Consider the following 144,179-nt stretch of genomic DNA (forward strand, 5'->3'; position numbering starts at 1 on the left):
AAATATACCACTGGGTTAACCTGTTAAATATATAATAAATATAACACAGGGTTAACCTGCTAAATATATAATAAATATACCACTGGGTTAACTGCTAGATATATAATAAATATATAAATATATAAATATACCACTGGGTTAACCTGCTAAATATATAATAAATATACCACTGGGTTAACCTGTTAAATATATAATAAATATACCACTGGGTTAACCTGCTAGATATATAATAAATATACCACTGTGTTAAATATATAATCAATATACCACTGGGCTAAATATATAATAAATATACCACTGTTAAATATATAATAAATATACCACTGGGTTAACCTGCTAAATATATAATAAATATACCACTGGGTTAACCTGCTAAATATATAATAAATATACCACTGGGTTAACCTGCTAGATATATAATAAATATACCACTGTGTTAAATATATAATAAATATACCACTGGGTTAACCTGCTAAATATATAATAAATATACCACTGGGTTAAATATATAATAAATATACCACTGGGTTAACCTGCTAAATATATAATAAATATACCACTGGGTTAACCTGCTAAATATATAATAAATATACCACTGGGTTAAATATATAATAAATATACCACTGGGCTAAATATATAATAAATATACCACTGGGTTAACCTGCTAAATATATAATAAATATACCACTGGGTTAAATATATAATAAATATACCACTGGGTTAACCTGCTAAATATATAATAAATATACCACTGGGTTAACCTGCTAAATATATAATAAATATACCACTGGGTTAACCTGCTAGATATATAATAAATATACCACTGGGTTAACCTGCTAGATATATAATAAATATACCACTGGGTTAAATATATAATAAATATACCACTGGGTTAAATATATAATAAATATACCACTGGGTTAAATATATAATAAATATACCACTGGGTTAAATATATAATAAATATACCACTGGGTTAAAAATATATAATAAATATACCACTGGGTTAAATAAATAATAAATATACCACTGGGTTAAATATATAATAAATATACCACTGGGTTAAATATATAATAAATATACCACTGGGTTAAATATATAATAAATATACCACTGGGTTAACCTGCTTAATATATAATAAATACACCACTTGCTTAACCTGCTAAATATATAATAAACATACCACTGGGTTAAATATATAATAAATATACCACTGGGTTAACCTGCTAAATATATAATAAACATACCACTGGGTTAAATATATGATAAATATACCACTGGGTTAACCTGCTAAATATATAATAAACATACCACTGGGTTAAATATATGATAAATATACCACTGGGTTAATAGATATATAATAAATATACCACTGGGTTAACCTGCTAGATATATAATAAATATACCACTGTGTTAACCTGCTAAATATATAATAAATATACCACTGGGTTAACCTGCTAGATATATAATAAATATACCACTGGGTTAACCTGAGATATATAATAAATATACCACTGGGCTAAATATATAATAAACATACCACTGGGTTAAATATATAATAAATATACCACTGGGTTAACCTGCTAAATATATAATATAATATATAATAAATATACCACTGGGTTAACCTGCTAAATATATAATAAATATACCACTGGGTTAACCTGCTAGATATATAATAAATATACCACTGGGTTAACCTGCTAAATATATAATAAATATACCACTGGGTTAACCTGTTAAATATATAATAAATATACCACTGGGTTAACCTGCTAAATATATAATAAATATACCACTGGGTTAACCTGCTAAATATATAATAAATACACCACTGTTAACCTGCTAAATATATAATAAACATACCACTGGGTTAAATATATAATACATATACCACTGGGTTAACCTGCTAAATATATAATAAACATACCACTGGGTTAAATATATGATAAATATACCACTGGGTTAACCTGCTAAATATATAATAAACATACCACTGGGTTAAATATATGATAAATATACCACTGGGTTAACCTGCTAGATATACAATAAATATACCACTGGGTTAACCTGCAAGATATATAATAAATATACCACTGGGTTAACCTGCTAGATATATAATAAATATACCACTGGGTTAACCTGTTAAATATATAATAAATATACCACTGGGTTAACCTGCTAAATATATAATAAATATACCACTGGGTTAACCTGCTAAATATATAATAAATATACCACTGGGTTAACCTGCTAGATATATAATAAATATACCACTGGGTTAACCTGCTAGATATATAATAAATATACCACTGGGTTAACCTGTTAAATATATAATAAATATACACTGGGTTAACCTGCTAAATATATAATAAATATACCACTGGGTTAACCTGCTAGATATATAATAAATATACCACTGGGTTAACCTGTTAAATATATAATAAATATACCACTGGGTTAACCTGCTAGATATATAATAAATATACCACTGTGTTAAATATATAATCAATATACCACTGGGTTAACCTGCTAAATATATAATAAATATACCACTGGGTTAAATATATAATAAATATACCACTGGGTTAACCTGCTAAATATATAATAAATATACCACTGGGTTAACCTGCTAAATATATAATAAATATACCACTGGGTTAAATATATAATAAATATACCACTGGGTTAACTGCTAAATATATAATAAATATACCACTGGGTTAAATATATAATAAATATACCACTGGGTTAACCTGCTAAATATATAATAAATATACCACTGGGTTAACCTGCTAAATATATAATAAATATACCACTGGGTTAAATATATAATAAATATACCACTGGGTTAACCTGCTAGATATATAATAAATATACCACTGGGTTAACCTGCTAGATATATAATAAATATACCACTGGGTTAAATATATAATAAATATACCACTGGGTTAACCTGCTAAATATATAATAAATATACCACTGGGTTAACCTGCTAAATATATAATAAATATACCACTGGGTTAAATAAATATGTTAAAATATATAATAAATATACCACTGTTAACCTGCTAAATATATAATAAATATACCACTGGGTTAACCTGCTAAATATATAATAAATATACCACTGTTAAATATATAATAAATATTAACCTGCTAAATATATAATAAATATACCACTGGGTTAACCTGTTAAATATATAATAAATATACCACTGGGTTAACCTGCTAGATATATAATAAATATACCACTGTGTTAAATATATAATCAATATACCACTGGGTTAACCTGCTAAATATATAATAAATATACCACTGGGTTAAATATATAATAAATATACCACTGGGTTAACCTGCTAAATATATAATAAATATACCACTGGGTTAACCTGCTAATATATAATAAATATACCACTGTGTTAACCTGCTAAATATATAATAAATATACCACTGGGTTAAAATATATAATAAATATACCACTGGGTTAACCTGCTAATATATAATAAATATACCATATACCACTGGGTTAAATATATAATAAATATACCACTGGGTTAAATATATAATAAATATACCACTGGGTTAACCTGTTAAATATATAATAAATATACCACTGGGTTAAATATATAATAAATATACCACTGGGTTAACCTGCTAAATATATAATAAATATACCACTGGGTTAAATATATAATAAATATACCACTGGTTAACCTGCTAAATATATAAATATATAATAAATATACCACTGGGTTAACCTGCTAAATATATAATAAATATACCACTGGGTTAAATATATAATAAATATACCACTGCTAAATATATAATAAATATACCACTGGGTTAACCTGCTAAATATATAATAAATATACCACTGGGTTAAATATATAATAAATATACCACTGGGTTAACCTGCTAAATATATAATAAATATACCACTGGGTTAAAATATATAATAAATATACCACTGGGTTAACCTGCTAAATATATAATATACCACTGGTTAAATATATGATAAATATACCACTGGGTTAACCTGCTAAATATATAATAAATATACCACTGGTTAAATATATGATTAACACTGCTAGATATATAATAAATATACCACTGGGTTAAAATATATAATAAATATACCACTGCTAAATATATAATAAATATACCACTGGGTTAACCTGTTAAATATATAATAAATATACCACTGGGTTAACCTGCTAAATATATAATAAATATACCACTGGGTTAACCTGCTAAATATATAATAAATATACCACTTGCTTAACCTGCTAAATATATAATAAACATACCACTGGGTTAAATATATAATAAATATACCACTGGGTTAACCTGCTAAATATATAATAAATATACCACTGGGTTAAATATATGATAAATATATAAATAAATATATAATAAACATACCACTGGGTTAAATATATGATAAATATACCACTGGGTTAACCTGCTAGATATACAATAAATATACCACTGGGTTAACCTGCAAGATATATAATAAATATACCACTGGGTTAACCTGCTAGATATATAATAAATATACCACTGGGTTAACCTGTTAAATATATAATAAATATACCACTGGGTTAACCTGCTAAATATATAATAAATATACCACTGGGTTAATATATAATAAATATACCACTGGGTTAACCTGCTAGATATATAATAAATATACCACTGGGTTAACCTGCTAGATATATAATAAATATACCACTGGGTTAACCTGTTAAATATATAATAAATATAACACTGGGTTAACCTGCTAAATATATAATAAATATACCACTGGGTTAACCTAGATATATAATAAATATACCACTGTTAACCTGTTAAATATATAATAAATATACCACTGGGTTAACCTGCTAGATATATAATAAATATACCACTGGGTTAACCTGTTAAATATATAATAAATATACCACTGGGTTAACCTGCTAAATATATAATAAATATACCACTGGGTTAACCTGCTAAATATATAATAAATATACCACTGGGTTAAAATATATAATAAATATACCACTGGGTTAACCTGCTAAATATATAATAAATATACCACTGGGTTAACCTGTTAAATATATAATAAATATACCACTGGGTTAACCTGCTAAATATATAATAAATATACCACTGGGTTAACCTGCTAAATATATAATAAATATACCACTGGGTTAAATATATTAAATATACCACTGGGTTAACCTGCTAAATATATAATAAATATACCACTGCTAAATATATAATAAATATACCACTGGGTTAAATATATAATAAATATACCACTGGGTTTGCTAAATATATAATAAATATACCACTGGTTAACCTGCTAAATATATAATTAACACTGGTTAAATATATAATAAATATACCACTGGGTTAAATAAATATATAATAAATATACCACTGGGTTAACCTGCTAGATATATAATAAAATATATATATAATAAATATACCACTGGGTTAAATATATAATAAATATACCACTGGGTTAACCTGCTAAATATATAATAAATATACCACTGGGTTAACCTGCTAAATATATAATAAATATACCACTGGGTTAACCTGCTAATATATAATAAATATACCACTGTTGTTAAATATATAATAAATATACCACTGGGTTAACCTGCTAAATATATAATAAATATACCACTGGGTTAAATATATAATAAATATACCACTGGGTTAACCTGCTAAATATATAATAAATATACCACTGGTTAACCTGCTAAATATATAATAAATATACCACTGTGGCTAAATATATAATAAATATACCACTGGGTTAAAATATATAATAAATATACCACTGGGTTAAAATATATAATAAATATACCACTGGGTTAACCTGTTAAATATATAATAAATATACCACTGGGTTAAATATATAATAAATATACCACTGGGTTAAATATATAATAAATATACCACTGGGTTAAATATATAATAAATATACCACTGGGTTAAATATATAATAAATATACCACTGGGTTAACCTGTTAAATATATAATAAATATACCACTGGGTTAACCTGCTAGATATATAATAAATATACCACTGTGTTAACCTGCTAAATATATAATAAATATACCACTGTGATAAATATATAATCAATATACCACTGGGTTAACCTGCTAAATATATAATAAATATACCACTGGGTTAAATATATAATAAATATCCCACTGGGTTAACCTGCTAAATATATAATAAATATACCACTGGGGCTAAATATATAATAAATATACCACTGGGTTAAATATATAATAAATATACCACTGGGTTAACCTGCTAGATATATAATAAATATACCACTGGGTTAACCTGCTAAATATATAATAAATATACCACTGTGTTAAATATATAATAAATATACCACTGGGTTAACCTGCTAAATATATAATAAATATACCACTGGGTTAAATAATAAAATATACCACTGGGTTAACCTGCTAAATATATAATAAATATACCACTGGGTTAACCTGCTAAATATATAATAAATATACCACTGGGTTAAATATATAATAAATATACCACTGGGTTAACCTGCTAAATATATAATAAATATACCACTGGGTTAACCTGCTAAATATATAATAAATATACCACTGGGTTAACCTGCTAGATATATAATAAATATACCACTGGGTTAACCTGCTAGATATATAATAAATATACCACTGGGTTAAATATATAATAAATATACCACTGGGTTAAATATATAATAAATATACCACTGGGTTAAATATATAATAAATATACCACTGGGTTAAATATATAATAAATATACCACTGGATTAAATATATAATAAATATAAAACTGGGTAAAATATATAATAAATATACCACTGGGTTAAATAAATAATAAATATACCACTGGGTTAAATATATAATAAATATACCACTGGGTTAAATATATAATAAATATACCACTGGGTTAAATATATAATAAATATACCACTGGGTTAACCTGCTTAATATATAATAAATACACCACTTGCTTAACCTGCTAAATATATAATAAACATACCACTGGGTTAAATATATAATAAATATACCACTGGGTTAACCTGCTAAATATATAATAAACATACCACTGGGTTAAATATATAATAAATATACCACTGGGTTAACCTGCTAAATATATAATATACCATATATAATAAATATACCACTGGGTTAACCTGCTAGATATATAATAAATATACCACTGGGTTAACCTGCTAGATATATAATAAATATACCACTGTGTTAACCTGCTAAATATATAATAAATATACCACTGGGTTAACCTGCTAGATATATAATAAATATACCACTGGGTTAACCTGCTAAATATATAATAAATATACCACTGGGTTAACCTGTTAAATATATAATAAATATACCATAACCTGCTAAATATATAATAAATATACCACTGGGTTAACCTGCTAAATATATAATAAATATACCACTGTGTTAACCTGCTAAATATATAATAAATATACCACTGGGTTAACCTGCTAGATATATAATAAATATACCACTGGGTTAACCTGCTAGATATATAATAAATATACCACTGGGTTAACCTGTTAAATATATAATAAATATACCACTGGGTTAACTAAATATATAATAAATATACCACTGGGTTAACCTGCTAAATATATAATAAATATACCACTGGTTAACCTGTTAAATATATAATAAATATACCACTGGGTTAACCTGCTAGATATATAATAAATATATAATAAATATACCACTGGGTTAACCTGCTAGATATATAATAAATATACCACTGGGTTAAATATATAATAAATATACCACTGGGTTAACCTGCTAGATATATAATAAATATACCACTGTGTTAAATATATAATCAATATACCACTGGGTTAACCTGCTAAATATATAATAAATATACCACTGGGTTAAATATATAATAAATATACCACTGGGTTAACCTGCTAAATATATAATAAATATACCACTGGGTTAACCTGCTAAATATATAATAAATATACCACTGGGTTAAATATATAATAAATATACCACTGGGTTAACCTGCTAAATATATAATAAATATACCACTGCGTTAACCTGCTAAATATATAATAAATATACCACTGGGTTAAATATATAATAAATATACCACTGGGTTAACCTGCTAAATATATAATAAATATACCACTGGGTTAACCTGTTAAATATATAATAAATATACCACTGGGTTAACCTGCTAGATATATAATAAATATACCACTGTGTTAACCTGCTAGATATATAATAAATATACCACTGGGTTAAATATATAATAAATATACCACTGGGTTAAATATATAATAAATATACCACTGGGTTAAATATATAATAAATATACCACTGGGTTAAATATATAATAAATATACCACTGGATTAAATATATAATAAATATAAAACTGGGTAAAATATATAATAAATATACCACTGGGTTAAATAAATAATAAATATACCACTGGGTTAAATATATAATAAATATACCACTGGGTTAAATATATAATAAATATACCACTGGGTTAAATATATAATAAATATACCACTGGGTTAACCTGCTTAATATATAATAAATACACCACTTGCTTAACCTGCTAAATATATAATAAACATACCACTGGGTTAAATATATAATAAATATACCACTGGGTTAACCTGCTAAATATATAATAAACATACCACTGGGTTAAATATATGATAAATATACCACTGGGTTAACCTGCTAAATATAAATATACCACTGGGTTAAATATATGATAAATATACCACTGGGTTAACCTGCTAGATATACAATAAATATACCACTGGGTTAACCTGCTAGATATATAATAAATATACCACTGTGTTAACCTGCTAAATATATAATAAATATACCACTGGGTTAACCTCCTAGATATATAATAAATATACCACTGGGTTAACCTGCTAGATATATAATAAATATACCACTGGGTTAACCTGTTAAATATATAATAAATATACCACTGGGTTAACCTGCTAAATATATAATAAATATACCACTGGGTTAACCTGCTAAATATATAATAAATATACCACTGTGTTAACCTGCTAAATATATAATAAATATACCACTGGGTTAACCTGCTAAATATATAATAAATATACCACTGGGTTAACCTGCTAGATATATAATAAATATACCACTGGGTTAACCTGTTAAATATATAATAAATATACCACTGGGTTAACCTGCTAAATATATAATAAATATACCACTGGGTTAACCTGCTAGATATATAATAAATATACCACTGGGTTAACCTGTTAAATATATAATAAATATAACACTGGGTTAACCTGCTAAATATATAATAAATATACCACTGTGTTAACCTGCTAGATATATAATAAATATACCACTGTGTTAAATATATAATCAATATACCACTGGGTTAACCTGCTAAATATATAATAAATATACCACTGGGTTAAATATATAATAAATATACCACTGGGTTAACCTGCTAAATATATAATAAATATACCACTGGGTTAACCTGCTAAATATATAATAAATATACCACTGGGTTAAATATATAATAAATATACCACTGGGTTAACCTGCTAGATATATAATAAATATATAATAAATATACCACTGGGTTAACCTGCTACCAGTTAAATATATAATAAATATACCACTGGGGCTAAATATATAATAAATATACCACTGGGTTAAATATATAATAAATATACCACTGGGTTAACCTGCTAGATATATAATAAATATACCACTGTGTTAAATATATAATAAATATACCACTGGGTTAACCTGCTAAATATATAATAAATATACCACTGGGTTAAATATATAATAAATATACCACTGGGTTAACCTGCTAAATATATAATAAATATACCACTGGGTTAACCTGCTAAATATATAATAAATATACCACTGGGTTAAATATATAATAAATATACCACTGGGTTAACCTGCTAAATATATAATAAATATACCACTGGGTTAACCTGCTAAATATATAATAAATATATAATAAATATACCACTGGGTTAACCTGCTAAATATATAATAAATATACCACTGGGTTAACCTGCTAAATATATAATAAATATACCACTGGGTTAAATATATAATAAATATACCACTGGGTTAACCTGCTAAATATATAATAAATATACCACTGGGTTAACCTGCTAAATATATAATAAATATACCACTGGGTTAACCTGCTAGATATATAATAAATATACCACTGATATATAATTAACCATAAATATATAATAAATATACCACTGGGTTAAATATATAATAAATATACCACTGGGTTAAATATATAATAAATATACCACTGGGTTAAATATATAATAAATATACCACTGGATTAAATATATAATAAATATAAAACTGGGTAAAATATATAATAAATATACCACTGGGTTAAATAAATAATAAATATACCACTGGGTTAAATATATAATAAATATACCACTGGGTTAAATATATAATAAATATACCACTGGGTTAAATATATAATAAATATACCACTGGGTTAACCTGCTTAATATATAATAAATACACCACTTGCTTAACCTGCTAAATATATAATAAACATACCACTGGGTTAAATATATAATAAATATACCACTGGGTTAACCTGCTAAATATATAATAAACATACCACTGGGTTAAATATATGATAAATATACCACTGGGTTAACCTGCTAAATATATAATAAACATACCACTGGGTTAAATGTATGATAAATATACCACTGGGTTAACCTGCTAGATATACAATTAATATACCACTGGGTTACCATGCTAGATATATAATAAATATACCACTGTGTTAACCTGCTAAATATATAATAAATATACCACTGGGTTAACCTGCTAGATATATAATAAATATACCACTGGGTTAACCTGCTAGATATATAATAAATATACCACTGGGTTAACCTGTTAAATATATAATAAATATACCACTGGGTTAACCTGCTAAATATATAATAAATATACCACTGGGTTAACCTGCTAAATATATAATAAATATACCACTGTGTTAACCTGCTAAATATATAATAAATATACCACTGGGTTAACCTGCTAGATATATAATAAATATACCACTGGGTTAATCTGCTAGATATATAATAAATATACCACTGGGTTAACCTGTTAAATATATAATAAATATAACACAGGGTTAACCTGCTAAATATATAATAAATATATCACTGGGTTAACCTGCTAAATATATAATAAATATACCACTGGGTTAACCTGTTAAATATATAATAAATATACCACTGGGTTAACCTGCTAGATATATAATAAATATACCACTGTGTTAACCTGCTAGATATATAATAAATATACCACTGTGTTAAATATATAATCAATATACCACTGGGTTAACCTGCTAAATATATAATAAATATACCACTGGGTTAAATATATAATAAATATACCACTGGGTTAACCTGCTAAATATATAATAAATATACCACTGGGTTAACCTGCTAAATATATAATAAATATACCACTGGGTTAAATATATAATAAATATACCACTGGGTTAACCTGCTAGATATATAATAAATATACCACTGGGTTAACCTGCTAAATATATAATAAATATACCACTGGGTTAACCTGCTAAATATATAATAAATATACCACTGGGTTAATAAATATACCACTGCTAAATATATAATAAATATACCACTGGGTTAACCTGTTAAATATATAATAAATATACCACTGGGTTAACCTGCTAAATATATAATAAATATACCACTGTGTTAAATATATAATCAATATACCACTGGGTTAACCTGCTAAATATATAATAAATATACCACTGGGTTAAATATATAATAAATATACCACTGGGTTAACCTGCTAAATATATAATAAATATACCACTGGGTTAACCTGCTAAATATATAATAAATATACCACTGGGTTAAATATATAATAAATATACCACTGGGTTAACCTGCTAAATATATAATAAATATACCACTGGGTTAAATATATAATAAATATACCACTGGGTTAACCTGCTAGATATATAATAAATATACCACTGGGTTAACCTGTTAAATATATAATAAATATAACACTGGGTTAACCTGCTAAATATATAATAAATATACCACTGGGTTAACCTGCTAAATATATAATAAATATACCACTGGGTTAAATATATGGGTTAAATATATAATAAATATACCACTGGGTTAAATATATAATAAATATACCACTGGATTAAATATATAATAAATATAAAACTGGGTAAAATATATAATAAATATACCACTGGGTTAAATAAATAATAAATATACCACTGGGTTAAATATATAATAAATATACCACTGGGTTAAATATATAATAAATATACCACTGGGTTAAATATATAATAAATATACCACTGGGTTAACCTGCTTAATATATAATAAATACACCACTTGCTTAACCTGCTAAATATATAATAAACATACCACTGGGTTAAATATATAATAAATATACCACTGGGTTAACCTGCTAAATATATAATAAACATACCACTGGGTTAAATATATGATAAATATACCACTGGGTTAACCTGCTAAATATATAATAAACATACCACTGGGTTAAATATATGATAAATATACCACTGGGTTAACCTGCTAGATATACAATAAATATACCACTGGGTTAACCTGCTAGATATATAATAAATATACCACTGTGTTAACCTGCTAAATATATAATAAATATACCACTGGGTTAACCTGCTAGATATATAATAAATATACCACTGGGTTAACCTGCTAGATATATAATAAATATACCACTGGGTTAACCTGTTAAATATATAATAAATATACCACTGGGTTAACCTGCTAAATATATAATAAATATACCACTGGGTTAACCTGCTAAATATATAATAAATATACCACTGTGTTAACCTGCTAAATATATAATAAATATACCACTGGGTTAACCTGCTAGATATATAATAAATATACCACTGGGTTAATCTGCTAGATATATAATAAATATACCACTGGGTTAACCTGTTAAATATATAATAAATATAACACAGGGTTAACCTGCTAAATATATAATAAATATATCACTGGGTTAACCTGCTAAATATATAATAAATATACCACTGGGTTAACCTGTTAAATATATAATAAATATACCACTGGGTTAACCTGCTAGATATATAATAAATATACCACTGTGTTAACCTGCTAGATATATAATAAATATACCACTGTGTTAAATATATAATCAATATACCACTGGGTTAACCTGCTAAATATATAATAAATATACCACTGGGTTAAATATATAATAAATATACCACTGGGTTAACCTTAAATATATAATAAATATACCACTGGGTTAACCTGCTAAATATATAATAAATATACCACTGTTAAATATATAATAAATATACCACTGGGTTAACCTGCTAGATATATAATAAATATACCACTGGGTTAACCTGCTAGATATATAATAAATATACCACTGTGTTAACCTGCTAGATATATAATAAATATACCACTGTGGTTAACCTGCTAAATATATAATAAATATACCACTGGGTTAAATATATAATAAATATACCACTGGGTTAACCTGCTAAATATATAATAAATATACCACTGGTTAACCTGCTAAATATATAATAAATATACCACTGGGTTAAATATATAATAAATATACCACTGGGTTAACCTGCTAGATATATAATAAATATACCACTGGGTTAACCTGTTAAATATATAATAAATATACCACTGGGTTAACCTGCTAGATATATAATAAATATACCACTGTGTTAAATATATAATCAATATACCACTGGGTTAACCTGCTAAATATATAATAAATATACCACTGGGTTAACCTGCTAAATATATAATAAATATACCACTGGGTTAACCTGCTAAATATATAATAAATCTACCACTGTGTTAACCTGCTAAATATATAATAAATATACCACTGGGTTAAATATATAATAAATATACCACTGGGTTAACCTGCTAGATATATAATAAATATACCACTGGGTTAAATATATAATAAATATACCACTGGGTTAAATATATAATAAATATACCACTGGGTTAACCTGCTAAATATATAATAAATATACCACTGGGTTAACCTGCTAGATATATAATAAATATAACACTGGGTTAAATGTATAATAAATATACCACTGGGTTAAATATATAATAAATATACCACTGGGTTAAATATATAATAAATATACCACTGGGTTAAATATATAATAAATATACCACTGGGTTAAAATATATAATAAATACACCACTGCTTAACCTGCTAAATATATAATAAACATACCACTGGGTTAAATATATAATAAATATACCACTGGGTTAACCTGCTAAATATATAATAAACATACCACTGGGTTAAATATATGATAAATATACCACTGGGTTAACCTGCTAAATATATAATAAACATACCACTGGGTTAAAATATGATAAATATACCACTGGGTTAACCTATATACAATAAATATACCACTGGGTTAAATATATAATAAATATACCACTGGGTTAACCTGCTAGATATATAATAAATATACCACTGGGTTAACCTGTTAAATATATAATAAATATACCACTGGGTTAACCTGCTAAATATATAATAAATATACCACTGGGTTAACCTGCTAAATATATAATAAATACACCACTTGGTTAACCTGCTAAATATATAATAAACATACCACTGGGTTAAATATATAATAAATATACCACTGGGTTAACCTGCTAAATATATAATAAATATACCACTGGGTTAAATATATAATAAATATACCACTGGGTTAACCTGCTAAATATATAATAAATATACCACTGGGTTAAATATATGATAAATATACCACTGGGTTAACCTGCTAAATATATAATAAATATACCACTGGGTTAACCTGCTAAATATATAATAAATATACCACTGGGTTAACCTGTTAAATATATAATAAATATACCACTGGGTTAACCTGCTAATATATAATAAATATACCACTGTGTTAAATATATAATCAATATACCACTGGGTTAACCTGCTAAATATATAATAAATATACCACTGGGTTAAATATATAATAAATATACCACTGGGTTAACCTGCTAAATATATAATAAATATACCACTGGGTTAACCTGCTAAATATATAATAAATATACCACTGGGTTAAATATATAATAAATATACCACTGGGTTAACCTGCTAGATATATAATAAATATACCACTGGGTTAACCTGCTAGATATATAATAAATATACCACTGTGTTAACCTGCTAGATATATAATAAATATACCAATAAATATATAATCAATATACCACTGGGTTAACCTGCTAAATATATAATAAATATACCACTGGGTTAAATATATAATAAATATCCCACTGGGTTAACCTGCTAAATATATAATAAATATACCACTGGGTTAACCTGCTAAATATATAATAAATATACCACTGGGTTAAATATATAATAAATATACCACTGGGTTAACCTGCTAGATATATAATAAATATACCACTGGGTTAACCTGTTAAATATATAATAAATATAACACTGGGTTAACCTGCTAGATATATAATAAATATACCACTGTGTTAAATATATAATCAATATACCACTGGGTTAACCTGCTAAATATATAATAAATATACCACTGGGTTAAATATATAATTACCACTGGGTTAACCTGCTAAATATATAATAAATATACCACTGGGTTAACCTGCTAAATATATAATAAATATACCACTGGGTTAAATATATAATAAATATACCACTGGGTTAACCTGCTAAATATATAATAAATATACCACTGGGTTAAATATATAATAAATATACCACTGGGTTAAAATATATAATAAATATACCACTGGGTTAACCTGCTAAATATATAATAAATATACCACTGGGTTAACCTGCTAGATATATAATAAATATACCACTGGGTTAACCTGCTAGATATATAATAAATATACCACTGGGTTAAATATATAATAAATATACCACTGGGTTAAATATATAATAAATATACCACTGGGTTAAATATATAATAAATATACCACTGGGTTAAATATATAATAAATATACCACTGGGTTAAATATATAATAAATATACCACTGGGTTAACCTGCTTAATATATAATAAATACACCACTTGCTTAACCTGCTAAATATATAATAAACATACCACTGGGTTAAATATATAATACATATACCACTGGGTTAACCTGCTAAATATATAATAAACATACCACTGGGTTAAATATATGATAAATATACCACTGGGTTAACCTGCTAAATATATAATAAACATACCACTGGGTTAAATATATGATAAATATACCACTGGGTTAACCTGCTAGATATACAATAAATATACCACTGGGTTAACCTGCTAGATATATAATAAATATACCACTGGGTTAACCTGCTAGATATATAATAAATATACCACTGGGTTAACCTGTTAAATATATAATAAATATACCACTGGGTTAACCTGCTAAATATATAATAAATATACCACTGGGTTAACCTGCTAAATATATAATAAATACACCACTTGCTTAACCTGCTAAATATATAATAAACATACCACTGGGTTAAATATATAATACATATACCACTGGGTTAACCTGCTAAATATATAATAAACATACCACTGGGTTAAATATATGATAAATATACCACTGGGTTAACCTGCTAAATATATAATAAACTGGGTTAAATATATGATAAATATACCACTGGGTTAACCTGCTAGATATACAATAAATATACCACTGGGTTAACCTGCTAGATATATAATAAATATACCACTGGGTTAACCTGCTAGATATATAATAAATATACCACTGGGTTAACCTGTTAAATATATAATAAATATACCACTGGGTTAACCTGCTAAATATATAATAAATATACCACTGGGTTAACCTGCTAAATATATAATAAATATACCACTGGGTTAAATATATAATAAATATACCACTGGGTTAACCTGCTAGATATATAATAAATATACCACTGGGTTAACCTGTTAAATATATAATAAATATAACACTGGGTTAACCTGCTAAATATATAATAAATATACCACTGGGTTAACCTGCTAGATATATAATAAATATATAAATATACCACTGGGTTAACCTGTTAAATATATAATAAATATACCACTGGGTTAACCTGCTAGATATATAATAAATATACCACTGTGTTAAATATATAATCAATATACCACTGGTTAACCTGCTAAATATATAATAAATATACCACTGGGTTAAATATATAATAAATATACCACTGGGTTAACCTGCTAAATATATAATAAATATACCACTGCGTTAACCTGCTAAATATATAATAAATATACCACTGGGTTAAATATATAATAAATATACCACTGGGTTAACCTGCTAAATATATAATAAATATACCACTGGGTTAAATATATAATAAATATACCACTGGGTTAACCTGCTAAATATATAATAAATATACCACTGGGTTAACCTGCTAAATATATAATAAATATACCACTGGGTTAACCTGCTAAATATATAATAAATATACCACTGTGTTAACCTGCTAAATATATAATAAATATACCACTGGGTTAAATATATAATAAATATACCACTGTGTTAAATATATAATAAATATACCACTGGGTTAAATATATAATAAATATACCACTGGGTTAAATATATAATAAATATACCACTGGGTTAAATATATAATAAATATACCACTGGGTTAACCTGCTTAATATATAATAAATACACCACTGCTTAACCTGCTAAATATATAATAAACATACCACTGGGTTAAATATATAATAAATATACCACTGGGTTAACCTGCTAAATATATAATAAACATACCACTGGGTTAAATATATGATAAATATACCACTGGGTTAACCTGCTAAATATATAATAAACATACCACTGGGTTAAATATATGATAAATATACCACTGGGTTAACCTGCTAGATATACAATAAATATACCACTGGGTTAACCTGCTAGATATATAATAAATATACCACTGGGTTAACCTGCTAGATATATAATAAATATACCACTGGGTTAACCTGTTAAATATATAATAAATATACCACTGGGTTAACCTGCTAAATATATAATAAATATACCACTGGGTTAACCTGCTAAATATATAATAAATATACCACTTGCTTAACCTGCTAAATATATAATAAACATACCACTGGGTTAAATATATAATAATATACCACTGGGTTAACCTGCTAAATATATAATAAACATACCACTGGGTTAAATATATGATAAATATACCACTGGGTTAACCTGCTAAATATATAATAAACATACCACTGGGTTAAATATATGATAAATATACCACTGGGTTAACCTGCTAGATATACAATAAATATACCACTGGGTTAACCTGCAAGATATATAATAAATATACCACTGGGTTAACCTGCTAGATATATAATAAATATACCACTGGGTTAACCTGTTAAATATATAATAAATATACCACTGGGTTAACCTGCTAAATATATAATAAATATACCACTGGGTTAACCTGCTAAATATATAATAAATATACCACTGGGTTAACCTGCTAGATATATAATAAATATACCACTGGGTTAACCTGCTAGATATATAATAAATATACCACTGGGTTAACCTGTTAAATATATAATAAATATAACACTGGGTTAACCTGCTAAATATATAATAAATATACCACTGGGTTAACCTGCTAGATATATAATAAATATACCACTGGGTTAACCTGTTAAATATATAATAAATATACCACTGGGTTAACCTGCTAGATATATAATAAATATACCACTGTGTTAAATATATAATCAATATACCACTGGGTTAACCTGCTAAATATATAATAAATATACCACTGGTTTAAATATATAATAAATATACCACTGGGTTAACCTGCTAAATATATAATAAATATACCACTGGGTTAACCTGCTAAATATATAATAAATATACCACTGGGTTAAATATATAATAAATATACCACTGGGTTAACCTGCTAGATATATAATAAATATACCACTGGGTTAACCTGTTAAATATATAATAAATATAACACTGTGTTAACCTGCTAAATATATAATAAATATACCACTGGGTTAACCTGCTAAATATATAATAAATATACCACTGGGTTAACCTGCTGGATATATAATAAATATACCACTGTGTTAACCTGCTAGATATATAATAAATATACCACTGTGTTAACCTGCTAGATATATAATAAATATACCACTGTGTTAAATATATAATCAATATACCACTGGGTTAACCTGCTAAATATATAATAAATATACCACTGGGTTAAATATATAATAAATATACCACTGGGTTAACCTGCTAAATATATAATAAATATACCACTGCGTTAACCTGCTAAATATATAATAAATATACCACTGGGTTAAATATATAATAAATATACCACTGGGTTAACCTGCTAAATATATAATAAATATACCACTGGGTTAAATATATAATAAATATACCACTGGGTTAACCTGCTAAATATATAATAAATATACCACTGGGTTAACCTGCTAAATATATAATAAATATACCACTGGGTTAACCTGCTAGATATATAATAAATATACCACTGGGTTAACCTGCTAGATATATAATAAATATACCACTGGGTTAAATATATAATAAATATACCACTGGGTTAAATATATAATAAATATACCACTGGGTTAAATATATAATAAATATACCACTGGGTTAAATATATAATAAATATACCACTGGGTTAAATATATAATAAATATACCACTGGGTTAAATATATAATAAATATACCACTGGGTTAAATATATAATAAATATACCACTGGGTTAAATATATAATAAATATACCACTGGGTTAAATATATAATAAATATACCACTGGGTTAACCTGCTTAATACATAATAAATACACCACTTGCTTAACCTGCTAAATATATAATAAACATACCACTGGGTTAAATATATAATAAATATACCACTGGGTTAAATATATAATAAATATACCACTGTTAAATATATAATAAATATACCACTGGGTTAAATATATAATAAATATACCACTGGGTTAAATATATAATAAATATACCACTGGGTTAAATATATAATAAATATACCACTGGGTTAACCTGCTTAATACATAATAAATACACCACTTGCTTAATAAATATATAATAAACATACCACTGGGTTAAATATATAATAAATATACCACTGCGTTAAATATATAATAAATATACCACTGGGTTAACCTGCTAAATATATAATAAATATACCACTGGGTTAAAAATATAATAAATATACCACTGGGTTAACCTGCTAAATATATAATAAATATACCACTGGGTTAACCTGCTAGATATATAATAAATATACCACTGGGTTAACCTGCTAGATATATAATAAATATACCACTGGGTTAACCTGCTAAATATATAATAAATATACCACTGGGTTAAAATATATAATAAATATACCACTGGGTTAACCTGCTAAATATATAATAAATATACCACTGGGTTAAATATATAATAAATATACCACTGGGTTAACCTGCTAAATATATAATAAATATACCACTGGGTTAACCTGCTAAATATATAATAAATATACCACTGGGTTAACCTGCTAAATATATAATAAATATACCACTGGGTTAACCTGTTAAATATATAATAAATATACCACTGGGTTAACCTGCTAGATATATAATAAATATACCACTGTGTTAACCTGCTAGATATATAATAAATGTACCACTGTGTTAAATATATAATCAATATACCACTGGGTTAACCTGCTAAATATATAATAAATATACCACTGGGTTAAATATATAATAAATATACCACTGGGTTAACCTGCTTAATATATAATAAATATACCACTGGGTTAACCTGCTAAATATATAATAAATATACCACTGGGTTAAATATATAATAAATATACCACTGGGTTAACCTGCTAAATATATAATAAATATACCACTGGGTTAACCTGCTAAATATATAATAAATATACCACTGGGTTAAATATATAATAAATATACCACTGGGTTAACCTGCTAAATATATAATAAATATACCACTGGGTTAACCTGCTAGATATATAATAAATATACCACTGGGTTAACCTGCTAGATATATAATAAATATACCACTGGGTTAAATATATAATAAATATACCACTGGGTTAAATATATAATAAATATACCACTGGGTTAAATATATAATAAATATACCACTGGGTTAAATATATAATAAATATACCTCTGGGTTAAATATATAATAAATATACCACTGGGTTAAATGTATAATAAATATACCACTGGGTTAAATATATAATAAATATACCACTGGGTTAAATATATAATAAATATACCACTGGGTTAACCTGCTTAATATATAATAAATACACCACTGGCTTAACATGCTAAATATATAATAAACATACCACTGGGTTAAATATATAATAAATATACCACTGGGTTAACCTGCTAAATATATAATAAACATACCACTGGGTTAAATATATAAATATACCACTGGGTTAACCTCCTAAATATATAATAAATACACCACTGGGTTAACCTGCTAGATATATAATAAATATACCACTGGGTTAACCTGCTAGATATATAATAAATATACCACTGGGTTAACCTGCTAAATATATAATAAATATACCACTGGGTTAACCTGCTAGATATATAACAAATATACCACTGGGTTAACCTGCTAAATATATAATAAATATACCACTGGGTTAAATATATAATAAACATACCACTGGGTTAACCTGCTAGATATATAATAAATATACCACTGGGTTAACCTGCTAGATATATAATAAATATACCACTGGGTTAAATATATAATAAATATACCACTGGGTTAAATATATAATAAATATACCACTGGGTTAAATATATAATAAATATACCACTGGGTTAACCTGCTTAATTTATAATAAATACACCACTGGCTTAACCTGCTAAATATATAATAAACATACCACTGGGTTAAATATATAATAAATATACCACTGGGTTAACCTGCTAAATATATAATAAACATACCACTGGGTTAAATATATAATAAATATACCACTGGGTTAACCTGCTAAATATATAATAAATATACCACTGGGTTAACCTGCTAGATATATAATAAATATACCACTGGGTTAACCTGCTAGATATATAATAAATATACCACTGGGTTAACCTGCTAAATATATAATAAATATACCACTGGGTTAACCTGCTAGATATATAATAAATATACCACTGGGTTAACCTGCTAAATATATAATAAACATACCACTGGGTTAAATATATAATAAATATACCACTGGGTTAACCTGCTAAATATATAATAAATATACCACTGGGTTAACCTGCTAGATACATAATAAATATACCACTGGGCTAACCTGCTAAATATATAATAAATATACCACTGGGTTAACCTGCTAAATATATAATAAACATACCACTGGGTTAAATATATAATAAATATACCACTGGGTTAACCTGCTAAATATATAATAAACATACCACTGGGTTAAATATATAATAAATATACCACTGGGTTAACCTGCTAAATATATAATAAATATACCACTGGGTTAACCTGCTAGATACATAATAAATATACCACTGGGCTAACCTGCTAAATATATAATAAATATACCACTGGGTTAACCTGCTAAATATATAATAAATATACCACTGGGTTAACCTGCTAAATATATAATAAATATACCACTGGGTTAAATATATAATAAATATACCACTGGGTTAACCTGCTAGATATATAATAAATATACCACTGGGTTAACCTGCTAGATATATAATAAATATACCACTGGGTTAACCTGCTAAATATATAATAAATATACCACTGGGTTAACCTGCTAGATATTTAATAAATATACCACTGGGTTAACCTGCCTAATATACAGTGCCTTCGGAAAGTATTCAAACCCCTTGTCTTTTTGTGACCAACCGCCTCAATTCAGTCTTATGAAGCAAATTTTAAAATGCTGTTTTTTATAATGGATAAAAGTAGAGACTCAAAGCTAGAAAATGGTGTATCATACACTACAGTTTGAAAGTTGATAAACTTGTAACCCCACTTTTGAGAAAATGGCCCTTGAATGTTTTGGTACACCTACTGGAGAGCTCTTCTTTGTCTACACCCATTCAGCATCTTTCACACCTTTCTTAAGCCTTAGCTCCACCCATCTCTTTAAGGATTCACATGAGGCCATGTGGTAAACACAACATACACCTAGTTTGCTGATACAAAGTCATATTTTGTTAAATTAAAGCCTTATTCTGAAATGTATTAAATTATATTTTTCCCTCATCAATCTACACACAATACCCCATAATGATAAAGCAAAAACAGGTTTATTAAAAATACATTTTCAGGTCTCTCCAGAGATGTTCGATCGGGTTCAAGTCCGGGCTCTGGCTGGGCTACTTAAGGACATTCAGAAACTTGTCTCGAAGCCACTCCTGCATTGTCTTGGCTGTGTGCTTTGGGTCATTGTCCTGTTGGAAGGTGAATGTTGGCTCCAGTCTGAGGTCCTGAGCACTCTGGAGCAGGTTTCATCAAGGATCTCTTTACTTTTCTCCGTTCATCTTTCCCTCGATCCTGACTAGTCTCCCAGTCCCTGTCACTGAAAAACATCACCACATGATGCTGCCACCATCATGCTTCACCGTAGACATGGTGCCAGGTTTCCTCCAGATGTGACGCTTGGCATTCAGGCCAAAAAGTTCCATCTTGGTTTCTTCAGAACAGACCAGACCATCTTGTTTCTCATGGTCTGAAAGTCCTTTAGGTGCCTTTTGGCAAACTCCATGCATTAAGAATGATGGAGGCCACTGTGTTCTTGGGGACCTTCAAAGATACTGACATTATTTGGTACCTTGCCCCAGATCTGTGCGTCGGCACAATCCTGTCTCGGAGCTCTACGGACAATTCCTTCGACCTCATGGCTTGGTTTTTACATGCACTGTCAACTGTGGGACCTTATATAGACAGGTGTGTGCCTTTCCAAATCATGTCCAATCAATTGAACTTTCCACAGGTGGACTCAATCGGTAGCCTAGTGGTTAGAGTGTTGGGCCAGTAACCAAAAGGTTGCTGGATTGAATCCCTGAGCTGACAACGTAAAAATCTGTCGTTCTACCCCTGAACAAGGCTGTTCCTCAGACACTGTGGATGTCGATTAAGGCAGCCCCCCACACCTCTTTGATTCAGAGGGGTTGGGTTAAATGCAGAATAAACATTTCAGTTGAATGCATTCAGTTGTACAACTGACTAGGTATCCCCTTTCTCAATCAAGTTGTAGAAACATATCAAGGATGGTCAGGATGTACCTGAGCTCGTTTTCGAGTTTCATAGCAAAGGGTCTGAATAATTACAGTACCAGCCAAACCTTTGGACACCTATTGATTCAAGGGTTATTCTTTATTTTCACTATTTTCTACATTGTAGAATAATAGTGAAGAGATCAAAATTATGCAATAACACATATGGAATCAGGTAGTAACCAAAAAAAGTGTTAAACAAATCCAAATATATTTTATATTTTATATTCTTCAAAGTAGCCACCCGTTGCCTTGATGACAGCTTTGCACACTCTTGGTATGTCCTTCGTTCTGAGCCATAGGCTAAATCAAAGCATATTAGTTTTACAATTAAATAACAAAGGAAGCCTGAACAATAAATAAACTGCTCCATGTTGGTCATTGCATTCACAAATGCAACTGTTTTTAGTCTGTAATAAAGGCTTTACCATTTCCCCCCCGTTGGAACAGACTGTCTGGTACACTGTTCTAGAACAGACTGCCTGGTACACTGATAATTGAGTTAGTGTTCTAGAACAGACTGTCTGGTACACTGATAATTGAGTTAGTGTTCTAGAACAGACTGTCTGGTACACCGATAATTGAGTTAGTGTTCTAGAACAGACTGTCTGGTACACTGATAATTGTGTTAGTGTTCTAGAACAGACTGTCTGCTACACCGATAATTGAGTTAGTGTTCTAGAACAGACTGTCTGGTACACTGATAATTGAGTTAGTGTTCTAGAACAGACTGTCTGGTACACTGATAATTGTGTTAGTGTTCTAGAACAGACTGTCTGGTACACCGATAATTGTGTTAGTGTTCTAGAACAGACTGTCTGCTACACCGATAATTGAGTTAGTGTTCTAGAACAGACTGTCTGGTACACTGATAATTGAGTTAGTGTTCTAGAACAGACTGTCTGGTACACTGATAATTGAGTTAGTGTTCTAGAACAGACTGTCTGGTACACTGATAATTGAGTTAGTGTTCTAGAACAGACTGCCTGGTACACTGATAATTGAGTTAGTGTTCTAGAACAGACTGTCTGGTACACTGTTCTAGAACAGACTGTCTGGTACACTGATAATTGAGTTAGTGTTCTAGAACAGACTGCCTGGTACACTGATAATTGAGTTAGTGTTCTAGAACAGACTGTCTGGTACACTGTTCTAGAACAGACTGCCTGGTACACTGATAATTGAGTTAGTGTTGTTTATAAACATGGACATTGAAATCTAAAAGCACCCGTGTCATAACAGTCCTGAAGCTCCTCCTCCTCCTGCTTTTTCTTCATCTCCAGTCGTTTCCACAACTATGTCACACGTCTTCCAGACATCTGACTTTTGTTTTTCACGTCCTCCATTTTGCTGTCAATGTGTTGCTGTGTTCCCGAGGTGGTTATAACAAATGTATCACTGTGATTATGATAGTCTACAGGTCAGACCCTATTGGTCACGTGAACGTTATGCATACATACAAGTGTTGAGGGAATCGGGAATGTCTTTTATTTCAGTAACCAAACTTTTCAGTCAGAGAAACAACAAGAAAGTAGAAATGTCTGTAATGATGTTGAAGCTTCAGCACCGGGGACAGTGTGATAAACACTATGGCTGTATTGTGGTGTCTGCTTGCTTCAGCACCGGGGACAGTGTGATAAACACTATGGCTGTATTGTGGTGTCTGCTTGCTTCAGCACCGGGGACAGTGTGATAAACACTATGGCTGTATTGTGGTGTCTGCTTGCTTCAGCACCGGGGACAGTGTGATAAACACTATGGTGGTATTGTGGTGTCTGCTTGCTTCAGCACCGGGGACGGTGTGATAAACACTATGGCTGTATTGTGGTGTCTGCTTGCTTCAGCACCGGGGACAGTGTGATAAACACTATGGCGGTATTGTGGTGTCTGCCTGCTTCAGCACCGGGGACAGTGTGATAAACACTATGGCGGTATTGTGGTGTCTGCTTGCTTCAGCACCGGGGACAGTGTGATAAACACTATGGTGGTATTGTGGTGTCTGCTTGCTTCAGCACCGGGGACAGTGTGATAAACACTATGGCTGTATTGTGGTGTCTGCTTGCTTCAGCACCGGGGACAGTGTGATAAACACTATGGCGGTAGTGTGGTGTCTGCTTGCTTCAGCAGGGAGGACAGTGTGATAAACACTATGGTGGTATTGTGGTGTCTGCTTGCTTCAGCACCGGGGACAGTGTGATAAACACTATGGTGGTATTGTGGTGTCTGCTTGCTTCAGCACCGGGGACAGTGTGATAAACACTATGGCGGTATTGTGGTGTCTGCTTGCTTCAGCACCGGGGACAGTGTGATAAACACTATGGCTGTATTGTGGTGTCTGCTTGCTTCAGCACCGGGGACAGTGTGATAAACACTATGGCGGTATTGTGGTGTCTGCTTGCTTCAGCACCGGGGACAGTGTGATAAACACTATGGCTGTATTGTGGTGTCTGCTTGCTTCAGCAGGGAGGAGAGAGACGGCTTTTCTTTTTTACACAGCATGGCAAATGTAAAGCCCGGCCCGAATGTAATTACTAATGGGCTCCCCCTTGAGTCATTTGTGTGTCTTCAATTTTTACATCAAACAGTGCTCTTAAATCGTCAGACAAGCTCAGTGCATACAATTGATTTTATTGTGTTCATCAGGGCCTAAAATAAACGTTTTGGACCACCAGTCAATGAGGCAGATAGATTTAAAAATCTACCACCCACTCAGATTCCCCCCTTGCTAAAATTACACCAACAAAACACACACAAAAACAGATGATTTGTAATGTTTCTAAAACAATACATGTATTACAAATAAGAAGTAATGCTGGTATATTGTTTAATGTAATTTAATGTGACCTGTAAAATAAAAAGTCGCCTGCCCCTTTAAGAGCGGGAGGTTACCGTGGTAACGCTGTTGGTTCCTGTGAGAGTCTGACTTGTGTCCGCGTTGCTTCTCTTAACGAGCTAGTGGTTGAAACGCAAACATTTCAATACAAAGTTAGCTTGTGAACAAAACAATGTAAATAGCCAAGAAAGACAACGACTTCAGTACTTTCGTTACAAGTCAATTATTCCACATTTTATGCCTGTTCACAAGCGCTACTAAAAACGCATCCTTTAACTCAGCGCTTGTCGTGCACAAAGACCGACTGGTGGAAAGCACAGACGACTCTCGGTGCGAAACAATGTGTGTTGTTTTCAGGGACAGACCTAAATACTGTCCGCCATAGAGTTATGCATAATGTTACTATAACAGACAAACAACACTGACTGTATAATGTTACTATAACAGACACTGACTGTATAATGTTACTATAACAGACACTGACTGCATAATGTTACTATAACAGACACTGACTGCATAATGTTACTATAACAGACAAACACTGACTGTATAATGTTACTATAACAGACAAACACTGACTGCATGTATCACCGCCTGGTATGGCAACTGCACCGCCCTCAACCGTAAGGCTCTCCAGAGGGTAGTGAGATCTGCACAACGCATCACCGGGGGCAAACTACCTGCCCTCCAGGACACCTACACCACCCGATGCTACAGGAAGGCCATAAAGATCATCAAGGACATCAACCACCCGAGCCACTGCCTGTTCACCCCGCTGCCATCCAGAAGGCGAGGTCAGTACAGGTGCATCAAAGCTGGGACCGAGAGACTGAAAAACAGCTTCTATCTCAAGGCCATCAGACTGTTAAACAGCCACCACTAACATTGAGTGGCTACTGCCAACACACTGTCAATGACACTGACTCTACTCCAGCCACTTTAATCATGGGAATCGATGGGAAATGATGTAAATATATCACTAGCCACTTTAAACAATGCTACCTTATATAATGTTACTTACCCTACATTGTTCATCTCATATGCATACGTTGATACTGTACTCTATATCATCGACTGCATCCTTATGTAATACATGTATCACTAGCACTTTAACTATGCCACTTGGTTTACATACTTATCTCATATGTATATACTGTACTCGATATCATCTACTGTATCTTGCCTATGCTGCTCTGTACCATCACTCATTCATATATCCTTATGTACATATTCTTTATCCCCTTACACTGTGTATGACAGTAGTTTTTTTTGGAATTGTTAGTTAGATTACTTGCTCGTTATTACTGCATTGTCGGAACTAGAAGCACAAGCATTTCGCTACACTCGCATTAACATCTGCTAACCATGTGTATGTGACAAATAAAATTTGATTTGATTTGATTTGATTTGCATAATGTTACTACAACAGACAAACACTGACTGCATAATGTTCCTATAACAGACAAACACTGACTGCATAATGTTCCTATAACAGACAAACACTGACTGCATAATGTTCCTATAACAGACAAACACTGACTGCATAATGTTCCTATAACAGACAAACACTGACTGCATAATGTTACTATAACAGACAAACACTGACTGCATAATGTTCCTATAACAGACAAACACTGACTGCATAATGTTCCTATAACAGACAAACACTGACTGCATAATGTTACTATAACAGACACTGACTGCATAATGTTCCTATAACAGACAAACACTGACTGCATAATGTTCCTATAACAGACAAACACTGACTGCATAATGTTACTATAACAGACAAACACTGACTGCATAATGTTCCTATAACAGACAAACACTGACTGCATAATGTTCCTATAACAGACAAACACTGACTGCATAATGTTCCTATAACAGACAAACACTGACTGCATAATGTTACTATAACAGACACTGACTGCATAATGTTCCTATAACAGACAAACACTGACTGCATAATGTTCCTATAACAGACAAACACTGACTGCATAATGTTACTATAACAGACAAACACTGACTGCATAATGTTCCTATAACAGACAAACACTGACTGCATAATGTTCCTATAACAGACAAACACTGACTGCATAATGTTCCTATAACAGACAAACACTGACTGTATAATGTTACTATAACAGACACTGACTGCATAATGTTACTATAACAGACAAACACTGACTGCATAATGTTACTATAACAGACAAACAACACTGACTGCATAATGTTACTATAACAGACACTGACTGCATAATGTTCCTATAACAGACAACAACACTCTTTTCACACTACGCGGTTGGACTAATCCTGTGAAATGATGATAATGCCCTTTTAGTGTTAGAGCTGTTTGAAAAGACAGCCTGAAATTTCAGCCTGTTTTGGTGGGATGGAGTTTTGGCCTGCCTGGTGACATCATTAGTTAATAGACCAATAAGAGAGTTCCAACCCTCTCTGTTAATAACAGCTACTTCTCATTTGTCCCCTCCCCACTCAGACAACTCTCAGACAGTCCAAGCAAAATTCTTGCTATAGAAATTGCTATTTGCTAAGAAGCCATTTAAAAAAAACGTATGACCATTTTAATTGAAAACAATCACAAGTCGGTAGTTAATTGTTACCCAGAAATGATTTGATGTTGAGATGAAACAGCTACATTGGACCTTTAATCTCTGCTTCAGACCCATTACCTCTGACACCTCACCTCCAACAACAGACAGCGGGGGTTAGTGGTAAATGTCTCAACCACAACATCCCCATAGAAGATAAATGTCTCTGTAATGACCAGTTTAGTCCAGCAGAAGGGAGCAGAGTGTCTGTTTGGGAGGAGTGACCCGCATGTCAACACCAACTGACAGGAATTAAACGACACACAATTAGAGCCCACTGAGCTAAATCCAAGGCCTTAGTATGGGGAGCTAAATCCAAGGCTTTAGTATGGGGAGCTAAATCCAAGGCCTTAGTATGGGGGAGATAAATCCAAGGCCGTAGTATGGGGAGCTAAATCGAAGGCCTTAGTATGAGGAGCTAAATCCAAGGCCTTAGTATGGGGGAGCTAAATCCAAGGCCTTAGTATGGGGAGATAAATCCCAGGCCTTAGTATGGGGAGAGCTAAATCCAAGGCCTTTGTATGGGAGAGCTAAATCCAAGGCCTTAGTATGGGGGCGATAAATCCAAGGCCTTAGTATGGGGAGATAAATCCAAGGCCTTAGTATGGGGAGATAAATCCAAGGCCTTAGTATGGGGAGCTAAATCCAAGGCCTTAGGTATGGGGGAGATAAATCCAAGGCCTTAGTATAAATCCAAGGCCTTAGGGGGAGCTAAATCCAAGGCCTTAGTTAGCTAAATCCAAGGCCTTAGTATGGGGAGATAAATCCCAGGCCTTAGTATGGGGAGATAAATCAAGGCCTTAGTATGGGAGAGCTAAATCCAATGCCTTAGTATGGGGAGCTAAATCCAAGGCCTTAGTATGGGGAGATAAATCCAAGGCCTTAGTATGGGGGAGATAAATCCAAGGCCTTAGTATGGGAGAGCTAAATCCAAAGCCTTAGTATGGGGAGCTAAATCCAAGGCCTTAGTATGGGGAGCTAAATCCCAGGCCTTAGTATGGGGAGATAAATCCCAGGCCTTAGTATGGGGAGCTAAATCCAAGGCCTTAGTATGGGGAGCTAAATCCAAGGCCTTAGTATGGGGAGATAAATCACAGGCCTTAGTTTGGGGAGAGCTAAATCCAAGGCCTTATTATGGGGGAGCTAAATCCAAGGCCTTAGTATGGGGAGATAAATCCAAGGCCTTAGTATGGGGAGATAAATCCAAGGCCTTAGTATGGTGAGAGCTAAATCTAAGGCCTTAGTATGGGGAGCTAAATCCAAGGCCTTAGTATGGGGAGATAAATCCCAGGCCTTAGTATGGGGAGATAAATCCAAGTCCTTAGTATGAGGGAAAATCTAGGATTATTTAAAAAGAGTCTCACTTCTCTTGTTATCAGACAAGCTGATGGCTGCCACTATAAAACACTACTTTAGTTAGGCTCTAAATAACCCACACACACATGCTTCCATAGATTTAACAGTGACTCAAACTGGATTTATAAATACTGCAGTCTACTACTAAATTATACACAGTAAAGTAAATCAAATATATGCTGAGTCTGAGCCAGTCTCCAGATCTCAACCCCATAGAAAATCTTTGGAGGGAGTTGAAAGTCCGTGTTGCCCAGCAACAGCCCCAAAACATCACTGCTCTAGAGGAGATCTGCATGGAGGAATGGGCCAAAATACCAGCAGTGTGTGAAAACCTTGTGAAGACCTACAGAAAACGTTTGACCTCTGTCATTGCCAACAAAGGGTATATAACAAAGTATTGAGATAAACTTTTGTTATTGACCAAATACTTATTTTCCACCATAATTTGCAAATAAATTCATTAAAAATCCTACAATGTGATTTTCTGGATTTTTTTTCCTTCTCATTTTGTCTGTCATAGTTGAAGTGTACCTATGATGAAAATTACAGGCCTCTCTCATCTTTTTAAGTGGGAGAACTTGCACAATTGGTGGCTGACTAAATACTTTTTGCCCCACTGTATATAGACATGGTGGTGGTGAATAGTAGTTAATTCAACAGGTAGATCAGGTATATAGACATGGTGGTGGTGGTGAATAGTAGTTAATTCAACAGGTAGATCAGGTATATAGACATGGTGGTGGTGAATAGTAGTTAATTCAACAGGTAGATCAGGTATATAGACATGGTGGTGGTGGTGAATAGTAGTTAATTCAACAGGTAGATCAGGTATATAGACATGGTGGTGGTGGTGAATAGTAGTTAATTCAACAGGTAGATCAGGTATATAGACATGGTGGTGGTGAATAGTAGTTAATTCAACAGGTAGATCAGGTATATAGACATGGTGGTGGTGAATAGTAGTTAATTCAACAGGTAGATCAGGTATATAGACATGGTGGTGGTGAATAGTAGTTAATTCAACAGGTAGATCAGGTATATAGACATGGTGGTGGTGGTGAATAGTAGTTAATTCAACAGGTAGATCAGGTATATAGACATGGTGGTGGTGGTGAATAGTAGTTAATTCAACAGGTAGATCAGGTATATAGACATGGTGGTGAATAGTAGTTAATTCAACAGGTAGATCAGGTATATAGACATGGTGGTGGTGAATAGTAGTTAATTCAACAGGTAGATCAGGTATATAGACATGGTGGTGGTGAATAGTAGTTAATTCAACAGGTAGATCAGGTATATAGACATGGTGGTGTTGGTGAATAGTAGTTAATTCAACAGGTAGATCAGGTATATAGACATGGTGGTGGTGAATAGTAGTTAATTCAACAGGTAGATCAGGTATATAGACATGGTGGTGGTGGTGAATCAGGTATATAGACATGGTGGTGGTGGTGAATAGTAGTTAATTCAACAGGTAGATCAGGTATATCAGGTATATAGACATGGTGGTGGTGAATAGTAGTTAATTCAACAGGTAGATCAGGTATATAGACATGGTGGTGGTGAATAGTAGTTAATTCAACAGGTAGATCAGGTATATAGACATGGACATGGTGGTGAATAGTAGTTAATTAATTCAACAGGTAGATCAACAGGTAGATATAGACATGGTGGTGGTGAATAGTAGTTAATTCAACAGGTAGATCAGGTATATAGACATGGTGGTGGTGGTGAATAGTAGTTAATTCAACAGGTAGATCAGGTATATAGACATGGTGGTGGTGGTGAATAGTAGTTAATTCAACAGGTAGATCAGGTATATAGACATGGTGGTGGTGGTGAATAGTGGTTAATTCAACAGGGATCAGGTGAATAGTAGTTAATTCAACAGGTAGATCAGGTATATAGACATGGTGGTGGTGAATAGTAGTTAATTCAACAGGTAGAGATCAGGTATATAGACATGGTGGTGGTGGTGAATAGTAGTTAATTCAACAGGTAGATCAGGTATATAGACATGGTGGTGGTGAATAGTAGTTAATTCAACAGGTAGATCAGGTATATAGACATGGTGGTGGTGAATAGTAGTTAATTCAACAGGTAGATCAGGTATATAGACATGGTGGTGGTGGTGAATAGTAGTTAATTCAACAGGTAGATCAGGTATATAGACATGGTGGTGGTGGTATATAGACATGGGTGAATAGTAGTTAATTCAACAGGTAGATCAGGTATATAGACAGGTGAATAGTAGTTAATTCAACAGGTAGATCAGGTATATAGACATGGTGGTGGTGAATAGTAGTTAATTCAACAGGTAGATCAGGTATATAGACATGGTGGTGGTGAATAGTAGTTAATTCAACAGGTAGATCAGGTATATAGACATGGTGGTGGTGAATAGTAGTTAATTCAACAGGTAGATCAGGTATATAGACATGGTGGTGGTGGTGAATAGTAGTTAATTCAACAGATCAGATATAGACAGGTATATAGACAGGTGGTGGTGACATAGTGGTTAAGTAGTTAATTCAACAGGTAGATCAGGTATATAGACATCAGGTGGTGGTGAATAGTAGTTAATTCAACAGGTAGATCAGGTATATAGACATGGTGGTGGTGTGGTTAATTCAACAGGTAGATCAGGAATAGTAGTTAATTAATTCAACAGGTAGATCAGGTATATAGACATGGTGGTGGTGAATAGTAGTTAATTCAACAGGTAGATCAGGTATATAGACATGGTGGTGGTGGTGAATAGTAGTTAATTCAACAGGTAGATCAGGTATATAGACATGGTGGTGAATAGTAGTTAATTCAACAGGTGGTGGTGAATAGTAGTTAATTCAACAGGTAGATCAGGTATATAGACATGGTGGTGGTGGTGGTGAATAGTAGTTAATTCAACAGGTAGATCAGGTATATAGACATCAGGTATATGGTGGTGGTGAATAGTAGTTAATTCAACAGGTAGATCAGGTATATAGACATGGTGGTGGTGAATAGTAGTTAATTCAACAGGTAGATCAGGTATATAGACATGGTGGTGGTGAATAGTAGTTAATTCAACAGGTAGATCAGGTATATAGACATGGTGGTGGTGGTGAATAGTAGTTAATTCAACAGGTAGATCAGGTATATAGACATGGTGGTGGTGGTGAATAGTAGTTAATTCAACAGGTAGTAGATCAGGTGAATATAGTTAATTCAACAGGTAGATCAGGTATATAGACATGGTGGCGGTGAATAGTAGTTAATTCAACAGGTAGATCAGGTATATAGACATGGTGGTGGCGGTGAATAGTAGTTAATTCAACAGGTAGATCAGGTGTATAGACATGGTGGTGGCGGTGAATAGTAGTTAATTCAACAGGTAGATCAGGTATATAGACATGGTGGTGGTGGTGGTGAATAGTAGTTAATTCAACAGGTAGATCAGGTATATAGACATGGTGGTGAATAGTAGTTAATTCAACAGGTAGATCAGGTATATAGACATGGTGGTGGTGAATAGTAGTTAATTCAACAGGTAGATCAGGTATATAGACATGTATATAGACATGGTGGTGGTGAATAGTAGTTAATTCAACAGGTAGATCAGGTATATAGACATGGTGGGAATGGTGGTGAGACATGGTGGTGGTGAATAGTAGTTAATTCAACAGGTAGATCAGGTATATAGACATGGTGGTGGTGAATAGTAGTTAATTCAACAGGTAGATCAGGTATATAGACATGGTGGTGGTGAATAGTAGTTAATTCAACAGGTAGATCAGGTATATAGACATGGTGGTGGTGGTGAATAGTAGTGGTGGTGAATAGACAGTGGTTAATTCAACAGGTAGATCAGGTATATAGACATGGTGGGTGGTGAATAGTAGTTAATTCAACAGGTAGATCAGGTATATAGACATGGTGGTGGTGGTGAATAGTAGTTAATTCAACAGGTAGATCAGGTATATAGACATGGTGGTGGTGGTGAATAGTAGTTAATTCAACAGGTAGATCAGGTATATAGACATGGTGGTGGTGGTGAATAGTAGTTAATTCAACAGGTAGATCAGGTATATAGACATGGTGGTGGTGAATAGTAGTTAATTCAACAGGTAGATCAGGTATATAGACATGGTGGTGGTGAATAGTAGTTAATTCAACAGGTAGATCAGGTATATAGACATGGTGGTGGTGAATAGTAGTTAATTCAACAGGTAGATCAGGTATATACATGGTGGTGGTGGTGACATGGTCAACAGGTAGATCAGTGAATAGTAGTTAATTCAACAGGTAGATCAGGTATATAGACATGGTGGTGGTGGTGAATAGTAGTTAATTCAACAGGTAGATCAGGTATATAGACATGGTGGTGGTGGTGAATAGTAGTTAATTCAACAGGTAGATCAGGTATATAGACAGGTAGATCAGGTATATAGTGGTGGTGAATAGTAGTTAATTCAACAGGTAGATCAGGTATATAGACATGGTGGTGGTGAATAGTAGTTAATTCAACAGGTAGATCAGGTATATAGACATGGTGGTGGTGAATAGTAGTTAATTCAACAGGTAGATCAGGTATATAGACATCAGGTATATAGACATGGTGGTGGTGAATAGTAGTTAATTCAACAGGTAGATCAGGTATATAGACATGGTGGTGGTGGTGAATAGTAGTTAATTCAACAGGTAGATCAGGTATATAGACATGGTGGTGGTGAATAGTAGTTAATTCAACAGGTAGATCAGGTATATAGACATGGTGGTGGTGAATAGTAGTTAATTCAACAGGTAGATCAGGTATATAGACATGGTGGTGGTGGTGAATAGTAGTTAATTCAACAGGTAGATCAGGTATATAGACATGGTGGTGGTGGTGAATAGTAGTTAATTCAACAGGTAGATCAGGTATATAGACATGGTGGTGGTGAATAGTAGTTAATTCAACAGGTAGATCAGGTATATAGACATGGTGGTGGTGAATAGTAGTTAATTCAACAGGTAGATCAGGTATATAGACATGGTGGTGGTGGTGAATAGTAGTTAATTCAACAGGTAGATCAGGTATATAGACATGGTGGTGGTGAATAGTAGTTAATTCAACAGGTAGATCAGGTATATAGACATGGTGGTGGTGAATAGTAGTTAATTCAACAGGTAGATCAGGTATATAGACATGGTGGTGGTGGTGAATAGTAGTTAATTCAACAGGTAGATCAGGTATATAGACATGGACATGGTGGTGGTGGTGAATAGTAGTTAATTCAACAGGTAGATCAGGTATATAGACATGGTGGTGGTGGTGAATAGGTCAACAGGAGATATATAGACATTGGTTCAACAGTTAATTCAACAGATCAGGTATATAGACATGGTCAGGGTGGTGGTGAATAGTAGTTAATTCAACAGGTAGATCAGGTATATAGACATGGTGGTGGTGAATAGTAGTTAATTCAACAGGTAGATCAGGTATATAGACATGGTGGTGGTGGTGAATAGTAGTTAATTCAACAGGTAGATCAGGTATATAGACATGGTGGTGGTGGTGGTTAATTCAACAGGTAGATCAGGTATATAGACATGGTGGTGGTGAATAGTAGTTAATTCAACAGGTAGATCAGGTATATAGACATGGTGGTGGTGGTGAATAGTAGTTAATTCAACAGGTAGATCAGGTATATAGACATGGTGGTGGTGGTGGTGGTGAATAGAATAGTAGTTAATTCAACAGGTAGATCAGGTATATAGACATGGTGGTGGTGAATAGTAGTTAATTCAACAGGTAGATCAGGTATATAGACATGGTGGTGGTGGTGAATAAGTTAATTCAACAGGTAGATCAGGTATATAGACATGGTGGTGGTGAATAGTAGTTAATTCAACAGGTAGATCAGGTATATAGACATGGTGGTGGTGGTGTAGTGAATAGTAGACAGTTAATTCAACAGGTAGATCAGGTATATAGACATGGTGGTGGTGAATAGTAGTTAATTCAACAGGTAGATCAGGTATATAGACATGGTGGTGGTGAATAGTAGTTAATTCAACAGGTAGATCAGGTATATAGACATGGTGGTGGTGGTGAATAGTAGTTAATTCAACAGGTAGATCAGGTATATAGACATGGTGGTGGTGGTGAATATGGTGGTGGTGGTGAATAAAGTTAATTCAACAGGTAGATCAGGTATCAGGTGAATAGTAGTTAATTCAACAGGTAGATCAGGTATATACATGGTGGTGGAATAGTAGTTAATTCAACAGGTAGATCAGGTATATAGACATGGTGGTGGTGAATAGTTAATTCAACAGGTAGATCAGGTATATAGACATGGTGGTGGTGGTGAATAGTAGTTAATTCAACAGGTAGATCAGGTATATAGACATGGTGGTGGTGGTGAATAGTAGTTAATTCAACAGGTAGATCAGGTATATAGACATGGTGGTGGTGGTGAATAGTAGTTAATTCAACAGGTAGATCAGGTATATAGACATGGTGTGGTGGTGAATAGTAGTTAATTCAACAGGTAGATCAGGTATATAGACATGGTGGGTGGTGGTGAATAGTAGTTAATTCAACAGGTAGATCAGGTATATAGACATGGTGGTGGTGAATATAGACATGGTGGTGGTGGTGAATAGTAGTTAATTCAACAGGTAGATCAGGTATATAGACATGGTGGTGGTGGTGAATAGTAGTTAATTCAGATCAGGTATATAGACACATGGTGGTGAATAGTAGTTAATTCAACAGGTAGATCAGGTATATAGACATGGTGGTGGTGGTGAATAGTAGTTAATTCAACAGGTAGATCAGGTATATAGACATGGTGGTGGTGGTGAATAGTAGTTAATTCAACAGGTAGATCAGGTATATAGACATGGTGGTGGTGAATAGTAGTTAATTCAACAGGTAGATCAGGTATATAGACATGGTGGTGGTGGTGAATAGTAGTTAATTCAACAGGTAGATCAGGTATATAGACATGGTGGTGGTGAATAGTAGTTAATTCAACAGGTAGATGGTATATAGACATGGTGGTGAATAGTAGTTAATTCAACAGGTAGATCAGGTATATAGACATGGTGGTGGTGGTGAATAGTAGTTAATTCAACAGGTAGATCAGGTATCATGGACATGGTGGTGAATATAGACATCAGGTATATAGACATGGTGGTGGTGAATAGTAGTTAATTCAACAGGTAGATCAGGTATATAGACATGGTGGTGGTGAATAGTAGTTAATTCAACAGGTAGATCAGGTATATAGACATGGTGGTGGTGAATAGTAGTTAATTCAACAGGTAGATCAGGATAGACATGGTGGTGGTATATAGACAGGTGGTGGTGGTGGTGAATAGTAGTTAATTCAACAGGTAGATCAGGTATATAGACATGGTGGTGGTGAATAGTAGTTAATTCAACAGGTAGATCAGGTATATAGACATGGTGGTGGTGGTGAATAGTAGTTAATTCAACAGGTAGATCAGGTATATAGACATGGTGGTGGACATGGTGGTGAATGGTCAGGTATATAGACATGGTGGTGGTGAATAGTAGTTAATTCAACAGGTAGATCAGGTATATAGACATGGTGGTGGTGGTGAATAGTAGTTAATTCAACAGGTAGATCAGGTATATAGACATGGTGGTGGTGAATAGTAGTTAATTCAACAGGTAGATCAGGTATATAGACATGGTGGTGAATAGTAGTTAATTCAACAGGTAGATCAGGTATATAGACATGGTGGTGGTGAATAGTAGTTAATTCAACAGGTAGATCAGGTATATAGACATGGTGGTGGTAGTAGTCAACAGGTAGATCAGGTGAATGGTGGTGGTGAATAGTAGTTAATTCAACAGGTAGATCAGGTATATAGACATGGTGTGAATAGTAGTTAATTCAACAGGTAGATCAGGTATATAGACATGGTGGTGGTGGTAGTAGTAATTCAACAGGTAGATCAGGTATATAGACATGGTGGTGGTGGTGAATAGTAGTTAATTCAACAGGTAGATCAGGTATATAGACATGGTGGTGGTGAATAGTAGTTAATTCAACAGGTAGATCAGGTATATAGACATGGTGGTGGTGGTGAATAGTAGTTAATTCAACAGGTAGATCAGGTAGACATGGTGGTGGTAGTAGTTAATTCAACAGGTAGATCAGGTATATAGTGGTGGTGGTGAATAGTATATAGTTAATTCAACAGGTAGATCAGGTATATAGACATGGTGGTGGTGGTGAATAGTAGTTAATTCAACAGGTAGATCAGGTATATAGACATGGTGGTGGTGAATAGTAGTTAATTCAACAGGTAGATCAGGTATATAGACATGGTGGTGAATAGTAGTTAATTCAACAGGTAGATCAGGTATATAGACATGGTGGTTGTGAATAGTAGTTAATTCAACAGGTAGATCAGGTATATAGACATGGTGGTGAATAGTAGTTAATTCAACAGGTAGATCAGGTATATAGACATGGTGATGGTGGTGAATAGTAGTTAATTCAACAGGTAGATCAGGTATATAGACATGGTGGTGGTGAATAGGTGACATGGTGGTGGTGAAGTTAATTCAACAGGTAGATCAGGTATATAGACATGGTGGTGGTGAATAGTAGTTAATTCAACAGGTAGATCAGGTATATAGACATGGTGGTGGTGAATAGTAGTTAATTCAACAGGTAGATCAGGTATATAGACATGGTGGTGGTGAATAGTAGTTAATTCAACAGGTAGATCAGGTATATAGACATGGTGGTGGTGAATAGTAGTTAATTCAACAGGTAGATCAGGTATATAGACATGGTGGTGGTGAATAGTAGTTAATTCAACAGGTAGATCAGGTATATAGACATGGTGGTGGTGAATAGTAGTTAATTCAACAGGTAGATCAGGTATATAGACATGGTGGTGGTGAATAGTAGTTAATTCAACAGGTAGATCAGCTATATAGACATGGTGGTGGTGGTGAATAGTAGTTAATTCAACAGGTAGATCAGGTATATAGACATGGTGGTGGTGAATAGTAGTTAATTCAACAGGTAGATCAGGTATATAGACATGGTGGGTGGTGAATAGTAGTTAATTCAACAGGTAGATCAGGTATATAGACATGGTGGTGGTGAATAGTAGTTAATTCAACAGTAGTCAGGATCAGGTGAATATAGACATCAGGTATATAGACATGGTGGTGGTGAATAGTAGTTAATTCAACAGGTAGATCAGGTATATAGACATGGTGGTGGTGGTGAATAGTAGTTAATTCAACAGGTAGATCAGGTATATAGACATGGTGGTGGTGAATAGTAGTTAATTCAACAGGTAGATCAGGTATATAACAGGTAGATCAACAGGTAGTATATAGACATGGTGGTGGTGAATAGTAGTTAATTCAACAGGTAGATCAGGTATATAGACATGGTGGTGGTGGTGAATAGTAGTTAATTCAACAGGTAGATCAGGTATATAGACATGGTGGTGGTGGTGAATAGTAGTTAATTCAACAGGTAGATCAGGTATATAGACATGGTGGTGGTGAATAGTAGTTAATTCAACAGGTAGATCAGGTATATAGACATGGTGGTGGTGAATAGTAGTTAATTCAACAGGGTCAGATCAGGTGAATATAGACAGGTAGATGGTGGTGGTGGTGAATAGTAGTTAATTCAACAGGTAGATCAGGTATATAGACATGGTGGTGGTGGTGAATAGTAGTTAATTCAACAGGTAGATCAGGTATATAGACATGGTGGTGGAATGGTGGTGGTGAATAGTAGTTAATTCAACAGGGTCAGTATATAGACATGGTGGTGGTGGTGAATAGGTATTCAACAGGTAGAGGTATATAGACATGGTGGTGGTGGTGAATAGTAGTTAATTCAACAGGTAGATCAGGTATATAGACATGGTGGTGGTGAATAGTAGTTAATTCAACAGGTAGATCAGGTATATAGACATGGTGGTGGTGGTGAATATGGTGGTGGTCAACAGTGTAGTAGTTAATTCAACAGGTAGATCAGGTATATAGACATGGTGGTGGTGAATAGTAGTTAATTCAACAGGTAGATCAGGTATATAGACATGGTGGTGGTGAATAGTAGTTAATTCAACAGGTAGATCAGGTATATAGACATGGTGGTGGTGAATAGTAGTTAATTCAACAGGTAGATCAGGTATATAGACATGGTGGTGGTGGTGAATAGTAGTTAATTCAACAGGTAGATCAGGTATATAGACATGGTGGTGGTGAATAGTAGTTAATTCAACAGGTAGATCAGGTATATAGACATGGTGGTGGTGAATAGTAGTTAATTCAACAGGTAGATCAGGTATATAGACATGGTGGTGGTGGTGAATAGTAGTTAATTCAACAGGTAGATCAGGTAGATAGGTATATAGACATGGTGGTGGTGGTGAATAGTAGTTAATTCAACAGGTAGATCAGGTATATAGACATGGTGGTGGTGGTGAATAGTAGTTAATTCAACAGGTAGATCAGGTATATAGACATGGTGGTGGTGGTGAATAGTAGTTAATTCAACAGGTAGTTTACAGGTATATAGACGTGGTGGTGGTGGTGAATAGTAGTTAATTCAACAGGTAGATCAGGACATGGTGGTGGTGAATAGTAGTTAATTCAACAGGTAGATCAGGTATATAGACATGGTGGTGGTGAATAGTAGTTAATTCAACAGGTAGATCAGGTATATAGACATGGTGGTGGTGAATAGTAGTTAATTCAACAGGTAGATCAGGTATATAGACATGGTGGTGGTGAATAGTAGTTAATTCAACAGGTAGATCAGGTATATAGACATGGTGGTGGTGGTGAATAGTAGTTAATTCAACAGGTAGATCAGGTATATAGACATGGTGGTGAATAGTAGTTAATTCAACAGGTAGATCAGGTATATAGACATGGTAGTCTAAGATGAGATGAGGCCTGTAATTTTTATCATAGGTACGCTTAAACTAAAAACTAAAATTCCAGAAAATCACATTGTAGGATTTTTTATGAATTTATTTGCAAATTATGCTGGAAAATTAGTATTTGGTCAATAACAAAATTTTATCTCAATACTTTGTTATATACCCTTTGTTGGCAATGACAGAGGTCAAATGTTTTCTGTAAGTCTCCACACACTGTTGCTGGTATTTTGGCCCATTCCTCCATGCAGATCTCCTCTAGAGCAGTGATGTTTTGGTGCTGTTGCTGGGCAACACGGACTTTCAACTCCCTCCAAAGATTTTCTGTGGGGTTGAGATCTGGAGACTGGCTAGGCCACTCCAGGACCTTGAAATGCTTCTTATGAAGCCACTCCTTCGTTGCCCGGGCGGTGTGTTTGGGATCATTGTCATGCTGAAAGACCCAGCCACATTTAATCTTCAATGCCCTTGCTGATGGAAGGAGGTTTTCACTCAAAATCTCACGATACATGGCCCCATTCATTCTTTCCTTTACACGGATCAGTCGTCCTGGTCCCTTTGCAGAAAAACAGCCCCAAAGCATGATGTTTCCACCCCCATGCTTCACAGGAGGTCTGGTGTTCTTTGGATGCAACTCAGCATTCTTTGTCCTCCAAACACGACGAGTTGAGTTTTTACCAAAAAGTAATATTTTTATTTCATCTGACCATATGACATTCTCCCAATCTTCTTCTGGATCATCCAAATGCTCTCTAGCAAACATCAGACGGGCCTGGACATGTATTGGCTTAAGCAGGGGGACACGTCTGGCACTGCAGGATTTGAGTCCCTGGCGGCCTAGTGTGTTACTGATGGTCGGCTTTGTTACTTTGGTCCCAGCTCTCTGCAGGTCATTCACTAGGTCCCCCCGTGTGGTTCTGGGATTTTTGCTCACCGTTCTTGTGATCATTTTGACCCCACAGGGTGAGATCCTGCGTGGAGCCCCAGATCGAGGGAGATTATCAGTGGTCTTGTATGTCTTCCATTTCCTAATAATTGCTCCCACAGTTGATTTCTTCAAATCAAGCTGCTTACCTATTGCAGATTCAGTCTTCCCAGCCTGGTGCAGGTCTACAATTTTGTTTCTTGTGTCCTTTGACAGCTCTTTGGTCTTGGCCATAGTGGAGTTTGGAGTGTGACTGTTTGAGGTTGTGGACAGGTGTCTTTTATACTGATGACAAGTTCAAACAGGTGCCATTAATACAGGTAACGAGTGGAGGACAGAGGAGCCTCTTAAAGAAGAAGTTACAGGTCTGTGAGAGCCAGAAATCTTGCTTGTTTGTAGGTGACCAAATACTTATTTTCCACCATAATTTGCAAATAAATTAATTAAAAATCCTACAATGTGATTTTCTGGATTGTTTTTCTCATTTTGTCTGTCATAGTTGAAGTGTACCTATGATGAACATTACAGGCCTCTCATCTTTTTAAGTTGGAGAACTTGCACAATTGGTGGCTGACTAAATACTTTTTTGCCCCACTGTAGCTGTGTGAACTGACTGTGCTGTGTGTATATAGCTGTATTCCTTGACTGTGCTGTGTGTATATAGCTGTGTGTATATAGCTGTGTGTATATAGCTGTATTCCTTGACTGTGCTGTGTGTATATAGCTGTATTCCTTGACTGTGCTGTGTGTATATTGCTGTGTGTATATAGCTGTGTGTATATAGCTGTGTGTATATAGCTGTGTGTATATAGCTGTATTCCTTGACTGTGCTGTGTGTATATAGCTGTATTCCTTGACTGTGCTGTGTGTATATATCTGTATTCCTTGACTGTGCTGTGTGTATATTGCTGTGTGTATATAGCTGTGTATATATCTGTATTCCTTGACTGTGCTGTTAGTTATGGATCTCCAGGGGTGGAGTTTACAGGACTACACAGAGACGCTGCAGCCGTAGCGCAGATACACTTCCTCCAAGGACAGGTAAGCCTGTTAGGTCACTTCCTGTAGAACAGGTAAGACTGTAAGGCCACTTCCTGTAGAACAGGTAAGACTGTAAGGCCACTTCCTGTAGAACAGGTAAGACTGTAAGGCCACTTCCTGTAGAACAGGTAAGACTGTAAGGTCACTTCCTCCAAGGACCGGTAATACTGTTAGATCACTTCCTCCAAGGACATATAAGACTGTTAGGTCACTTCCTCCAAAGACAGGTAATACTGTTAGGTCACTTCCTCCAAGGATGGGTAAGACTGTTAGGTCACTTCCTCCAAGGATGGGTAAGACTGTTAGGTCACTTCCTCCAAGGACGGGTAAGACTGTTAGGTCACTTCCTCCAAGGACGGGTAAGACTGTTAGGTCACTTCCTCCAAGGACGGGTAAGACTGTTAGGTCACTTCCTGTAGGACGGGTAAGACTGTTAGGTCACTTCCTCCAAGGACGGGTAAGACTGTTAGGTCACTTCCTCCAAGGACGGGTAAGACTGTTAGGTCACTTCCTGTAGGACGGGTAAGACTGTTAGGTCACTTCCTCCAAGGACGGGTAAGACTGTTAGGTCACTTCCTCCAAGGACGGGTAAGACTGTTAGGTCACTTCCTCCAAGGACGGGTAAGACTGTTAGGTCATTTCCTCCAAGGACGGGTAAGACTGTTAGGTCACTTCCTGTAGGACGGGTAAGACTGTTAGGTCACTTCCTCCAAGGACGGGTAAGACTGTTAGGTCTTAAATTAATTTAATAGGGATCCCCATTAGTTCCTGCAGCAGCTACTCTTCCTGGGGTTTGTTATGGATCCCCATTAGTTCCTGCCAAGTCAGCAGCTACTCTACCTGGGGTTTATTATGGATCCCCATTAGTTCCTGCCAAGTCAGCAGCTACTCTTCCTGGGGTTTATTATGGATCCCCATTAGTTCCTGCCAAGGCAGCAGCTACTCTTCCTGGGGTTTATTATGGATCCCCATTAGTTCCTGCCAAGGCAGCAGCTACTCTTCCTGGGGTTGGTTATGGATCCCCAATAGTTCCTGCAACAGCTACTCTTCCTGGGGTTTGTTATGGATCCCCATTAGTTCCTGCAGCAGCTACTCTTCCTGGGGTTTACTATGGATCCCCATTAGTTCCTGCCAAGGCAGCAGCTACTCTTCCTGGGGTTTATTATGGATCCCCATTTGTTCCTGTCAAGGCAGCAGCTACTCTTCCTGGGGTTTATTATGGATCCCCATTAGTTCCTGCAGCAGCTACTCTTCCTGAGGTTTATTATGGATCCCCATTAGTTCCTGCCAAGGCAGCAGCTACTCTTCCTGGGGTTTGTTATGGATCCCCATTAGTTCCTGCAGCAGCCACTCTTCCTGGGGTTTATTATGGATCCCCATTTGTTCCTGTCAAGGCAGCAGCTACTCTTCCTGGGGTTTATTATGGATCCCCATTAGATCCTGCAGCAGCTACTCTTCCTGGGGTTTATTATGGATCCCCATTAGTTCCTGCAATAGCAGCAGCTACTCTTCCTGGGGTTTATTATGGATCCCCATTTGTTCCTGCCAAGGCAGCAGCTACTCTTCCTGTTGGTTAAATATGCCCTCGCATAATTTGCAGGCAATTGTTGATTTGACAAAAATAAGTGCGATGGCGTGTGATCCTGGATTTGACTGTTAGGATTGCACTGTTGGGATTTAAATAGTTTAACTGCACAAATCAGTTGACTGCATACCCACAAGCCTCTGCAGCCCCTCATGATGTCAGATATTTTGTAGCCCCACCCCCCCCATCAAAGTTGTCCATCCCTGGTTTTAGGTGCTAGGTTTATTTTTATTTACAAATTCACCCTTCAGTCCCTCCTTCCTGGTCTGTGATGTCATCCTGGTGTTGTGCTCTGATAGGGCCGTCTGTTGTCGCTGCTTGATGACAACACGCTGCACCTGTGGGAGCTGGGCGGCGCTTCCCGGGACAGGGGAGGGGCTAAGAGCGAGGGTGTGGTCTACCTGGAAGAAAAACGCAACTACAGTCTCCTGGGACGACCTGGACTAGAGAGCTGCAGGTACACCCCCTCCCCCACACACACACGACACACACACCACACACCACACACACCACCCACACACACCACACACCACCCACACACACCACACACACACACACACACACCACACACACCACACACACACACACACACACACCACCCACACACACACCATACACCACCCACACACACACCATACACCACCCACACACAGACACACACCACACACACACACCACACACCACACCCCACACACACCACCACACACACCACACACCACCCACACCCACCACACCACCCACACACACCACACACACCACCCACACCACACACCACCCACCACACACCACCCACCACACACCACCACACACACCACACACCACACACCACCCACACACACCACCCACATCACCCACACACCACACACACACCACCCACACCGCCCACACACACACCACACACCACCCACACACCACACACACACCACACACCACACACACACACACACACACCACACACACACACACACACACCACCCACCACACACACCACCCACACACCACACACCACCCACACACCACACCACACACCGCCCACACACCACACACCCACACCACACACCACCCACCACACCACCCACACCACACACCACCCACCACACCACACACACCACCCACCCACACCGCACACCACACCACACCACCCACCACCCACACACCAACCACCACCCACACACCACCCCACACACCACCCACACACCACCCACCACACCACACACACCACCCACACACCACACACACACCGCACACCACCCACACCACCCACACCACACACCACACCACACACCACACACCACCCACACACCACCCACACACCACACCACCCACACACAGACACACACCACACACACACACCACACACCACCCACACACCACCCACACACCACACCCCACACACACCACCCACACACCACACCACACACACACCACCCACACCCACCACCCACACACACCACACACACCACCCACACCACACACCACCCACCACACACACCACACACCACCAACCACACACCACCCACCACACACCACACACCACCCACACACACCACCCACATCACCCACACACCACCCACACACACCACACACACCACCCACACCGCCCACACACACACCACACACACACACACACCACACACACACACACACACACACACACACACCACCACCACACACCACACACCACCCACACACCACACACACACACACACCACACCACACACCGCCCACACACACACACACACACCACCCGCCACACCACCCACACCACACACCACCCACCACACCACCCACACCACACACCACCCACCACACCACACTCACACCACCCACCACACCACCCACACCGCACACCACCCACACCACCCACCACATCACACCACCCACCACCCACACACCAACCACCACACACCACCCCACACACCACCCACACACCACCCACCACACCACCCACACCACACACCACCCACCACACACCACACACACCGCACACCACCCACACCACCCACCACCACATCACCCCACACACCACACACACACCGCACACCACCCACACCACCCACCACACCACATCACCCACCACCCACCCACCAACCACCACCCACACACCACACCACACACCACACACACACACACACACCACCCACACACCACACACCACCCACACACACCACCCACACCACCCACACACCACACACCACCCACACACCAAACACCACAGACCACCCACACACCACACACACACACACCACCCACCACACACCACACACACCACCCACCACACACCACACACCACCCACACACCACACACACACACCACACACACCACACACACCACCCACACCACCCACACCGCACACCACCCACACCACCACCCACACACCACCCACCACACACCACCCACACACCACCCACACACCATCCACCACCCACCACACCACACACCACACCACCCACCACCCACACACCACCCACCACACCACCCACACCCCACACACCACACACACCACCCACACACACACACACACCACACACACACCACACACACACCACACACCACCCACATCACACACACCACACACACCACCCACCACCACACACCGCACACCACACACCACCCACACCACCACCCACCCACCACCCACACACCACACACCACCCACACACCACACACACACCACCCACACCGCCCACACACACACCACCCACACACACACACACACACCACACACCACACACACACCACACACACACACACACCACCCACCACACACCACCCACACACCACACACCACACACACACCACACCACACACCGCCCACACACCACCCACCACACCACCCACACCACACACCACCCACCACCCACACACCACCCACCACCCACACACCACACCACACACACCACCCCACCACACACCCACCACACACACACACACCACACACACCACACACCACACACAGACACCACACACCACACACCACCCACACACACCACACACCACCCACACACCACACACCACCCCACACACCACCACCACACACCACCCACCACACACCACCCACACACACACCGCACACCACCCACACCACCCACCACACCACACCAGCACCACCCACACACCAACCACCACCCACACACCACCCCACACACCACCCCACACACCACACCACCCACCACCCACCCACCACCCACACACCACACCCACACACCACCACCCACACCACACACCCACCACACACACACACACCACACACACCACCACACACCACCCACACACCACGCACACACACCCACACCACCCCACACACCACCACCACACACCACCCACCACACACCACACACACCGCACACCACCCACACCACCCACCACACCACACCAGCCACCACCCACACACCAACCACCACCCACACACCACACACCACCCCACACACCACCCCACACACCACACCACCCACCACCCACACACCACCCACCACCCACACACCACACCACACACACCACACACCCACCACACACACACACACACACCACACACCACACACACCACCACACACCACACACCACCCACACACCACGCACACACACCGCACACCACCCACACACACACACACCACACACACACCACACACCACCCACATCACACACACCACATACACCACACACCGCACACCACCCACACCACACACCACCCACCCCACACCACACACACACACCACACCACACACCACCCACACCACCCACACACCACCCACACCACCCACACCACCCACACACCACACACACCACCCACACCACACACCATCCACCACACCACACACCCACCACACACACACACACCACACACCACCCACACACACCACCCACGCACACCACCCACACACCCCACACACCACACACCCCACACACCACACACCACACACCACCCACATCACACACACCACATACACCACCCACCACACCGCACACCACGCACACCACACACCACCCACCACCCACCACACACCACCCACACCACACACACACACCACACACCACCCACGCACCACACACCACCCACACCACCCACACACCACCACACCACACACCACCCACACACACACACCATCCACCACACCACACACACACACCACACACCACCCACACACACCACCCACACACACCACACACCACCCACACACACCACCCACACACCACACACCACCCACACCACACACCACCCACACCACACACCATCCACCACACACACACACACACCACACACCACACACACACACCACCCACACACACCACCCACACACACCACCCACACACCACGCACACACCGCACACCACCCACACACACCACCCACACACACCACCCCACACACCACCCCACACACCACCCCACACACCACACCACACCACCCACCCACCACCCACACACCACACCACACACACCACCCACACCACACACCCACCACACACACACACACCACACACACCACCACACACCACACACCACCCACACACCACGCACACACACCACACACCACCCCACACACCACCACCACACACCACCCACCACACACCACACACACCGCACACCACCCACACCACCCACCACACCACACCAGCCACCACCCACACACCAACCACCACCCACACACCACACACCACCCCACACACCACCCCACACACCACACCACCCACCACCCACACACCACCCACCACCCACACACCACACCACACACCCACCACACACACACACACCACACACCACACACACCACCACACACCACACACCACCCACACACCACGCACACACACCGCACACCACCCACACACCACACACACCACACACCACCCACACACACCACCCACGCACACCACACACCACACACCACACACCACCCACACACCACACACACACACACCGCACACCACCCACACACACCACCCACACACACCACCCACACACACCACACACCACCCCACACACCACACCACACACCACCCACCACCCACCACACACCACCCACATCACACACACCACATACACCACCCACCACACCCCACACCACACACCACCCACCACCCACCACACACCACCCACACCACACACACACACACCACCCACCACCCACACACCACACACCACCCACACCACCCACACACCACCCACACCACACACCACCCACACCACACACCACCCACACCACACACCATCCACCACACCACACACACACACCACACACCACCCACACACACCACCCACACACCACCCACACACACCACCCACACACCACACACCACCCACACCACACACCACCCACACCACACACCATCCACCACACCACACACACACCACACACACACACCACCCACACACACCACCCACACACACCACCCACACACCGCACACCACCCACACACACCACCCACACACACCACCCCACACACCACCCCACACACCACCCCACACACCACCCCACACACCACCCACACACCACCCCACACACCACCCACACACCACCCCACACAACACACACACACACCACCCACACCACACACCACCACACACCACACACACCACCACACACCACACCTACACCACCCACACACCACCCACACACACCACCCACACCACCCACACACACCACCCACACCACCCACACACCACACACACACCACCCACACACCAAACACCACAGACCACCCACACACCACACACCACACACACACACCACACACCACACACACACACCACCCACACCACACACACCACCCACACCACACACACAACACACACCACACCCACCACCCACCACACACACCACCCACCACACCACACACCACCCACACCGCACACCACCCACCACCCGCACACCACCCACCACCCACCCACCACCCACCACCCACACACCACCCACACACCACCCACCACCCACACACCACCCACACCCCACACACCACACACCACACACACCACACACCACCCACACACACACACACCACACACACACCACACACACACCACACACCACCCACATCACGCACACCACACACCACCCACCACACCACACACCGCACACCACCCACACCACCCACCACACAACACACCACACACACCACACACACACACCACCCACACCACACACCACCCACCACACCACACACCCACCACACACACGCACACCACACACCACCCACACACACCACACACACACACCACACACCACCCACACACCACACACACCACACACCACCCACACACACACCACCCACACACACCACCCACACACCACCCACACACCACACACCACCCACACACCACACACACACACCACACACACCACACACACACACCACCCACACCACCCACCACACACCACACACCACACCACACACACACCCACCACACACACGCACACCACACACCACCACACCACCCACACACCACACACCACCCACACACACCACACACCACTCACACCACACACCACCCACACACACCCCACACACCACACACCACACACCACCCACCACCCACACACCACCCACCACACACCACACACACACACCACACACCACCCACACACACCACCCACACCACACACCACCCCACACCCACACACCACACACACCACCCACCACCACCCACCACACACCACCACACACCACCCACCACCCACACACCACACACCACCCACCACACACCACACACACACACCACACACCACCCACACACACCACCCACACCACACACCACCCACTACACCACACACCCACCACACACCACCCACCACACACACCACCCACCACACACACCACACCACACACAACCCACCACCCACACACCACCCACACATCACCCACCACACCACCCACACACCACACACCACCCACCACCCACACACCACCCACACACCACCCACCACACACAGTGAGACACTTGGAACGTATACATACACAGAGACATACATGTATGTGTGTGTTATAATGTGTGTGATGTTGTCTCCAGTGCAAGCCGTGTGACAGTTCTGCTGTTGTTGAGGTCATGTGACCTGCTGTGTGTCGGCACCGAGGGAGGGGGCATACACTTCCTGGATCTGCCACGCCTCTCGTTGAGGGATAACCAATCACTCCTGCTGGACCAGGTGATGCAGAGGTGAGTGACAGCTGCTTCAGCCAGTGGGAGGAGGTAGTGTGGGTCTGTTCTAGAATGGGTTGGGTTCTCCAGGTTCCATCCTGGTCAGCTGACAGGAGAGCTGTCACAGGTGTGTATCTATGTTGTGTGTACATTTCCCACTGCTCCTGTCGTCATGGTCTTTAGGGGGAAGGGCCTCCTGTTGTCATGGTCGTTAGGGGAAGGGCCTCCTGTTGTCATGGTCGTTAGGGGGAAGGGCCTCCTGTTGTCATGGTTGTTAGGGGAAGGGCCTCCTGTTGTCATGGTCGTTAGGGGGAAGGGCCTCCTGTTGTCATGGTCGTTACTCTTGGGGGAAGGGCCTCCTGTTGTCATGGTTGTTAGGGGGAAGGGCCTCCTGTTGTCATGGTTGTTAGGGGAAGGGCCTCCTGTTGTCATGGTTGTTAGGGGAAGGGCCTCCTGTTGTCATGGTTGTTAGGGGAAGGGCCTCCTGTTGTCATGGTTGTTAGGGGGAAGGGCCTCCTGTTGTCATGGTTGTTAGGGGGAAGGGCCTCCTGTTGTCATGGTCGTTAGGGGAAAGGGCCTCCTGTTGTCATGGTTGTTAGCACCGAGTCAAGGCTCTTCCCCCTAACGAGGGCTCAACGTCACATCACAGAGAGGGGGCTGGAGGTTCAGAGGGTGAGGTGAGGGAGAGAGGGGGCTGGAGGTTCAGAGGGTGAGGGATGAGGTGAGGGAGAGAGAGGGGGCTGGTGGTTCAAAGGGTGAGGGATGGGGTGAGGGGGTGGAGGTTCAGAGGGTGAGGGAAGGGAGAGGGGGGGGTGGAGGTTCAGAGGGTGAGGGATGGGACAGGGAGGGGGAAGGGGGTTGTGGTTGAGAGACGGGGAGAGACACAATGAAATGCTTTGTGGGTAATGTTTGTGGTTCAGTAGTTCTGGCGACCATCCTTTCTGCTGGACTGCCCTCTCCTCAGTCACTGTGTGGAGGGGTTGCACAATCACTACACTTCTCTTCTCAGTCACTGTGTGGAGGGGGGCACAATCACTACACTTCTCACCTCAGACACTGTGTGGAGGGGTTGCACAATCACTACACTTCTCTTCTCAGTCACTGTGTGGAGGGGGCCACAATCACTACACTTCTCTCCTCAGTCACTGTGGGAGGGGGCACAATCACTACACTTCTCTCCTCAGTCACTGTGTGGAGGGGGCACAATCACTACACTTCTCTCCTCAGTCACGGTGTGGAGGGGGCACAATCACTACACTTCTCTTCTCAGTCACTGTGTGGAGGGGGCACAATCACTACACTTCTCCTCAGTCACTGTGTGGAGGGGGCACAATCACTACACTTCTCTTCTCAGTCACTGTGTGGAGGGGGCACAATCACTACACTTCTCTTCTCAGTCACTGTGTGGAGGGGGCCACAATCACTACACTTCTCTCCTCAGTCACTGTGGAGGGGGCACAATCACTACACTTCTCTCCTCAGTCACTGTGTGGAGGGGGCACAATCACTACACTTCTCTTCTCAGTCACTGTGTGGAGGGGGCCACAATCACTACACTTCTCTTCTCAGTCACTGTGTGGAGGGGGCACAATCACTACACTTCTCTCCTCAGTCACGTTGTGGAGGGGGGGCACAATCACTACACTTCTCTTCTCAGTCACTGTGTGGAGGGGGCACAATCACTACACTTCTCTTCTCAGTCACTGTGTAGGGGGCCACAATCCCTACACTTCTCTCCTCAGTCACTGTGTAGGGGGCCACAATCACTACACTTCTCCTCAGTCACTGTGTGGAGGGGGCCACAATCACTACACTTCTCTCCTCAGTCACTGTGTGGAGGGGGGCACAATCCCACTCTGGGGGGGTGAGATCCTTATCAGTCTTGGTTCTGCCTCATCTGAATCACTACACTTCTCTCCTCTGCTCTCTTCTCCGGGCTCGGTTCTGCCCAAACTGCTGTCACTTTTCATTGGCTGATGTATGCTGATTGTCTGGCTGGTGGCGTTTTTCAGCGTACCTGAGGACTACAGGTGGCTGATGGGTAACAGTGTTTTTCAGCGTACCTGAGGACTACAGGTGGCTGATGGGTAACGGTGTTTTTCAGCGTACCTGAGGACTACAGGTGTGGGAAGTCTCTGGGACCGGTGGAGTCGTTACAGGAACACCCCAAGCAGCCAGGGAAGATTCTGATTGGCTACAGCAGAGGCCTGGTCGTCCTATGGGATCTCAGCACCTGCAACGCAGAACACATGTTCCTGGGAAAACAGGTAAATATAAACTGGACAAAAATATAACTACAGCTCTGTCTGTCTTTCATGGCTCTTTGTCAGAAGTCTTTCTGCCTGTCGTCGTATTGCACCTCTCTACTCTCCTTCCATTGTTCAAGGAAGTTCATTTGTTCCTTATTGTGCTCCTATAATACGGCTAAATACAGTGTGTGTCTGTTACAATATGGTTAAATGCTGTGTGTGTGTCTCTGCAGCAGCTGGAGTCCCTGGTGTGGGAACGTTCCGGTAGCTCCTTCGTCAGTTCCCATAGCGACGGGGGGTACAGCGTGTGGGCTGTTGCCAGTGGTAACACGTACACACACCAGCCCGTGTCCTCGTCCATCCCCTATGGTGAGAGACAGACATACACACCCCCCCTTAACCCCACACACACACACACACACACCCTAATCCCTACACACACACACACACACACCCTAATCCCTACACACACACATCACCCTAACCCCTACACACACACCACCCTAACCCCTACACACACACCACCCTAACCCCTACACACACCACCCTAACCCCTACAAACACACACACACCCTACCTTTGTTGTCCTGTCCTTGAGACCTCATTAACTCCTTGTCTGTCTCGTTGTGTCTCAGGTCTGTTCCCTTGGGACCTCATTAACTCCTTGTCATCTCGTTGTGTCTCAGGTCCGTTCCCTTGGGACCTCATTAACTCCTTGTCATCTCGTTGTGTCTCAGGTCCGTTCCCTTGGGACCTCATTAACTCCTTGTCATCTGTCTCAGGTCCTTTCCCTTGGGACCTCATTAACTCCTTGTCATCTGTCTCGTTGTGTCTCAGGTCCGTTACCTTGGGACCTCATTAACTCCTTGTCATCTGTCTCGTTGTGTCTCAGGTCCGTTCCCTTGGGACCTCATTAACTCCTTGTCATCTGTCTCGTTGTGTCTCAGGTCCGTTCCCTTGGGACCTCATTAACTCCTTGTCATCTGTCTCGTTGTGTCAGGTGTGTATCAGGTCCGTTACCTTGGGACCTCATTAACTCCTTGTCATCTGTCTCGTTGTGTCTCAGGTCTGTTCCCTTGGGACCTCATTAACTCCTTGTCATCTGTCTCGTTGTGTCTCAGGTCCGTTCCCTTGGGACCTCATTAACTCCTTGTCATCTCGTTGTGTCTCAGGTCCGTTCCCTTGGGACCTCATTACTCCTTGTCATCTCCTTGTCATCGTTCCCTTGGGACCTCATTAACTCCTTGTCATCTGTCTCAGGTCCGTTCCCTTGGGACCTCATTAACTCCTTGTCATCTGTCTCGTTGTGTCTCCAGGTCCGTTCCCTTGGGACCTCATTAACTCCTTGTCATCTGTCTCGTTGTGTCAGGTCCTCTTGGGTCCTTGTCATCTGTCTCTGTGGGTCCGTCATTGGGACCTCATTAACTCCTTGTCATCTGTCTCGTTGTGTCTCAGGTCCGTTCCCTTGGGACCTCATTAACTCCTTGTCATCTGTCTCGTTGTGTCTCAGGTCCGTTCCCTTGGGACCTCATTAACTCCTTGTCATCTGTCTCGTTGTGTGTCAGGTCCGTTCCCTTGGGACCTCATTAACTCCTTGTCATCTGTCTCGTTGTGTCTCAGGTCCGTCCCTTGGGACCTCATTAACTCCTTGTCATCTGTCTCGTTGTGTCTCAGGTCCGTTACCTTGGGACCTCATTAACTCCTTGTCATCTGTCTCGTTGTGTCTCAGGTCCGTTACCTTGGGACCTCATTAACTCCTTGTCATCTGTCTCGTTGTGTCTCAGGTCCGTTACCTTGGGACCTCATTAACTCCTTGTCATCTGTCTCGTTGTGTCTCAGGTCCGTTACCTTGGGACCTCATTAACTCCTTGTCATCTGTCTCGTTGTGTCTCAGGTCCGTTACCTTGGGACCTCATTAACTCCTTGTCATCTGTCTCATGTCAGGTCGTTCAGGTCCGTTACCTTGGGACCTCATTAACTCCTTGTCATCTGTCTCGTTGTGTCTCAGGTCCGTTACCTTGGGACCTCATTAACTCCTTGTCATCTGTCTCGTTGTGTCTCAGGTCCGTTACCTTGGGACCTCATTAACTCCTTGTCATCTGTCTCGTTGTGTATCAGGTCCGTTACCTTGGGACCTCATTAAAACCTCTTGTAAACTACCCGTCCCGGAGCGTTGTTATCAACTGACACTAATTAGCATAACGCAACGGACATAAATATTACTAGAAAATATTCATATTCATAAAGCAAGACAAGCATTTGTAAGTTTATCGATAGCCTAGCATAGCATTATGCCTTGCTAGCAGCAGGCAACCTGGTCACAAATCAGAAAAGCAATCAAATTAAATTGTTTACCTTTGATGAGCTTCGGATGTTTTCACTCACAAGACTCCCAGTTAGATAGCAAATGATCCTTTTTTCCAAAAATATATAGTTCTTCACGTTTGGCTGAGAATTCGACCGGAAATTGCGGTCACGACAACGCCGAAAAATATTCCAAATTAGCTCCATTTTATAGACAGAAACATGGCAGATGTTGTTTATAACCAATCCTCAAGGTGTTTTTCAAATATCTATTCGATAATATATCAACCGGGACAGGTGGCTTCTTAGTAGAAAAGAGAGAAACAATGGCCGCATTTGTCCTTTATAGTACAAAACACTCTTGAGTCCCAATTGGGAACCAGCCCTCCCACCGTCAGCTGGAATGTGGCGCATGGAACGCAAAAAATATTCTTAAAAATATTTAACCTCCACACATTAACAAGTCCAACAGCTCAAATGAAAGATAAACAACTTGTTTATCTAACCAGCAAGTCAGATTTCTAAAATGTTTTACGGCGAAAACATTGCACATATTTATGTCAAACCACCACCAAAGACACACCGAAGACCAAGCTAATTTCCATAGCCAAATTCAACAAAATATGCAATCACCAAACGCAGGATTAAAATAAACATAATTTCACTAACCTTTTGAATTCTTCATCAGATGACAGTAATATAACATGTTACACAGTACATTTATGTTTTTTTCAAAAATATGCTATATATATCCATAAATCTCTGTTTACAATGACGACATGTTCAAACAAATGCTACTCGAATGTCCGGAGAAATGCGATTGCTCCAGCATATGCCGTCAGCTAACATGGAATACACATCATAAACTTTGACTAAATATGCATGTTCTACATATATATAGAAAGATACACTTCTTCTAAATGCAATCGCTGTGTTACATTTATTTTTAACATTACAGATTTGGTTCACTAGGCTATAATATGAGTTGGCGCTCAGGAATTAGCATTTTGGCTCCTCTACTTCGGAGTCCACAGAAACCCATAATAAACACATAAATCTTCCCTTACCTTTGCTGTTCTTCCATCAGAAGACCTGGAAGGGTTTATACTTACCAAAAACAGCTTTAGTTTGGAAGTCTGTGTCTTTCGGTGATCAAACACGACATATTTCGGTTGAAATGCAGCCAAAAAGTCAAGTGGGTGCGCACCAAAACGTCGAAATTACATATTATATGTCGACTAAACTTGTCAAACTATGTTCAGAACACAGCGTTAGCATGTTATCTAGCTTCACAGCAATTCTCAGGACGAAGAGAAACACACGAGTCGTTTAATCAATCTTGGAACAAAGACATCACCCGAGCAGAACGCGCAAGAGAGTAACCTGTTTTCTCGCGTGACCGAAAGGTTTCGGGCCGCCAAAACCCTCGTGAGCGTGCGATTCTCACAATGAGAAGCCCCATTGAAAGCTGACACCGCGCTGAAGAGATAGAGACTGTTCCCAGGACTGTAGGTGCTTGGGAAGGGTGGGGGCGATGACGTCAAAGTTGGGCCAACTTTTATGATGACAAGAGACTTTGGGAGAATGAGTGCCCTGAGAGTTCTGCTTTACATAGAGACATAATTTAAACGGTTTTAGAAGCTTTAGTGTTTTCTATTCAATAATAATTTTTATATGCATATATTAGCAATTTTTGACAGATTTTTTTTCTGTTTACTATGGGCACGCAATCACCCCAAAGGGGGCAGCAATCAGCCCTATCTTTAACAGGCTTTAGTAGAAAAGAGAGAAACAATGGCCGCATTTGTCCTTTACGCACAAAACACTCTGAGAGACTCCAGCTGATCACTGACGCAATGTTGACGTTCAGGCTCATTTTTTAAAATAAAAGCCTGAAACTATGTATTGTGACACTAGACACATTAGGGAAGCCATAGAAAAAGGAATCTGGTTGATATCTCATTCACTGCTCAATAGGGACGCATAGGAACACAGAGCTTTCTAAATAAGAGTCCCTTCCTGATTGGATTTCGCAATATCAGTTCTGTTATACACAGACAATATTTGTACAGTTTTGGAAACCTCAGAGTGTTTTCTATCCCAAGCTGTCAGTTATATGCATATTCTATCATCTGGTCCTGAGGAATAGGCCGTTTACTTTGGGAACGTTATTTTTCCCCCTAGTCACAACAGGTTTTTAACTACTTGTCATCTGTCTCGTTGTGTCTTAGGTCCGTTCCCTTGTAAAGCCATCAACAAGATCTTATGGAGGACGATTCAGTCAGGGTGAGGAGTCAGGACCACTATCTATCTATCACTATCAGTCTCTACTGTCACTAGGATCCATTCTGGTAACACTATCAGTATCTACTGTCACTAGGGTCCATTCTGGTAACACTATCAGTATCTACTGTCACTAGGGTTGATCCATTCTGGTAACACTATCAGTATCACTAGGATCCATTCTGGTAACACTATCAGTATCTACTGTCACTAGGATCCATTCTGGTAACACTATCAGTATCTGTCACTAGGATCCATTCTGGTAACACTATCAGTATCTACTGTCACTAGGATCCATTCTGGTAACACTATCAGTATCTACTGTCACTAGGGTTGATCCATTCTGGTAACACTATCAGTATCTACTGTCACTAGGATCCATTCTGGTAACACTATCAGTATCTACTGTCACTAGGATCCATTCTGGTAACACTATCAGTATCTACTGTCACTAGGATCCATTCTGGTAACACTATCAGTATCTACTGTCACTAGGATCCATTCTGTATCCATTCAGTATCTACTCACTAGGATCCATTCTGGTAACACTATCAGTATCTACTGTCACTAGGATCCATTCTGGTAACACTATCAGTATCTACTATCACTAGGATCCATTCTGGTAACACTATCAGTATCTACTGTCACTAGGATCCATTCTGGTAACACTATCAGTATCTACTGTCACTAGGATCCATTCTGGTAACACTATCAGTATCTACTATCACTAGGATCCATTCTGGTAACACTATCAGTCTCTACCATCACTAGGATCCATTCTGGTAACACTATCAGTATCTACTATCACTAGGATCCATTCTGGTAACACTATCAGTATCTACTGTCACTTGGATCGATCCATTCTGGTAACACTATCAGTATCTACTGTCACTAGGGTCCATTCTGGTAACACTATCAGTATCTACTGTCACTAGGGTCCATTCTGGTAACACTATCAGTATCTGCTGTCACTAGGGTCCATTCTGGTAACACTATCAGTATCTACTGTCACTAGGATCCATTCTGGTAACACTATCAGTATCTACTATCACTAGGATCCATTCTGGTAACACTATCAGTATCTACTATCACTAAGGTCCATTCTGGTAACCCCCCCTCTCCTCTCTCTCTATCTCTCACTGCCCCTCTCTCTCTCTGTCTCTCTCTGTCTCTCTGTCTCTCATGTAGGTGTCCAGTAGTCCTCTACAGTGGAGGAATGCCCAGGGCCAGTTATGGAGACCGTCACTGTGTGACCATCCAACAGGACAAACAACACGTCACTCTAGACTTCACATCCAGAGTTATAGACTTCTTCACCGTCCACACCACTGACCCGGAGCACGGTGAGAGAGAGAGAGACACGCACTTCTCCAGAGCGACTCACAGACACCATTAGGATTAAGTGCCTTGCTCAAGGGCACATCTACACATTTAAAAAAAGTAATAATTATTCACCTAGTCTGCTCTGGGATTGGCCCTCCTCGTCGCTAGGCTACCTGACCCCCCCTGTGTTAATAATGTGTATTTCCTCTCCCAGACTATGATGATCCTAAAGCCCTCGTGGTGCTACTGGAGGAGGAGCTGGTTGTAATAGACCTCCTGACCACCGGGTGGCCCTCTGTCCCTCCTCCCTACCTGGCTCCGCTCCACTCCTCCGCCATCACCACATCCTGTCACCTGGACAACGTCCCTGCCAAGCTCTGGGACCGCCTGGCCGCCGCCGGGAACAGCCAGGGCGTTCAGCCTGGAGTGAGACACACACACGGGGTGAGACACGCACACGGGGTGAGACACTGTACACACACACACACACACTCAGGTCGTCAGAGGGCCAGGTCGTCAGAGGGCCAGGTCGTCAGAGGGCCAGGTCGTCAGAGGGCCAGGTCGTCAGAGGGCCAGGTCGTCAGAGGGCCAGGTCGTCAGAGGGCCAGGTCGTCAGAGGGCCAGGTCGTCAGAGGGCCAGGTCGTCAGAGGGCCAGGTCGTCAGAGGGCCAGGTCGTCAGAGGGCCAGGTCAGAGGGGGTCAGAGGGACAGGTCATCAGAGGGGTCAGAGGGACAGGTCGTTAGAGGGACAGGTCGTCAGAGGGACAGGTCGTCAGAGGGGGGGTCAGAGGGACAGGTCGTCAGAGGGTCAGAGGGACAGGTCGTCAGAAGGGTCAGAGGGACAGGTCGTCAGAGGGACAGGTCGTCAGAGGGGTTAGAGGGACAGGTCGTCAGAAGGGTCAGAGGGACAGGTCGTCAGAGGGACAGGTCGTCAGAGGGAAAGGTCATCAGAGGGGTCAGAGGGACAGGCGTTCACAGCTGGATGAATTATTGACAAATTAGTCTCTCTGCTGCAATGTGTGTATCAGTCATCTAACCTTTGTGTGTGTGTGTGTGTGTGTGTGTGTGTGTGTGTGTGTAGAGTTGGCCGATATGTGGAGGGAAGAATCTAGCGCCCCCGCCCAGACAACAGGAGTTGCTGCTGACGGGGTAAACACACACACACACACACACACAGTCTTATGTAGTCTTCCTACTGTCTCCACTATGTTAAAGGTGCGTCTCTACTGTCTCCACTATGTTAGAGGGGTGTATCTACTGTCTTCACTATGTTAGATGAGGTGTGTATCTACTGTCTCCACTATGTTAGATGAGGTGTGTATATACTGTCTCCACTATGTTAGAGGTGTGTATCTACTGTCTCCACTATGTTAGATGAGGTGTGTATCTACTGTCTCCACTATGTTAGATGAGGTGTGTATATACTGTCTCCACTATGTTAGAGGTGTGTATATACTGTCTCCACTATGTTAGATGAGGTGTGTCTCTACTGTCTCCACTATGTTAGATGAGGTGTGTCTCTACTGTCTCCACTATGTTAGATGAGGTGTGTCTCTACTGTCTCCACTATGTTAGATGAGGTGTGTCTCTACTGTCTCCACTATGTTAGATGAGGTGTGTATCTACTGTCTCCACTATGTTAGAGGTGTGTATCTACTGTCTCCACTATGTTAGATGAGGTGTGTATCTACTGTCTCCACTATGTTAGATGAGGTGTGTATCTACTGTCTCCACTATGTTAGATGAGGTGTGTATCTACTGTCTCCACTATGTTAGATGAGGTGTGTATCTACTGTCTCCACTATGTTAGATGAGGTGTGTATCTACTGTCTCCACTATGTTAGATGAGGTGTGTATCTACTGTCTCCACTATGTTAGATGAGGTGTGTATCTACTGTCTCCACTATGTTAGATGAGGTGTGTCTCTACTGTCTCCACTATGTTAGATGAGGTGTGTATCTACTGTCTCCACTATGTTAGATGAGGTGTGTATCTACTGTCTCCACTATGTTAGATGAGGTGTGTATCTACTGTCTCCACTATGTTAGATGAGGTGTGTATCTACTGTCTCCACTATGTTAGATGAGGTGTGTATCTACTGTCTCCACTATGTTAGATGAGGTGTGTATCTACTGTCTCCACTATGTTAGATGAGGTGTGTATCTACTGTCTCCACTATGTTAGATGAGGTGTGTCTCTACTGTCTCCACTATGTTAGATGAGGTGTGTATCTACTGTCTCCACTATGTTAGATGAGGTGTGTATCTACTGTCTCCACTATGTTAGATGAGATGAGGTGTGTGTATCTACTGTCTCCACTATGTTAGATGAGGTGTGTATCTACTGTCTCCACTATGTTAGATGAGGTGTGTATCTACTGTCTCCACTATGTTAGATGAGGTGTGTATCTACTGTCTCACTATGTTAGATGAGGTGTGTCTCTACTGTCTCCACTATGTTAGATGAGGTGTGTCTCTACTGTCTCCACTATGTTAGATGAGGTGTGTATCTACTGTCTCCACTATGTTAGAGGTGTGTATCTACTGTCTCCACTATGTTAGAGGTGTGTCTCTACTGTCTCCACTATGTTAGATGAGGTGTGTCTCTACTGTCTCCACTATGTTATGTCTACTGTCTCCACTATGTTAGATGAGGTGTGTATCTACTGTCTCCACTATGTTAGATGAGGTGTGTATCTACTGTCTCCACTATGTTAGATGAGGTGTGTATCTACTGTCTCCACTATGTTAGATGAGGTGTGTATCTACTGTCTCCACTATGTTAGATGAGGTGTGTATCTACTGTCTCCACTATGTTAGATGAGGTGTGTCTCTACTGTCTCCACTATGTTAGATGAGGTGTGTCTCTACTGTCTCCACTATGTTAGATGAGGTGTGTCTCTACTGTCTCCACTATGTTAGATGAGGTGTGTCTCTACTGTCTCCACTATGTTAGATGAGGTGTGTCTCTACTGTCTCCACTATGTTAGATGAGGTGTGTATCTACTGTCTCCACTATGTTAGATGAGGTGTGTCTCTACTGTCTCCACTATGTTAGAGGTGTGTACAGTTGAAGTCGGAAGTTTACATACACTTAGGTTGGAGTCATTAAAACTTGTTTTTCAACCACTCCACACATTTCTTGTTAACAAACTATAGTTTTGGCAAGTCGGTTATGACATCTACTTTGTGCACGACAAGTCATTTTTCCAACAATTGTTTACTGACAGATAATTTCACTTATAACTCACTGTTTCACAATTCCAGTGGGTCAGAAGTTTACATACACTAAGTTGACTGTGCCTTTAAACAGCTTGGAAAATCCCAGAAAATTATGTCATGGCTTTAGAAGCTTCTGATAGGCTAATGGACATCATTTGAGTCAATTGGAGGTGTACCTGTGGATTTATTTCAAGGCCTACCTTCAAACTCAGTGCCTCTTTGCTTGACATCATGGGAAAATCAAAAGAAATCAGCCAAGACCTCAAAAAAAATTTGTTGACCTCCACTAGTCTGGTTCATCCTTGGGAGCAATTTCCAAACGCCTGAATGTACCACGTTCATCTGTACAAACAATAGTTCGCAAGTATAAATACCATGGGACCACGCAGCCGTCATAACGCTCAGGAAGGAAACGCGTTCTGTCTCATTGAGATGAATATACTTTGGTGAGAAAAGTGCATATCAATCCCAGAACAACAGCAAAGGACCTTGTGAAGATGCTGGAGGAAATGGGTACAAAAGTATCTATATCCACAGTAAACGAATCCTATATCGATATCACCTGAAAGGCCGCTCAGCAAGGAAGAATTGTGAAAAACTGAGTTTAAATATATTTGGCTAAGGTGTATGTAAACTTCTGACCTCTACTGCGTCTCCTGTCTCCACTATGTTAAAATAAGTGTGTGTGTGTGTGCAGGCATGAGGACGGTACAGTGCGGTTCTGGAATGTGTCTGCTGTTGCCATGACTCCTCTCTACAAGCTCAGCACGGCTAACGTCTTCCATACCGACTGTGACCCTAACGACGACCCCCTGGACCCTACCAATGACCCCGAAGCACTGCAAGAGGAGTGGCCTCCCTTCAGGAAGGTCAGAACAGACACACACACACACACACACACACACACACACAGACACATGCAGAGACACACAGACACACAGACACACACACACACACACACAGACAGACACAGACAGACACAGACACACACAGACAGACACAGACAGACACATGCAGACAGACACACACAGACACACACAGACAGACACATGCACACACAGACACACACAGACAGACACATACAGACACACATAGACACACACAGACACACACAGACAGACACAGACAGACACACAGACACAGACAGACACACACACAGACAGACACATGCAGACACAGACACACACATGCAGACACAGACACACAGACACACACACACAGACACAGACAGACACATGCAGACACAGACACAGACACACACAGACAGACACATGCAGACACAGACACACACAGACACATGCAGACACACACCGACACAGACAGACACACACAGACACAGACACACACAGACACACACAGACACACACAGACACACACAGACACACACAGACACACACAGACAAACACAAGCAGACACAGACACACACAGACACATGCAGACACACACCAACAGACACAGACACACACAGACACACACACACAGACACAAGCAGACACAGACACACGCAGACACAGACAGACAGACAGACACAGACAGACACAAGCAGACACAGACACACACAGACACATGCAGACACAGACACACACAGACACACACAGACACACACAGACAGACACATGCAGACACAGACACACACAGACACATGCAGACAGACACATGCAGACACAGACACACACAGACAGACACAGACACACACAGACAGACACATGCAGACACAGACACACACAGACACATGCAGACACAGACACAGACACATGCAGACACAGACACACACAGACACACACAGACACATGCAGACACAGACACACACAGACACATGCAGACACACACCGACACAGACAGACACAGACAGACACAGACAGACACAGACACACAGACAGACACAGACAGACACAGACACACACAGACACACACAGACACACACAGACAAACACACAGACAGACACAAGCAGACACAGACACACACAGACACATGCAGACACACACCGACAGACACAGACACACACAGACAGACACAGACAGACACACAGACACAGACAGACAGACACATGCAGACACAGACACACGCAGACACACACAGACAGACACAGACACAGACACACACAGACAGACACACACAGACACATGCAGACACAGACACACACAGACAGACACATGCAGACACACACACACAGACATGCAGACACAGACACACACAGACAGACACATGCAGACACAGACACACACAGACACACACAGACAGACACATGCAGACACAGACACACACAGACAGACACAGACACAGACACACACACACACAGACAGACACATGCAGACACAGACACACACAGACAGACACACACAGACAGACACACACACACACAGACACATGCAGACACAGACACACACAGACACACACAGACACACACAGACACACACAGACACACACAGACACAGACACACACACACACAGACACACAGACACACACAGACACACACAGACACACACAGACACATGCAGACACACACAGACAGACACAGACAGACACACAGACAGACACAGACACACACAGACAGACACATGCAGACACAGACACACACAGACACAGACACAGACAGACACATGCAGACACAGACACACACAGACACACACAGACACACACACAGACACACAAACACACACAGACACATGCAGACACAGACACAGACAGACACAGACACAGACACACACAGACACACACACACACAGACAGACACACAGACACACACAGACAGACACACACAGACACACACAGACAACACATGCAGACACAGACACACACAGACACACACAGACAGACACAGACAGACACAGACACACACACAGACACATGCAGACAGACACATGCAGACACAGACAGACACACAGACAGACACAGACAGACACACAGACAGACACATGCAGACACAGACACACACAGACACATGCAGACACAGACACACACAGACACAGACACAGACACACACAGACACACAGACACACACAGACAGACACAGACACATGCAGACACACACAGACACAGACACAGACACAGACACACAGACAGACACAGACAGACACAGACACACACACACACACAGACACACACAGACAACACACACAGACACACACAGACACAGACACACACAGACACATGCAGACACAGACACACACAGACACATGCAGACACAGACACATGCAGACACAGACAGACACAGACAGACACACAGACACAGCACACACAGACACACACACAGACACATGCAGACACAGCAGACACAGACAGACAGACACACAGACACAGACACAGACACACACAGACAGACACACAGACACATGCAGACACAGACACACACAGACACACACAGACACACACAGACACAGACACACACACACACAGACACACAGACACAGACACACACAGACACACAGACAGACACACAGACACAGACACACACACACAGACACATACAGACACAGACACACACAGACACACAGACACAGACAGACACACAGACACAGACACACACAGACACACACAGACACACAGACACAGACAGACACAGACACACACAGACACACACAGACACACACAGACACACAGACACACAGACAGACACAGACACACACAGACACACAGACAGACACACACAGACACACACAGACAGACACACACAGACAGACACACACAGACACACACAGACAGACACACACAGACACAGAGACACACAGACAGACACACACAGACACAGACACACACAGACACACACAGACACACACAGACAGACACAGACACACACACACACACAGACACACACACAGACACACACACACAGACACACACAGACACACACAGACACACACAGACACACAGACACACACAGACACACGCAGACACATGCAGACACACACAGACACACACAGACAGACACAAGCAGACACAGACACACACACACAGACACACACAGACACACACATGCAGACACAGACACACACAGACACACACAGACACACACATGCAGACACAGACACATGCAGACACAAACACATGCAGACACACACCGACACACGCAAGCACGAGCTCACACATTTCTTATAAATTTGCAAACAAAAACCTGTTTTTATTGTGTCATTATGGGTTACTGTGTCATTATGGGGTACTGTGTCATTATGGGGTACTGTGTCATTATGGGGTATTGTGTCATTATGGGGTATTGTGTCATTATGGGTTACTGTGTCATTATGGGTTATTGTGTCATTATGGGTTACTGTGTCATTATGGGGTACTGTGTCATTATGGGGTACTGTGTCATTATGGGGTACTGTGTCATTATGGGGTATTGTGTCATTATGGGGTACTGTGTCATTATGGGGTACTGTGTCATTATGGGGTACTGTGTCATTATGGGTTACTGTGTCATTATGGGTTACTGTGTCATTATGGGTTACTGTGTCATTATGGGGTACTGTGTCATTATGGGGTATTGTGTCATTATGGGTTACTGTGTCATTATGGGTTACTGTGTCATTATGGGGTATTGTGTCATTATGGGTTACTGTGTCATTATGGGTTACTGTGTCATTATGGGGTATTGTGTCATTATGGGGTATTGTGTCATTATGGGTTACTGTGTCATTATGGGTTACTGTGTCATTATGGGTTACTGTGTCATTATGGGTTACTGTGTCATTATGGGGTATTGTGTCATTATGGGGTATTGTGTCATTATGGGTTACTGTGTCATTATGGGTTACTGTGTCATTATGGGGTATTGTGTCATTATGGGTTACTGTGTCATTATGGGTTACTGTGTCATTATGGGGTACTGTGTCATTATGGGGTACTGTGTCATTATGGGGGTACTGTGTCATTATGGGGTATTGTGTCATTATGGGTTACTGTGTCATTATGGGTTACTGTGTCATTATGGGGTACTGTGTCATTATGGGGTACTGTGTCATTATGGGTTACTGTGTCATTATGGGTTACTGTGTCATTATGGGTTACTGTGTCATTATGGGTTACTGTGTCATTATGGGGTTACTGTGTCATTATGGGTTACTGTGTCATTATGGGTTACTGTGTCATTATGGGGGTTACTGTGTCATTATGGGTTACTGTGTCATTATGGGTTACTGTGTCATTATGGGTTACTGTGTCATTATGGGGGGGTACTGTGTCATTATGGGGTACTGTGTCATTATGGGGTACTGTGTCATTATGGGGTACTGTGTCATTATGGGGTATTGTGTCATTATGGGTTACTGAGTCATTATGGGTTACTGTGTCATTATGGGTTACTGTGTCATTATGGGTTACTGTGTCATTATGGGGTATTGTGTCATTATGGGGTACTGTGTCATTATGGGGTACTGTGTCATTATGGGTTACTGTGTCATGGGGTATTGTGTCATTATGGGTTACTGTGTCATTATGGGTTACTGTGTCATTATGGGTTACTGTGTCATTATGGGGTATTGTGTCATTATGGGTTATTGTGTCATTATGGGTTACTGTGTCATTATGGGTTACTGTGTCATTATGGGTTACTGTGTCATTATGGGTTACTGTGTCATTATGGGTTATTGTGTCATTATGGGGTACTGTGTCATTATGGGTTACTGTGTCATTATGGGGTATTGTGTCATTATGGGGTACTGTGTCATTATGGGGTACTGTGTCATTATGGGGTACTGTGTCATTATGGGGTACTGTGTCATTATGGGGTATTGTGTCATTATGGGGTACTGTGTCATTATGGGGTATTGTGTCATTATATACTGTGTCATTATGGGTTACTGTGTCATTATGGGTTACTGTGTCATTATGGGTTACTGTGTCATTATGGGGTATTGTGTCATTATGGGTTACTGTGTCATTATGGGTTATTGTGTACTGTGTCATTATGGGTTACTGTGTCATTATGGGTTACTGTGTTACTGTGTCATTATGGGGTATTGTGTCATTATGTGGGGTACTGTGTCATTATGGGGTACTGTGTCATTATGGGGTACTGTGTCATTATGGGTTACTGTGTCATTATGGGGTTACTGTGTCATTATGGGTTACTGTGTCATTATGGGTTACTGTGTCATTATGGGTGTCATTATGGGTGTCATTATGTGGGGTTACTGTGTCATTATGGGTTACTGTGTCATTATGGGTTACTGTGTCATTATGGGGTCATTATGGGTTACTGTGTCATTATTACTGTGTCATTATGGGTTACTGTGTCATTATGGGTTACTGTGTCATTATGGGTTACTGTGTCATTATGGGTTACTGTGTCATTATGGGTTACTGTCATTATGGGGTTACTGTGTCATTATGGGGTACTGTGTCATTATGGGTTACTGTGTCATTATGGGTTACTGTGTCATTATGGGTTACTGTGTCATTATGGGTTACTGTGTCATTATGGGTTACTGTGTCATTATGGGTTATTGTGTCATTATGGGGGTATTGTGTCATTGTGGGGTACTGTGTCATTATGGGGTATTGTGTCATTATGGGGTACTGTGTCATTATGGGGTACTGTGTCATTATGGGGTACTGTGTCATTATGGGGTACTGTGTCATTATGGGGTACTGTGTCACTGTGTTATGGGGTACTGTGTCATTATGGGGTACTGTGTCATTATGGGGTACTGTGTCATTATGGGGGTATTGTGTCATTATGGGGTACTGTGTCATTATGGGGTATTGTGTCATTATGGGGTACTGTGTCATTATGGGTTACTGTGTCATTATGGGTTACTGTGTCATTATGGGTTACTGTGTCATTATGGGGTATTGTGTCATTATGGGTTACTGTGTCATTATGGGTTACTGTGTCATTATGGGGTACTGTGTCATTATGGGTTACTGTGTCATTATGGGGTACTGTGTCATTATGGGTTACTGTGTCATTGTCATTGTGTCATGGGTTACTGTGTCATTATGGGGTATTGTGTCATTATGGGGTATCTGTGTCATTATGGGTTACTGTGTCATTATGGGTACTGTGTCTGTGGGTCTGTGTATGGGTTACTGTGTCATTATGGGTTATTGTGTCATTATGGGTTATTGTGTCATTATGGGGGTACTGTGTCATTATGGGGTATTGTGTCATTATGGGGTGTCACTGTGTCATTATGGGTTACTGTGTCATTATGGGTTACTGTGTCATTATGGGTTATTGTGTCATTATGGGTGTTACTGTGTCATTATGGGGTACTGTGTCATTATGGGTTACTGTGTCATTATGGGTTACTGTCATTATGGGTTACTGTGTCATTATGGGTTACTGTGTCATTATGGGTTACTGTGGGGTTACTGTGTCATTATGGGTTACTGTGTCATTATGGGTTACTGTGTCATTATGGGGTTGTGTCATTATGGGTTACTGTGTCATTATGGGGTACTGTGTCATTATGGTTTACTGTGTCATTATGGGTTACTGTGTCATTATGGGTTACTGTGTCATTATGGGTTACTGTCATTATGGGTTACTGTGTCATTATGGGGTACTGTGTCATTATGGGTTACTGTGTCATTATGGGTTACTGTGTCATTATGGGTTACTGTGTCATTATGGGTTACTGTGTCATTATGGGTTACTGTGTCATTATGGGTTATTGTGTCATTATGGGGGGGGTACTGTGTCATTGTGTCATTATGGGGTACATTGTGTCATTATGGGGTACTGTGTCATTATGGGGTACTGTGTCATTATGGGGTACTGTGTCATTATGGGGTACTGTGTCATTATGGGGTACTGTGTCATTATGGGGTATTGTGTCATTATGGGGGGTATGGGGGTTGTGTCATTATGGGGTACTGTGTCATTATGGGGTACTGTGTCATTATGGGGTACTGTGTCATTATGGGGTATTGTGTCATTATGGGGTACTGTGTCATTATGGGGTATTGTGTCATTATGGGGTACTGTGTCATTATGGGTTACTGTGTCATTATGGGTTACTGTGTCATTATGGGTTACTGTGTCATTATGGGGTATTGTGTCATTATGGGTTACTGTGTCATTATGGGGTATTGTGTCATTATGGGGTATGTGTCATTATGGGTACTGTGTCATTACTGTGTCATTATGGGGTGTCATTACTGTGTCATTATGGGTTACTGTGTCATTATGGGTTACTGTGTCATTATGGGTTATTGTGTCATTATGGGGTACTGTGTCATTATGGGGTATTGTGTCATTATGGGGTACTGTGTCATTATGGGTTACTGTGTCATTATGGGTTACTGTGTCATTATGGGTTATTGTGTCATTATGGGGTTATTGTGTCATTATGGGGTACTGTGTCATTATGGGGTACTGTGTCATTATGGGGTACTGTGTCATTATGGGTTACTGTGTCATTATGGGGTATTGTGTCATTATGGGGTATTGTGTCATTATGGGGTACTGTGTCATTATGGGGTACTGTGTCATTATGGGGTACTGTGTCATTATGGGGTATTGTGTCATTATGGGGTACTGTGTCATTATGGGGTACTGTGTCATTATGGGGTACTGTGTCATTATGGGGTACTGTGTCATTATGGGTTATTGTGTCATTATGGGTTATTGTGTCATTATGGGGGTACTGTGTCATTATGGGGTATTGTGTCATTATGGGGTACTGTGTCATTATGGGTTACTGTGTCATTATGGGTTATTGTGTCATTATGGGTTACTGTGTCATTATGGGTTACTGTGTCATTATGGGTTACTGTGTCATTATGGGTTACAGTGTCATTATGGGTTACTGTCATTATGGGTTACTGTGTCATTATGGGTTATTGTGTCATTATGGGGGTATTGTGTCATTATGGGGTACTGTGTCATTATGGGGTACTGTGTCATTATGGGGTACTGTGTCATTATGGGTTACTGTGTCATTATGGGTTATTGTGTCATTATGGGGGTATTGTGTCATTATGGGGTACTGTGTCATTATGGGGTACTGTGTCATTATGGGGTACTGTGTCATTATGGGGTACTGTGTCATTGTGGGTTACTGTGTCATTATGGGGTATCGTGTCATTATGGGTTATTGTGTCATTATGGGTTACTGTGTCATTATGGGTTATTGTGTCATTATGGGTTATTGTGTCATTATGGGGGTACTGAGTCATTATGGGGTATTGTGTCATTATGGGGTACTGTGTCATTATGGGTTACTGTGTCATTATGGGTTATTGTGTCATTATGGGTTACTGCGTCATTATGGGTTACTGTGTCATTATGGGGTATTGTGTCATTATGGGGTATTGTGTCATTATGGGTTACTGTGTCATTATGGGTTACTGTGTCATTATGGGTTACTGTGTCATTATGGGTTACTGTGTCATTATGGGTTACTGTGTCATTATGGGTTATTGTGTCATTATGGGTTATTGTGTCATTATGGGGGTACTGAGTCATTATGGGGTATTGTGTCATTATGGGTTACTGTGTCATTATGGGTTACTGTGTCATTATGGGGTACTGTGTCATTATGGGTTATTGTGTCATTATGGGGTACTGAGTCATTATGGGGTACTGTGTCATTATGGGTTACTGTGTCATTATGGGGTACTGTGTCATTATGGGGTACTGTGTCATTGTGGGTTACTGTGTCATTATGGGGTATCGTGTCATTATGGCTTACTGTGTCATTATGGGGGTATCGTGTCATTATGGGTTACTGTGTCATTATGGGGGTATCGTGTCATTATGGGGGGGTCATTATTGTGTCATTATGGGTTACTGTGTCATTATGGGGTACTGTGTCATTATGGGGGTATTGTGTCATTATGGGTTACTGTGTCATTATGGGGGTATCGTGTCATGATGGGGGTATCGTGTCATTATGGGGTACTGTGTCATTATGGGGTACTGTGTCATTATGGGTTACTGTGTCATTATGGGTTACTGTGTCATTATGGGGGTATCGTGTCGTCATGGGGTGTCATTATGGTGTATTTGACTTCTTACTCTTTGACGTGTTTTCGTGTTGACCGTGGTTCTCCATGCTTACTCTCTGACATCCTTATAGTGATGATGATGATGATGTGTGTTTAGGTGGGCTGTTTTGATCCATATAGTGATGATGATGATGATGATGTGTGTTCTAGGTGGGCTGTTTTGATCCATATAGTGATGATGATGATGTGTGTTCTAGGTGGGCTGTTTTGATCTGTATAGTGATGATGATGATGTGTGTTCTAGGTGGGCTGTTTTGATCTGTATAGTGATGATGATGATGATGTGTGTTCTAGGTGGGCTGTTTTGATCCGTATAGTGATGATGATGTGTGTTCTAGGTGGGCTGTTTTGATCCGTATAGTGATGATGATTATGATGATGATGTGTGTTCTAGGTGGGCTGTTTTGATCTGTATAGTGATGATGATGATGATGTGTGTTCTAGGTGGGCTGTTTTGATCTGTATGATGTGTGATGATGATGATGATGATGATGATGATGTGTGTTCTAGGTGGGCTGTTTTGATCCGTATAGTGATGATGATGATGATGTGTGTTCTAGGTGGGCTGTTTTGATCCGTATAGTGATGATGATGATGTGTGTTCTAGGTGGGCTGTTTTTATCTGTATAGTGATGATGATGATGTGTGTTCTAGGTGGGCTGTTTTGATACGTATAGTGATGATGATGATGATGTGTGTTCTAGGTGGGCTGTTTTGATCTGTATAGTGATGATGATGATGTGTGTTCTAGGTGGGCTGTTTTGATCCGTATAGTGATGATGATTATGATGATGATGTGTGTTCTAGGTGGGCTGTTTTGATCTGTATAGTGATGATGATGATGTGTGTTCTAGATGGGCTGTTTTGATCCATATAGTTTTGATGTGATGATGATGATGATGATGATGATGATGTGTGTTCTAGGTGGGCTGTTTTGATCCGTATAGTGATGATGATGATGTGTGTTCTAGGTGGGCTGTTTTGATCCGTATAGTGATGATGATGATGATGATGATGATGTGTGTTCTAGGTGGGCTGTTTTGATCCGTATAGTGATGATGATGATGTGTGTTCTAGGTGGGCTGTTTTGATCCGTATAGTGATGATGATGATGTGTGTTCTAGGTGGGCTGTTTTGATCCGTATAGTGATGATGATGATGATGATGATGTGTGTTCTAGGTGGGCTGTTTTGATCCGTATAGTGATGATGATGATGTGTGTTCTAGGTGGGCTGTTTTGATCCGTATAGTGATGATGATGTGTGTTCTAGGTGGGCTGTTTTGATCTGTATAGTGATGATGATGATGTGTGTTCTAGGTGGGCTGTTTTGATCTGTATAGTGATGATGATGATGTGTGTTCTAGGTGGGCTGTTTTGATCTGTATAGTGATGATGATGTGTGTTCTAGGTGGGCTGTTTTGATCCGTATAGTGATGATGATGATGATGATGTGTGTTCTAGGTGGGCTGTTTTGATCCGTATAGTGATGATGATGATGTGTGTTCTAGGTGGGCTGTTTTGATCTGTATAGTGATGATGATGATGTGTGTTCTAGGTGGGCTGTTTTGATCTGTATAGTGATGATGATGATGTGTGTTCTAGGTGGGCTGTTTTGATCTGTATAGTGATGATGATGATGTGTGTTCTAGGTGGGCTGTTTTGATCCTTATAGTGATGATGATGTGTGTTCTAGGTGGGCTGTTTTGATCCTTATAGTGATGATGATGTGTGTTCTAGGTGGGCTGTTTTGATCCTTATAGTGATGATGATGTGTGTTCTAGGTGGGCTGTTTTGATCTGTATAGTGATGATGATGATGATGATGATGATGTGTGTTCTAGGTGGGCTGTTTTGATCTGTATAGTGATGATGATGATGTGTGTTCTAGGTGGGCTGTTTTGATCCTTATAGTGATGATGATGTGTGTTCTAGGTGGGCTGTTTTGATCCGTATAGTGATGATGATGATGTGTGTTCTAGGTGGGCTGTTTTGATCCGTATAGTGATGATGATGATGATGATGATGTGTGTTCTAGGTGGGCTGTTTTGATCCGTATATTGATGATGATGATGTGTGTTCTAGATGGGCTGTTTTGATCCGTATATTGATGATGATGATGTGTGTTCTAGATGGGCTGTTTTGATCCGTATAGTGATGATGATGATGTGTGTTCTAGATGGGCTGTTTTGATCCGTATAGTGATGATGATGATGTGTGTTCTAGATGGGCTGTTTTGATCCGTATATTGATGATGATGATGTGTGTTCTAGGTGGGCTGTTTTGATCCGTATAGTGATGATGATGATGATGATGATGATGATGTGTGTTCTAGGTGGGCTGTTTTGATCCGTATAGTGATGATGATGATGATGATGTGTGTTCTAGGTGGGCTGTTTTGATCTGTATAGTGATGATGATGATGTGTGTTCTAGATGGGCTGTTTTGATCTGTATAGTGATGATGTGTGTTCTAGGTGGGCTGTTTTGATCCGTATAGTGATGATGATGATGTGTGTTCTAGGTGGGCTGTTTTGATCTGTATAGTGATGATGATGATGTGTGTTCTAGATGGGCTGTTTTGATCTGTATAGTGATGATGATGATGTGTGTTCTAGGTGGGCTGTTTTGATCCGTATAGTGATGATGATGATGTGTGTTCTAGGTGGGCTGTTTTGATCCGTATAGTGATGATGATGATGTGTGTTCTAGGTGGGCTGTTTTGATCTGTATAGTGATGATGATGATGTGTGTTCTAGGTGGGCTGTTTTGATCCGTATAGTGATGATGATGATGATGATGATGTGTGTTCTAGATGGGCTGTTTTGATCCGTATAGTGATGATGATGATGTGTGTTCTAGGTGGGCTGTTTGATCTGTATAGTGATGATGATGATGATGATGTGTGTTTTAGGTGGGCTGTTTTGATCTGTATAGTGATGATAATGATGTGTGTTCTAGGTGGGCTGTTTTGATCCGTATAGTGATGATGATGATGATGTGTGTTCTAGGTGGGCTGTTTTGATCCGTATAGTGATGATGATGATGTGTGTTCTAGGTGGGCTGTTTTGATCCGTATAGTGATGATGATGATGTGTGTTCTAGATGGGCTGTTTTGATCTGTATAGTGATGATGATGATGTGTGTTCTAGGTGGGCTGTTTTGATCCGTATAGTGATGATGATGATGATGATGTGTGTTCTAGATGGGCTGTTTTGATCCGTATAGTGATGATGATGATGTGTGTTCTAGGTGGGCTGTTTTGATCCGTATAGTGATGATGATGATGTGTGTTCTAGGTGGGCTGTTTTGATCTGTATAGTGATGATGATGTGTGTTCTAGGTGGGCTGTTTTGATCTGTATAGTGATGATGATGATGTGTGTTCTAGGTGGGCTGTTTTGATCCGTATAGTGATGATGATGATGTGTGTTCTAGGTGGGCTGTTTTGATCTGTATAGTGATGATGATGATGTGTGTTCTAGGTGGGCTGTTTTGATCTGTATAGTGATGATGATGATGTGTTCTAGGTGGGCTGTTTTGATCTGTATAGTGATGATGATGATGTGTGTTCTAGGTGGGCTGTTTTGATCTGTATAGTGATGATGATGATGTGTGTTCTAGGTGGGCTGTTTTGATCCGTATAGTGATGATGATGATGTGTGTTCTAGGTGGGCTGTTTTGATCCGTATAGTGATGATGATGATGATGATGTGTGTTCTAGGTGGGCTGTTTTGATCTGTATAGTGATGATGATGTGTGTTCTAGGTGGGCTGTTTTGATCCGTATATGATGATGATGTGTGTTCTAGGTGGGCTGTTTTGATCCGTATAGTGATGATGATGTGTGAGGTGGGCTGTTTTGATGATGATGATGATGATGATGTGTGTTCTAGGTGGGCTGTTTTGATCTGTATAGTGATGATGATGATGATGTGTGTTCTAGGTGGGCTGTTTTGATCTGTATATGATGATGATGATGATGTGTGTTCTAGGTGGGCTGTTTTGATCTGTATATGATGATGATGATGATGTGTGTTCTAGATGGGCTGTTTTGATCCGTATAGTGATGATGATGATGTGTGTTCTAGGTGGGCTGTTTTGATCCGTATAGTGATGATGATGATGTGTGTTCTAGGTGGGCTGTTTTGATCCGTATAGTGATGATGATGATGATGATGATGTGTGTTCTAGGTGGGCTGTTTTGATCTGTATAGTGATGATGATGTGTGTTTTGATGGGCTGTTTTGATCCGTATAGTGATGATGATGAGTGATGATGATGATGATGATGATGATGTGTGTTCTAGGTGGGCTGTTTTGATCTGTATAGTGATGATGATGATGTGTGTTCTAGGTGGGCTGTTTTGATCCGTATAGTGATGATGATGATGTGTGTTCTAGGTGGGCTGTTTTGATCCGTATATGTGTGATGATGATGATGATGATGATGATGTGTGTTCTAGGTGGGCTGTTTTGATCTGTATAGTGATGATGATGTGTGTTCTAGATGGGCTGTTTTGATCCGTATAGTGATGATGATGATGTGTGTTCTAGGTGGGCTGTTTTGATCCGTATAGTGATGATGATGATGTGTGTTCTAGGTGGGCTGTTTTGATCTGTATAGTGATGATGATGATGATGTGTGTTCTAGGTGGGCTGTTTTGATCTGTATAGTGATGATGTGTGTTCTAGGTGGGCTGTTTTGATCCGTATATGTGATGATGATGATGATGATGATGATGTGTGTTCTAGGTGGGCTGTTTTGATCCGTATAGTGATGATGATGATGTGTGTTCTAGGTGGGCTGTTTTGATCCGTATAGTGATGATGATGATGTGTGTTCTAGGTGGGCTGTTTTGATCTGTATAGTGATGATGATGATGTGTGTTCTAGGTGGGCTGTTTTGATCCGTATAGTGATGATGATGATGATGATGATGTGTGTTCTAGATGGGCTGTTTTGATCCGTATAGTGATGATGATGATGTGTGTTCTAGGTGGGCTGTTTTGATCTGTATAGTGATGATGATGATGATGATGATGATGATGTGTGTTTTAGGTGGGCTGTTTTGATCTGTATAGTGATGATGATGATGTGTGTTCTAGGTGGGCTGTTTTGATCCGTATAGTGATGATGATGATGATGATGTGTGTTCTAGGTGGGCTGTTTTGATCCGTATAGTGATGATGATGATGTGTGTTCTAGGTGGGCTGTTTTGATCCGTATAGTGATGATGATGATGTGTGTTCTAGATGGGCTGTTTTGATCTGTATAGTGATGATGATGATGTGTGTTCTAGGTGGGCTGTTTTGATGATGTATAGTGATGATGATGTGTGATGTTTTGATGATGATGATGATGTGTGTTCTAGATGGGCTGTTTTGATCCGTATAGTGATGATGATGATGTGTGTTCTAGGTGGGCTGTTTTGATCCGTATAGTGATGATGATGATGATGTGTGTTCTAGGTGGGCTGTTTTGATCTGTATAGTGATGATGATGTGTGTTCTAGGTGGGCTGTTTTGATCTGTATAGTGATGATGATGATGTGTGTTCTAGGTGGGCTGTTTTGATCCGTATAGTGATGATGATGTGTGTTCTAGGTGGGCTGTTTTGATCTGTATAGTGATGATGATGATGTGTGTTCTAGGTGGGCTGTTTTGATCTGTATAGTGATGATGATGTGTGTTCTAGGTGGGCTGTTTTGATCCGTATAGTGATGATGATGATGTGTGTTCTAGGTGGGCTGTTTTGATCCGTATAGTGATGATGATGATGTGTGTTCTAGGTGGGCTGTTTTGATCCGTGATGATGTAGTGATGATGATGATGATGATGATGTGTGTTCTAGGTGGGCTGTTTTGATCTGTATAGTGATGATGATGTGTGTTCTAGGTGGGCTGTTTTGATCCGTATAGTGATGATGATGATGATGATGATGATGATGTGTGTTCTAGGTGGGCTGTTTTGATCTGTATAGTGATGATGATGATGTGTGTTCTAGGTGGGCTGTTTTGATCCGTATAGTGATGATGATGATGTGTGTTCTAGGTGGGCTGTTTTGATCCGTATAGTGATGATGATGATGATGTTTTGATGATGATGATGATGATGTGTGTTCTAGGTGGGCTGTTTTGATCTGTATAGTGATGATGATGTGTGTTCTAGGTGGGCTGTTTTGATCCGTATAGTGATGTGGGCTGTTTTGATCCGTATAGTGATGATGTGTTCTAGGTGGGCTGTGTTCTAGGTGGGCTGTTTTGATCCGTATATGTGTGATGATGATGATGTGTGTTCTAGGTGGGCTGTTTTGATCTGTATAGTGATGATGATGATGATGTGTGTTCTAGGTGGGCTGTTTTGATCTGTATAGTGATGATGATGATGTTGTTCTATCTGTTTTGATCCGTATAGTGATGATGATGATGATGATGTGTGTTCTAGGTGGGCTGTTTTGATCCGTATAGTGATGTATAGTGATGATGATGATGTGTGTTCTAGGTGGGCTGTTTTGATCCGTATAGTGATGATGATGATGTGTGTTCTAGGTGGGCTGTTTTGATCTGTATAGTGATGATGATGATGTGTGTTCTAGGTGGGCTGTTTTGATCCGTATAGTGATGATGATGATGATGATGATGATGATGATGTGTGTTCTAGGTGGGCTGTTTTGATCCGTATAGTGATGATGATGATGTGTGTTCTAGGTGGGCTGTTTTGATCTGTATAGTGATGATGAGATGATGATGATGATGATGTGTGTTAGGTGGGCTGTTTTGATCTGTATAGTGATGATGATGATGTGTGTTCTAGGTGGGCTGTTTTGATCCGTATAGTGATGATGATGATGATGATGTGTGTTCTAGGTGGGCTGTTTTGATCCGTATAGTGAGTGATGATGATGATGTGTGTTCTAGGTGGGCTGTTTTGATGATGATGATATAGTGATGGGCTGTTTTGATGATGATGATGATGTGTGTTCTAGGTGGGCTGTTTTGATCTGTATAGTGATGATGATGATGTGTGTTCTAGGTGGGCTGTTTTGATCTGTATAGTGATGATGATGATGTGTGTTCTAGGTGGGCTGTTTTGATCTGTATAGTGATGATGATGATGTGTGTTCTAGGTGGGCTGTTTTGATCTGTATAGTGATGATGATGATGTGTGTTCTAGGTGGGCTGTTTTGATCCGTATATGATGATGATGATGATGATGATGTGTGTTCTAGATGGGCTGTTTTGATCTGTATAGTGATGATGATGATGTGTGTTCTAGGTGGGCTGTTTTGATCCGTGTTCTGATGGGCTGATGATGATGATGATGATGATGTGTGTTCTAGGTGGGCTGTTTTGATCTGTATAGTGATGATGATGTGTGTTCTAGGTGGGCTGTTTTGATCTGTATAGTGATGATGATGATGTGTGTTCTAGGTGGGCTGTTTTGATCCGTATAGTGATGATGATGATGTGTGTTCTAGGTGGGCTGTTTTGATCTGTATAGTGATGATGATGATGTGTGTTCTAGGTGGGCTGTTTTGATCTGTATAGTGATGATGATGATGTGTGTTCTAGGTGGGCTGTTTTGATCCGTATAGTGATGATGATGATGTGTGTTCTAGATGGGCTGTTTTGATCTGTATAGTGATGATGATGATGTGTGTTCTAGGTGGGCTGTTTTGATCCGTATAGTGATGATGATGATGATGATGATGATGATGATGATGATGATGTGTGTTCTAGATGGGCTGTTTTGATCCGTATAGTGATGATGATGATGTGTGTTCTAGGTGGGCTGTTTTGATCCGTATAGTGATGATGATGATGATGATGTGTGTTCTAGGTGGGCTGTTTTGATCTGTATAGTGATGATGATGATGTGTGTTCTAGGTGGGCTGTTTTGATCCGTATAGTGTGATGATGATGTGTGTTCTAGGTGGGCTGTTTTGATCTGTATAGTGTGATGATGATGTGTGTTCTAGGTGGGCTGATGATAGTGATGATGATGATGATGATGTGTGTTCTAGGTGGGCTGTTTTGATCCGTATAGTGATGATGATGATGTGTGTTCTAGGTGGGCTGTTTTGATCTGTATATGATGATGATGTGTGTTCTAGGTGGGCTGTTTTGATCCGTATAGTGATGATGATGATGTGTGTTCTAGGTGGGCTGTTTTGATCCGTATAGTGATGATGATGATGTGTGTTCTAGGTGGGCTGTTTTGATCCGTATAGTGTATAGTGATGATGATGATGATGATGATGTGTGTTCTAGGTGGGCTGTTTTGATCTGTATAGTGATGATGATGAGTGTTCTGAGGTGGGCTGTTTTGATCCGTATATGTGTGATGATGATGATGATGATGTGTGTTCTAGGTGGGCTGTTTTGATCTGTATAGTGATGATGATGATGTGTGTTCTAGGTGGGCTGTTTTGATCCGTATAGTGATGATGATGATGTGTGTTCTAGGTGGGCTGTTTTGATCCGTATGAGTGATGATGATGATGATGATGATGATGTGTGTTCTAGGTGGGCTGTTTTGATCTGTATAGTGATGATGATGTGTGTTCTAGATGGGCTGTTTTGATCCGTATAGTGATGATGATGATGTGTGTTCTAGGTGGGCTGTTTTGATCCGTATAGTGATGATGATGATGTGTGTTCTAGGTGGGCTGTTTTGATCTGTATATGTGATGATGATGATGATGTGTGTTCTAGGTGGGCTGTTTTGATCTGTATAGTGATGATGATGTGTGTTCTAGGTGGCTGTTTTGATCCGTATAGTGATGATGATGATGATGATGATGATGTGTGTGTGTTCTAGGTGGGCTGTTTTCTAGGTGGGCTGTTTTGATCTGTATAGTGATGATGATGATGATGTGTGTTCTAGGTGGGCTGTTTTGATCTGTATAGTGATGATGATGATGTGTGTTCTAGGTGGTCTGTTTTGATCCGTATGTGATGATGATGATGATGATGATGATGTGTGTTCTAGGTGGGCTGTTTTGATCTGTATAGTGATGATGATGATGATGTGTGTTCTAGGTGGGCTGTTTTGATCTGTATAGTGATGATGATGATGTGTGTTCTAGGTGGGCTGTTTTGATCTGTATAGTGATGATGATGATGTGTGTTCTAGGTGGGCTGTTTTGATCTGTATAGTGATGATGATGATGTGTGTTCTAGGTGGGCTGTTTTGATCTGTATAGTGATGATGATGATGTGTGTTTTAGGTGGGCTGTTTTGATCCGTATAGTGATGATGATGATGATGTGTGTTCTAGGTGGGCTGTTTTGATCCGTATAGTGATGATCCTCGCCTGGGGATCCAGAAGATCAGTCTGTGTAAATACAGCTGTAGACTGGTGGTGGCCGGGACAGCTGGACAGGTACCACACACACACACTGTGTTTTGGTAATTAGACACTGCCTCTTCTTCTTGAGAGCCAATAAAATCGTCTGTTCGTCTGTTTCTCCAGGTGATCGTGCTGGGTCTGAGTGATGAATGGTCTGTCTGTCTCTGTGTGTCTGTGTCTCCAGGTGATCGTGCTGGGTCTGAGTGATGAATGGTCTGTCTGTCTGTCTCTGTGTGTCTGTGTCTCCAGCTCATCGTGCTGGGTCTGAGTGATGAATGGTCTCTCTGTCTCTGTCTGTCTCTGTGTGTCTGTGTCTCCAGGTGATCGTGCTGGGTCTGAGTGATGAATGGTCTGTCTGTCTGTCTCTGTGTGTCTGTGTCTCCAGGTGATCGTGCTGGGTCTGAGTGATGAATGGTCTGTCTGTCTGTCTGTCTCTGTGTGTCTGTGTCTCCAGGTGATCGTGCTGGGTCTGAGTGATGAATGGTCTGTCTGTCTCTGTGTGTCTGTGTCTCCAGGTGATCGTGCTGGGTCTGAGTGATGAATGGTCTGTCTGTCTCTGTGTGTCTGTGTCTCCAGCTCATCGTGCTGGGTCTGAGTGATGAATGGTCTGTGTGTCTGTGTCTCCAGGTGATCGTGCTGGGTCTGAGTGATGAATGGTCTTGTCTGTCTCTGTGTGTCTGTGTCTCCAGGTGATCGTGCTGGGTCTGAGTGATGAATGGTCTCTCTGTCTCTGTCTGTCTGTGTCTCCAGGTGATCGTGCTGGGTCTGAGTGATGAATGGTCGGACCACACGGTCGATGTCTCCACGGTCGACCTGCTTCAGGACCGAGAGGGGTTCACCTGGAAGGGCCATGATAGGCTGGAGCCCCGAGCCAGCCCCGCCCCCTTCCCTCCAGGCTTCCAACCATTGGTCCTGGTGCAGGCCCTGCCCCCAGCCTCTGTTACCTCCGTGATGCTGCATGCGGAGTGGAACCTCGTAGCGTTCGGGACGAGTCACGGCTTCGGACTGTTTGACTACCACAGACGCACTGCTGTACTGGCCAGGTACACACACACACACACACACACACACACACACACACACACACACACACACACACACACACACACACACACACACACACACACACACACACACACACGACTCTACTGGCCAGGTACACACACCACACACACACACACACACTACTCTACTGGCCTGGTAGACACGCTGTACTTTCTCTGTTGTCTCCAGATGTCCCCTCTGGTGTGTTGTTAATCTGTTCTGTCTCTGTTGTCTCCAGATGTCGTCTCTGTTGTCTCCAGATGTCCCCTCTGTTGTCTCCAGATGTCCCCTCTGTTGTCTCCAGATGTCCCCTCTGGTGTGTTAATCTGTTCTGTCTCTGTTGTCTCCAGATGTCCCCTCTGGTGTGTTAATCTGTTCTGTCTCTGTTGTCTCCAGATGTCCCCTCTGTTGTCTCCAGATGTCCTCTCTGTTGTCTCCAGATGTCCCCTCTGTTGTCTCCAGATGTCCCTTCTGGTGTGTGTTAATCCGTTCTCTCTCTGTTGTCTCCAGATGTCCCCTCTGTTGTCTCCAGGTGTCCCCTCTGGTGTGTTGTTAATCTGTTCTGTCTCTCTGTTGTCTCCAGATGTCCCCTCTGTTGTCTCCAGATGTCCCCTCTGTTGTGTTGTTAATCTGTTCTGTCTCTGCTGTCTCCAGATGTCCCCTCTGTTGTCTCCAGATGTCCCCTCTGGTGTTGTTTATCTATTCTGTCTCTGTTGTCTCCAGATGTCCCCTCTTGTCTCCAGGTGTCCCCTCTGTTGTCTCCAGATGTCCCCTCTGGTGTGTTAATCTGTTCTGTCTCTGTTGTCTCCAGATGTCCCCTCTGGTGTGTTGTTAATCTGTCTCTGTTGTCTCCAGATGTCCCCTCTGTTGTGTTAATCTGTTCTGTCTCTGTTGTCTCCAGATGTCCCTTCTGGTGTGTTGTTAATCTGTTCTGTCTCTCTGTTGTCTCCAGATGTCCCCTCTGGTGTCTCCAGTTGTCCCCTCTGTTGTGTCTCTCTGTTGTCTCTAGATGTCCCCTCTGGTGTTGTTAATCTGTTCTGTCTCTGCTGTCTCCAGATGTCCCCTCTGTTGTCTCCAGATGTCCCCTCTGGTGTGTTGTTAATCTGTTCTGTCTCTGTTGTCTCCAGATGTCCCCTCTGGTGTCTCCAGATGTCCCATCTGGTGTGTTAATCTGTTTTGTCTCTCTGTTGTCTCCAGATGTCCCCTCTGGTGTGTTGTTAATCTGTTCTGTCTCTGTTGTCTCCAGATGTCCCCTCTGGTGTGTAGTTCATCTGTTCTGTCTCTGTTGTCTCCAGATGTCCCCTCTGGTGTGTTAATCTGTTCTGTCTCTCTGTTGTCTCCAGATGTCCCCTCTGGTGTGTTGTTAATCTGTTCTGTCTCTGTTGTCTCCAGATGTCCCCTCTGGTGTGTAGTTCATCTGTTCTGTCTCTGTTGTCTCCAGATGTCCCTCTGGTGTGTAGTTCATCTGTTCTGTCTCTGTTGTCTCCAGATGTCCCCTCTGGTGTGTGTTAATCTGTTCTGTCTCTGTTGTCTCCAGATGTCCCCTCTGTTGTCTCCAGATGTCCCCTCTGGTGTTGTTCATCTATTCTGTCTCTGTTGTCTCCAGATGTCCCCTCTGTTGTCTCCAGGTGTCCCCTCTGTTGTCTCCAGATGTCCCCTCTGGTGTGTTGTTAATCTGTTCTGTCTCTCTGTTGTCTCCAGATGTCCCCTCTGGTGTCTCCAGGTGTCCCCTCTGTTGTGTCTCTCTGTTGTCTCCAGATGTCCCCTCTGTTGTCTCCAGATGTCCCCTCTGGTGTGTTAATCTGTTCTGTCTCTGTTGTCTCCAGATGTCCCCTCTGGTGTGTTGTTAATCTGTTCTGTCTCTCTGTTGTCTCCAGATGTCCCCTCTGGTGTCTCCAGGTGTCCCCTCTGTTGTGTCTCTCTGTTGTCTCTAGATGTCCCCTCTGGTGTTGTTAATCTGTTCTGTCTCTCTGTTGTTTCTAGATGTCCCCTCTGGTGTTGTTAATCTGTTCTGTCTCTCTGTTGTCTCCAGATGTCCCTCTGTTGTCTCCAGATGTCCCCTCTAATCTGTTCTGTCTCCAGATGTCCCCTCTGGTGTGTTGTTAATCTGTTCTGTCTCTGTTGTCTCCAGATGTCCCCTCTGTTCTCCAGGTGTCCCCTCTGTTGTGTCTCTCTGTTGTCTCTAGATGTCCCCTCTGGTGTTGTTAATCTGTTCTGTCTCTCTGTTGTCTCCAGATGTCCCCTCTGGTGTTGTTAATCTGTTCTGTCTCTGTTGTCTCCAGATGTCCCCTCTGGTGTGTTGTTAATCTGTTCTGTCTCTCTGTTGTCTCCAGATGTCCCCTCTGGTGTCTCCAGGTGTCCCCTCTGTTGTGTCTCTCTGTTGTCTCTAGATGTCCCCTCTGGTGTTGTTAATCTGTTCTGTCTCTCTGTTGTTTCTAGATGTCCCCTCTGGTGTTGTTAATCTGTTCTGTCTCTCTGTTGTCTCCAGATGTACCCTCTGTTGTCTCCAGATGTCCCCTCTGGTGTGTTAATCTGTTCTGTCTCTCTGTTGTCTCCAGGTGTCCCCTCTGGTGTGTTAATCTGTTCTGTCTCTCTGTTGTCTCCAGATGTCCCCTCTGGTGTTGTTAATCTGTTCTGTCTCTGTTGTCTCCAGATGTCCCCTCTGGTGTTGTTAATCTGTTCTGTCTCTCTGTTGTCTCCATATGTCCCCTCTGTTGTCTCCAGATGTCCCCTCTGGTGTTGTTAATCTGTTCTGTCTCCAGGTGTCCCCTCTGGTGTTGTTAATCTGTTCTGTCTCTCTGTTGTCTCCAGGTGTCCCCTCTGGTGTGTTAATCTGTTCTGTCTCTCTGTTGTCTCCAGGTGTCCCCTCTGGTGTGTTAATCTGTTCTGTCTCTCTGTTGTCTCCAGGTGTCCCCTCTGGTGTTGTTAATCTGTTCTGTCTCTCTGTTGTCTCCAGGTGTCCCCTCTGGTGTGTTAATCTGTTCTGTCTCTCTGTTGTCTCCAGGTGTACCCTGCACCCTAACGACTCCCTAGCGATGGAGGGTCCTCTCAGCAGAGTGAAGAGTCTGAAGAAGTCTCTCAGACAGAGCTTCAGACGCATCAGGAAGAGTAGAGTGTCTGGGAAGAAACGCCCCATCCCCACCCCTACCAGCAAGGTAACACACACAGTGAGACAGCTTGATGTACTGGACATCCCCTGGACAGGACACTAGTCTGTCTCCTGTTTCTGTAGTGAGACAGCTTGATGTACAGGACACCCCCTGGACAGGACACTAGTCTGTCTCCTGTTTCTGTAGTGAGACAGCTTGATGTACCAGGACACCCCCTGGACAGGACACTAGTCTGTCTCCTGTTTCTGTAGTGAGACAGCTTGATGTACCAGGACACCCCCTGGACAGGACACTAGTCTGTCTCCTGTTTCTGTAGTGAGACAGCTTGATGTACAGGACACCCCCTGGACAGGACACTAGTCTGTCTCCTGTTTCCTTAGTGAGACAGCTTGATGTACCAGGACACCCCCTGGACAGGACACTAGTCTGTCTCCTGTTTCTGTAGTGAGACAGCTTGATGTACCAGGACACCCCCTGGACAGGACACTAGTCTGTCTCCTGTTTCCTTAGTGAGACAGCTTGATGTACCAGGACACCCCCTGGACAGGACACTAGTCTGTCTCCCGTTACCTTAGTGAGACAGCTTGATGTACCAGGACACCCCCTGGACAGGACACTAGTCTGTCTCCCGTTACCTTAGTGAGACAGCTTGATGTACCAGGACACCCCCTGGACAGGACACTAGTCTGTCTCCTGTTTCTGTAGTGAGACAGCTTGATGTACCAGGACACCCCCTGGACAGGACACTAGTCTGTCTCCTGTTTCTGTAGTGAGACAGCTTGATGTACCAGGACACCCCCTGGACAGGACACTAGTCTGTCTCCCGTTACCTTAGTGAGACAGCTTGATGCACAGCACTCTGACCATGTTAGTGTTTTCATGTTGTCTGGAGCATTAGTAACCGTGGCTGTGTCACCGCCAACAATTTTACATTTTAGGTTGTTGTTTTTTTTGCCAATGTTTACAACCGTGGCCGTGTCAACCGGGGCCGTGTCAACCGGGGCCGTGTCAACCGGGGCCGTTTGTTAATTCCATAAATTATTGTTATGCTCCGGCACCTCTTGCACCCTGGATGTCTAGAATGAGCATCAAACCAGAGGGTGTGAATTTCCCAACGCACCCTGGATGTCTAGAATGAGCATCAAACCAGAGGGTGTGAATTTCCCAACGCACCCTGGATGTCTAGAATGAGCATCAAACCAGAGGGTGTGAATTTCCCAACGCACCCTGGATGTCTAGAATGAGCATCAAACCAGAGGGTGTGAATTTCCCAACGCACCCTGGATGTCTAGAATGAGCATCAAACCAGAGGGTGTGAATTTCCCAACGCACCCTGGATGTCTAGAATGAGCATCAAACCAGAGGGTGTGAATTTCCCAACGCACCCTGGATGTCTAGAATGAGCATCAAACCAGAGGGTGTGAATTTCCCAACGCACCCTGGATGACTAGAATGAGCATCAAACCAGAGGGTGTGAATTTCCCAACGCACCCTGGATGTCTAGAATGAGCATCAAACCAGAGGGTGTGAATTTCCCAACGCACCCTGGATGTCTAGAATGAGCATCAAACCAGAGGGTGTGAATTTCCCAACGCACCCTGGATGTCTAGAATGAGCATCAAACCAGAGGGTGTGAATTTCCCAACGCACCCTGGATGTCTAGAATGAGCATCAAACCAGAGGGTGTGAATTTCCCAACGCACCCTGGATGTCTAGAATGAGCATCAAACCACAGGGTGTGAATTTCCCAACGCACCCTGGATGTCTAGAATGAGCATCAAACCAGAGGGTGTGAATTTCCCAACGCACCCTGGATGTCTAGAATGAGCATCAAACCAGAGGGTGTGAATTTCCCAACGCACCCTGGATGTCTAGAATGAGCATCAAACCAGAGGGTGTGAATTTCCCAACGCACCCTGGATGTCTAGAATGAGCATCATGATGAACGTGACACCGTTCTATGGCAGCCATGTTAGCCCAACATTATATGGGGAATATTTAAATAATGATATGTCATTGAATGTCTAGAATTACATCAGTACTCAAAACATATAAAATAGATTTGGTTCTCACAATATAATACGTTGGTTGGTTCTCACAGAGCATCCAATGAGTGTGACATCACTTCCTGTGTGTGTGTGTGTAGATCCAGGAGGCCAACGCAGCGCTAGCTGACCAGGAGGAAGTAGCTCCGGTGCAGAGGAGGATCGAGCCAAGATCAGCTGACGACTCTCTATCAGGAGTGGTGCGATGCCTCTGTTTCGCTGATACATACCTCAGAGACGGTATGATTCTGTCTGATACGTACCTCAGAGACTGTATGATATGATTCTGTCTGATACGTACCTCAGAGATGATATGATTCTGTCTGATACGTACCTCAGAGACTGTATGATATGATTCTGTCTGATACGTACCTCAGAGACGGTATGATTCTGTCTGATACGTACCTTAGAGACAGTATGGTATGATTCTGTCTGATACGTACCTTAGAGACGGTATGGTATGATTCTGTCTGATACGTACCTTAGAGACGGTATGATTCTGTCTGATACGTACCTTCAGAGAGAGATGATTCTGTCTGGTACCTGGTATGATTCTGTCTGATACGTACCTCAGAGACGGTATGATTCTGTCTGATACGTACCCAGATACGTACCTTAGACAGTATGATTCTGTCTGATACGTACCTCAGAGACTGTATTCTGATATGATTCTGTCTGATACGTACCTCAGAGACGGTATGATTCTTCTATACGTACCTCAGAGACGTATGTATGATTCTGTCTGATACGTACCTCAGAGACATGATAGATTCTGTCTGATACGTACCTTAGAGACGGTATGATATGATTCTGTCTGATACGTACCTCAGAGACTGTATGATTCTATGATTCTGTCTGATACGTACCTCAGAGACTGTATGATATGATTCTGTCTGATACGTACCTCAGAGACTGTATGATATGATTCTGTCTGATACGTACCTCAGAGACGGTATGATATGATTTCTCAGAGTCTGATACGTACCCTAGAGACTTATGAGACAGAGGTATGATTCTGTCTGATACGTACCTTAGAGACGGTATGATGTCTGTCTGATACGTACCTTAGAGACAGTATGGTATGATTCTGTCTGATACGTACCTCAGAGACGGTAGTATGATTCTGTCTGATACGTACCTCAGAGATATGATTCTGTCTGATACGTACCTCAGAGACGGTATGATTCTGTCTGATACGTACCTTAGAGACGGTATGATTCTGTCTGATACGTACCTTAGAGACGGTATGATTCTGTCTGATACGTACCTTAGAGACAGTATGGTATGATTCTGTCTGATACGTACCTTAGAGACGGTATGATTCTGTCTGATACGTACCTTAGAGACAGGATGGTATGATTCTGTCTGATACGTACCTTAGAGACGGTATGGTATGATTCTGTCTGATACGTACCTCAGAGACGATATGATTCTGTCTGATACGTACCTCAGAGACGATATGATTCTGTCAGATACGTACCTCAGAGACTGTATGATATGATTCTGTCTGATACGTACCTCAGAGACTGTATGATATGATTCTGTCTGATACGTACCTCAGAGACTGTATGATATGATTCTGTCAGATACGTACCTCAGAGACGGTATGATATGATTCTGTCTGATATGTGCCTCAGAGACGATATGATTCTGTCTGATACGTATTCTCAGAGACGGTATGGTATGATTCTGTCTGATACGTACCTTAGAGACAGTATGGTATGATTCTGTCTGATATGATTCTGTCTGATACGTACCTCAGAGAGATGGTATGATTCTGTCTGATACGTACCTCAGAGACGGTATGATTCTGTCTGATACGTACCTCAGAGACGATATGATTCTGTCTGATACGTACCTCAGAGACGATATGATTCTGTCAGATACGTACCTCAGAGACTGTATGATATGATTCTGTCTGATACGTACCTCAGAGACTGTATGATATGATTCTGTCTGATACGTACCTCAGAGACTGTATGATATGATTCTGTCAGATACGTACCTCAGAGACGGTATGATATGATTCTGTCTGATATGTGCCTCAGAGACGATATGATTCTGTCTGATACGTACCTTAGAGACGGTATGGTATGATTCTGTCTGATACGTACCTCAGAGACGGTATGATTCTGTCTGATACGTACCTCAGAGACGGTATGATTCTGTCTGATACGTACCTCAGAGACGGTATGATTCTGTCTGATACGTACCTCAGAGACGGTATGATTCTGTCTCTGTCAGAGATACGGTATGATTCTGTCTGAGAGTACAGAGACGGTATGATATGATTCTGTCTGATACGTACCTCAGAGACGGTATGGTATGATTCTGTCTGATACGTACCTCAGAGACGGTATGGTATGATTCTGTCTGATACGTACCTCAGAGACGGTATGGTATGATTCTGTCTGATACGTACCTCAGAGACGGTATGATATGATTCTGTCTGATACGTACCTCAGAGACGGTATGGTCTGATTCTGTCTGATACGTACCTCAGAGACGGTATGGTATGATTCTGTCTGATACGTACCTCAGAGACGGTATGGTATGATTCTGTCTGATACGTACCTCAGAGACGGTATGGTATGATTCTGTCTGATACGTACCTCAGAGACGGTATGATTCTGTCTGATACGTACCTCAGAGACTGTATGATATGATTCTGTCTGATACGTACCTCAGAGACTGTATGATATGATTCTGTCTGATACGTACCTCAGAGACTGTATGATATGATTCTGTCTGATACGTACCTCAGAGACTGTATGATATGATTCTGTCTGATACGTACCTCAGAGACTGTATGATATGATTCTGTCTGATACGTACCTCAGAGACGGTATGATAGGATTCTGTCTGATACGTACCTTAGAGACGGTATGATTCTGTCTGATACGTACCTTAGAGACGGTATGATTCTGTCTGATACGTACCTTAGAGACAGTATGGTATGATTCTGTCTGATACGTACCTTAGAGACGGTATGATATGATTCTGTCTGATACGTACCTCAGAGACGGTATGATTCTGTCTGATACGTACCTTAGAGACGGTATGATTCTGTCTGATACGTACCTTAGAGACAGTACGGTATGATTCTGTCTGATACGTACCTTAGAGACAGTATGGTATGATTCTGTCTGATACGTACCTTAGAGACGGTATGTATGATTCTGTCTGATATTCTGTACAGAGACTATGATTCTGTCTGATACGACAGAGACGGTATGGTATGATTCTGTCTGATACGTACCTTAGAGACGGTATGGTATGATTCTGTCTGATTCTGTCGTACCTCAGAGACGGATATGATTCTGTCTGATACGTACCTCAGAGACGGTATGGTATGATTCTGTCTGATACGTACCTCAGAGAGTATGATTCTGTCTGGTATCAGAGACGGTATGATTCTGTCTGATACGTACCTCAGAGAGTATGGTATGATTCTGTCTGATACGTACCTCAGAGACGGTATGATTCTGTCTGATACGTACCTCAGAGACGGTATGATTCTGTCTGATACGTACCTCAGAGACGGTATGATTCTGTCTGATACGTACCTCAGAGACGGTATGATATGATTCTGTCTGATACGTACCTCAGAGACGGTATGGTATGATTCTGTCTGATACGTACCTCAGAGACGGTATGGTATGATTCTGTCTGATACGTACCTCAGAGACGGTATGGTATGATTCTGTCTGATACGTACCTCAGAGACGGTATGGTATGATTCTGTCTGATACGTACCTCAGAGACGGTATGGTATGATTCTGTCTGATACGTACCTCAGAGACGGTATGATATGATTCTGTCTGATACGTACCTCAGAGACGGTATGGTATGATTCTGTCTGATACGTACCTCAGAGACGGTATGGTATGATTCTGTCTGATACGTACCTCAGAGACGGTATGGTATGATTCTGTCTGATACGTACCTCCGAGACGGTATGGTATGATTCTGTCTGATACGTACCTCCGAGACGGTATGGTATGATTCTGTCTGATACGTACCTCAGAGACGATATGATTCTGTCAGATACGTACCTCAGAGACTGTATGATATGATTCTGTCTGATACGTACCTCAGAGACTGTATGATATGATTCTGTCTGATACGTACCTCAGAGACGGTATGATATATGATTCTGTCTGATATGATTCTGTACCTCAGAGACGATATGATTCTGTCTGATACGTACCTTCAGAGACGGTATGATATGATTCTGTCTGATACGTACCTCAGAGACGATATGATTCTGTCTGATACGTACCTCAGAGACGGATATGATTCTGTCTGATACGTACCTTAGAGACTGTATGTATGATTCTGTATGATTCGGTATGGTATGATTCTGTCTGATACGTACCTCAGAGACGGTATGGTATGATTCTGTCTGATACGTACCTCAGAGACGGTATGGTATGATTCTGTCTGATACGTACCTCAGAGACGGTATGATATGATTCTGTCTGATACGTACCTCAGAGACGGTATGATATGATTCTGTCTGATACGTACCTCAGAGACTCAGAGACTGTATGGTATGATTCTGTCTGATACGTACCTCAGAGACGGTATGATATGATTCTGTCTGATACGTACCTCAGAGAGATGGTATGATTCTGTCTGATACGTACCTCAGAGACGGTATGGTATGATTCTTCTGTCTCAGAGATATGATTCTGTCTGATACGTACCTCAGAGACGGTATGATGATTCTGTATGATTCTGGTATGATTCTGTCTGATACGTACCTCAGAGACGTATGTATGGTATGATTCTGATTCTGTCGTACGTACCTCAGAGAGATATGATTCTGTCTGGTATGGTATGATTCTGTCTGATACGTACCTCCGAGACGGTATGGTATGATTCTGTCTGATACGTACCTCAGAGACGGTATGGTATGATTCTGTCTGATACGTACCTCAGAGACGGTATGATATGATTCTGTCTGATACGTACCTCAGAGACGGTATGATTCTGTCTGATACGTACCTTAGAGACGGTATGATATGATTCTGTCTGATACGTACCTTAGAGACGGTATGATATGATTCTGTCTGATACGTACCTTAGAGACGGTATGGTATGATTCTGTCTGATACGTACCTTAGAGACGGTATGGTATGATTCTGTCTGATACGTACCTCAGAGACGGTATGATTCTGTCTGATACGTACCTCAGAGACGGTATGATTCTGTCTGATACGTACCTCAGAGACGGTATGATTCTGTCTGATACGTACCTTAGAGACGGTATGATTCTGTCCTCAGAGACGGTATGATTCTGTCTGATACGTACCTCAGAGACGGTATGATTCTGTCTGATACGTACCTCAGAGACGGTATGATTCTGTCTGATACGTACCTCAGAGACGATATGATTCTGTCTGATACGTACCTCAGAGACGGTATGATTCTGTCTGATACGTACCTCAGAGACGGTATGATATGATTCTGTCTGATGCGTACCTCAGAGACGGTATGATATGATTCTGTCTGATACGTACCTTAGAGACGGTATGATATGATTCTGTCTGATATGTACCTCAGAGACGATATGATTCTGTCTGATACGTACCTTAGAGACGGTATGATATGATTCTGTCTGATATGTACCTCAGAGACGATATGATTCTGTCTGAAACGTACCTCAGAGACGGTATGATATGATTCTGTCTGATACGTACCTCAGAGACGGTATGATATGAGTCTGTCTGATACAGTTGCCAGAAGTTTAAATACACTTAGGTTGGAGTCATTAAAACTTGTTTTTCAACCCCTCCACACATTTCTTGTTAACAAACTATAGTTTTGGTGAGTCGGTTAGGACATCTACTTTGAGGATGACAAGTCATTTCTCCAACAACTGTTTACAGACAGATTATTTCACTGATAATTCACTGTATCACAATTCCAGTGGGTCAGAAGTTTACATACACTAAGTTGACTGTGCCTTTAAACAGCTTGGAACATTCCAGAAAATTATGTCATGGCTTTAGAAGCTTCTGATAGGCTAATTGACATCATTTGAGTCAATTGGAGGTGTAGATGTATTTCAAGGCCTACCTAAAACTCAGTGCCTCTTTGCTTGACATCATGGGAAAATCAAAAGAAATCAGCCAAGACCTCAGAAAGAAAATTGTAGACCTCCACAAGTCTGGTTCATCCTTGGGAGCAATTTCCAAACGCCTGAAGGTACCACGTTCATCTGTACAAACAATAGTACGCAAGTATAAACACCATGGGACCAAGCAGCCATCATACCGCTCAGGAAGGAGACGCGTTCTGTCTCCTGGAGATGAACGTACTTTGGTGTGAAAAGTGCAAATCAATCCCAGAACAACAGCAAAGGACCTTGTGAAGATGCTGGACGAAACAGGTACAAAAGTATCTATATCCACAGTAAAACAAGTCCTATATCGACAAACTGAAAGGTCGCTTTGCAACGAAGAGACCACTGCTCCAAAACCGCCATAAAAAAGCCAGACTACGGTTTGCAACTGCACATGGGGACAAAGATCATACTTTTTGGAGAAATGTCCTCTGGTCTGATGAAACAAAAATAGAACTGTTTGGCCATAATGACCATCGTTATGTTTGGAGGAAAAAGGGGAGGCTTGCAAGCTGAAGAACACCATCCCAACTGTGAAGCACGGGGTGGCAGCATCATGTTGTGGGGGTGCTTTGCTGCAGGAGGGACTGGTGCACTTCACAAAATAGATGGCATCATGAGGACAATTATGTGGATATATTGAAGCAACATCTCAAGACGTCAGGTATCTGAGCAGTATTTGTTTTTAATATTTTCCACAACATCAGGCAGGAAGTTAAAGCTTGGTCACAAATGAGTCTTCCAAATGGACAATAACCCCCAAGCATACTTCCAAAGTTGTGGCAAAATGGCTTAAGGACAACAACGTCAAGGTATTGGAGTGGCCATCACAAAGCCCTTCAAATCAAATCAAATCATCAAATCAAATTTTATTTGTCACATACACATGGTTAGCAGATGTTAATGCGAGTGTAGCGAAATGCTTGTGCTTCTAGTTCCGACAATGCAGTAATAACGAGCAAGTAATCTAACTAACAATTCCAAAAAAACTACTGTCTTATACACAGTGTAAGGGGATAAAGAATATGTACATAAGGATATATGAATGAGTGATGGTACAGAGCAGCATAGGCAAGATACAGTAGATGATATCGAGTACAGTATATACATATGAGATAAGTATGTAAACCAAGTGGCATAGTTAAAGTGGCTAGTGATACATGTATTACATAAGGATGCAGTCGATGATATAGAGTACAGTATCTACGTATGCATATGAGATGAATAATGTAGGGTAAGTAACATTATATAAGGTAGCATTGTTTAAAGTGGCTAGTGATATATTTACATCATTTCCCATCAATTCCCATGATTAAAGTGGCTGGAGTAGAGTCAGTGTCATTGACAGTGTGTTGGCAGTAGCCACTCAATGTTAGTGGTGGCTGTTTAACAGTCTGATGGCCTTGAGATAGAAGCTGTTTTTCAGTCTCTCGGTCCCAGCTTTGATGCACCTGTACTGACCTCGCCTTCTGGATGACAGCGGGGTGAACAGGCAGTGGCTCGGGTGGTTGATGTCCTTGATGATCTTTATGGCCTTCCTGTAGCATCGGGTGGTGTAGGTGTCCTGGAGGGCAGGTAGTTTGCCCCGGTGATGCGTTGTGCAGACCTCACTACCCTCTGGAGAGCCTTACGGTTGAGGGCGGTGCAGTTGCCATACCAGGCGGTGATACAGCCCGCCAGGATGCTCTCGATTGTGCATCTGTAGAAGTTTGTGAGTGCTTTTGGTGACAAGCCGAATTTCTTCAGCCTCCTGAGGTTGAAGAGGCGCTGCTGCGCCTTCCTCACGATGCTGTCTGTGTGAGTGGACCAATTCAGTTTGTCTGTGATGTGTATGCCGAGGAACTTAAAACTTGCTACCCTCTCCACTACTGTTCCATCGATGTGGATGGGGGTGTTCCCTCTGCTGTTTCCTGAAGTCCACAATCATCTCCTTAGTTTTGTTGACGTTGAGTGTGAGGTTATTTTCCTGACACCACACTCCGAGGGCCCTCACCTCCTCCCTGTAGGCCGTCTCGTCGTTGTTGGTAATCAAGCCTACCACTGTTGTGTCGTCCGCAAACTTGATGATTGAGTTGGAGGCGTGCATGGCCACGCAGTCGTGGGTGAACAGGGAGTACAGGAGAGGGCTCAGAACGCACCCTTGTGGGGCCCCAGTGTTGAGGATCAGCGGGGAGGAGATGTTGTTGCCTACCCTCACCACCTGGGGGCGGCCCGTCAGGAAGTCCAGTACCCAGTTGCACAGGGCGGGGTCGAGACCCAGGGTCTTTGATGACGAGCTTGGAGGGTACTATGGTGTTGAATGCCGAGCTGTAGTCGATGAACAGCATTCTCACATAGGTATTCCTCTTGTCCAGATGGGTTAGGGCAGTGTGCAGTGTGGTTGAGATTGCATCGTCTGTGGACCTATTTGGGCGGTAAGCAAATTGGAGTGGGTCAAGGGTGTCAGGTAGGGTGGAGGTGATATGGTCCTTGACTAGTCTCTCAAAGCACTTCATGATGACGGATGTGAGTGCTACGGGCGGTAGTCGTTTAGCTCAGTTACCTTAGCTTTCTTGGGAACAGGAACAATGGTGGCCCTCTTGAAGCATGTGGGAACAGCAGACTGGTATAGGGATTGATTGAATATGTCCGTAAACACACCGGCCAGCTGGTCTGCGCATGCTCTGAGGGCGCGGCTGGGGATGCCGTCTGGGCCTGCAGCCTTGCGAGGGTTAACACGTTTAAATGTCTTACTCACTTCGGCTGCAGTGAAGGAGAGACCGCATGTTTCCGTTGCAGGCCGTGTTAGTGGCACTGTATTGTCCTCAAAGCGGGCAAAAAAGTTATTTAGTCTGCCTGGGAGCAAGACATCCTGGTCCGTGACTGGGCTGGGTTTCTTCCTGTAGTCCGTGATTGACTGTAGACCCTGCCACATACCTCTTGTGTCTGAGCCGTTGAATTGAGATTCTACTTTGTCTCTGTACTGGCGCTTAGCTTGTTTGATAGCCTTGCGGAGGGAATAGCTGCACTGTTTGTATTCAGTCATGTTACCAGACACCTTGCCCTGATTAAAAGCAGTGGTTCGTGCCTTCAGTTTCACACGAATGCTGCCATCAATCCACGGTTTCTGGTTAGGGAATGTTTTAATCGTTGCTATGGGAACGACATCTTCAACGCACGTTCTAATGAACTCGCACACCGTATCAGCGTATTCGTCAATGTTGTTGTCTGACGCAATACGAAACATATCCCAGAACACGTGATGGAAGCAGTCTTGGAGTGTGGAGTCAGCTTGGTCGGACCAGCGTTGGACAGACCTCAGCGTGGGAGCTTCTTGTTTTAGTTTCTGTCTGTAGGCAGGGATCAACAAAATGGAGTCGTGGTCAGCTTTTCCGAAAGGGGGGCGGGGCAGGGCCTTATATGCGTCGCGGAAGTTAGAGTAACAATGATCCAGGGTCTTTCCACCCCTGGTTGCGCAATCGATATGCTGATAAAATTTAGGGAGTCTTGTTTTCAGATTAGCCTTGTTAAAATCCCCAGCTACAATGAATGCAGCCTCCGGATAAATCGTTTCCAGTTTGCAGAGAGTTAAATAAAGTTCGTTCAGAGCCATCGATGTGTCTGCTTGGGGGATATATACGGCTGTGATTATAATCGAAGAGAATTCTCTTGGTAGATAATGCGGTCTACATTTGATTGTGAGGAATTCTAAATCAGGTGAACAGAAGGATTTGAGTTCCTGTATGTTTCTTTCATCACACCATGTCACGTTGGTCATAAGGCATACGCCCCCGCCCCTCTTCTTACCAGAGAGATGTTTGTTTCTGTCGGCGCGATGCGTGGAGAAACCCGCTGGCTGCACCGCTTCGGATTGCGTCTCTCCAGTTAGCCATGTTTCCGTGAAGCAGAGAACGTTACAGTCTCTGATGTCCCTCTGGAATGCTACCCTTGCTCGGATTTCATCAACCTTGTTGTCAAGAGACTGGACATTGGCAAGAAGAATGCTAGGGAGTGGTGCACGATGTGCCCGTCTCCGGAGTCTGACCAGAAGACCGCTTCGTTTCCCTCTTTTTCTGAGTCGTTTTTTTTTTTTTGGTCGCTGCATGTGATCCACTCGGTTACACTGGTTGTAAGGCAGAACACAGGATCCGCATCGCGAAAAACATATTCTTGGTCGTACTGATGGTGAGTTGACGCTGATCTTATATTCAGTAGTTCTTCTCGGCTGTATGTAATGAAACCTAAGATGACCTGGGGTACTAGTGTAAGAAATAACACGTAAAAAAACAAAAAACTGCATAGTTTCCTAGGAACGCGAAGCGAGGCGGCCATCTCTGTCGGCGCCCTGACCTCAATCCTATAGAAAATGTGTGGGCAGAACTGAAAAAGTGTGCGAGCAAGGAGGCCTGCAAACCTGACTCCGTTACACCAGCTCTGTCAGGAGGAATGGGCCAAAATTCACCCAACTTATTGTGGGAAGCTTGTGGAAGGCTACCTGAAACGTTTGACCCACGTTAAACAATTTAAAGGCAATGCTACCAAATGCTAAAGGAGTGTATGTAAACTTCTGACCCACTGGGAATGTGATGAAAGAAATAAAAGCTGAAATAAATAATTCTCTCTACTATTATTCTGACATTTCACATTCTTAAAATAAAGTGGTGATCCTAACGGACCTAAAACAGGGAATTTTTACTAGGATTAAATGTCAGGGATTGTGAAAAACTGAGTTTAAATGTATTTGGCTAAGGTGTATGTAAACTTATCGACTTCAACTGTATATCTTTGTTTATTAATGTGTGTATCTATGTTAACATGTATATCTCTGTTTAATGTGTGTATCTGTATATCTTATCTATGTTAATGTGTATCTATGGTAACATGTATATCTCCGTTTAATTTGTGTGTATCTATGTTAATGTGTATCTATGGTAACATGTATATCTCGTTTAATTTGTGTGTATCTATGTTAATGTGTATCTATGGTAACATGTATATCTCTGTTTAATGTGTGTGTATCTATGTTAATGTGTATCTATGGTAACATGTATATCTGTTTATCTCTGTTTAATGTGTGTATCTATGTTAATGTGTATCTATGGTAACATGTATATCTCTGATTAATGTGTGTATCTATGTTAATGTGTATCTATGGTAACATGTATATCTCTGTTTAATGTGTGTATATCTATGTTAATGTGTATCTATGGTAACATGTATATCTCTGTTAATGTTATCTATGGTAACATGTATATCTCTGTTTAATGTTTAATGTATATCTCTGTTTAATGTTATATCTATGTTAATGTGTATCTATGTGTGTATCTATGGTAACATGTATATCTCTGTTTAATGTGTGTATCTATGTTAATGTGTATCTATGGTAACATGTATATCTCTGTTTAATGTGTGTATCTATGTTAATGTGTGTATCTATGGTAACATGTATATCTCTGTTTAATGTGTGTGTATCTATGTTAATGTGTATCTATGGTAACATGTATATCTCTGTTTAATGTGTGTGTATCTATGTTAATGTGTATCTATGGTAACATGTATATCTGTTTAATGTGTGTGTATCTGTTTAATGTATCTATGTTAATGTGTATCTATGGTAACATGTATATCTCTGTTTAATGTATCTATGTTATGTGTATCTATGGTAACATGTATATCTCTGTTTAATCTATGTTAATGTGTATCTATGGTAACATGTGTGTATCTATGTTAATGTGTATCTATGGTAACATGTATATCTCTGTGTTTAATTAATGTATCTATAACATGTATATCTCTGTGTGTATCTATGTTAATGTGTATCTATGGTAACATGTATATCTCTGTTTAATGTGTGTGTATCTATGTTAATGTGTATCTATGGTAACATGTATATCTCTGTTTAATGTGTGTATCTATGTTAATGTGTATCTATGGTAACATGTATATCTCTGTTTAAATGTATCTATGTTAATGTGTATCTATGGTAACATGTATATCTCTGTTTTGTGTGTGTATCTATGTTAATGTGTATCTATGGTAACATGTATATCTCTGTTTAATGTGTGTGTATCTATGTTAATGTGTATCTATGGTAACATGTATATCTCTGTTTAATGTATCTATGTTAATGTGTATCTATGGTAACATGTATATCTGTTAATGTGTGTGTATCTATGTTAATGTGTATCTATGGTAACATGTATATCTCTGTTTAATGGGTGTATCTATGTTAATGTGTATCTGTGGTAACATGTATGTCTGTTTAATGTGTGTATCTATGTTGATGTCTATGGTAACATGTATATCTGTTTAATGGTATCTATGTTAACATGTATATCTGTTTAATGTGTGTGTATCTATGTTAATGTGTATCTATGGTAACATGTATATCTCTGTTTAATGTCTATGTATCTATGTTACATGTGTATCTATGGTAACATGTATATCTCTGTTTAATGTGTGTGTATCTATGTTAATGTGTATCTATGGTAACATGTATATCTCTGTTTAATGTGTGTATCTATGTTAATGTGTATCTATGGTAACATGTATATCTCTGTTTAATGTGTGTGTATCTATGTTAATGTGTATCTATGGTAACATGTTATGTGTATCTATGGTGTTTAATGTTAATGTGTATACATGTATCACACATGTATCTATGTTAATGTGTATCTATGGTAACATGTATATCTAATGTGTACATCTATGTTACATGTGTATCTATGGTAACATGTATATCTCTGTTTAATGTGTGTATCTATGTTAATGTGTATCTATGGTAACATGTATACCTCTTCATGTTTAATGTATCTATGGTAACATGTATATCTCACACACACACATCTACACACTGTATCTATGTTAATGTGTATCTATGGTAACATGTATATCACTGTTTAATGTGTTGTATCTACACATGTGTATCTATGGTAACATGTATATCTCTGTTTAATGTGTGTATCTATGTTAATGTGTATCTATGGTAACATGTATATCTCTGTTTAATGTATCTATGTTAATGTGTATCTATGGTAACATGTATATATCTGTTTAATGTATCTATGTTAATGTGTATCTATGGTAACATGTTTAATATCTCTGTTAATGTGTATCTATGTGTATATATCTACACACCTACTCACGTGTATACTCTCTGTCACACACACACACCCCAGGTACACACCACGGTCCACACACACACACACCTACTCACAAACAGGGACACTCACCTACTCACACAGGTCCCACACACACACACGTCACACACACACACACACACACACACACGGGGGTGAGGGAGCGGCTGTGTGGAGGCCGTGTTGGGGAAAGAGATCCAGCTGACACACAGGGCTCACACACACACACCTACTCGTTCTGGACACTCACCTACTCACACACACACACGTTACTATGGTAACACACACCTTACCACACCACTCTGGACCTACTACTAACACACACACTCACCCACACACACACACCTCATCACACACACAGGAACACACACTCAACACACACACACACCTACTCACACACACACACACCACACACACACACACACACCTACTCACTAACACACACACACACCTACACACTCACACACACACACACACACCTACTCACTAACACACACACTCACCTACTCACTAACACACACACTCACCTACTCACACACACACACACACACACACACACACACACACACACACACACACACACCTACTCACTAACACACACACACCACACACACACACACACACACACACACACACACACACACACACACACACACACACACCTACTCACTAACACACACACACCTACTCACTAACACACACACACTCACCACACTCACTACACACAAACACACACACACACACACACCTACTCACTAACACACACACTCACACACACACACACACACACACACACACACACACACACACACACACACACACACACACACACACACACACCTACTCACTACACACACACACACCTACTCACTAACACACACACTCACCTACTCACTAACAACACACACACACACACACACACACCTACTCACTGAACACACACACTCACCTACTGTGTTGACACACACACACACACCTACTCACTGACACACACACACACCTACTCACTATTGTGTTGACAGGTGTATTGTGTTGACACATGTGTTGACACACACATGTTGTGTTGACAGGTGTATTGTGTTGACACACACACACACCTACTCACTAACACATTGTGTTGACACCTACTCACTAACACAACAGATTTTTGTGTTGACAGGTGTGTTGTGTTGACAGGTGTATTGTGTTGACATTGTGTTGACAGGTGTTGTGTTGACAGGTGTATTGTGTTGACAGGTGTGTTGTGTTGACAGGTGTGTTGTGTTGACAGGTGTATTGTGTTGACAGGTGTGTTGTGTTGACAGGTGTGTTGTGTTGACAGGTGTGTTGTGTTGACAGGTGTATTGTGTTGACAGGTGTATTGTGTTGACAGGTGTATTGTGTTGACAGGTGTGTTGTGTTGACAGGTGTGTGTTGACAGGTATGTTGTGTTGACAGGTGTATTGTGTTGACAGGTGTATTGTGTTGACAGGTGTGTTGTGTTGACAGGTATGTTGTGTTGACAGGTGTGTTGTGTTGACAGGTGTAGGTGTTGTGTTGACAGGTGTGTTGTGTTGACAGGGTATGTTGTGTTGACAGGTGTATTGTGTTGACAGGTATGTTGTGTTGACAGGTATGTTGTGTTGACAGGTGTATTGTGTTGACAGGTATGTTGTGTTGACAGGTGTATGTGTTGACAGGTGTGTTGTGTTGACAGTAGTGTGTAATGTGTGACAGGTATTGTGTTGACAGGTATGTTGTGTTGACAGGTGTATTGTGTTGACAGTATGTGTGTTGTGTTGTGTTGACAGGTGTATTGTGTTGACAGGTATGTTGTGTTGACAGGTGTATTGTGTTGACAGGTGTATGTTGTGTTGACAGGTGTGTTGTGTTGACAGGTGTGTTGTGTTGACAGGTATGTTGTGTTGACAGGTGTATTGTGTTGACAGGTGTAATGTGTTGACAGGTATGTTGTGTTGACAGGTATGTTGTGTTGACAGGTGTATTGTGTTGACAGGTGTGTTGTGTTGACAGGTGTTCAGTCTTCCTAAGGTCGGTGCGAAGACCAAGTTCAAGCTGACGGCTCATGAGGGTTGTCGTGTGCGGAGGGTTGCCATGGTGACGGTGTGTTCCACAGCCCAGGAGGACTACAGTGAGACCAGTCTGGTCTGTCTGACCAACCTTGGAGACCTGCACCTGTTTAACGTACCTGCCCTACGGCCACAGGTAGGGGGGGGGTGTACCTGTTTAACGTACCTGCCCTACGGCCACAGGTAGGGGGGGTGTACCTGTTTAACGTACCTGTCCTACGGCCACAGGTAGGGGGAGGGGGTGTACCTGTTCAACGTACCTGCCCTACGGCCACAGGTAGGGGGGGGGGGGTGTACCTGTTTAACCTGCCCTACGGCCACAGGTAGGTAGGGGGGGTGTAGTGTACCTGTTTAACTTATCTGCCCTACGGCCACAGGTAGGGGGGTATACCTGTTTAACTTACCTGCCCTACGGCCACAGGTAGGTAGGGGGGGGGTGTAGTGTACCTGTTTAACGTACCTGCCCTACGGCCACAGGTGGGGGGTGTACCTGTTTAACGTACCTGCCCTACGGCCACAGGTAGGGGGCCGTAGGGCCACAGGTAGGGGGGTTGTACCTGTTTAACGTACCTGCCCTACGGCCACAGGCAGGGGGAGGGGGTGTACCTGTTTAACGTAGTGTGTGTGTGTGTTGCAGTGTGTGTGTGTGTGTGTGTGTGTGTGTGTTTTGCAGTGTGTGTGTGTGTTGCAGTGTGTGTGTGTTAACCTCTGTCTCTGTCTGTAGGGGGGTGTACCTGTCTAACGTACCTGCCCTACGGCCACAGGTAGGGGGGGTGTACCTGTTTAACCTGTTTAAGTGTGGGGGGTGTACCCTGCCCTACGGCCACAGGTAGGGGGGGTGTACCTGTTTAACCTACCCTACGCCCACAGGTAGGGGGGGGTGTACCTGTTTAACCTGCCCTACGGCCACAGGTAGGGGGGGGTGTACCTGTCTAACATACCTGCCCTACGGCCACAGGTAGGGGGGGTGTACCTGTTTAACGTAGTGTGTGTGTTGCAGTGTGTGTTTTGCAGTGTGTGTGTTAACCTCTGTCTCTGTCTGTAGGTACGTTATGACTGTATCCGTAAAGAGGACATCAGTGGCATCGCTTCCTGTGTCTTCACAAGGAACGGGCAGGGTGAGAACACACACACACAGAGACACAACAATATTGTTGATATGCATGTTTCCTTGTGTGTGTGTGTGTGTGTGTGTGTAGGGTTCTACCTGATCTGTGTGTGTGTAGGGTTCTACCTGATCTCTGTGTGTGTGTGTGTGTAGGGTTCTACCTGATCTGTGTGTGTGTAGGGTTCTACCTGATCTGTGTGTGTGTAGGGTTCTACCTGATCTCTCTCTGTGTGTGTAGGGTTCTACCTGATCTCTGTGTGTGTGTGTGTAGGGTTCTACCTGATCTGTGTGTGTGGGTTCTACCTGTGTGTGTGTGATCTCTCTCTCTGTGTGTGTAGGGTTCTACCTGATCTCTCTGTGTGTGTAGGGTTCTACCTGATCTCTCTCTCTGTGTGTGTAGGGTTCTACCTGATCTCTCTCTGTGTGTGTGTAGGGTTCTACCTGATCTCTCTCTTTCTGTGTGTGTAGGGTTCTACCTGATCTCTCTCTCTCTGTGTGTGTAGGGTTCTATCTGATCTCTGTGTGTGTGTAGGGTTCTACCTCTTCTCTCTGTGTGTGTAGGGTTCTACCTGATCTCTCTCTCTCTGTGTGTGTAGGGTTCTATCTGATCTGTGTGTGTGTGTAGGGTTCTACCTGATCTCTCTATCTGTGTGTGTAGGGTTCTACCTGATCTCTCCATCAGAGTACCAGCGTTTCTCCCTGTCAGCTAAAGTCATCACAGAACCTCTGTGTACTGTGGAGCTGGAGAGACCTCTGGAGACACACATCAGGTCACTACACACACTAACACCTCTGGAGACACACACTCTTCTCTTCTGGAGACACACACTCTTCTGGCTGTGCCGGGTGGAGATTATAACAGAACATGGCCAAGATGTTCAAATGTTCATAAATGACCAGCATGGTCAAATAATAATAATCACAGGCAGAACAGTTGAAACTGGAGCAGCAGCATGGCCAGGTGGACTGGGGACAGCAAGGAGTCATCATGTCAGGTAGTCCTGAGGCATGGTCCTAGGGCTCAGGTCAGTTGAAACTGGAACAGCAGCATGGCCAGGTGGACTGGGGACAGCAAGGAGTCATCATGTCAGGTAGTCCTGGGGCATGGTCCTAGGGCTCAGGTCCTCTGGAACAGCAGATGGAGAGAAAGAAATCATGAGGAGAATGAGAGAATTAGAGAGAGCACACTTAAATTCACACAGGATACCGGATAGGACAGGAGAAGTACTCCAGATATAACAAACTGACCCTAGCCCCCGACACATAAACTACTGCAGCATAAATACTGGAGGCTGAGACAGGAGGGGTCAGGAGACACTGTGGCCCCATCCGAGGACACCCCAGACAGGGCCAAACAGGAAGGATATAACCCCACCCACTTTGCCAAAGCACAGCCCCCACACCACTAGAGGGATATCTTCAACCACCAACTTACCATCCTGAGACAATGCTGAGTATAGCCCACAAAGATCTCCGCCACGGCACAACCCAAGGGGGGGGCGCCAACCCAGACAGGAATATCACATCAGTGACTCAACCCACTCAGGTGACGCACCCCACTCAGGTGACGCACCCCTCCCAGGGACGGTATGAAAGAGCCCCAGTAAGCCAGTGACTCATCCCCTGTAATAGGGTTAGAGGCAGAGAATCCCAGTGGAAAGAGGGGAACCGGCCAGGCAGAGACAGCAAGGGCGGTTCGTTGCTCCAGAGCCTTTCCGTTCACCTTCCCACTCCTGGGCCAGACTACACTCAATCATATGACCCACTGAAGAGATAAGTCTTCAGTAAAGACTTAAAGGTTGAGACCGAATCAGAGAGATAGGTAGGAGCAAGCCCATGTAATGCTTTGTAGGTTGGCAGTAATCCTTGGGATGGTCTTGATATGTTCGTCAAAAGAGAGATCAGGGTCCAGAGTAACGCCGAGGTCCTTCACAGTTTTATTTGAGACGACTGTACAACCATTAAGATTAATTGTCAGATTCAACAGAAGATCTCTTTGTTTCTTGGGACCTAGAACAAGCATCTCTGTTTTGTCCGAGTTTAAAAGTAGAACGTTTGCAGCCATCCACTTCCTTATGTCTGAAACACATGCTTCTAGCGAGGGCAATTTTGGGGCTTCACCATGTTTCATTGAAATGTACAGCTGTGTGTCATCCGCATAGGAGTGAAAGTTAACATTATGTTTTCAAATGACATCCCCAAGAGGTAAAATATATAGTGAAAACAATAGTGGTCCTAAAACGGAACCTTGAGGAACACCGAAATTTACAGCTGATTTGTCAGAGGACAAACCATTCACAGAGACAAACTGATATCTTTCCGACAGATAAGATCTAAACCAGGCCAGAACATGTCCGTGTCGACCAATTTGGGATTGCATTCTCTCCAAAAGAATGTGGTGATCGATGGTATCAAAAGCAGCACTAAGGTCTAGGAGCACGAGGACAGATGCAGAGCCTCGGTCTGATGCCATTCAAGGGCCATTTACTACCTTCACAAGTGCAGTCTCAGTGCTATGATGGGGTCTAAAACCAGACTGAAGCATTTCGTATACATTGTTTGTCTTCAGGAAGGCAGTGAGTTGCTGCGCAACAGCCTTTTCTAAAATGTTTGAGAGGAATGGAAGATTCGATATAGGCCGATAGTTTTTAAAATATTTTCTGGGTCAAGGTTTGGCTTTTTCAAGAGAGGCTTTATTACTGCCACTTTTAGTGAGTTTGGTACACATCCGGTGGATAGAGAGCCGTTTATTATGTTCAACATAGGAGGGCCAAGCACAGGAAGCAGCTCTTTCAGTAGTTTAGTTGGAATAGGGTCCAGTATGCAGCTTGAAGGTTTAGAGGCCATGATTATTTTCATCATTGTGTCAAGAGATATAGTACTAAAACACTTGAGCGTCTCTCTTGATCCTAGGTCCTGGGAGAGTTGTGCAGACTCAGGACAACTGAGCTTTGAAGGAATACGCAGATTTAAAGAGGAGTCCGTAATTTGCTTTCTAATAATCATTATCTTTTCCTCAGAGGTTCCTGAATGTATTACTGCTGAAGTGAAAGTCATCCTCTCTTGGGGAATGCTGCTTTTTAGTTAGCTTTACGACAGTATCAAAAGGAATTTCGGATTGTTCTTATTTTCCTCAATTAAGTTAGAAAAATAGGATGATCGAGCAGCAGTAAGGGCTCTTCTGTACTGCACGGTACTGTCTTTCCAAGCTAGTCGGAAGACCTCCAGCTTGGTGTGGCGCCATTTCCGTTCCAATTTTCTGGAAGCTTGCTTCAGAGCTCGGGTATTTTCTGTGTACCAGGGAGCTAGTTTCTTATGAGAAATGTTTTAAATTTTTAGGGCTGCAACTGTATCTAGGGTATTGCACAAGGTTAAATTGAGTTCCTCAGTTAGGTGGTTAACTGATTTTTGTCCTCTGGCGTCCTTGGGTAGACAGAGGGAGTCTGGAAGGGCATCAAGGAATCTTTGTGTTGTCTGTGAATTTATAGCACGACTTTTGATGTTCCTTGGTTGGGGTCTGAGCAGATTATTTGTTGCAATTGCAAATGTAATAAAATGGTGGTCCGATAGTCCAGGATTATGAGGAAAAACATTAAGATCCACAACATTTATTCCATGGGACAAAACTATGTCCAGAGTATGACTGTGACAGTGAGTGGGTCCAGAGACATGTTGGACAAAACCCACTGAGTCGATGATGGCTCCGAAAGCCTTTTGGAGTGGGTCTGTGGACTTTTCCATGTGAATATTAAAGTCACCAAAGATTAGAATATTATCTGCTATGACTACAAGGTCCGATAGGAATTCAGGGCACCCAATGAGGAACGCTGTATACCTCTCGTCCTCACACCTTCTGTCCTCCCCGTCCTCACACCTCCTGTCCTCTCCGTCCTCACACCTCCTGTCTTCTCCCGTCCTCACACCTCGTGTCCTCACACACTCCTGTCCTCTCCCATCCTCACACCTCCTGTCCTCACACCTCCTGTCTTCTCCCGTCCTCACACCTCCTGTCCTCCCCGTCCTCACACCTCCTGTCCTCCCCATCCTCACACCTCCTGTCCTCACACCTCCCCGTCCTCACACCTCCTGTCCTCCCCGTCCTCACACCTCCTGTCCTCCCCGTCCTCACACCTCCTGTCCTCCCCCGTCCTCCACCTCCTGTCCTCCCCACCTCCTGTCCTCCCCGTCCTCACACCTCCTGTCCTCCCCCGTCCTCACACCTCCTGTCCTCCCCGTCCTCACACCTCCTGTCCTCCCCGTCCTCACACCTCCTGTCCTCCCCGTCCTCACCACACCTCCTGTCCTCCCCCCGTCCTCACACCTCCTGTCCTCTCCCGTCCTCACACCTCCTGTCCTCTCCCCGTCCTCACCTCCTGTCCTCCCCGTCCTCACACCTCCTGTCCTCTCCCGTCCTCACACCTCCTGTCCTCTCCCGTCCTCACACCTCCTGTCCTCTCCCGTCCTCACACATCCTGTCCTCTCCCGTCCTCACAACTCCTGTCCTCTCCCGTCCCTCACACCTCCTGTCCTCTCCCGTCCCTCACACCTCCTGTCCTCACACCTCCTGTCTTCTCCCGTCCCTCACACCTCCTGTCCTCACACTTCCTGTCCTCCCCCGCCCTCACACCTCCTGTCCTCTCCCGTCCCTCACACCTCCTGTCCTCACACTTCCTGTCCTCTCCCGTCCCTCACACCTCCTGTCCTCACTTCCACTTCCCGTCCCTCACACCTCCTGTCCTCACACTTCCTGTCCTCCCCCGTCCTCACACCTCCTGTCCTCCCCCCGTCCTCACACTTCCTGTCATCTCCCGTCCTCACACCTCCCGTCCTCACACCTCCTGTCCTCCCTGTCCTCACACCTCCTGTCCTCACACCTCTCGTCCTCACACCTCCTGTCCTCACACCCTCGTCCTCACACCTCCTGTCCTCTCCCGTCCTCACACCTCCTGTCCTCACACCTCCTGTCCTCTCCGTCCTCACACCTCCTGTCCTCTCCGTCCTCACACCTCCTGTCCTCCCCGTCCTCACACCTCCTGTCCTCCCCGTCCTCACACCTCCTGTCCTCCCCGTCCTCACCTCCTGTCCTCCCTGTCCTCACACCTCTCGTCCTCACACCTCCCGTCCTCTCCCGTCCTCACACCTCCCCGTCCTCACACCTCCTGTCCTCCCCGTCCTCACACCTCCCGTCCTCACACCTCCTGTCCTCCCCGTCCTCACACCTCCTGTCCTCCCCGTCCTCACACCTCCTGTCCTCCCCGTCCTGTCCTCTCCCGTCCTCACACCTTCTGTCCTCACACCTCCTGTCCTCCCCGTCCTCACACCTCCTAGGAAACGTGTCCTGCAGGACAGAGATGAGTGTTTGTGGATGGGAGCGGATGTTCAATATTGCATCGTTAGTTGAAGTGGACCTTATCTACAGTCGTGGCCAAAGGTTTTGAGAATGACACAAATATTAATTTCCGCAAAGCCTGCTGCCTCAGTTTGTATGATGGTAACTTGCATATACTCCAGAATGTTATGAAGAGTGATCAGATGAACTGCAATTAATTGCAAAGACCCTCTTTGCCATGCAAATGAACTGAATCCCTAAAAAACATTTCCACTGCATTTCAGCCCTGCCACAAAAGGACCAGCTGACATCATGTCAGTGATTCTCTCGTTAACACAGGTGTGAGTGTTGACGAGGACAAGGCTCTTCTGGGAAGGCTTTAATATGGAGTTGGTCCCCCTTTGCTGCTATAACAGCCTCCACTCTTCTGGGAAGGCTTTAATATGGAGTTGGTCCCCCTTTGCTGCTATAACAGCCTCCACTCTTCTGGGAAGGCATTAATATGGAGTTGGTCCCCCTTTGCTGCTATAACAGCCTCCACTCTTCTGGGAAGGCTTTAATATGGAGTTGGTCCCCCCCTTTGCTGCTATAACAGCCTCCACTCTTCTGGGAAGGCATTAATATGGAGTTGGTGCCCCCCTTTGCTGCTATAACAGCCTCCACTCTTCTGGGAAGGCATTAATATGGAGTTGGTCCCCCTTTGCTGCTATAACAGCCTCCACTCTTCTGGGAAGGCATTAATATGGAGTTGGTCCCCCTTTGCTGCTATAACAGCCTCCACTCTTCTGGGAAGGCTTTAATATGGAGTTGGTCCCCCCCTTTGCTGCTATAACAGCCTCCACTCTTCTGGTAAGGCTTTCCACTAGATGTTGGAACATTACTGCTATAAAAGCCTCCACTCTTCTGGGAAGGCTTTCCACTAGATGTAGGAACATTGCTGCTATAACAGCCTCAGCGAAGACATTTATTTAACATTATATCAAATACAGACAGGTAGCGAAGACATTTTACATTTTTGTTTTGCATACGTTTTAATCATTCTAAATTGTTTTCCAAATTAGATTTAAAAAATACATTTTTTTTAAATTGCCTTTTTTTCTTCATAAAATTGATTTGTGTTTAATCAATTGTCGTAATAAAATAAAGAGATTTATGATTTATGACAATCAGTATGACAAACAATATGACAATCAGTCAAATAATATGTCCAACTTAGATATTTCAACGGTTGTATGTATTTTGTTGCCAAGATATAGTTTTACATCCAGAACCTCACTATGTAAACAATTACAAGTGTTCAATATATTCAGTTTCTAGTTCACAAAAATGTTTTAATTCACTTGAAACATCAGGTCTAGAAATCAAGCAGATACACAGATAGAATCTATGGATCATCTGAAAGGAGATCTTTATTGGTCACCGTGAATTTAGAATCTATGGATCATCTGAAAGGAGATCTTCATTGGTCACCGTGAATTTAGAATCTATGGATCATCTGAAAGGAGATCTTTATTGGTCACCGTGAATTTAGAATCTATGGATCATCTGAAAGGAGATCTTTATTGGTCACCGTGAATTTAGAATCTATGGATCATCTGAAAGGAGATCTTTATTGGTCATCGTGAATTTAGAATCTATGGAACATCTGAAAGGAGATCTTCATTGGTCACCGTGAATTTAGAATCTATGGATCATCTGAAAGGAGATCTTTATTGGTCACCGTGAATTTAGAATCTATGGATCATCTGAAAGGAGATCTTCATTGGTCACCGTGAATTTAGAATCTATGGATCATCTGAAAGGAGATCTTCATTGGTCACTGTGAATTTAGAATCTATGGATCATCTGGAAGGAGATCTTCATTGGTCACCGTGAATTTAGAATCTATGGATCATCTGAAAGGAGATCTTCATTGGTCACCGTGAATTTAGAATCTATGGATCATCTGAAAGGAGATCTTCATTGGTCACTGTGAATTTAGAATCTATGGATCATCATCTTTATTGGTCACCGTGAATTTAGAATCTATGGATCATCTGAAAGGAGATCTTTATTGGTCACCGTGAATTTAGAATCTATGGATCATCTGAAAGGAGATCTTTATTGGTCACTGTGAATTTAGAATCTATGGATCATCTGAAAGGAGATCTTTATTGGTCACCGTGAATTTAGAATCTATGGATCATCTGAAAGGAGATCTTTATTGGTCACTGTGAATTTAGAATCTATGGATCATCTGAAAGGAGATCTTCATTGGTCACTGTGAATTTAGAATCTATGGATCATCTGAAAGGAGATCTTTATTGGTCACCGTGAATTTAGAATCTATGGATCATCTGAAAGGAGATCTTTATTGGTCACCGTGAATTTAGAATCTATGGATCATCTGAAAGGAGATCTTTATTGGTCACCGTGAATTTAGAATCTATGGATCATCTGAAAGGAGATCTTCATTGGTCACTGTGAATTTTGAATCTATGGATCATCTGAAAGGAGATCTTTATTGGTCACCGTGAATTTAGAATCTATGGATCATCTGAAAGGAGATCTTTATTGGTCACCATGAATTTGTGTGGTGCCCGTTTTTCATCAAACGATGAAGCCCAACAAAATATCGCAGAGGGAATAGACTTTCCTGTAGAAAATATCCCCTTAATAAACGATTTGTTGAATTTCTTATCTAGTAAACCTAAGCCGTTCACCTGGATATCGGTTACAATCGGAGATATTCCCAAATTATTCTGAAATAAAGTTTTTATCCCACTAGGTATAGCTTTAATAACATATTCCTTGCTTGAAATCTCAAAAGTTGTATCTTTCCATAAATTATCTCCGCGTAAATAGATTCCTTCTAATACGAACTAATTGTCTGACAAGGGCAATGTTTTTTCAAGAACCAGTTACGGTAAAATAACATCTAGTTTCTATTTTAATATCGACCCATTATTCCCTAACCCATTATTCCCTAACCCATTATTCCCTAACCCATTATTCCCTAACCCATTATTCCCTAACCCATTATTCCCTAACCCATTCATATAAAACATTTGAGGTGAAGAGTTGGAGTTTTATACAGAAAAGCACATTAAAGCTTTTGATTTGATTTGTGAAAAGCCGCAGGAAGTTTACACGATATAGTTTATATAGGCCCCAATGTCACAGGAAGTTTACCTCCACGATATAGTTTATATAGGCCCCAATTTCACAGGTAGTTTACCTCCACGATATAGGGACATTGTAGAAGTACAATATTGATATTAATTGAGCTTTCTGAAAAAACAAAGTGAGGTATATTCCAGAAGCGAAGAGGATTTTTTAAAGTACCTTTTTTAACCCGTTTTAGACAGTTGACTTTTGATAATTTTAACTTTCTAATTGAAGAGACTGAAGTCTGAGACATTTAGACGGCCGTTACAAACCCTGTTGGTTATAACATTTCTTTATATATTGTGGCTTGTTTTTCCATATGAAGTTGTACAACAGCCCATCTAAGGTACAGCAAGTGGATTTGGGAATGTCAATAGACGAAGAAAAAAAAATAGGAGATAGGGGCGGCAGGTAGTGTTTAGAGCGTTGGACTAGTAACCGAAAGGTTGCTGGATATCGAATCCCCAAGCTGACAAGGTAAAAAGCTGTCGTTCTGCCCCTGAACAAGACAGTTAACCCACTGTTCCTAGGCCGTCATTGAAAATATGAATCTGTTCTTAACTGACTTGCCTAGTTAAAATAAAGGTTAAAATAAAATTGCCCCTCAGCTTTCAATTAAAGCCCCCTCCCTTGAAGACCTAAATCCGTAACCATGAGGATATTTTTTTGTTGTTGATAGATTCAGTTACAGGATTCTAATTAAGATCATTCACAGCCTTAAGTTTTCAGACATGTCACAGTATATCTTTCTGAGATGTTACAATCTGCCGGATTGATCTGCTTCTTTCAGAACAAACATCTCACATGTTGGAAAAATTTAAAACCAAACCTGAGATTTTAGAGAACTGCTTCACAACATCCAATGCTTATCTAGTTTGTGTCACAGTTTGTATTTTAATGAGGAGTCATCCACCTGTTGGGGTATCTTGATATCTACCACCTGTTGGGGTATCTTGATCTCTCTGGAATGTAATGCCTCCAGATTGACTTTGATAAACTAATGAGCATAAGGTTTGAGATGAAAAAAATGTAAATAAAAAATTTGCAACAAAAAAAAAGGTGAGATTGGACAACTTTGTCGTGTTCCTTTGTAAAACGTTAAACCTTGTTCCATGACAGTTTGATACAGCTGTTCCATTATACCGAGTTCTAACAGCATCAACAACAAAAATGACCGAACTTCAAATGCTTAAGACAATCAAAGATAAAACTGTGACTTACTGTATATATCAAATGCTTAATGAAAATCCCCCAAAATAAGATAACAGGGAAGTCATCCGATAGATCACAATACTCAACCAAGTCTAACACCAGCCTCAGATTATTAGATATATGGCGCCCTTTCATAAACCCTGATTGACATTCATAAATCAGATCATTCAAGCACCACTTTAACCTTTTTCTGCAAAGATTGAGGCTATACTTTTGTAGTGGTTATTTAGGAGTGTCAATCTATAATGCAACCGCTGTGTCAGATTTCAAAAAAACTTTACGGAAAAAGCAAACCCTGCAATAATCTGAGTACAGTCAGACCACAAAGCAGCCAAAAAGATATCCACCATATTGTGTAGTCAACATTAGTCAGAAATAACATGATAAATATTCACTTACCTTTGATGATCTTCATCAGAATGCACTCCCAGGAATCCCAGTTCCACAATAAATGTTTGATTTGTTTGATAAAGTTCATCATTTATGTCCAAATAGCTTCTTGTTAGGGCGTTTGGTAAACAAATCCAAACGCGTGCAGGTCCAGCTGAACGTCGGACGAAAAGTTCAAAAAGTTATATTACAGGTCGTAGAAACTTGTCAAACTAAGTATAGAATCAATCTTTAGGATGTTTTTATCATAAATCTTCAATAAAGTTACAACCCGGAGAATTCCATTGTCTGTAGAAAAGCAATGGAACGAGAGCTAACTCTGTTGTGACTGCACGTCACGAGCCTGTGGCACTCGGCCAGACACCTCAATCCCCTCTCATTCAGCCCCTCTCATTCAGCCTGTGGCACTCGGCCAGACACCTCAATCCCCTCTCATTCAGCCCCCTCTCATTCAGCCTGTGGCACTCGGCCAGACACCTCAATCCCCTCTCATTCAGCCCCCTCTCATTCAGCCTGTGGCACTCGGCCAGACACCTCAATCCCCTCTCATTCAGCTCCCTCTCATTCAGCCTGTGGCACTCGGCCAGACACCTCAATCCCCTCTCATTCAGCCCCCTCTCATTCAGCCTGTGGCACTCGGCCAGACACCTCAATCCCCTCTCATTCAGCCCCCTCTCATTCAGCCTGTGGCACTCGGCCAGACACCTCAATCCCCTCTCATTCAGCCCCCTCTCATTCAGCCTGTGGCACTCGGCCAGACACCTCAATCCCCTCTCATTCAGCCCCCTCTCATTCAGCCTGTGGCACTCGGCCAGACACCTCAATCCCCTCTCATTCAGCCCCCTCTCATTCAGCCTGTGGCACTCGGCCAGACACCTCAATCCCCTCTCATTCAGCCCCCTCTCATTCAGCCTGTGGCACTCGGCCAGACACCTCAATCCCCTCTCATTCAGCCCCCTCTCATTCAGCCTGTGGCACTCGGCCAGACACCTCAATCCCCTCTCATTCAGCCCCCTCTCATTCAGCCTGTGGCACTCGGCCAGACACCTCAATCCCCTCTCATTCAGCCCCCCTCTCATTTAGCCTGTGGCACTCGGCCAGACACCTCAATCCCCTCTCATTCAGCCGCCTCTCATTCAGCCTGTGGCACTCGGCCAGACACCTCAATCCCCTCTCATTCAGCCCCCTCTCATTCAGCCCCCTCTCATTCAGCCCCCTCTCATTCACCTCACAGTAGAAGCCTCAAACAAAGTTCTAAAGACTGTTATCTGCTGTTCTTTATGCCCTTTTCACGCCATTGTTTCCTGGACCGTATGAAGGCTCCTCTAGCCTTGTAAAATCATTCAATTTAGCTTCCTCATTAAGATCAAGATGCTCAATTTTAATTTATTTATCCTTTATTTAACTAGGCAAGTCAGTTTAGAACAAATTCTTATTTTCAATGACGGCCTAGGAACAGTGGGTTAACTGCCTTGTTCAGGGGCAGAACGACACCTTTTACCTTGTCAGCTCTGGGATTTGATCTAGAAACCTTTGCGGTTACTGGTCCAACGCGCTAACCACTAGGCTACGCCGCCCCAGTATCAACAACACAGTGAGCTACTGCTCTGATGCTGTTCTCTGTCTCCATAGCGACGACGCAGCCATACCTCTCCGGGCCAACGGAACTCACCGGAACCAGGCTGAAGGTACGTGGAACGCTTCTCATTGGTCCTTCTGCTAATGTAACGGATGTGAAACGGCTAGCTTAGTTAGCGGAGCGCGCTAAATAGCGTTTCAATCAGTGACGTCACTTGCTCTGAGACCTTGAAGTAGTAGTTCCCCTTGCTCTGCAAGGGCCGTGGCTTTTGTGGAGCGATGGGTAACGATGCTTCGAGGGTGACTGTTGCTGATGTGTGCAGAGGGTCCTGGTTCGCGCCCGGGTATGGGCGAGGGGACGGTCTAAAGTTATACTGTTACACTAACAGTTACTAGCTGGCTGTCAATCAATCCCCTTTCACATTGCCTCAGTCTGACCTCTAACCCTGACCCCCAGGGTTAACCGAGGACCCCCAGTGTGGCCTGTCCTCCCCGCCTCCCCTCTCCCCTCTGGACTCCCCCCTCAGCATGGCTGACGTCAGCCTGGACACCACCGGAGAACTCACTGTAGAGGACGTCAGGGACTTCCTCACGTAAGATATTACAATAACACGTCATTTAACAGACGTTCTTATCCAGAGACTCAGTTATATTAACATGTTAGTCATTTAACAGACGTTCTTATCCAGAGACTCAGTTATATTAACATGTTAGTCATTTAACAGACGTTCTTATCCAGAGACTCAGTTACATTAACATGTTAGTCATTATCCAGAGACTCAGTTATATTCATGTTAGTCATTTAACAGAATCGTCCTTGACTAAGGCCTCGTCTGTCTCTAGTGTTATAACAGAATCATCCTTAACTAAGGCCTCGTCTGTCTCTAGTGTGGATGTAATCACGGTCACCTGGTGAGGTTAGCATAGGGCTAAATGTGCCAGGTTACGTAATGGGAACAGCTAGCGTAGGGCTAAATGTGCCTGGTTATGTAATGGGAACAGCTAGCGTAGGGCTAAATATGCCTGGTTATGTAATGGGAACAGCCAGCGTAGGGCTAAATGTGCCTGGTTATGTAATGGGAACAGCTAGCATAGGGCTAAATGTGCCTGGTTATGTAATGGGAACAGCTAGCGTAGGGCTAAATGTGCCAGGTTACGTAATGGGAACAGCTAGCGTAGGGCTAAATGTGCCTGGTTATGTAATGGGAACAGCTAGCATAGGGCTAAATGTGCCTGGTTATGTAATGGGAACAGCTAGCGTAGGGCTAAATGTGCCAGGTTATGTAATGGGAACAGCTAGCGTAGGGCTAAATGTGCCTGGTTATGTAATGGGAACAGCTAGCGTAGGGCTAAATGTGCCAGGTTATGTAATGGGAACAGCTAGCGTAGGGCTAAATGTGCCTTGCTATGTAATGGGAACAGCTAGCGTAGGGCTAAATGTGCCTGGTTATGTAATGGGAACAGCTAGCGTAGGGCTAAATGTGCCTGGTTATGTAATGGGAACAGCTAGCATGTAGCCTTTGATCACATGCGTCTGTGTCAATGATTTTAATTGGCTGATGCTTAAACGTAAACTTCTAATATTCGTAAGTATGGACCCCTAGGTTCTTGGAAAATGGGCAGGGACACACTAGCACAAATACATGGTCATTTTATTCACGTGTGTGTGTGTGTGTGTGTGTGTGTAGTTGTGTGTGTGTAACTTGAGGAACATCACAGAGTGAGGACGGATGCTCTGTGTGTGTGTGTAGTTCCGTGACGAGGTAGAGAATAACTTGAGGAACATCACAGAGGAGGACGGATGCCTCTAGGAGTCCTGATCACCTGACCAGGTTAACGACACCCCACTACCCCACGTTATACACACACATTATACCCCCTACCCCAGGGTTCCCCTCGTTATACCCCCTACCCCAGGGTTCCCCTCGTTATACCCCCTACCCCAGGGTTCCCTCGTTATACCCCCTACCCCAGGGTTCCCCTCGTTATACCCCCTACCCCAGGGTTCTCCTCATTTACCCCCATACCCCAGGGTTCTCCTCATTATACCCCCTACCCCAGGGTTCTCCTCATTATACCCCCTACCCAGGGTTCATTATACCCCTTACCCCAGGGTTCTCCTCATTATACCCCCCCCCTACCCTCATTATACCCCTTATCCCAGGGTTCTCCTCATTATAACCCCATACCCCAGGGTTCTCCTCATTATACCCCCTACCCTCATTATACCCCTTATCCCAGGGTTCTCCTCATTATACCCAGGGTTCTCCTCATTATACCCCCTACCCCAGGGTTCTCCTCATTATACCCCCTACCCCAGGGTTCTCCTCATTATACCCAGGGTTCTCTTCATTATACCCAGGGTTCTTCTCATTATACCCCCTACCCCAGGGTTCTCCTCATTATAACCCCCTACCCCAGGGTTCTCCTCATTATACCCCCTACCCCAGGGTTCTCTTCATTATACCCAGGGTTCTCCTCATTATACCCCCTACCCCAGGGTTCTCCTCATTATAACCCCTACCCCAGGGTTCTCCTCATTATACCCCCTACCCCAGGGTTCTCCTCATTATACCCAGGGTTCTCCTCATTATACCCCCTACCCCAGGGTTCTCCTCATTATACCCAGGGTTCTCCTCATTATACCCCCTACCCCAGGGTTCTCCTCATTATACCCAGGGTTCTCCTCATTATACCCCCTACCCCAGGGTTCTCCTCATTATACCCCCTACCCCAGGGTTCTCCTCTTTATACCCCCTACCCTCATTATACCCCTTATCCCAGGGTTCTCCTCATTATACCCAGGGTTCTCCTCGTTATACCCCCTACCCCAGGGTTCTCCTCATTATACCCCCTACCCCAGGGTTCTCCTCTTTATACCCCCTACCCTCATTATACCCCTTATCCCAGGGTTCTCCTCATTATACCCAGGGTTCTCCTCGTTATACCCCCTACCCCAGGGTTCTCCTCATTATACCCCATGCCCCAGGGTTCTCCTCATTATACCCCCTACCCCAGGGTACTCCTCATTATACCCCAACTGTAATTATGTTCCGGCCCCCTGACCATCAGCTCTCTAGCTCTCCCCCCTCTCTAGCTCTCCCCCTCTCTAGCTCTCCTCCCCCTCTCTAGCTCTTCTCTCCCACCCCTCTCTAGCTCTTCTCTCCCACCCCTCTCTAGCTCTTCCCCCTCTCTAGCTCTCCCCCTCTCTAGCTCTTCTCTCCCCCACCCCTCTCTAGCTCTCCCCCCCTCTCTAGCTCTCTCTCCCCCCCTCTCTAGCTCTCCTCCCCCCCTCTCTAGCTCTTCTCTCCCACCCCTCTCTAGCTCTCTCTCCCACCCCTCTCTAGCTCTTCTCTCCCACCCCTCTCTAGCTCTTCTCTATCACCCCTCTATAACTCTCCTCTCCCACCCCTCTCTAGCTCTTCTCTCCCACCCCTCTCTAGCTCTTCTCTCCCACCCCTCTCTAGCTCTCCTCCCACCCCTCCCCCTCTCTAGCTCTTCTCTCCCACCCCTCTCTAGCTCTTCTCTCCCACCCCTCTCTAGCTCTTCTCTCCCACCCCTCTCTAGCTCTTCTCTCCCACCCCTCTCTAGCTCTTCTCTCCCACCCCTCTCTAGCTCTTCTCTCCCACCCCTCTCTAGCTCTCCTCTCTCCCACCCCTCTCTAGCTCTTCTCTCCCACCCCTCTCTAGCTCTTCTCTCCCACCCCTCTCTAGCTCTTCTCTCCCACCCCTCTCTAGCTCTTCTCTCCCACCCCTCTCTAGCTCTTCTCTCCTCACCCCTCTCTAGCTCTTCTCTCCCACCCCTCTCTAGCTCTTCTCTCCCACCCCTCTCTAGCTCTTCTCTCCCACCCCTCTCTAGCTCTTCTCTCCCACCCCTCTCTAGCTCTCCTCTCCCACCCCTCTCTAGCTCTTCTCTCCCACCCCTCTCTAGCTCTCCTCTCTCACCCCTCTCTAGCTCTTCTCTCCCACCCCTCTCTAGCTCTTCTCTCCCACCCCTCTCTAGCTCTTCTCTCCCACCCTCTCTAGCTCTTCTCTCCCACCCCTCTCTAGCTCTCTCTCTCACCCCTCTCTAGCTCTTCTCTCCCACCCCTCTCTAGCTCTTCTCTCCCACCCCTCTCTAGCTCTTCTCTCTCACCCCTCTCTAGCTCTTCTCTCCCACCCCTCTCTAGCTCTCCTCTCTCACCCCTCTCTTGTTCTCCCCTCTCTCCCCCTCTCTAGCTCTCCTCTCTCCCCCTCTCTAGCTCTCCTCTCCCTCTCTAGCTCCCCCTCTCTAGCTCTCCTCTCCCCCTCTCTAGCTCTCCTCTCCCATCTCTAGCTCCCCTCTCTCCCCCCTCTCTAGCTCTCCTCTCTAGCTCCTCTCTCCTCTCTCCCCCTCTCAGCCCCTCTCTAGCTCTCTTCTCTCTTCCTTAAATATCTAGTCTGTTGCCCTCTGGTGGACACATCATGTGACCATTCCATTTCCATCCCAGAGATGCTAGAAGGCCAAGTGTGTTGATGTCTGTCTGTCCACCAGGTCTGTCTGTGTTGAGGAGTGAAACCTGCTCTGTTCCAGACCTACTATAGATGTCTGTCTGTCTGTCCACCAGGTCTGTCTGTGTTGTGGGAGCATCTGGACTACAGACACATCATGTGATGCTACCTGCCACTCCTCCTCCTCTCATCCCCCCCATCACGGCCTTTCAGTCCTGGGGTTGTTGGACTGACCATGTGACCACTTCGGCTACTGAGGACAGGACTGAAGAACGTCATGATGAACTGTTCTAACCACTAACACACTACACCTGGTCAACACGTTGGGATGGACCTCCTCTTCATCCCTCCTCTTACTCCCTCCTCCATCCCTCCTCTATCCTTACTTCATCCATCCCTTCATCCCTCCTCCATCCCTACCTCACTCCTCCATCCCTCCTCCATCCCTCCTCTATCCTTACTTCATCCCTACTTCATCCCTCCCTTCATCCCTACTTCATCCCTCCTCCATCCCTCCTCCCTACTTCATCCCTCCTCCATCCCTCCCTCCCTACTTCATCCCTCTATCCTTACTTCATCCATCCCTCCTTCATCCCTCCATCCCTCCTCTATCCTTACTTCATCCATCCCTTCATCCCTCCTCTATCCCTCCTTCATCCCTCCTTCATCCCTCCTCTATCCCTCTTCATCCCTCCTTCATCCCTCCTCTATCCCTCCCTCTATCCCTACTTCATCCATCCCTCCTCTATCCCTACTTCATCCCTCCTCCATCCCTCCTTCATCCCTCCTCTATCCCTCCTTCATCCCTCCTCTATCCCTCCTTCATCCATCCTCTATCCCTCTCTCCCTCTATCCCTACTTCATCCATCCCTCCTCTATCCCTCCTTCATCCCTCCTCTATCCCTACTTCATCCCTCCCTCCATCTCTCAGCCCTTCAACTGTGAACATGGAGGGATGAAGGTATAAGTTAATGTTGAGTAGAGAGATGCCTAACACAGTATTACCTTTCCCCAGTATTACATGTTATTAACATGAAGGAACTAACCACGAAGGCTTTTCTATTGATGATGTTGCTATAGATACACTATGTTTTCTATACGTCTGATAAATGCTATTTTATATTCTAGGTAGTCTGGAGCGCTAAGCTAACGGTCTGTCTAGAGCTAACGGTTAGCTAACTGTCTAGAGCTAACGGTTAGCTAACGGTTAGCTAACTGTCTAGAGCTAACGGTTAGCTAACGGTTAGCTAACTGTCTAGAGCTAACGGTTAGCTAACTCACTGTCTAGAGCTAACGGTTAGCTAACTGTCTAGAGCTAACGGTTAGCTAACTGTCTAGAGCTAACGGTTAGCTAACTGTCTAGAGCTAACGGTTAGCTAACGGTTAGCTAACTGTCTAGAGCTAACGGTTAGCTAACTCACTGTCTAGAGCTAACGGTTAGCTAACTGTCTAGAGCTAACGGTTAGCTAACTCACTTTCTAGAGCTAACGGTTAGCTAACTGTCTGTCTAGAGCTAACGGTTAGCTAACTCTCTGTCTAGAGCTAACGGTTAGTTAACTGCTACCTGTCTAGAGCTAACGGTTAGCTAACTGCTACCTGTCAAGGCTAACGGTTAGCTAACTCTACCTGTCTATGGCTAACGGTTAGCTAACTGCTACCTGTCAAGAGCTAACGGTTAGCTAACTGCTCTGTCAAGAGCTGTCTAGATCCAACTGTCTGTCTAGAGCTAACGGTTAGCTAACTGCTACCTGTCTAGAGCTAACGGTTAGCTAACTGCTACCTGTCAAGAGCTGTCTAGATCCAACTGTCTGTCTAGAGCTAACGGTTAGTTAACTGCTACCTGTCAATGGCTAACGGTTAGCTAACTGCTACCTGTCAAGGGCTAACGGTTAGCTAACTGCTACCTGTCAAGAGCTAACGGTTAGCTAACTGCTACCTGTCAAGAGCTGTCTAGATCCAACTGTCTGTCTAGAGCTAACGGTTAGCCAACTGTCTGTCTAGGGCTAACGGTTAGCTAACTGCTACCTGTCAAGAGCTGTCTAGATCCAACTGTCTGTCTAGAGCTAACGGTTAGCTAACTGTCTGTCTAGAGCTAACGGTTAGCTAACTGTCTGTCTAGGGCTAACGGTTAGCTAACTGCTACCTGTCAAGGGCTAACGGTTAGCTAACTGCTACCTGTCAAGAGCTAACGGTTTGCTAACTGTCTGTCTAGGGCTAACGGCTACCTGTCAAGAGCTAACGGTTAGCTAACTGTCTGTCTAGAGCTAACGGTTGGCTAAATGCTATCTGTCAAGAGCGCTAACTGAATTGTTTTAATAATGGAAGGAATTCAGGCCGGCTGAATCTCAATAGTCTGAAGATGCTTCCTCTCGTCTCCTCACCTCTCCTTCGTCTGCGCAGGAAAACGGTATAAAGAATATATGATGAGGGAATTCGGTTTCAGGTGACCAGGTCTTTCAGATCAGAAGGAGGAGAAGACGAGCTACTTTAGACTGTTGGGACGCTGTCTGGGTGAAGCAGTGTGTTCTGGGTAACAGAGGAGGACCCTATCACAAGTCAACAATTATTTTAACCTTTTTAAAAAACTTTTACAGTGTAAAATATCTTTAGGTTGGGACCCAGAGGAGACGAGGTTCTACCAAACGATCAGAGAACCTGTCACCATAGTTAACGCTAAGCAGTATTCTGTGGTTGGGTCAGGGGACCTCTGTGTTAAAGGGACCTCATTAAGGACTGTAGCAGAGCAGAGAGGAGGGTCTGTCTCCGCCTGCCTCACTCACTAACCACTCGTAGCCATGGGAACCAGGACCAGAGTCTCTGTTTCCTGTAGAGTTCTGATCCTCTAGTGGTGCTGAAGGAGAATGTTAATAAAGTATTTACTCCTAAACACCTGTCTGTCTGGTGGCTTCATGTCTGTCTGTCTGGTGGCTTCATGTCTGTCTGGTGGCTTCATGTCTGTCTGTCTGTCTGGTGGCTTCATGTCTGTCTGTCTGGTGGCTTCATGTCTGTCTGTCTGTCTCTGTCTGTCTGTCTGGACCTCCTGTCTAACGACGGGCCATTCTGGGATGTTAGATGGTTCCTCATCCTGACTGTAGTCTACAGGCCAGGAGAAACTGGGATGTTAGATGGTTCCTCATCCTGATGTTAGATGGTTCCTCACCCTGACTGTAGTCTACAGGCCAGGAGAAACTGGGATGTTAGATGGTTCCTCATCCTGACCGTAGTCTACAGGAGAAACTGGGATGTTAGATGGTTCCTCACCCTGATGTTAGATGATTCCTCATCCTGACCATAGTCTACAGGCCAGGAGAAACTGGGATGTTAGATGGTTCCTCATCCTGACCGTAGTCTACAGGCCAGGAGAAACTGGGATGTTAGATGGTTCCTCATCCTGACCGTAGTCTACAGGCCAGGAGAAACTGGGATGTTAGATGGTTCCTCACCCTGATGTTAGATGGTTCCTCATCCTGACTGTAGTCTACAGGCCAGGAGAAACTGGGATGCTAGATGGTTCCTCATCCTGACTGTAGTCTACAGGAGAAACTGGGCTAATTAATTAGAGTTGATTCAACTGTATTTAATTATTTAGTTTGACTTCAAGGTGATTTGCCCTTTTTAAATGGCAGCGGCCAGCTATAGGAGGAGTCTTGGTGGTTCCAATCTTCTTCCATTTCAGAATGATGGAGGCCACTGGGTTCTTGGGGACCTTCAATGCTGCAGAAATGTTTTGGTACCCTTCCCCAGATCTGTGCCTCGACACAATCCTGTCTCGGAGCTCTACAGACAATTCCTTCGACCTCATGGCTTGGTTTTTGCTCTAACGTGCGCTGTCAACTGTGGGACCTTATATAGACAGGTGTGTGCCTTTACAAATCAAGTCCAACCAATTGAATTTACCACATGTGGACTCCAATCAAGTTGTAGAAACATCTCAAGGATGATTCATGGAAACAGGATGCACCTGAGATCAATTTTGAGTCTCGTAGCAAAAGGGTCTGAATACTTATTGTACCAGTCAACAGTTTGGACTCATTTCAGGGTTTCAGAGTTCTTGGCATTTTCCAGATTGACTGACCTTTATGTCTTAAAGTAATGATGGACGGTCGTTTCTCATTGCTTATTTGAGCTGTTCTTGCCATAATATGGACTTGGTATTTTACCAAATAGGGCTGTCTTCTGTATATACCCCCCCAACCTTGTCACAACACAACTGATTGGCTCAAACAAATTAAGAGACAGGATTGATTTTAACAAGGCACACCTGTTAATTGAGGTGACTAGCATTCCAGGTGACAACCTCATGAAGCTGGTTGAGAGAATGCCAAGAGTGTGCAAAGCTGTCGAAGCAAAGGGTGGCTACTTTGAAGAATTTTAAATATATATGTTTTGCTTACTGCATGATTCCATGTGTGTTATTTCATAGTTTTGATGTCTTCACTATTATTCTACAATGTAGAAAAGAGTAAAAATAAAACCCTTGGAAGAGTCCCTTTTGACTGGTGCTGTATATAAATAAGGTATTTGTAAAAACATTTCTCAAAACCTGTTTCTCTTTGTCATTATTGGGTATAGAATTTTATTTATTTAACCAGGTAGGCTAGTTGAGAACAAGTTCTCATTTGAAACTGCGACCTGTCCAAGATAAAGCATAGCAGTGTGAGCAGACAACACAGAGTTACACATGGAATAAACAATTAACAAGTCAATAACACAGTAGGAAAAAAAGAAAAGAAAAAGTCTATATACAGTGAGTGCAAATGAGGTAAGTTAAGGAAATAAATAGGCCATGGTGGCGAAGTAATTACAATATGGCAATTCAACACTGGAATGGTAGATTGCCGATTAACATTTTTAAAAATCTATTTTAGAGCAAGGCTGTAATGTAACAAAATGCGGCTCCCGAGTAGCGCAGTGGTCTGAGACACTTCATATCAGTGCAAGAGGCGCCACTGCAGTACCTGGTTTGAATCCAGGCTGCATCACATCTGGCGGTGATTGGGAGTCCCATAAGGCGGCGCACAATTGGCACAGCGTCGTCAGGGTTTGGCCGTCGTTGTAAATAAGAATGTTCTTTACTGACTTGCCTAGTTAAATATGTCATTCAGACGTGCCTTCTTTAGTCACGTAAAGCGCTCTTGTCTTCTCTGAATACATGTATGAATATATAACAGCCTTTATTTCATAAAATGAAGGAAACTGGTTTGATTCAATCTGAAAATGACCACATTCAGTTCTTCAAGTCAAGGTAATGTCGGAAGATTAGTGAATTATAATAGGGAGAATAGTGCCTGCATTAACCATGGTGATATGTGGTTAAGGAGATGTTTTTCATACAGGCATTATAACTAAACCTCTCATTGATGTGTGATATTACTGTGCAGGGGTCCTGTTAATTCAGAGTTGGCTTTAGCCTGAGAACTGCTGAGTTTTCCTGTTACGGAGAGATTAGAGCGTCGCAAACAGACAAGACACCGTGTGGAACCGAACGAACCACTTTACGACACGTGGACCTGTTTGACGACACGGCCAACTATTGCGCCATGCGTCAGGTTCAAACGGTTACGTCATAGTCTGCGCGCCAGAAGAATGTAGTTATCTACATCTGTTAATGATCCTCAGCAACAACCACACGGCCGTGACAGCGTTTAGAGGAAGCACATTAAGCCGTGTAATGATGTCTATACCAGCCTTTCTATAACGTATGGGTCAGAGTAACGTGTTATAATGATTTCATGAATTACTGGATATTATTTGTTCAAGTGCATCATCGCTCTCTACTCAGTTTGGCAGCTGCTCAAGTGGGAGTTGCCGGTGTACTTCACGGTTTTACCGGATCGTTTTTTTCTGCAGTTTTGTTGAAGCGCATTCCGCAACACACGACGCAGCGCTGTCAGTCACTGATTTTTTATTCCCACTCACCGTCACTCACCGCTGTCATCAAACTAAACCACAAGTTCTAATCAAATGGACTCATGTCACTGAGCTCAATTGTCATGAAACCCAAATACAGCGACGCGTTTCTCTCTCTTTCATACAAAGGTATGAGGAGCGCCCAGAGTTTCTCTCTCTTTCATACAAAGGTATGAGGAGCGTCCAGAGTTTCTCTCTTTCATACAAAGGTATGAGGAGCGCCCACAATGTGTTTTGTGTGTGGAAGTGCTTAGTAATGAGTCTCTGATAACGAACACATTTAATAAAACGTCACGTCCTGATCAAACATCCACATCATGATGGTAAACCCAGAGAGTTATTTCAGAACAGGACAGAATGATTCAGGAAACTGGGCTTCGACTTTGGACCAGTCAGTCAACTAGCAAGACATTGTTGTCATTTTATAACGGGTGATGATCAGCAGAAATAAGGGACCAACTAACTAACTCTCTCAGTAGATGTGACTTCCTCTTTCTAACAATCCCCTGGTCTTGTACACAGATAGTATCTAACATTCACCAAAGCCAGCTACTGATAGTTCAACCCTTAGTAACAGAACAGATGGAATATGATCAGGACTACTGTACATCTGTCTGTAGAAATGACTGTAGAAAACTAGTCTAGGTTGGAACTGTTGCTGTTAAAATACAATAATAGTTATTCTGAACTGGAATAAACTGATTGAAGCAAGATGCTTTTTGAGGCAAACAGGAAGTGGTCTCCTGCCTGAGAACCCACTCACACAGTTCTGGGTTGTTCCATCTACAAACAAGAAGTGGTCTCCTGCCTGAGAACCCACCTCACACAGTTCTGGGTTGTTCATCTACAAACAGGAAGTGGTCTCCTGACTGACAGAGAACACAGTTCTGGATTGTTTGTCTACAACAGGAAGTGGTCTCCTGCCTGACAGAGATCCCACCTCACACAGTTCTGGGTTGTTCATCTACAAACAGGAAGTGGTCTCCTGACTGACAGAGAACACAGTTCTGGGTTGTTCATCTACAACAGGAAGTGGTCTCCTGACTGAGAACCCACTCACACAGTTCTGGGTTGTTCATCTACAAACAGGAAGTGGTCTCCTGCCTGACTGAGAACCCACTCACACAGTTCTGGGTTGTTCATCTACAACAGGAAGTGGTCTCCTGACTGACAGAGAACACAGTTCTGGGTTGTTCATCTACAACAGGAAGTGGTCTCCTGACTGACAGAGAACACAGTTCTGGGTTGTTTGTCTACAACAGTTCCAACCTAGACAGATATGTCAGAGTGTTTTTAATGGGGGAAATAAACATAAATAGATATTTATCTGGATATTTAATGTCATTGGTATTTGTTTTAGGCATAAGGGCAATGAAATGTACCGATATTTATGTATAGTTGGTCTATTACCACCTGAAGGGCTGAAATGTACCGATATTTATGTATAGTTGGTCTATTACCACCTGAAGGGCTGAAATGTACCGATATTTATGTATAGTTGCATATTTTACTAAGCTTGGGTCCCAGGCTGAGAAAGTTCAAGAACCTCTGTTCTATTACCACCTGAAGGGAATGAACCTCTGGTCTATTACCACCTGAAGGGAACGAACCTCTGGTCTATTACCACCTGAAGGGAACTGGTCTATTACCACCTGAAGGGAACTGGTCTATTACCACCTGAAGGGAACTGGTCTATTACCACCTGAAGGGAACTGGTCTATTACCACCTGAAGGGAACTGGTCTATTACCACCTGAAGGGTCTATTACCACCTGAACGAACCGTGTAATTAACCGGAACGATCAGACCAATGGATGCTGTGACACTCAAGTGTCCTGAAAGACGTTGGACTTGACTAGTGGTCACATCCCTGCAAGTTAAACGGCCGTACAATTTCAATTCTGCATAACGTCACAGCGTTATCAACTTTACAAATCAAAAACACATTTTAATTTGGTCACATACACATTGTAGTGAAATGCTTGTGTTTTTAGCTCCAGCAGTAGCATCTAACACACAAAATTGCCATGACGACTGGTCCCCATGACGACTGGTCTCAAGTATCCAGCGATCAGAAGGTTAAAACAAGTCATTTACACTGAGTGGACAAAACATTAGGAACTGCAATACCCCTGAAAAATCAGATTTTTTCCCCAGGCACAACAGGTTGAATAGATGTAAATGACCTAGAAAAATGAAAAGCAAAGTCAACGGCAACTTGAGACCAGGTAGCAGACAGACAGCAGATTCAGTGAAACTTTATTCTCATATAAAATCCATAAATAGTGTGTGCAAGTGACAGCGTGCACAATTACAGCCAGGCGTGCGCACGTTGAGCTGCTGCAGTACAGTAAATATACATCTATATCTGGTATTACAAAAATCTACGGCAAGGCCCGGACCAATCACTGATACGCAAAACAGAAATACAGATTCCTCTCTCTGTGTCTGGGATGTTAGAACGGCCACGTCGTTGCCACGGATATCCTGAGAGGAGGGAGGAGAGGGGAACAGAAGTGAGGGAGGGGAGAGGGGAACGGGGAGGTGAGGGGAGGCAGGAAGGGTACGGGGGACGGGGGGGGACAGGGAGGGGAAGGGTAAAGGGAGGGGAAGGGTGACGGGGGGGGACAGGAAGGGGAAGGGTGACGGGGGGACAGGAAGGGTAAAGGGAGGGGAAGGGGAAGGGGACAGGAAGGGTAAAGGGAGGGGGACAGGAAGGGTAAAGGGAGGGGGAACAGGAAGGGTAAAGGGAGGGGGAACAGGAAGGGTAAAGGGAGGGGGGGAACAGGAAGGGTAAAGGGAGGGGGAACAGGAAGGGTAAAGGGAGGGGAAGGGTGAGGGGGGGGGGGGGACAGGAAGGGTAAAGGGAGGGGGGGAAAGGAAGGGAAGGGTAACGGGGGGGCAAGAAGGGTAAAGGGAGGGGGACAGGAAGGGTAACTGGGGGGGGGACAGGAAGGGTAAAGGGAGGGGAAGGGGTATCAAGCAGGTAAAACGCTGATATGATAAAGCCAACATAGACACAGCGATGTCCTAAAGACCGTGGCCATGTAGAGTGGACGTGTCTACGCGAGCGCAGTCTTGAAGGCACCCCAGCCGTGGAAGCATCGTGTGAAGCAGTGTGGCTCGTTTCCCTTCCTGACCAGACGCAGCTTCCTGGGGGTCTCCGTCTCCTTAGAACGCATGTGCTGGATGTAGACCTAGAGGAGACAAAACCACCTTCATTATGTTCACATGGAACAATCTGACCTGCGGAAGTGGTGCTGACAGCATCTAGACACAGTAAAGATCTAGTAATACAATAGACTGACAGAATGACACAGTAAAGATGACAGAATGACACAGTAATCTAGTAAAACAATAGACTGACAGAATGACATCTAGACACAGTAAAGATATAGTAAAACAATAGACTGACATCTAGACACAGTAAAGATCTAGTAAAACAATAGACTGACAGAATGACATCTAGACACAGTAAAGATATAGTAACACAATAGCTGACAGAATGACATCTAGACACAGTAAAGATCTAGTAAAACAATAGACTGACATCTAGACACAGTAAAGATCTAGTAAAACAAGACTGACATGAATGACACAGTAAAGATATAGTAACACAATAGACTGACAGAATGACATCTAGACACAGTAAAGATCTAGTAAAACAATAGACTGACAGAATGACATCTAGACACAGTAAAGATCTAGTAGAACAATAGACTGACAGAATGACACAGTAAAGATCTAGTAATACAATAGACTGACAGAATGACATCTAGACACAGTAAAGATCTAGTAAAACAGACTGACAGAATGACATCTAGACACAGTAAAGATCTAGTAGAACAATAGACTGACATCTAGACACAGTAAAATCTAGTAAAACAATAGACTGACAGAAGAATGACACAGTAAAGATCTAGTAAAACAGATTGACAGAATGACATCTAGACACAGTAAAGATCTAGTAGAACAATAGACTGACAGAATGACACAGTAAAGATCTAGTAAAACAATAGACTGACAGAATGACATCTAGACACAGTAAAGATCTAGTAGAACAATAGACTGACAGAATGACACAGTAAAGATCTAGTAATACAATAGACTGACAGAATGACATCTAGACACAGTAAAGATCTAGTAAAACAGACTGACAGAATGACATCTAGACACAGTAAAGATCTAGTAGAACAATAGACAGACATCTAGACACAGTAAAATCTAGTAAAACAATAGACTGAAGAATGACACAGTAAAGATATAGTAAAACAGACTGACAGAATGACATCTAGACACAGTAAAGATCTAGTAAAACAGACTGACAGAATGACATCTAGACACAGTAAAGATCTAGTAGAACAATAGACTGACATCTAGACACAGTAAAGTTCTAGTAAAACAATAGACTGACAGAATGACATGACACAGTAAAGATCTAGTAAAACAGACTGACAGAATGACATCTAGACACAGTAAAGATCTAGTAAAACAATAGACTGACATCTAGACACAGTAAAGATCTAGTAAAACAATAGACTGACAGAATGACATCTAGACACAGTAAAGATATAGTAACACAATAGACTGACAGAATGACACAGTAAAGATCTAGTAAAACAATAGACTGACATCTAGACACAGTAAAGATCTAGTAAAACAATAGACTGACAGAATGACATCTAGACACAGTAAAGATCTAGTAAAACAATAGACTGACATCTAGACACAGTAAAGATCTAGTAAAACAATAGACTGACAGAATGACATCTAGACACAGTAAAGATCTAGTAAAACAATAGACTGACAGAATGACACAGTAAAGATCTAGTAAAACAGACTGACAGAATGACACAGTAAAGATCTAGTAAAACAATAGACTGACAGAATGACACAGTAAAGATCTAGTAATACAATAGACTGACAGAATGACATCTAGACACAGTAAAGATCTAGTAAACAATAGACTGACATCTAGACACAGTAAAGATCTAGTAAAACAATAGACTGACAGAATGACATCTAGACACAGTAAAGATCTAGTAAAACAGACTGACAGAATGACATCTAGACACAGTAAAGATCTAGTAGAACAATAGACTGACATCTAGACACAGTAAAGATCTAGTAAAACAATAGACTGACAGAATGACACAGTAAAGATCTAGTAAAACAGACTGACAGAATGACATCTAGACACAGTAAAGATCTAGTAGAACAATACTGACTGACATCTAGACACAGTAAAGATCTAGTAAAACAATAAACTGACAGAATGACATCTAGACACAGTAAAGATCTAGTAAAACAGACTGACAGAATGTCATCTAGACACAGTAAAGATCTAGTAAAACAATAGACTGACATCTAGACACAGTAAAGATCTAGTAAAACAATAGACTGACATCTAGACACAGTAAAGATCTAGTAAAACAATAGACTGACAGAATGACATCTAGACACAGTAAAGATCTAGTAAAACAATAGACTGACAGAATGACATCTAGACACAGTAAAGATCTAGTAAAACAATAGACTGACAGAATGACACAGTAAAGATATAGTAACACAATAGACTGACAGAATGACATCTAGACACAGTAAAGATCTAGTAAAACAAGACTGACAGAATGACATCTAGACACAGTAAAGATCTAGTAAAACAATAGACTGACAGAATGACACAGTAAAGATATAGTAACACAATAGACTGACAGAATGACATCTAGACACAGTAAAGATATAGTAACACAATAGACTGACAGAATGACATCTAGACACAGTAAAGATCTAGTAAAACAATAGACTGACAGAATGACATCTAGACACAGTAAAGATCTAGTAAAACAATAGACTGACAGAATGACATCTAGACACAGTAAAGATCTAGTAAAACAATAGACTGACATCTAGACACAGTAAAGATCTAGTAAAACAGACTGACAGAATGTCATCTAGACACAGTAAAGATCTAGTAAAACAATAGACTGACATCTAGACACAGTAAAGATCTAGTAAAACAATAGACTGACATCTAGACACAGTAAAGATCTAGTAAAACAATAGACTGACAGAATGACACAGTAAAGATATAGTAACAATAGACTGACAGAATGACATCTAGACACAGTAAAGATATAGTAACACAATAGACTGACAGAATGACATCTAGACACAGTAAAGATCTAGTAAAACAATAGACTGACATCTAGACACAGTAAAGATCTAGTAAAACAATAGACTGACAGAATGACATCTAGACACAGTAAAGATATAGTAAAACAATAGACTGACAGAATGACACAGTAAAGATCTAGTAGAACAATAGACTGACAGAATGACATCTAGACACAGTAAAGATCTAGTAGAACAATAGACTGACATCTAGACACAGTAAAGATCTAGTAAAACAATAGACTGACATCTAGACACAGTAAAGATCTAGTAAAACAATAGACTGACAGAATGACATCTAGACACAGTAAAGATCTAGTAAAACAATAGACTGACAGAATGACATCTAGACACAGTAAAGATCGAGTAGAACTAGACTGACAAACACAGTAAAGACTGACAATAGACTGACATCTAGACACAGTAAAGATCTAGTAAAACAATAGACTGACAGAATGACACAGTAAAGATATAGTAAAACAGACTGACAGAATGACATCTAGACACAGTAAAGATCTAGTAGAACAATAGACTGACAGAATGACACAGTAAAGATCTAGTAATACAATAGACTGACAGAATGACATCTAGACACAGTAAAGATCTAGTAGAACAATAGACTGACAGAATGACACAGTAAAGAGTAATACAATAGACTGACAGAATGACATCTAGACACAGTAAAGATCTAGTAAAACAGACTGACAGAATGACATCTAGACTGATCTAGTAGAACAATAGACTGACATCTAGACACAGTAAAGATCTAGTAAAACAATAGACTGACAGAATGACACAGTAAAGATATAGTAACACAATAGACTGACAGAATGACATCTAGACACAGTAAAGATCTAGTAAAACAATAGACTGACAGAATGACACAGTAAAGATCTAGTAAAACAGACTGACATCTAGACACAGTAAAGATCTAGTAAAACAATAAACTGACAGAATGACATCTAGACACAGTAAAGATCTAGTAAAACAGACTGACAGAATGTCATCTAGACACAGTAAAGATCTAGTAAAACAATAGACTGACATCTAGACACAGTAAAGATCTAGTAAAACAATAGACTGAAAGAATGACACAGTAAAGATCTAGTAAAACAATAGACTGACAGAATGACACAGTAAAGATCTAGTAAAACAATAGACTGACATCTAGACACAGTAAAGATCTAGTAAAACAATAGACTGAAAGAATGACACAGTAAAGATCTAGTAAAACAATAGACTGACATCTAGACACAGTAAAGATCTAGTAAAACAATAGACTGACAGAATGACATCTAGACACAGTAAAGATCTAGTAAAACAATAGACTGACAGAATGACACAGTAAAGATCTAGACATAGACTGACAGAATGACATCTAGACACAGTAAAGATCTAGTAGAACAATAGACTGACAGAATGACACAGTAAAGATCTAGTAATACAGACAGACAGAATGACATCTAGACACAGTAAAGATCTAGTAGAACAATAGACTGACATCTAGACACAGTAAAGATCTAGTAAAACAATAGACTGACAGAATGACATCTAGACACAGTAAAGATCTAGTAAAACAGACTGACAGAATAGACTGTAAAGATCTAGTAGACAATAGACTGACATCTAGACACAGTAAAATCTAGTAAAACAATAGACTGACAGAATGACACAGTAAAGATATGTAAAACAGACTGACAGAATGACATCTAGACACAGTAAAGATCTAGTAAAACAGACTGACAGAATGTCATCTAGACACAGTAAAGATCTAGTAAAACAATAGACTGACATCTAGACACAGTAAAGATCTAGTAAAACAATAGACTGACATCTAGACACAGTAAAGATCTAGTAAAACAATAGACTGACAGAATGACATCTAGACACAGTAAAGATCTAGTAAAACAATAGACTGACATCTAGACACAGTAAAGATCTAGTAAAACAATAAACTGACAGAATGTCATCTAGACACAGTAAAGATATAGTAACACAATAGACTGACAGAATGTCATCTAGACACAGTAAAGATCTAGTAAAACAATAGACTGACAGAATGACATCTAGACACAGTAAAGATCTAGTAAAACAATAGACTGACAGAATGACATCTAGACACAGTAAAGATCTAGTAAAACAATAGACTGAAGAATGACACAGTAAAGATATAAACAATAGACTGACAGAATGACATCTAGACACAGTAAAGATCTAGTAAAACAATAGACTGACAGAATGACATCTAGACACAGTAAAAAGATAGACTAGAATGAAAGACACAGTAAAGATCTAGTGAACAAGAGATGACATCTAGACACAGTAAAGATCTAGTAAAACAATAGACTGACAGAATGACATCTAGACACAGTAAAGATCTAGTAAAACAATAGACTGACATCTAGACACAGTAAAGATCTAGTAAAACAATAGACTGACAGAATGACATCTAGACACAGTAAAGATATAGTAAAACAATAGACTGACAGAATGACACAGTAAAGATATAGTAACAATAGACTGACAGAATGACATCTAGACACAGTAAAGATATAGTAACACAATAGACTGACAGAATGACATCTAGACACAGTAAAGATCTAGTAAAACAATAGACTGACATCTAGACACAGTAAAGATCTAGTAAAACAATAGACTGACAGAATGACATCTAGACACAGTAAAGATATAGTAAAACAATAGACTGACAGAATGACATCTAGACACAGTAAAGATCTAGTAAAACAATAGACTGACAGAATGACATCTAGACACAGTAAAGATCTAGTAGAACAATAGACTGACATCTAGACACAGTAAAGATCTAGTAGAACAATAGACTGACATCTAGACACAGTAAAGATCTAGTAAAACAATAGACTGACAGAATGACATCTAGACACAGTAAAGATCTAGTAAAACAATAGACTGACAGAATGACATCTAGACACAGTAAAGATCTAGTAAAACAATAGACTGACATCTAGACACAGTAAAGATCTAGTAAAACAATAGACTGAAAGAATGACACAGTAAAGATCTAGTAAAACAATAGACTGACAGAATGACACAGTAAAGATCTAGTAGAACAATAACTGACATCTAGACACAGTGATCTAGTAAAACAATAGACTGACATCTAGACACAGTAAAGATCTAGTAAAACAAGACTGACAGAATCAGTAAAGATATAGTAACACAATAGACTGACAGAATGACATCTAGACACAGTAAAGATCTAGTAAAACAATAGACTGACAGAATGACATCTAGACACAGTAAAGATCTAGTAAAACAATAGACTGACATCTAGACACAGTAAAGATCTAGTAAAACAATAGACTGACAGAATGACATCTAGACTAAAGATCTAGTAGAACAATAGACTGACAGAATGACATCTAGACACAGTAAAGATCTAGTAAAACAAAGACTGACAGAATGACATCTAGACACAGTAAAGATCTAGTAAAACAATAGACTGACAGAATGACATCTAGACACAGTAAAGATCTAGTAAAACAATAGACTGACTTCTAGACACAGTAAAGATCTAGTAAAACAATAGACTGACAGAATGACATCTAGACACAGTAAAGATCTAGTAGAACAATAGACTGACAGAATGACATCTAGACACAGTAAAGATCTAGTAGAACAATAGACTGACATCTAGACACAGTAAAGATCTAGTAAAACAAGACTGACAGAATGACACAGTAAAGATATAGTAACACAATAGACTGACAGAATGACATCTAGACACAGTAAAGATATAGTAACACAATAGACTGACAGAATGACATCTAGACACAGTAAAGATCTAGTAAAACAAGACTGACAGAATGACACAGTAAAGATATAGTAACACAATAGACTGACAGAATGACATCTAGACACAGTAAAGATCTAGTAAAACAATAGACTGACAGAATGACATCTAGACACAGTAAAGATCTAGTAAAACAATAGACTGACAGAATGACATCTAGACACAGTAAAGATCTAGTAGAACAATAGACTGACATCTAGACACAGTAAAGATCTAGTAGAACAATAGACTGACATCTAGACACAGTAAAGATCTAGTAAAACAATAGACTGACAGAATGACATCTAGACACAGTAAAGATCTAGTAAAACAATAGACTGACAGAATGACATCTAGACACAGTAAAGATCTAGTAAAACAATAGACTGACAGAATGACATCTAGACACAGTAAAGATATAGTAAAACAATAGACTGACAGAATGACATCTAGACACAGTAAAGATCTAGTAAAACAATAGACTGACAGAATGACATCTAGACACAGTAAAGATCTAGTAAAACAATAGACTGACAGAATGACATCTAGACACAGTAAAGATCTAGTAGAACAATAGACTGACATCTAGACACAGTAAAGATCTAGTAGAACAATAGACTGACATCTAGACACAGTAAAGATCTAGTAAAACAAGACTGACAGAATGACACAGTAAAGATCTAGTAAAACAATAGACTGACAGAATGACATCTAGACACAGTAAAGATCTAGTAGAACAATAGACTGACAGAATGACATCTAGACACAGTAAAGATCTAGTAAAACAAGACTGACAGAATGACATCTAGACACAGTAAAGATCTAGTAAAACAATAGACTGACAGAATGACATCTAGACACAGTAAAGATCTAGTAAAACAATAGACTGACTTCTAGACACAGTAAAGATCTAGTAAAACAATAGACTGACAGAATGACATCTAGACACAGTAAAGATCTAGTAGAACAATAGACTGACAGAATGACATCTAAACACAGTAAAGATCTAGTAGAACAATAGACTGACATCTAGACACAGTAAAGATCTAGTAAAACAAGACTGACAGAATGACACAGTAAAGATATAGTAACACAATAGACTGACAGAATGACATCTAGACACAGTAAAGATATAGTAACACAATAGACTGACAGAATGACATCTAGACACAGTAAAGATCTAGTAAAACAAGACTGACAGAATGACACAGTAAAGATATAGTAACACAATAGACTGACAGAATGACATCTAGACACAGTAAAGATCTAGTAAAACAATAGACTGACATCTAGACACAGTAAAGATCTAGTAAAACAGACTGACAGAATGTCATCTAGACACAGTAAAGATCTAGTAAAACAATAGACTGACATCTAGACACAGTAAAGATCTAGTAAAACAATAGACTGACATCTAGACACAGTAAAGATCTAGTAAAACAATAGACTGACAGAATGACATCTAGACACAGTAAAGATCTAGTAAAACAGACTGACAGAATGTCATCTAGACACAGTAAAGATCTAGTAAAACAATAGACTGACAGAATGACATCTAGACACAGTAAAGATCTAGTAAAACAATAGACTGACATCTAGACACAGTAAAGATCTAGTAAAACAATAGACTGACAGAATGACATCTAGACACAGTAAAGATCTAGTAAAACAATAGACTGACAGAATGACATCTAGACACAGTAAAGATCTAGTAAAACAATAGACTGACAGAATGACACCTAGACACAGTAAAGATCTAGTAAAACAATAGACTGACAGAATGACATCTAGACACAGTAAAGATCTAGTAAAACAATAGACTGACATCTAGACACAGTAAAGATCTAGTAAAACAATAGACTGAAAGAATGACACAGTAAAGATCTAGTAAAACAATAGACTGACAGAATGACACAGTAAAGATCTAGTAAAACAATAGACTGACATCTAGACACAGTAAAGATCTAGTAAAACAACAGACTGACAGAATGACATCTAGACACAGTAAATCATGAAAAGGTGGCCAGGGCTCAATCCCATCACACTGTCTCCTGTGCTCCATTTAAAGGTAATTGAGCCAACATGTGCAGGGTTCACTGTGAATGTGGTCTTGGAACAGGAACATTGCCTTTAAATGGATCATAGCTGACAAAGTGGGATCGGATTCAATTCCAGCCTAAAAATCATTATGCGAGAGGCGCGAGAGGGTCACATCTCTTACCTGGCAGGCTTTGAGGCTGAGTTTAATTTCTACCTGGCTGGTCTGAGTTCCCACCCACATGTACACCTGACAGAGAGAGAGACAGGAAACACTATTACAGGTGTAGTGTCCAGGCCCTGTATATAGACAGACAGGTGTAGTGTCCAGGCCCTGTATATAGACAGACAGGTGTAGTGTCCAGGCCCTGTATATAGACAGACAGGTGTAGTGTCCAGGCCCTGTATATAGACAGACAGGTGTAGTGTCCAGGCCCTGTATATAGACAGACAGGTGTAGTGTCCAGGCCCTGTATATAGACAGACAGGTGTAGTGTCCAGGCCCTGTATATAGACAGACAGGTGTAGTGTCCAGGCCCTGTATATAGACAGACAGGTGTAGTGTCCAGGCCCTGTATATAGACAGACAGGTGTAGTGTCCAGGCCCTGTATATAGACAGACAGGTGTAGTGTCCAGGCCCTGTATATAGACAGACAGGTGTAGTGTCCAGGTGTATATAGACAGACAGGTGTAGTGTCCAGGCCCTGTATATAGACAGACAGGTGTAGTGTCCAGGTGTATATATATCTAGTCCCACCTCTTTGCCGTTGTCCAGTAGCATGATGTCATCGTCAGCCAGGTCGTCCTGACAGAAGTCAGAACATTTCTCAGACACGGCGAAGTATCCCTTCTCATTGGAGCAGCGGAACAGTCTGGCGTACTTCATATAGTCAGCGTCCTCGTCGTATACCTTCTGACAGCCAATCCCCACCCAGAAGAAGTTCTCCGGCTCCTCCCCCTCGTTGATCACCTAGGAGACAGGAGCTCCGGGTCAAAGCAGGTTCTTACCATAGAATTATAATGATGTTAACCAGACAAACTGCCTCGGTCAGAGGTTCCATCCATGTTAACCAGTCAAACTGCCTCGGTCAGAGGTTCCATTCCTATTAACCAGTCAAACTGCCTCGGTCAGAGGTTCCATCCATGTTAACCAGTCAAACTGCCTCGGTCAGAGGTTCCATCCATATTAACCAGACAAACTGCCTCGGTCAGAGGTTCCATCCATATTAACCAGACAAACTGCCTCGGTCAGAGGTTCCATCCATATTAACCAGACAAACTGCCTCGGTCAGAGGTTCCATCCATATTAACCAGACAAACTGCCTCGGTCAGAGGTTCCATCCATGTTAACCAGACAAACTGCCTCGGTCAGAGGTTCCATCCATATTAACCAGACAAACTGCCTCGGTCAGAGGTTCCATCCATATTAACCAGACAAACTGCCTCGGTCAGAGGTTCCATCCATGTTAACCAGACAAACTGCCTCGGTCAGAGGTTCCATCCATGTTAACCAGACAAACTGCCTCGGTCAGAGGTTCCATCCATATTAACCAGTCAAACTGCCTCGGTCAGAGGTTCCATCCATGTTAACCAGTCAAACTGCCTCGGTCAGAGGTTCCATCCATATTAACCAGTCAAACTGCCTCGGTCAGAGGTTCCATCCATATTAACCAGACAAACTGCCTCGGTCAGAGGTTCCATCCATATTAACCAGTCAAACTGCCTCGGTCAGAGGTTCCATCCATGTTGACCAGTCAAACTGCCACGGTCAGAGGTTCCATGTTAACCAGTCAAACTGCCTCGGTCAGAAGTTCCATGTTAACTAGTCAAACTGCCTCGGTCAGAGGTTCCATCCATGTTAACCAGTCAAACTGCCTCGGTCAGAGGTTCCATCCATGTTAACCAGTCAAACTGCCACGGTCAAAGGTTCCATCCATGTTAACCAGTCAAACTGCCACGGTCAGAGGTTCCATCCATGTTAACCAGTCAAACTGCCACGGTCAGAGGTTCCATCCATGTTAACCAGTCAAACTGCCTCGGTCAGAGGTTCCATCCATGTTAACCAGTCAAACTGCCTCGGTCAGAAGTTCCATCCATATTAACCAGTCAAACTGCCTCGGTCAGAGGTTCCATCCATGTTAACCAGTCAAACTGCCTCGGTCAGAGGTTCCATCCATGTTAACCAGTCAAACTGCCACGGTCAGAGGTTCCATCCATGTTAACCAGACAAACTGCCTCGGTCAGAGGTTCCATCCATATTAACCAGTCAAACTGCCACGGTCAGAGGTTCCATGTTAACCAGTCAAACTGCCACGGTCAGAAGTTCCATGTTAACCAGTCAAACTGCCACGGTCAGAGGTTCCATCCATGTTAACCAGTCAAACTGCCTCGGTCAGAGGTTCCATGTTAACCAGTCAAACTGCCTCAGTCAGAGGTTCCATCCATGTTAACCAGTCAAACTGCCTCAGTCAGAGGTTCCATCCATATTAACCAGTCAAACTGCCACGGTCAGAAGTTCCATGTTAACCAGTCAAACTGCCACGGTCAGAGGTTCCATCCATGTTAACCAGTCAAACTGCCACGGTCAGAGGTTCCATGTTAACCAGTCAAACTGCCTCGGTCAGAGGTTCCATCCATGTTAACCAGTCAAACTGCCTCGGTCAGAGGTTCCATCCATGTTAACCAGTCAAACTGCCACGGTCAGAGGTTCCATCCATATTAACCAGTCAAACTGCCACGGTCAGAAGTTCCATGTTAACCAGTCAAACTGCCACGGTCAGAGGTTCCATCCATGTTAACCAGTCAAACTGCCACGGTCAGAGGTTCCATCCATGTTAACCAGACAAACTGCCTCGGTCAGAGGTTCCATCCATATTAACCAGTCAAACTGCCACGGTCAGAGGTTCCATCCATGTTAACCAGTCAAACTGCCACGGTCAGAGGTTCCATCCATGTTAACCAGACAAACTGCCTCGGTCAGAGGTTCCATCCATGTTAACCAGTCAAACTGCCTCGTTCAGAGGTTCCATCCATGTTAACTAGTCAAACTGCCACGGTCAGAGGTTCCATGTTAACCAGTCAAACTGCCTCGGTCAGAGGTTCCATCCATGTTAACCAGTCAAACTGCCACGGTCAGAGGTTCCATGTTAACCAGTCAAACTGCCACGGTCAGAGGTTCCATGTTAACCAGTCAAACTGCCACGGTCAGAAGTTCCATGTTAACCAGTCAAACTGCCACGGTCAGAGGTTCCATCCATGTTAACCAGTCAAACTGCCTCGGTCAGAGGTTCCATGTTAACCAGTCAAACTGCCTCAGTCAGAGGTTCCATCCATGTTAACCAGTCAAACTGCCTCAGTCAGAGGTTCCATCCATGTTAACCAGTCAAACTGCCACAGACAGGTGTAACAGACAGACAGATATTACAGACAGGCAGGTATAGCAGGCAGGCAGGCAGGTATAACAGGCAGGCAGGCAGGCAGGCAGGTATAACAGGCAGGCATGCAGGCAGGTATGTATGTATAACAGGCAGGCAGGTATGTATGTATAACAGACTGGCAGGTATGTATGTATAACAGACTGGCAGGTATGTATGTATAACAGACTGGCAGGTATGTATGTATAACAGACTGGCAGGTATGTATGTATAACAGACTGGCAGGTATGTATGTATAACAGACAGGCAGGTATGTATAACAGCCAGGTGTAACAGACAGCCAGGTGTAACAGACAGCCAGGTGTAACAGACAGCCAGGCGTAACAGACAGCCAGGCGTAACAGACAGCCATGTATAACAGACAGCCATGTATAACAGACAGCCAGGTGTAACAGACAGC

At 41.6% G+C, this 144,179-nt stretch overlaps 1 protein-coding gene and 1 pseudogene across 1 annotated transcript; one reads left to right on the plus strand and one right to left on the minus strand.

Annotated features, from left to right (window-relative positions):
* Positions 1-41,332: 41,332 nt before the first annotated feature.
* Positions 41,333-118,556, plus strand: llgl1 (LLGL scribble cell polarity complex component 1). Its single transcript, XM_042316141.1, has 21 exons — positions 41,333-41,387; positions 44,073-44,269; positions 46,154-46,311; positions 52,856-53,002; positions 55,089-55,251; positions 55,467-55,602; positions 59,769-59,823; positions 61,009-61,163; positions 61,358-61,605; positions 62,225-62,292; positions 65,062-65,233; positions 83,593-83,697; positions 84,415-84,707; positions 87,713-87,863; positions 89,965-90,103; positions 103,151-103,233; positions 105,125-105,316; positions 106,226-106,298; positions 106,947-107,058; positions 117,999-118,054; positions 118,402-118,556. Exons 1-21 carry the CDS (start codon positions 41,333-41,335, stop codon positions 118,539-118,541), a joined length of 2,898 nt encoding a protein of 965 aa, XP_042172075.1. The 3' UTR covers positions 118,542-118,556.
* Positions 118,557-131,223: 12,667 nt separating this feature from the next.
* The window catches only part of LOC121845234, an 82,562-nt pseudogene continuing 69,606 nt past the window's right edge, over positions 131,224-144,179 (minus strand).

Source organism: Oncorhynchus tshawytscha, unplaced genomic scaffold, assembly GCF_018296145.1.
Source record: "Oncorhynchus tshawytscha isolate Ot180627B unplaced genomic scaffold, Otsh_v2.0 Un_contig_612_pilon_pilon, whole genome shotgun sequence".
Lineage (NCBI taxonomy): Eukaryota > Metazoa > Chordata > Actinopteri > Salmoniformes > Salmonidae > Oncorhynchus > Oncorhynchus tshawytscha.

Coding starts and splice junctions, on each gene's coding strand:
- llgl1 (XM_042316141.1), top strand. CDS start 41,333: ATGGTGGTGGTGGTGAATATGGTGGTGGTCAACAGTGTAGTAGTTAAT. Junction 61,606..62,224: donor GGGTGAGACACGCACACGGG/GTGAGACACTGT, acceptor GTGTGTGTGTAG/AGTTGGCCGATATGTGGAGG. Junction 106,299..106,946: donor CTTCACAAGGAACGGGCAGG/GTGAGAACACAC, acceptor CTGTGTGTGTAG/GGTTCTACCTGATCTCTCCA.